This window comes from Artibeus jamaicensis, unplaced genomic scaffold (genome assembly GCF_021234435.1).
Source record: "Artibeus jamaicensis isolate MK-2021 breed Jamaican fruit bat unplaced genomic scaffold, CSHL_Jam_final contig_685, whole genome shotgun sequence".
Taxonomy (NCBI): domain Eukaryota; kingdom Metazoa; phylum Chordata; class Mammalia; order Chiroptera; family Phyllostomidae; genus Artibeus; species Artibeus jamaicensis.
Window position 1 is genome coordinate 10,391,981 of NW_026521924.1, and position 137,573 is coordinate 10,529,553.

Genomic DNA, 137,573 nt, shown 5'->3' on the forward strand with positions numbered 1-137,573 from the left:
TTCTTGCTTCGTGTTGAATTGCTTCAGCAAAGAGGCCCCCACTATTTCGCCTGCATATTATCCCTGAGTACAGTTCCTGGTACGAAGTAGCCAATCAGTAAATGACAAATAGTGTGGGAAGTTTTGTTATTATAGTTACTATGCTTTGAACACTTACTATGTTCCAAGCATTTGTCCAAGCTCTATGCATATTGTATTTTATTTACTCTTCACATCAACCTTAAATTATTATAAAGACTATTATATCCCCACTTTACAGACAAAGTCAAGAATGTTAGAGGTTCCTAGTGTTACAGAGTCATCTAATTATTTTTAACTTTTCAGTAACCTCAACTTAATGTCAAGAGGGGAAAATAACTTTCCTTATCTTCACTGAAGGATCTCTCTCTCTCCACCCTCCTCGTCCCCCAGTCCAAAGTCTTCAGTCAAAACCTCTCCTTAAAATGCATTTCAAATGTTCTCTTTACCTATTGTGTGGTACCCAAATTAGATGTAACTGCATTTTTTGAGTGTTCATTTGTTCTAAGCCATAGCTCTGTTTCTAAGCCGTACTACCTACCAGACACTGAGAGTCATTCAAAGATGACTAAGATATGATTTTTGCCCTTTGTGATCCTCCCAGAAAAAAAAAACAAAAACAAGAAAGAAATACCCAACACGACAATGAGGCATGAGTAATAGACTGAGGGAACCAAGAAAAGAATCAGCTCTGCCTGGAGCCATGGGGGAAATGGCATTTAGACTGAATTTTGAGGAGTTTTGAGGAGGAATTAGTCAGCATAGGGAAAGAGAAAAATGTATTCTGGTCAAAGGAAATAGTCTCATTAAAAAGTTGCACACTTTTACACCATATATCCATTCACTTCTGCAATAAATATCTTCACAGATAGTACATGTCAAATACAGCAGTAGGGGGTCCAATGGTGAACAGGAGAGGCAAAGCTGGGGTTTTAATGGACCTAAGAGTCTAATGAAGGAAGTAGGGCTGCTGATTTCCAAAGACGGCCAACGTCAATGCCTTTTCTCCTACATGCACATGTATTTCTCCTTCGTCCCATCAGGAGTTGGAGCTTATGTCTCCTCTGAAATTTGAGCTCAGCCTGTGACTGCTTTGACCAATCAAATATGGATAAAGTGACATCCTGGGACATCCAAGCTCAGACATTAAAAAGACCTGGAAGTTTCCACTTTGTCCTTTTTGGAGCCCTGAGCTGTCACATAAGGAGTTCAGGCTCCCCATCAGGAAAGAGAGGCAGCATTGAGGAGCACCAGCGCAGAATTTACCCGGCTCCATACCACCATCTGACTACTACCACATTAGAGCACCTATTCCAATTTTCCTACTACTATAAAATGGACCACTCCAAAGTTTAGTGGCTCACAACACTTAACATTTTTTTATACATATATCTTTAGTTTGGGCAGAGTTTGGCATCTCCACCTGATGTTCCACATGACCAGGCTGGCAAGTGGTGCTGCCTTTCAGATGGAATCTCAGCCAGAACTGAGGCTCCACAAGGCCTGGGCCACTTTGGGGTGCAGTGGCTGGGTTTCTATGCCAGGGTCCCAAGAGAGAGGAGCTGGATTACCTTTTATGAACTGGCCTTGGTCACAAAGCATCTCTTCTGCCTTAGTTAGTCTATTAGCTGAGCAGTCTACAATGGCCCACTCCACTTCAGAGGAGGGGACGTAGACTCCACCATTTGATCAGAGTGTGGCAAGGTGTGAGAATAGCATGTAGCATGGGAAATATTGTGGTAGGCATTTTAATCTACCAAGCCCAAGCTATAATTGAACGGCTAAGGTCCAATTAACCCATAGAATCATAAGATACAATAAAATGCATGCTGTTCTAAGCCACTAGGTTTGGGGGACAGGGTGTAAGCACAGCAAACAAACCACTAGCTCACTGAGATATATTTTAAAATCTTTGCATACAGACATGCATGGTCAGGAAAGTTCAAGTTCCAAAAAATACCTTGGATACACATTTAACACACGGGAAACACAGGGAGTTAGGCCTACTCTAGACTGGGCATCAAAGATGGCCATTCTTATAATTTTTTTGTTTTTCTAAATTCTCACTGAGGATGTTTATTGATTTGAGAGAGAGAAACGTCATCCATGTGAGAGAAAAACATCAATCAGTTGCCTCCTGTACAAGCCCTGACCAGGGATCAAATTTGCAACCCAGGTCTGTGCCCTGACCAGGAATCAAACAAGCAATCTCTTGAAGCACAGGATGATGCTCCTGCAACTACACTACTTGGCCAGGGTATAATATTTTCTGTGGTTTGAAATCACAATGAGACTGGATTAATGGATCATTTTAACAAGATTTTTTTTAAATGTGAGCAGATAGAATTAGCTTACCGTAAAAGAGCAGAGAAAATTTCCAATCTAAAATAGAACTTGCAGAGAAGTTTATTATAGGTAAAATAACTTCTTCCCCAAAAAAGCCCCAAAGAATCTCCAAGTTTTGAGTTAACAAAGTTGGAAGTAGGAATAGGCAGTAGAGCTGTTCTGCACAGGCTTAAACAAAGGTCAGCCCTTTGGGTCAGTCTGGTCTGGCCATCAAGAAGATTGCTTTTAAGGTCATTGTGTAAAGCAAAATTTCCCTGGGGTCGTTATTGACTTTGAAAATATCTCCAGACACTAGGGAAGCTACAGATAGACTGCCTCTTGATAAAATTGACAGTTTTCCCTCCCACATTGGAATAGATCATAATTTTTCAGTTGAGCACCAGATAAAGTTTGTGACTTGTGCTAGGAGTGTGTATTGCACAGAAAATAATATATGTCTTTAAATGTTAGGCTTGCACTCAGCCTGATGAGATACTCAACCTGAGCGGCACAAGGAAACTGAAGCATATTGAAGGAACGACAGATTCACAACACCTGCTCTTGCTCCTCACCAGGGAGTGGACTAGGCAGTTCATCGCTATGATACCTTTAATGTTGGGCACTGAATTATTGCATTAATGCTGGCACACTCACCATTGACCCTCTCCAGAGACCACTGACCCTTGAATAACATAGATTTGAACTGCTAGGTCCACTTCTAGGTGGGTTTTTCAATAACTACAGTCAGCTTTTTCCTATCCAGGGGTTTCACATCCTCATGTTTAACCAATCATGGATAGAAAATACCATTTTCACATTCCCAACTGCAGCTTCCCAACGTAGAATAAAAAAATATTATTTTCCAAATGCAGCTGGTTGAAGCTGCAAATGTGAATGGCTGACTGTAAAGCCAAAAGTTACACAGGGGTTTTCAACTGCCCAGGGACTGCACCCCTAACCCCTACGTTCTTCCAGCATCTACTGTAGTTGATATCAAAAACACAAATGTGCCTATGTCCTGACTCTTGTGTGCAGAGCTGCTGGCTATTGTGTTTGCCTCCAGGGCAGCCACAGCAATGCCTCCAAACAAAGTGCAAGGTAAGGTTCAAGCACAGAAATTAGGTCCAAAGAGAGAACTCCACAACTCCACAAAAGACATGAAAAGAAAAGTGAGGTCAGCAATGTAGAGAAACTAAAAACTTCATCCCATGCTTAGAGAAACAGCATCTCAGCTTTTCATATGGTAGAGTTCCCCAAGTCTCCTTGTTATAAAAATGGGTCATAGATCCACAACGCAGTACCATGCAGTACCGATACCAGAGTTTACCAAGAAAAAAACTGTAAGTGGGAAGTAGTAGAGTGGAGATAATCTCTGAACCTCTCATTAACCCACAGCTTAGGCCAGGCATGGGTAAGTGTGTGAACATGGCCAATATCCCAAGAGAGTAGGACTCTGATCCCATAATGCTCTACGTTTTCATAGGGTTGTGGAAACAGAACAGCTATGAGACTGTTACATGACCAGGGAGGAGGGTGTTTTAGAAATATTTGGGGGAGGTTGTCTCAAGAGCCGGGTACCTGTTATCAGCCTGTTGAGCTAACTCAGATCTGCTGAGTCAGCTCTTTGCTAAAGTATCACAAGGAAATAAGATTCCAGGTTCATCCAAATCTACCCCTCCTCACTGCTTTCTGTTCATGCAAGTTAAAAAGAAATGTGCCTACTTTTTGAAAGAGACCTCAGATAGTATCTGTGCATGATACCTTTAATAACCAACCTAGCCCTCCTTTTCTGAAGAGGTGGTTACTATCACCAGATATTTGAAGATATTGAAGTACTAATGATATCAATAGTAGAAATCAATAATGCAGGAAATAAGTGAAAATTTTTTCCATTCTAATTATGAGAAGATAGTGGACCCATAAATTGAGATCAAACTACTAAGAAGCATTCAGAAAAGAAAAAAGAGCTCTTTAACATTAAAAACATGATTTCCCAAATAACATATTGAATGAAAGGGCTGAATAATAAAACGGATACCAACATTCATCTGGTAGGAATTCAAGAAAGACAGAAGACAGAGAAAGAGGGAGAGAATGAAAAATCAAAAACATAATAGGAGAAAAAATTCCCAAGTTAGTGAACTTGAGTCATCAGGCTGAAATGGGCCATCAGAAAATAAGCAGAAATAATTTTAAGTCATATGTAGAAGTACAGACTAGTAAAACATTTGCATTAAAGAATAAACTGAAAAAAGTACCTTGTAAAGAAAAGAACAAATATTTCATTGGAATCTGAGTTCCCACCAGCAAAGAATAGAAATATACAATAAAACTTGTTGTCAAATTTCTGAAGAAAACTATTTAGAACTGAGAATTCAATCCTTATTCATGTGTGAAGACAAAATTAAGGCTTTACATAGGCAAGGGATCAAAATGTTCAATATTTGTATATCCTTTCTGAAAAAATGATTCAAGGATATATCACAATGAAATGAAAAAAATAAATCTAAGATAAAGACATGAAACACCTGGATTAGTGGTAAGATATACAACAAAAATCACAAAACTTATGATTGAATCTAAGTAACTATCAGCAATACTCATAGGATAATTAAAGCAACTATTAATAAAAATATCTTAAATAGCAGGGGCATATCTAAGGTATAATAACAATCTCAAATTTATTACAGAAAACCAAAAGGGGAAGAGGTTATGTATAAATTTGCTAAAGATCTTTCCTTGTTCATATCATGCATTATAAATATTGATTAATGCTTGGTATAACTTACATAAACATACAAATATTTTTAAGTGTACAAATATTTTAGCTAACAAATAGAAAAATAAAAATAAGATGTTGCTTCAGTGATTTATTGTTGCTTCAGTATCTATTGCTGAGTGTGAAACAAAAATTATCATCAATTTTTTATTTCTCATGGTTTGGGGGCTGAGTGGGCACAACTATAGGCGTAAAGGCTTCCCAGCTGGCACTGTTAGCCGTACCCATGGTCTTACCCTGTGGCCTGAGTGTCCTTACAGTGTGGTGGCTGGGTTCCAATGGTGAGGAGACAGACAGACAGAACACCAGGTAAGAGCTGCAATGCCTTCTGTCAACTGGCTTTCAGAAACCATTTGTATCTTCCATTACATTCTACTCATTTAAAATGAATCCCTGAAGCTAGCTCATGTTCAAGAAGGAGTATACTGCACTTCTTACTGGGAAAGTTGCAAAACTTGAAGTCAGATTTTTAAATTATTTCAAAAAAAAGTGACTAGTGGATTAAAAAAAAGAGAAAGACCACCAAGAAGAATTTTTATAGTAAAAATTAAAATCAGGGGAAAAAAATGAAACAAAAAACTAGTAAACACAAAATAAGATGGCAGTTTTAATATTTCAAAAATTGTAATGAATGTGAATGGCTAATTTCTGCTGTCAAAAACAGAAACTTTCAACTTGAAGTTAAAGTTAACACAATAAGAGAATATCTACTAGAAGCTGTTTCAAGAGACACAATGTATGACATGCCGAGCAAATTAAATATCAGACAAAATAGAATTACTGGCAAAAATGTTCATTGCGAATGATATAAGCTAATGAAGTGTTGCATATGCTTTAAAAACTGTCAGGAAGATATAAGACTCATGCATTTTTATGTAAGGACATAGTTCTAAAATATATGAAAAAACATTAGACTGTCAAAGAACAATCGGCACACCACAGACGTAGTGGAAATCTTTCACACCTTTATCATCGTAAATTTACAGATCAAGCACACATAAGTAAATAACCGAATTAGCAACCAAAACCCATAAAACATTGCAAAATTGGTCTGATGACCTCAGGAAATTTTCAGTTAAATCCCAAAACTATAAATCAAATATGCCATATTATCTAAATGCAATACAATAAAACTGGAAATGAGCAACAAAAAGTCACCTAACTAGGAATTCTAAAACATTTCTTTATGTTAGCCTCACATTAAAAGGTAAATCAAAATTGAAAGTACATATTATTTTAAGTAACTAAAAACACAGCAATTCCTTTGGGATGCTGTAAATCAATGTTTGGAGAAATGTTTATAGCCTCAAACTTGACCATGCATGAGAAGCACCTAGAGAGCTTGTCAAAGCACAGACTTCTGGACCCCACTCTCAGAGGCTCTGATTCCAACGTGCTGGGGTGGGGCCTCAGAATTATTGTTTTGAGCAAGTTTCCAGGGAATGTTGAAGCGGCTGGTCCTGGGACCACACTTTGAGAACCACCGTTTCAGAGTTTCACTTCAACATTTAATTTTTTACCATTATTTTTCCTCTGAAGAGGATAAGAAATGGTCATCATAGTGATATCATGGTGATGATGATGAACTAGCAACATTTTGTGAATATAGAATAGCTTCTAAATATAGCGTGATGAGTTGGTATAAAATCAAAACCATGAGTGCCAACCAGTCATCAGGTATTTTCATGCCTATAACCAGAATTTCTTGCAATGGCCCAGTGCTTCTCAAACTTGGCTGCACATTGCATCACCTGGGAGTTTCTTTGTTTATTTGTTTTGCTGCTATTTTTTACTTCTGTATAGTTGGTATACAGTATTATATTAGTTATGTTAGTTTCAGGTGTACAATATAGTGACTGAACATTTCTATACTTTACAATGTGATCACCCCACCTATTCTAGTAGTCATCTGTCACCATGCAAACTTAGCACAATAGTATTGACTATATTCCCCTTCACCTTTCCCCCCAACCCCTCACTCCCTCCTCTCTAGTAATCATCCCTTTGGTTCTTTGTTTGTTTGGTTTTCTGTTTTGTTTTAGATTGCACATAAAAGTAAAACCATACAGTATTTGTCTTTCTCTGATATATTTCTCTTAGCATAATGCCCTCTAGTTTCATTCATGTTGTTGCAAATGTCAAGATTTCATCTTTTTTTTTTGCTGGTGTGTAATATTCCATTATCTATCAATGAACACCTAGGTTGCTTTCATATCTTGGCTACTGTAAATAATGCTGCAATAAACATAGGAGCATGTATATCTTTTTGAATTGGTGTTTTCGTTTTTTTTGAATAAATACGCAGAGGTGAAATTGCTGAGTCATATGGTAGGTCTGCTTTGATTTTTTGAGGCACCTCCACACTCTTTTCCATAGTGGCTGCACCAATTTGCAGTCCTCCCAACAGCATTGGTAATAACTAATGCCAGGATCCCAAACCCAGAGACTGTGACTCAATAGTTCTGAAGGGCAGCCTGGGTACCGACAGCTTCAAAAGCTGGTTTCCATTTGCAGGCAACATGGAGAACCACTGATCTATAAGAAGGAAATCAAGTCATAGGCGACTATATCTTTCTCTGACTCTTAAAGGACAATCAAGCTATACATAATTTTGGATACCAATTCCTGCTTTTTCATGGATTCAATGGGAGTTCTGTCTGCTGAGAAAAAGCAGATACAGCCCTCCAGCCCTTTCCAGCCACAGCTTCCAGTGAATAGACATTGCTTTATGGTACATCGCCTCCCACCCCCAACATATTTCACAGCAATTGTAACAACGGTATGAATTACAGGTGATATGCTTTGAATGTTATTATCCATTTCCCCATATCTTGACATTTGAGATGTAACCAAGAACTTTGCATCCCCTTGGACTGGTTGAAGGGGGGAGATTCTGATTAATGTCCTTTCAACTCCCTTATGAAACACATGGCTTATATTAGAGACAAGATGAATGAATTGATACATTGGGAATGGCCTTCACATTAGACAAACATGACTTACTAAAGCCAGGAATGTCCTAATGATTAAATCTATCCATGTACGTGAATCAATGTATCTCCTTCAGGGAGCAGCTCTTTGAAACAAGTTGTGTTCACTAGCAAAGCAAAAATCTTCCCCATCACTGAACAGAAATCATCATTCATCCATGTAACTATGAACATTAGAAATTTAATGAGCTGACAATGCAAAAATAAATTTACCTTAGCTTCTTCTCTGATCATTTAAATTTACTCTCCTTCAATTATTTAGCTTAAAAGTATAAAAATCCATTGCCAAAATTTGTATTTTTACTAAGGCTAAATGTCATAAAATACAGGACACACAGTTAAATTTAAATGTCGGATAAACAACAAATAATTTCTAGTATAAGGACATGTCAAATATTTCATGAGACATACTAAAATATATATTTGTTGTTCATCTGAAATTCAAATTTAATTAGGTGTCTTGTGTTTTTATTTGCTAAATCTGGCAACAGTAACAACTATGGACTCCACATGTTGGGAGTCATAGTCTTCAGTTTTAGGGGACTTTGGTGAATATTTGGTCAGAAGACATGGTCTTATCACTGAATCAATGTATTAAATTCCCCTGCTGGTAAAAAAAAAAAATCTCTCTATAGACAGACAGTACCAACAAGTTAACCTCAGTCTGACATGAATGAAAACCGTTTCTAAGTGGTTATAGTTTCTAAAACAGAACTCCATCTACAATAAATGTAATTATTTCACTAAAATTGTTTGCATGTGTTTCTTTTCTGCACCGGGCCATGTTCCTGTACCATCTTAGTTGCCTTCATCTGTTATTTTGCAGACCTTTCTTTGCCCATATCTTTGATTTAAATTTATCATGACACATTTTTAAACAATAGCAGGAAACCTCACTTATGACTTTAATTATAAAATAGTGTTATAAAATTATGTCCACATTTTACTTTTGGCAGGCTGCAGTCCTCATTTAACATGAATATCTCAAGTTGGCCTCTGCTGTTCTCTTTGGTTGATTTCAGTGCTTACTGTATGTAATTGATATAAAAACACAAGTGTAGGAAGCAGTTATTGGAACTTGTTAAAAGAAGTAGCCACATTCATAAATACTCTCGTTTTGCTGTGTAACATGCCAAGAGAATTAATAACACACTTTGGGGAATACGGGAGAAATTCTGACTTTTTAAAGAAAAACTCATGTATTCTGCTCTTAATGTTAATTGTTTGACTATAACGTCTATAGCTTTGTTTCTCTTCAAATCCCAGCTGTGTCTAAGGAAATAAAGGGAAAGTGAACTAGACAAATATGCAACTCTACAAATACCTGTTGGCACTTAAATAATTCTATTGTCCTTTCTCAGTGAAAAGAAATAGAAACATGCCTGTCAGTGCACTGATAGGTATGATACAGAAGATCACAGTAAAAATAGAAACACCCATCATTGGAAGCTTCAGATTTAATGCTGCCTGAGATCATGTCAATATATTTTAAAGTAAATACTTCACAAATAAAAACTGGTGATTTTTTTCCCATTAATGTAGGAAAGTCTCCACATTTTTTTTCTGGCTTGGAGGAAAATGTGGTTTATGATGTAAAAGGGCTGCTTCATTTGCACTTATCATTTACATATTCCCCCAAAATGTATTCCACTTAGCACAAAACAGAGGGCAAAAAACGAAAGAGAATTCATAAATTGCATTTATAGTCCTAATAAATGGGGTGAAGGGGATATTCACAGCCCTCCACCTTTTATTTTTTAACACCCATATTTTACTTTGACAGTTACATGAGTTAACATTGTATGTGCTCAGGAACCTGGAAAATGTGTCTCAGCAAAGAGAATCTGTGACAAGCAACAGCATAAAGTGGATTGATATGAACCATAAAGTTTGCTCCAAAACATGGCCCCCACTTTCAAGTTGTTCACTTTCTAACCTGAGCAATACAGCAGGAAATCATCAGTGCTAAATGGCGTGTTCCAAACCCTAACTGGACCAGAAAGGAGGAGAGAGCAGTGTGACACAGACAGATGTTGAGGCTTCCATAATATTTTGGTAAATGTAGATTAGACAAGAAGTAGCACATGGGGGACTTGGCACTGGGGAGAGGAGAGCACAGTGGTAAGTATCAAAAAAGTGAAAACATATGAAAAATGGTGTTGGTCACGTGCAGTGAAGGTGGGACATCTTCAAAGAAAGAACTGTTGCAAAGGGAGGAGAATATAAACCGGGAGATTTAAGGGAATCACATTAACTACTGACTTTCAGAAATGGAGTGACCTCCCCCCCCCAAAAAAAAATTTAGTCTTGGACGATTTAGTCTTGGAACCACCAAAGAATATGTCAGAGGAGCCATTCCACCCCACCCCCAAAAGACCCTAAAGATGCATTTTCTTGGCTTCTCTTTCTCTAGTCCCACCTCACTACCTCTCAGGACTCTGATCAGCAAGGCTACAAGACAAATGCACAGTAGAAGCTGGACTGTAGTTATCACTAGCTTCTCTAATAATTTTTCATACTTACACTGGTAATAGTAGCTGACATTCTAAAAACATATCACTTAGCACAGACATTGTGCTAAATGCTTGACCAATATTATCTCAGGCCACCTGCGCCATGCTATTTAGCACAGATTCCACATTTTTAAAATGAGGAAACCATGGCAGAGATAGGACTTGTCTAAGGTCACACAATTAATAACAGGTGAACCGACACTAAAATCCACAGCTGCCCAGCTCCCAAGCTCACATTCTTTTCGCTACACCTATGTCATATACCTTGTAGGCTGCACCCAACATCCACAAACACACATGCAAAACAACTTTAATCCTTGATGAAAATACACTTATGTTGAAAAGTTATTCACCACAAGTCCGCAAATACCACAAATTGGAATATGTAATTTAGATAATAGAATAAGCTGAAAAATTGGAAAATAAGTATGGGTCTAATAAAGAGCTAACAGAAGAAATGGAAACTATAATAAAAAATATAATACTCTGGGGGGTAAATCACTGAAAATTTTGGAGAAAGAACAGTGACATTGAAATTAAATCTCAACAGGTAGGTTGAAATACAAATTAATTAAATTGAAAAAGGAAAAAATAGTACCATGAAAGAGAGAACAGAGAAAAGTCAATCATTCTGAAGTAGAAAAAGGGGGAGGGGGGCCAAGAGGAGGAGAGTGGAAAGACAGAGGAGAATGAGAAAATTCGATTTACTAAAACCAGAGCCCCAGAAAGAAGGGTAATATTTGAGAAGATGATGACTGAGACTCTTCTAAAACTAATGAAGAGCATAAATCCTCAGAAGCACTAAAGTTTGTAAACATAAAAAATAAATGTATACCTAGAGATATTATTTAAATATTATAAACATAAAAATTAAAAATAAATCATCCTTAGATATATTTAAATAAATGTGGAGATCTTTATGTGTTTTGGAGATCATGGGGAATAAATGCAGACAACTGTACTTGAACAACAATTAAACAATTAAAAAATTAAAATAAAATGTGGAGAACCAAAAGACAACAAGAGATTCTTAGAAGGAAAGATGGTGGGGGTGGCGCTGAAATTTACTACAAAAAACAGTGGGAAGTCTCCTCTTCAGCAGCAACAGGTGTCGGGCGACAGTGAACAATGTCTCCAATGTGTGGAAAAAGTTAACAATAAGCTTAAAACCTTATAACCAAGCCCTGGCTGGTGTAGCTCAGTGGACTGAGTGTGGGCCTGGGAACCAAACAACCACGGTTCGATTCCCAGTCAGGGCACATGCCTGGGTTGCAGGCCAGTTCCCAGAGCAGGGGATCCATGAGAGGCAACCATACATTGCTATTTCTCTCCCTCTCTCCATCCCTTCCCCTCTAAGGTTAAATAAATTTTTAAAAAATTTTTTTAACTTTATAACCAGCTAATCAAGATCTAAAATAAAAGTAAAATATATAGGGTTTTTGTTACCAAAGGTCTAAAGAATGTATTATTCAACGACTTTTGCCAAAAAACATGGTTACAGCATGTTCTTTGGTAGTAGGTTAATTGAAGCAGAAGAAAAAGGTGAGATGCAACTGTGAACACAGAAATTGTTACATAAACAGTGACAATAATAAAAGCCATAGTGACTACTTTGGGCATTTAGGAACACATATAGCTAAACATGAGTCAAAGGAATCCTGAACAGTCAGAGAGGTTAGGAATCGAGAGTTTATAAGAGTTAATCATTCTAAGGGGTTTGGATAAGGGTACAGATGTTTACACTTAGGCTGGATTAAATAAAATATGTAAGTTTAAGTTTTAAGTGTAATCCCTCAAACCTCAGAGACAGAGTCTATAATTTCCAAGCTAATAAAAAGGAAAAAGCAGGGACTGAGGAAAATTCAATAAAATAGACACCAGAAAAAAGGAGAAAGGTCAAGAAAAAACAGGGTATACAAAAATGTAAAGATAACAGAAATAAATAACCTCAAGTATAACAATACTCACAATAAATATAAGTGAGCTAAACTTGGCAATTAAAAAAATATCCTCCAATTGGACTTTAATCACATTTTTAATCCAGCCATATGCTGTTCATACATAAAATGATGACCTAGATGACACAGAAATTATGAAGGAAGGGGATGAAAAAGATACATCAGGACTTCCAGTTAAACATTAGAAATGTACACCAATTATTTAACCTTACTCTCCCCCCAAATCCCAAAAAGGAATAAAGGAATAAACCCACGAAGGCAACAGAAGAGACAAGAAGTGTCAAGAACGTTTCGGAAGAAGGAAAGCAGGAGGATACGTGGTGGCTGACTCAGTGGAGCAGGGAAAGCTGAAACCGGGCAGCCCGCCTGCAGGAGGTAGGAAGGCCCCTGCAGGAGGTAGGCAGGCAACATGGAGTGTCTGACTCACTCCACAGAAACCCATGGGATCCTGAACTGGAGGCATCGAGCACCTCTGAAATCTCACAGAACAGTAGCATTGAAAAGAGGGAGTCTAAGTGAAATTCTACATAAGCAAGAAACAAATCTATACCCTGGAAGGGATGTACCAGATAGGTTTGTAACTGGGAGAACAGGCGCAGTGCAGGGAAGGTGTGAGGTGTCAAACTGAAACAGGGAGACCAGTTAATGATGAGAAGTCCAGTGCCCTCCCTGTCTTGCACTGAGAACACTGACCGCCAGGCTGACCTAACCTGCAGGCAGGAGATGAAGTGCCGCACTCTCAGGGGAAACTAAACAGTCCAACAGAAAGCCTACAGGCATTTAGAGTTGGGTGTCAGGCAAAGACCTCAGTCATTGGGTATCTGCTCAACAATCTACACTAAGTATTATCCTTAATTGAGATAAAAGAGATGCAAGAACATCTCAGAAGAAGGAAAGTCAGGGGAAAGCAAGGATTTCTGCCATCATTGCTTCTGTTCAACAATGGTCTAGATTTCTGAGCTATACAATAAGAAAAGATTTAAGGGGTATAAAAAATAAAAATCATCTCACCCATCATTGCCTACACAGAAAACACAAGATACCCAGACTCTATAAAGTTTTTTTTTAATTTTATTTATTTATTTTTAGAGAGAGAGAGAAGAAGGGAGGGAGAAAGGGAGAGAAACATCAGTGTGTGGTTGCTTCTCACATGGCCCCTACTGGGGGACTTGGCCTGCAACCCAGGCATGTGCCCTGACTGGGAATCGATCGAATCAATGACTCTTTGGTTAGCAGCCCACACTCAATCCACTGAGCTACACCAGCCGGGGCTGTTAGTAAAAGTTTTAAAATACAGAAATCTAACAGAAAATATGAAAGTCTTCAAATGAGAAAAATTAATAAATGTAAACAAAGGCTGCAGAATATTACTTAAATTAATGGGAATCACTTGGGTGAAAAGACAATCTTTAAAAAAAAGTTCTCCTCCAAATTAACCTATAATTCCCATCAAAAATCTCTGAGTTAGAAAAACTGTCCAGTCCTACCACGTATGTCTCCTTCACTACTCACACAAAACACTCCTGATACTTTTGGTCACCAAATGTGAGGGCGGTTTTCCTCGCACCAAGCAATTCTCTGCAACACTCGGTGAGTGTCCTACAGTTTAACTCAATTCTAACACTATCTACCTAGAGACAGTGTCCGATCCTACCACCTCGGTCTCACAAGACTGCTCCTCCCACTTCAGCTACAAATCACATGCAGTAGGGCGCCCAAGTTACCCACAACCCACAGCCAAGACCTGGCTACAAATCAGTTTCCCATGACCCCCAATTTAATTCATTTGCTACAGTGGCTCACAGAACTCAGAGATACCATTATTTACCTTTACCAGTTTATTAAAAAACATGATAAAGGACACAAATGAACAGCCAGATGAAGAGATACATAGAGTAAGGTCTGGGAGGACCCCAGACCCAAGACCCTCTGTCCCTAAGGAGTTGAGGGGTATTCCATCACCCTAGTGTACATGTGGTAGGTCCTATGTGGAAGCTCTCCAAATCCTCCACTATTAGAGGCTTTTTTTAGGCAAACATGATTAATTATTAACTCCATTTCTTGCTTCTCTTTCTTCTCTAGAGGATAGAAGGTGGGGCTGAAAATTTCAAGTGTCATTCTAATCATGGCTTGGTCTTTCTGGTGACCACCCATAACCAGGACCCATCCAGGAGCCCACTCAGAGTGACCTCAGTAGAATTAATGATGCTCCTAATGAATTTATCACTTGGGAAGCTGCAAGGGTTTTAGGAGCCCTGTGCCAGGAACTAAGAGCAGAAACCAACAAACATGTTTTCCATTATCTCACAATGTCAGTGTGTTTCAAAGAGCTTGGTGAACTGACGGTAAAATTCATTTTGGAAGATCAAAAGACAAGAAGAGCCAAGACAATTTTGAAGAAGAAGAAGGAGAAGGGGAGGAGCTCAGCATAAAAGTCACTATGACATATTAAATAGCTAATTAAAAACATCTATATGAGCACAGGGATAGAAAAACATCTTGTTCTCAGTTAACCCCACTACTAAGCATCCCACTTGCACCCACCACCTATCTGTCCTGCTCACTTCCTCTAGTACCTTCAATGAGAACAATCATTAAATCTGCTGGGCCCTAGAATCTGTTGCTCTTTACCAACTTTTCACTGCCCTTCACCCATTCTTGCATCCTTTCTTCTCTCCTAACCCTCAAAACCCTTATTCCTCCCTCCTTTTTAATTTTTTTGAAAATAAACTCTCTTAGCAGAACCCCATATCTTTTTAGATGGAACTCTTCACTTCCTATAACCTACATTTGGGTCAGTCAGGACAGGGACAGAAAGATGCACAGCCCTGCGAACCGGTGGTGTTACGTGGGCCTCTGCTGTGCAAGTGAGTGTACATCATTCATGCTCTCAATTTGCCCGGTTATGTTTTCTTTTCTCCTTAAACCCCCAACAGGTTCTCCTCCACCCTCACTGGCAAATAGCCACAACTCCTGGTGTTCTGAGAAAACTAATGAATAAAAAGTCAGGTTTTTTTTTCAAGTTATCTACGTAGAAACAATAATTCAACTGAAAGTTGACATTTCAACAAGAGCTGCACAAATTAGAAGGCAGCAGTGCAATATCCAAATACGAAGAGAAAAAGCCTTTTTAACCTGCCCTACACCTGACTAAAACTTACTCAAGAATGAAGATAAAGACTCTAGAAAATCAAACTTGAGATCATTTACTCCCTAGAAGAATCCACTAAAGGAATGTACTCCAGGTAAAAGGAAAATGATCCATAAACAGAGATCTGAGATGTGGGATATGATGGTTAGTAAACAAATTGGTAAACATTAAGTCTCTAGTATTAGGAAAAATAATCATAATAATATCTAACATGGGAAACAATATAAGGTAGGCTGGTGGGTGATTGGAGTTAAAGTGTTCTAAGATTCTTGAATTGTATGGAGGAGGGTAGAAATAGTAACTTTAGACTTTAAGTATGCATGTTAGTACCTTATTAGTAATTATTGAAAGAAAAAGTAAAATTTTCAAAGAGTAAAGAAAAAATATTAGAAACTTTACTGATCCAAAGAGGACAAGAGAGAAAAAAGTGGCAACTTAGAAAAATTAGTTCACATTCAAGATAACAAATTAAGATGGTAAAAATGAATCAAATACATTACTGATTATAATTGATGTCATTAGACTAAATTAGCCCATTAAAGAGAAGGTTACCAGGTTGTTGCCAGCTCTCTTCTCTTCACAAAAGACGTAAATCAGATATAAGGACTCAGAAGTACTGAGAGTCAAATAATGTAAACCATTTGCTCCAAGTAAACATCAATCAGAAGAAAGCTGGAATAGCAATATCAAGATCAGATTATATACGCTTTAAAACAAAGCATTATCAAGGATAAAGAGATAATGATAAATCCTTTACCTAACCAGGAAGTTATCCAAGCCTAAACCTACATGCACCTAAAAATAGGGTCCTAGAATATGTAAAGCAAAAAGTGTAGAAGAGCCCTGACCAGTGGCTCAGTTGGTTGGGCATCTTTTTAAAAAGCAAAGGGTCAACAGTTCAACTCCCAATCAGGACACATGCCTGGGTTGCAGGTTCAATTCCTGGTCAAGGGGCATGTGGAAGACAACTGATCGATGTTTCTCTCCCTCTCTTCCTCCCTCCTTTCCCCTTTCTCTAAAAATAAAAAATAAAATCATTTTTTAAAAGTATGGAAGAAAACCAAGGAGAAATAAAGGTCTTTTTTTTTTCTTTTTTAAATTTGTATTGAATTCATTGAGGCAACACTGGTTAATAAAATCACACAGGTTCAAGTGCACAATTCTGTATGTCATCTCTTCATTGTACTGTGTGCTCCCCACCTAAAGTCAAGTCTCCTTCCACCACCATTGTCCCTGCTTTACCCTCTTCTACCTGCACCCATCCCCCTTTCCTTTTGGTAATCACCATACTACTGTCTTTGTCTATGACTTTATTTGTATTTTAATCCTTTACCCTTTTTTACCCAGCCCCCCACAGCCACCCTCCCCTCTGACAGCTGTCAGTCTGTTCTCTGTATCTATGAGTCTGTTTCTATTTTTTTTGTTAGTTTATTTTGTTCATTGGATTCCACATGTAAGTGAAACTGTATTTAAACACATTTCGCTCACTAATCAGTACACCATGCAGAAAAAATACTTAAGTATATAAAACATACGAACAACCCAATTAACAAGCTTCATCTAATAGACATATATAGAACCCATTCAATACACATAGATCTCAAACACATGTGGAACATTTACAAAATTCACCACATCTCAGGCCCTAAAGCAATTTCCAATAAGTCTCAAAGCATCTGTATCATATGGATAATATTCTCTGGCCATGATATAATTAAATCGAAATATGTTTTAAAAAGGATTACTAAAATGTTTTGGAGATTTAAAAAACACAGTTCTCAACAATCTATGGTCTAAATGAATTATAAAAAAGAATTTAAAGTACTTAGAATCAAACAATAATGGGAATACTACATCACAAAATTTGTGGGATATGTCTATTATGCTGACACATGAGAACTAACTCTTTGGCTATAACTGCTTATCTTAGAAAAGAAAAAAAAGTTGAACATGAAGGTGCTTAGTACCCATTTTTAAAAAGTTATAAGAAATAAAATAAACCCAAAGTAGAAGGAAATAATTCAGCAAGGAGAGAAACCAATGGTACTTTTAATAAACATGTAATAGAGAGGATAGTTCATCAAGAAAAGAAAGTAAAATAACTCCTTTAAGAATGAGAAGGTTGGCAAAACTGTGCATAAATCCAAGATTAAAATAATCATAAAAATTATATAGAATGTTATGCTAATAAATTTGAAGACTTGGATGAAATAGACATTTCCTAGAACAATGTAACTTATCAAAATAGACTTAAGAAGTAGAAATAAGAAGAGTAGGAAAACTGAATCATCAGTTTAAAGGCATCTAGTTATGGAAAAACACTATATCCAGGTAGCTTTAGATACAAGTTGTACCAATAGTCAAGAAATATGTAATTCTATATTACATAAACTCGAGCCAAAAATAGAAACAATTGAAATAATCAATCATTCTCCTTAAGAGATTATCATCATCTTGAAATGAAAGTCAGACACGGAGCCCTGACTGGTGTAGCTCAGTGGATTGAGCACAGACCTGTGAACCAAAGGGTCAGTGGTTCGATTCGCAGTCAGGGCACATGTCTTGGGTTGCGGGCCAGGTCCCCAGTAGCGGGCACATGAGAGGCAACCACACATTGATGTTTCTCTCCCTCTTTTTCTCCTTCCTTTTCCCTCTCTCTAAAAATAAATAAATAAAATATTTTCAAATATCAGACATCGACAAAAAAAAAAAAAGAAAATTACAGGAGAGTCTCCCTTATGAACATCAGTACAAAAACCTAAAACGCAAAGTTCAGCTTGCCCTGATAATGCATTAGCAACAGAGACATCACGACCAAGCTGTGAATGAAAGAATGGTTTAGCCTTTTAAAAGCAGAGTGAGCTATAATTCACTACATTGACAGTTTAAGGAGAAAACCCCGTAAGATCACCACAATATGTCTTATTGAATGACTTTTTTGAATGTTATATCCACACATGAATTCTGAAATAAATAAGTAAAATCAGTTAAAGAAAAATAAATTTCATGGAACTGACAACCGATTAATGGGAATCTCCCCCAAAATCCATAGTAAACATCATACTTTAAAGACAGAATGTTGGGAAACATTTTCTCGACAATCGGGACCAACACAAGTAAGCTACCATCACTATTTTTTGTTCAAGCTTGTAGAGAAAAAGAAATTAAAAGTGCAAGAATGGAACAAACTGCACACTGTGTGCAGCGGTTCTCAGGAGCGGAAGGAAAGAAACTGTCCTTATTAGCAACTGTATGACAGTAGTACTGGTTTTCTACTGCTGTGTGTTAAATTTTTCCAAGACTCAACAGCTTAAAACAGCAAGCTTGTATTACTTCAAACATTTTCTGGGGTCCGGGATCCAGAAGCAACTTAAGAGTGTGAGTCTCTCAAGCCGAAGTAACTAAGAAATCTGCTGCGGAGGATCCATTTCCCTGATGGCTCCCTCCAGTGGCTGTTGGCCAACGGCTCCGTTCCTCTCCACATGGACCTCTCCACAGCACTGCCCGTGTGTTCTCAGCGCTGGCTCCCCCTGGATGAGTGATCACAGAGAGAAAGAGACACAGAGATCTACGGAGGGCAAAAGAGAAGCTTCAGAGTCTTATATAAGCAAATCTCACAGTGACACACTTCCACATTTTTAGGATTAGTAGTAAATCTCTAAATCCAGCACGCACTCAAGGGAGAGAGATTAGGTTCCATCTCTTGAAGGGATAAGTGTCAAAGAATTGGTGGACATTTTTAAAACCAGTACAATTATTAGGTAGAGAATCCAAAAGAATATGCATGCATGCATAATTTATTATAAGTACTAGAAAAGTTTAGCCAGATTTCCAGAAAGAGAATCAATATATAAAAATCAATTGCATTCTTATACAATAGTAATAGAGTTAGAAGATGTGATCTTGCTCAGACTTATTGCACTTAGCAAAATGCCCTCAAGGTCCACCCATGTTGTCAAAAATGGCTGGATTTCCTCCTCATGGCTGAATAATAGTCCATTCTACATACCACATTTTTTAATCCACTTCTATATTAACAAACACTTATGTTGTTCCCTTATCTTGGCTATTATACAAACTTCCAGGTATCAGATTATTAAATCCTGGGGGACTAATGTACAGCATGGCACCTATAATTACTAATACTGTGTTACATAGTTGAAAATCACTAAGACAGGGGTCTTAAAGGTTCCCACCACAAAGAAGAAATGGTGGCCATGTGACTTAACAGGTGTTAGCCACGATTGTGGTCATTTCCCAATGCAGAAATGTACAAACCCACAGAGTGCACACCTTAGACCTGTACAGAATTATATGTAAATTATATTTCAATAAATCTGAAAGAAGTAAAAACAAAGAAAATCTGATTTTTAATAAGATATTATTAATTGCTAGGAAGACGCAATTTTTTCAATGTAAATAGTCTCCAAATTAACCTATGAGTTTTCACTATACTTGATACTAATTCTAAAATTTTCAAAGAAAAGTCCCCAAAATAATGAAGAAATATTTGAAGACAAATAGAGAAACTTGCCTTACCAAATGTAAAGGCTTATTTTAAAGCAATATAAATCTCAAAGGTGTGTTTGATACAAATACAGATAAATTGACTAATGGTTTAAAATGAAGAGCCCAGAAATGGACCCCACACATACAAAAACTTAACATTTGACAGAAATAGACTTGCAGATCAACAGGGAAAAGAAAGCTAGTTAATAATTTCTGTGGTAACTAGCTGTCCATATTTTTAAGCAGACTAGATTTCTACCTTGTCCAAAAATAAAAAATGAATTTCAGCTGAATAAAGAAAAACCATGAAACCCCAAACTTCTTAAATATTAAAATATGAACTAGAAGAATGTCTTTATGACCTGGAAGTAGAAAAGCATCTTTTAAACAAGACATGCAAAAGTACAATATGGATAATAAAAGATTGACACATTTACTGCATTAAATTTTTTAATTCATCTCTGATGAAAGTCAGTGATGACTTTCATTATCATCTGACAATTTAAAAAAAGATAAATCAGGAGCTGCAACCTAGGAAAAGTTATTTTCCACACATAACCCCAACAAAGGATTAGTACGCACAATATACATGATGCTTCAACCAAAAGAGAAGCAATCTAATTGAAAAACTAGCAAAAGACATTAATAGGCAGTTCACAGTGAGAAAAAAATGAATGCACAATAAACATACAGAAGTATCATCTGAATCTGATAATCAGAGAAATTCAAAATAAAATAAAAAAATGAGTTACTATTTCACATTCATCAAATTGGTAAAAATGAAATGTTGGAGAGGATGCAGAAAACAAATCCTTATACACTGGGGGTCGGACTACAGGTTGACACACCTATTTCTGGAGAACCATTTGGCAAAACCTAGTGTCACAGACACTCTTTCTACTCTTCTGTGTGGTTGTGTAATCTTGGAGGTTGAGGGAGACGAAGCCATGCAGAGGATTCCCACATTTCTGGATCTTAGGGAAAGTGTGGAGGAAGGACAGTGATTTCAGTGTGAGACAGGTTGAGTTTCAGAGAGCAGTGGAACCTCCAGGATAAGATGCCAGTCGTCGGGTAGGCATGTGTCTGTAACTAAGGGAAGATGTCTGTACCGTGGATATGGATTTGCAGGTCTTTACAGTGCACAGACTGAATGGAAAGTACAAGCCATGCATGTCTCAGGATGTTTGCTTCTTATGTGCAGCACTTTTAGCCAGGCAGGTGTTGAACTAAGTCACTCTTCAAGTGGTAGTCCCCTCCCACCCATCTCTCTCACCCCTGCTTTAAACAATCTGGCTTCATCTATCTGGGATTGACTTGGAAGCTCTGATGCGGGTGATACAGGGAACCTTGGGCCAGCTTGGACCACCAGGGGGCCCCAAGTGCTCAGATTTGAAAATTTAATTTTACAATACCTCATGACCCATGAAAATAGATTATAATGTGTGTTAATTGTTGTTTATGCTTATTCAAAAGCTCAGGCTTTGGACTCAATACTATATCACATTTTTAAGTGAACGTTATGAACTTTTGCAAATAGTTTCTTATGAGATCTGTATACTACAAGACCAATACAGGATCAAATCAGTAATTAACAAAGAAGAGAAAACTAAATCTTGTTCTTGCTTGATGTCATTCTTGCTGAAGTTTTGGCCTCTGCTTGGTACAGAACTAAGGGTCAGAAAAAAGAAGTCGATTTGCAGTCAGGGTTAGAATTGTAGTGAATGGGACTACACTCTCAGGGTATATATCCAAGAAGTTCACACAAAAATTAATAAAAACATGAAGACTCTAGACATAATTATTAAATTGTGAAGGCTACTGTGAACTTTTTGGTAAATTCTAGAATTGTAGGAACAGTGCCTGAAGAACAAAAAGTAATAAGATGGTACTTTAGGACTAACAAAAATAATAATAGCAGAATCGATCTTTTTCATGTGGGCAGTAGGATCCACACAGGGCATTCTATTCAAAAGCATTGCACATCTCTCCTATCGTTTCCCTAGTTTGAAAACCTTGGAAATGAACTTCCCCTTTGGACTACCTATGTCAGTTTTCCCCCTTTAGGGTCAATTGAAAGCAAAAGTCAAACCCCAACCACCTGCTTTCAAAACAAGAGAAGATTCAGGATTTCACTCAAAAGGAAACTTCTTTTTTTTAAATATATTTTATTGATTATGCTGTTGCAGTTGTCCCATTTCCCCCTCACTCCCCTCCACCCTGCGCACCCTCTCCCACCCACATTCCCCCCTTTTGTTCATGTCCATGTGTCATAAGTTCTTTAGCTTCTATATTTCCCATACTATTCTTGTCCTCCCCCCTATCTATTTTCTACCTACCATCTATGCTACTTATTCTCTGTACCTTCTCCCCCTTTCTCCTTCTCCCACTCCCTAGTTTTTAACCCTCCATGTGATCTCCATTTCTGTGGTTCTGCTCCTGTTCTAGTTGTTTGCTTGGTTTGCTTTTGTTTTGGGTATGGTTGTTAATAACTGTAAGGAGTTTGCTGTCTTTTTACTGCTCATATTTTCCTATTTTTATCTTCTTTTGCTTAGATAAGTCCCTTTAACATTTCATATAATAAGGGCTTGGTGATGATGAACTCCTTTAACTTGACCACATATGAGAAGCTCTTTATCTGCCCTTCCATTCTAAATGAAAGTTTTGCTGGATAGAGCAATCTTGGATATAAGTAAAAGGAAACTTCTTTAATAGGAACATGTCCGTCTTGGGTAAGGTCCTAGTTTTTTGACTATCTGTTCAGGCCTCCCCAGTTCCCCTATTTCTGCCCCTGGTTCATCTCTAGTTTTCCTATATGTGGAATCAGCAACAAAAAAAAGGAATCAAACTACCATTCATTTGGTGAGTGACAGATACAGCTGGAAAATTCTAATCTATTTCTAGAGTGAGTCAATTATGTGGATTTCATGAAGTCCTGAAAACAAAAGTTTTGTTATAACCCATTTGATGGCAAAATCTGAGCTCAGCTGATGTAGAACTATTAATAGTCCTCATTTGGTTCACTTACAGTGAATAGTCATGTTTCTCTAAAAAACAGTCATGTAATGGCTTACAGATTGCTGCTTCAGTATTAGAAACTATGCAGCATATTTACCACAATAGCTTTCTAGAATGCAGTGGTTTTGGATGAGAGGCATTATGAGGCATTATCTAGGCGCAAACAACAGAAAAATAAATTATGATATTGTCCCAAGCCTCAAATAATTGATATAAACACAAACCATACTGTATATATGGAAACCTTGTTAGACAGGCACTTAAGTTCCCTTGGTCTACAGAAGGAGCAATTACTTCCTGAGCAAGATGAAGGGGAAAGTCACAGGAAGGTGGTGTTGAAACAGGAGTGGTTTGCCAGGTTGAGACCTCCAGCTCATGAAGAAGCCTTATTTTAGGAGATATCAATTGGGCAGGATATATTATAAAGGGTGGTGGAGATAGACTTGGAAAGGGAGCCCGAGGTTCTTGAGGGCTCAAGTGTGGCCTCACTTATAATGAATAAAACGTGGCAGATTCTGATGGAATGACTTCTAAGGCTCAGTCATAAAACACCATTGTGGTGTCTGTCTCTCTCTCCCTCTCCCTCTCTCATTCACCCTGAGGGAAGCCGGCTGCCACATTGTAAGGCTATTTATGGAGCCCTGTGGAGATGTCCATGTGGTGAGAAACTGAGGCTCCAGCCAACGGCCACGTGATTGAGTTGTTTGGGGAGTCGATGACCTTCCAGCCCCTGTCAAGATCACTGCATCCCCAGCTGACACCTTGACTACAACCCCATGAGAGAACCTGAGCCAAAATCAGCCAGCTAAGGTATTCCCCAATTCCTGACCTGTAGGTGCTGTGAGATAATAAACACTTGCTTTTTTACACCACTAAGTTTGGGGATAATTAGTTCATAGTAATAGATAACTAATATTTAGCTAAGCACTTTGCATATTTTAACTCACGATAATCCTTTAATAGAATATGCCATTTTTATCCTCACTTTACAGATTGGGAAACTAAGGCACAGAGAAGCTAATTAAATTGTCTATGGTCACATAGCTAATTTGCAGGAGAACGAGGATTCCAACCCAGGAAATCAGTATCCAGTGTCTTGCTCTCCACCATTACACTGTTCTATTTCAAATCAGTTAGAACACATCTTTGGGAGCATCATGAGGTACAGTCCCAGGACACCCCTGAGAAAATGCCTTTCTTTTATTTTGGCTGCTCACAAGGGCCATCTAGGGAACTTTTACCAATGCCCATGCCCCACCCAAGATCAAATGAGGCACAACCAATGGAGTGCAATTCAAGCATTGGTAGTTTTTAAAGCCCTCCAAGTGGTTCCAACATGCACCCTGGGTCATGAACCACTGACAGATCACTGTCACTCCAAGTGTGGGCCCAGGATCTTGCGAGAAGCCAAATTTGTATTTCAACAAGATTTCCCAGGTGCCTGGTAGAACGTTAAAGTTTGAGGAGCCCTTCTCTAATCCTTTCTCCAGGCCACACCTGGTGACAGGCAGCAGCTGAACATCAAACAGGTTGGCACATATGGTTTGCTACAGGAACTGAAATTGGGTGTACCGAGAAAAACTAAGCTTAGTGTTTCATAAAGTGGTTCTTCAAAATACCAAAAAGACAAGAGGAATGAAAACTTGAAGAGACAGGTGGGAAAAGCAGGAGAGAATAAATAGCTTCTCTCGATGTCAAAGAGAAATAAAGAACTCTAGGGGGTGATCAGTAAAAATTAGGGTGTCAGAGAAGGACCTGCCTTCAAAGACAAAAATCAAACGAGACAGCAAAATTGCCTCTCATTGGTTTGAGGCCAGAAGTAACACTATCCTCACAGTATGGCTTTGGAGATTTTGTGAAAGGAATATGAAAAGTACTTTATTCTAGCCTTATCCACTTACAGTAAATAACATACAGCAAAAGTTAACAATTTTTTTAAAAAGGAACAAAACGTCTTTACTTTTTCCTTATTCAGTTATCAGCAGTATAATTACAGCTAATCCTCAGTTATGGTTGATCAGCTTTATGATGTACCCCCAAACTCTAAATTTTATCTCTGCTGGCTGTTATTTCAAAAGCAATCACATAAAGCATTTCCTTCATCTTCCACAAAGTTCCCAGGGAGGTGGGCAGATGCAAAAATCAAGGGCTAGGGGGACGATTTCGGGGCATCCTCCTACCTCAAAACACAAGGAGGCACTCCCCCTGTGGGTGTTTAGATAATAGAAGTTTTTCCTGCAGATCCAAAAGGAGGCAGAGAACTCGAAGGGCAAATCAAAAATTACCTGCCGCACAGATGGTAGTCTAACAGGGGCTGTCAAATGACGACACGCACTGGATCACCTGGCCAGTATGTTTCAACACAGAGTGCGAGGGCCCCTCGTTTCCAGTTTAGTAGGGTGGGCCACAGCCAGAGATTTTGCCTTTCTGCCCTGTCCCCAGGCCATGCTGACGCTGCGGTCCCAATGCCACACTTGAAGGGCCCCTGCAGTATAATCGCATTGGAACACTGTGGCCTAGTATAAAGGAACTGGAACACTGAGCCGGTGTCATAGTTTAAATCCCTATTCTGCTTTTTCCAAAATGAGTGACCTCAGGCAAGTTACTTAACTCCCTCTGCCTCCATTTCTTTAGTTGTAAACTGAAGATAATGACAAGAAAATCTCCTTGTATGGTCACAATGATTAAAAATGTTAATTCATATAAAGAGCACATTGGAAAAGTTAATAGTGCCAATGCATTTGGCAGACAAATTATTTTTGTACTAGCTTTACTCAGCACAATGCTTGCTTTACTATCAGAGCTAAAAAATAATAACTTGTTTTGTTTACTCATGTATTCATTTATTTTACTGCAAATACAATGATCGGTCTTGTTCTCAGATAGTACATGTGAAACAAGTGAGAGAATAATATGATTTTCTGTGACTTAGAACAAATTCCAGAAAATATTAGTGAATTTTGTCATGAGTCTATAGCTACAACAGATTCAGAAGGATATGCAGTTTAGAAAAAATATATACTATAGTTATTGAAGAAGAGTTTAGCAGCCCATTCTATGGCATAAAAGGAAGAATTCTCTGGTGGAAAAGGGAGGTGGGACAGTCAAGATGGATTGTTTAGGGGCCAGAAGTAGATGGAACCCAGGGGGAAGGTGGACACCGCCAGCCACAGGGTACACAGGACCCAATGGCTGCCACCACCTTGAGCCCTGGAAAAGGACACCAGCAAAAGCTCCCAGTTAAGAACACTGGACCTAGAATGAGCTAAGGAGGAATCAGCTAATAGAATTTGGAAAGAAACAGAATGATGAGCCAGAAAAAGCAAGCCCAGAGCTCAAGGAGAAGGAAGAGGAGGCAGGTGAATGTCGGGGCTCGGGCATCACCTGAAGGTTCCTGTCCAGACACAAGAGTTTACGTCCATCTGCAAGTTTTAGAAATGCAGTCCTTTCTCCTTAATCTAACATGAAAATATCACATATTGAACACTTGGTCCTCTATAATCTGGCCCAGAGCTCTTACAACTTGATCCACTACTTCCTCTAACCATTTTTTTTGTCCCAGTCAAACCCCCTGCTAACCATTTTCCCAAAACATAATCTGATGCTGCAGCAGCCAAGCCTGTGCTAACACTACTACCTGGACTTGAAACAAGCTCCTCTGAACTTAACCCTTCCCACCCTCGACACCAAATCAAAACCAACTTCCCTGCTTTCCAAGGTAAAATTATTTTCTCCTTTCTCTGTGCTCCTATTGATTCTTTTCAGCCATTCTACAAGCATCCTGCCTCAGAGTTCAGTGAGTTGATGCTTGCCTGCCTCCTTCCCTCTGTCCTGGGACTCAGGGCACCCAGCCAGCACTCTGAACACAGGACATCATCATAGTGGTTACTGCAGGGTTCTTCTCTGCACTCACCATTCTCCTGCAGGTCTAGGCTTCCTACTATAAGCACCTGAAGATTTGCCACACAAGCTGTTTCTGGTGCTGGATTATGCTAGCCCCTGCAGGGGTAAAACTATAACTATAGCACAAATGTCCCTGGGAGCTGTCCTGAACCAATTATTCCCATGGGTTGGTAGACTAATACCCTTAGCAACTGTGTCACTTGGGTAGAACAACTCTGTAGACCTCTGTAAACCTCTCTCCAAGAGGTCCCCAGAAGGTGTGAGCACAGGCATCTTGAACAATAACCTGCACATTAATATGTTCAATATTGGCTTCCTACCCATCTCATTCTCACTTCCCTACTCCCCTGTTGGTGTTCCCTAGGACCACCTTTAAACAAATACCTGCTCTTAGAGCCTAGATATGGGGGAATCCAATCCAAAACAATGTTCAATAAATATCAGTATTTGATCAGATGGCTTAAATTCATGGGATAGAAGAGATCAAAAGGAAAAGGAAGCTACTCCAGAAAAGGTGGCTGTAAGTTAAGATGTTAGGATAAACTTTCAGAGGTAAAAATGAAGTTGGAAGCAACCTAGGTGCCCGTCAGTAAATGAATGGATAAAAAAAATTGTGGTACATATACACAATGGAATTCTATGCAGCAGAGAGAAAGAAGGAGCTAATACCCTTTGCAACAACATGGATGGAACTGGAAAGCATGATGCTGAGTGAAATAGTCCAGGTGTTGAAAGACAAATACCATATGATCTCACCTTTAACAGGAAGCTAAACAACAAAACAAACAAGCAAGCAGAATAAAAACTAAGACACTGAAATAGAGAACAAGGGGACAGTGACCAGAGGGGAGAGGGAAGGGAATTTAAGGGGGAAAAGGGGAGGGATTTGGAGGAACAAATATGAAGGACACAGGGACAAGAACTAAGAGGGGTGGAAATGGGAGGGAGGTGGGGAGCACAGGGTGGGGGGCTGGGATGGGAGAAATAGACAAAAAAACTGTACTTGAAAAATAACTAAATAAAAAATATGGAAAAAAAAGAGGTAAAAATGAGCAAGTGAGTTTAGAGCTGTTGCTGGCATGGAGGTGGCAGGCTAGAGAGAGGGGGTATTCAAGGCTGAAGAGGCCAGATGAGACCAGATTCTTATGAAGATGATCTTCCACCAAAAAATTCTCAAAGTTTTTCTCAAAGGAATTCTTTAAAATAGCTACAAAGAAATTCATTTATTAAAGTTATCCTAGTATTATGGGATTAAGACATAGGTACTCTCAAGAAATATATTAAAAATACCAAAAAAATGAAACCTCAGTTTAAGGATGACAGCATAGTGAATGGGACTTTACCTCTTGTCATAGAAGTTCAGTGGAAGGCCCAAAGATGAAAACTGATCAGTCAGGATGGGCAAGGTGTAGATGCAGTAACAAACAACCTCGAAATCTCAATGCTTGAAAACAAAAGTTTGGGTTTTTGTCTACACTACACATGTAAGGCAGGTTTGTGGGAGACTCTGCTCCATGTTGTCACTCAGGGAGCCAAGCCAACAGAGGCACCATCTTCTTACAACTCCAACATCTCAAAAACAAGTCTTCATGGCTTGTCATTCAGGAAAAAAGAGGGCTGGGAGCCAAGAACAGGCAATTAAATGCTTCCATCCAGAAGTGAAAAGCATGTTTACTACTCACATTTCATTGGCCAGAACTAGTCAGATTGTTACACCCAACTTTTAATTATCCATGTGCCTTACAGTGGAAATGAACAATATATTGGAGAACATTTGCTTTTACTACCACTATCATTATGACTGAATAATGACCCCTCCAAAAGATATCTGTGTCCTAAACCCCAGAACCTATGAATATGTTACTTTATATGGCAGAAGGGACTTTGCAGATGTGACTAAGAATCTTGAGGTAGAGAGATTATTCCAGATTATCTGGCTGGGTCCAATATCATGGCAAGGGTTTTATAACCTAAAGCAGGAGAGTCAGAAAAGGAGATGGGGTAACAGAAGCAGAGAGAGATCTGAAGATGCTCCATTGCTGACCTTGAAGATGGAGGAAGAGACCTCAAACTAAGGGATGTAGGTGCTGCAAGAAGCTGGGGAAGGGAAGGAAACAAATTCTCTCCTGGGACTTCTAGAAGGAATTGCCCACATATGTTAATTTTACCCCGCTGAAACTGATTTTGGACATATGACCTGAGCATTTTAAGATAATAAATTTGTGTTGTTTTAAACCACCAAGTTTGTGATAATCTGTTATAGCAGTCATAGCAAACTAATAGGACAACCATCCCTTGGAACTTTCTAAGAGGTAGCCAAACTGCTGCTTTGACTATCAATCTCTGTCACCTATGTCAAGCCTAAATTCTAAAAAAAAGAAAGGAATGACAGAAGGGAGGAAGAGAGATGGGAGAGAGAGAAAGGAAGAAAGGAAGGGAAGTAGGAAAGGGGGTAGGGAAGGAGCGAGGGATGGAGGAAGGAAGGAAGGAAGGAAGGAAGGAAGGAAGGAAGGAAGGAAGGAAGGAAGGAAGGAAGGAAATCTGAAAAACAACATCGTCAGGAATTCACTGAAGTAGAAAACACTTTGACTGTTCTCCCTCCATCCTGCCCCAGACGACCCAGGAAGAACAGACCCCAAGTATAACTCCTCAGAGAGAATGTAGTACCAGTGAGATTAGGGGGACTAGATTCTCACTCCCGAGCAGAGCCAAATCTAGAAGCCCCATTTGGTGTGGCCTCTGGGGTAGGACATGTGAGAGAGTCCTTAGAAGAACTTGATGTATGTCACCAGCAGTTTGGGGCACACACAAATGAAGAGTGGTGTCTGGGTGCTGCCAAGAGAAATCTGAATTGGGTTGGTGGGATAAGTGGGCACTGAAGCTGTTTGCAATGCACAAGGCAAAGAGAAAGAGATAAGCACTGGGCAACTTTCAGGTCTTCCTCCACTGGGGTGAAAATATATAAATAGATTAAGAAGATAATATGGAAGATAACGAGACTCAAGACATCTTCTGGTACCCCAACAAGAGGACAGCCTTTTTGGGAAGAAGGAGAGGCGGTGTGGGGTATATAGGTGGGAGAGGGAGGATGGAAGCTGAGGAGGGGGGCCCAGAAGGTAAAACAAAGAGTGAATCAACAGCTCCAGGAATGCAAACTAAGAGTTCCCCCATGAAGGTTTCAAAGAACCCATAAAAGTGTCCCATGAATGAGCCAGCATTGGGACACCAGCCCTACAGAGGAAGTGGTAGTCAGCAGGTATCAGCCAAGGGAACTGCCCTGAGCACCAAGTAAAAAAAAAAAAAAAAACCTGAAAAATAGGATGTAAGAATGAAACCCAAGCTTCAGTCTTCAGGCCTGAGCTGTTGGAAACTAATATATTTGTAATTGAGAACGAGACTGAAAGTATTGACTTAACTTGCACTATATTTTATAACACACAAATAAGACTGTTCTTACAGCTGAAAGTGAACAAAAGCTGTCATCAGGGAAGAGGAGGCAAAGGAAATGCAACCAAGAATGTTTGAAAAGTCAGTGACGGAAGAAAAATAATCCCATTTCCTGTTTTTGCTTCCATTATGTTAGGCCGATTCAATAAATCGGCTACATAAGCCAAAACAAAATATTGTGCAAATTATTACCAGCCTGTTCTTCTCTTTATAATAGAAAATAGAATGGAGAGTATCAATTACTTTTTTTGTTCTATGTTCTTAATATCACTTGGCTATTAGAAAGTAACTTTTATCAAGCCCATCATCATAGTTATCTAGAATGTTATATATAGTCATATAGAATCTGCTGCTATTTATAGATAGCAGCAGATTCAACTAAAGATTATTTAAACAAATATGAACTTTTGTTATTTTACAAACTAAAAGGACAGTTGATTGGTTGTGGGGGAGTGGGCTCTAGGATTGGGTAATTCAATGGCCCACTGACTTCATAAACTTCAGAGTCCGAGACTATTTTAGCATCTCCTCATGATCACAGAATGACTGCTGAAGCTCCACTATCACATTCTCACTTGACAGTATCCAGAGATAGAAATACAAACATGTATTTTCCCTTTGCTCTCCTTTTAAGATCAAAGAAAACATGTCCAGGGAATGGAAGGGAAGGAGGAAGCAGGATGGGACAGGAAAACTGCTCAGCAAGGAGGAGGTAGTCCTAGCTGGACTTCACTTTCGTCCTGATTCCACGGGGTGCCCTGGAGCATGAGTCATACCACAAAGCTGAGGAAAGGAAGCCAACATTTTGTACACCATTTTCAACCAGCCATTGTTTGCGAATTGCCAAAAGGAACACAGACTCCACGGCCAAGTGACTCCCATCAATTCAGCACAATGTTCTAGAAGAGGAGCAGCCATGACTTGTTAGCAGCCGACACTCACCGCATTTTGAGGGGAGTGTGCCAGTCTAGTAAACGGGATCTGGATGAAGAAGCACTAACAATACCTACCATGGAAACTTCCATTAGAAGTAGACCTGAGAAACTTACCCAGCCTCCAGAATGGCACATTGGGTCATTCTGGTGTCTCTCACAGCAGGAGAGTTATAGAAAGTGTGGTCACCCAATACACTGAGCATACGCCTGTGTTTCTCCTGGAGGAGCCGACACCTACAAGTATGTTCCATTTGTTACAGGATGTGAAGCCAAAAATTAAAGGCATTTCCATGTTCATATCTGCCCGGCTACAGCCCTCTGCCTACCCCAGAAGCTACGGCAAGCCATACTATCAGAAGAGCAAGCTTCCAAAACTGCTGGTTCTAGTTCTCTGTGTGGGTCTGAGTGGTCCCATCCTGGACGTGGAGAAAGTATCTGAACTTGGAGTCTCTTGTTTCTCATCTGGTGTTACTGGCCTGCAATGATCAAATGAATAACCCAGAGCCTGCGGCCTGGTCTCAAGCCTACAGTATATCATTCAACCCACACACTTTCAACAAACCTTCTATTGTCAACAACACTCTGATAGGAAAAGGTTAAACAACTCTGCCACTTCCGAATTTCACTCCAGATTTCCTGTGAGCTGAGGACAGCCGAGCTACAACAATCCCTCCTTTTCACTACAAATGGAAAGACTTTAGAGGAAACCAAGACAATGAACAAGTCTTTCCAAATAATATATTTTTAACATTTTGAGTGGAATTGCAATATACAGATTAATTTCCTCTTAAAATATAGCTGGATTTCAAAAGTAGGAAGAAAGGAGGCCTGAACAAATCAATTCTGGCACAAGCTAAAAGGTTTGAAAACAACTTGAATAGTCTGGCTGCCATCGACAGCCAGGAATGGAAACATTTCTAAAGCCCACCAGCAATTAAGATTAGAGAAATTAGTGCACCTAATAAGCAAGCATCTGAAACAAGAATTTATATTGTGTCTTGTATTTTAAGCCCCTGCATTTATATATTATCCCCTCTCTGTATCATAAATTCTTTTCTAGGAAGGTTGAACTTGAACTTGCTCTTGTAGACCCAGCACCACACCGGTGCCTTGCACAAGGAAAGCACTCAATCAATATTTGTTGAATTTATGAGTAAATAAAATCAGCAGAACTTTGGTTAAACTATTTTATGATCTGCTACCACCATCCTTAATAGTACAACTTATCACTTACCCAACTAAGAAAAATATTGGAACAAATCTTCTTAACACTTTAACACCTTATGTATAAATGACTTGCCAAAAACAAGCTGAGCTGGAAGCCTTTAGAAGCACACTCTGCTCCCTAACACATATCAGTTAACTGCGAGTAATTCTGAGGGTAAAGAGAAATTCATTACGTAAGGATGCCCTCTACTGGAAAACAAAGGACAAACTCTCTTCATTGACTTGCCTACTGGTTAGATTTCTCAGCCAAGAAGTCCCTAGGCCGGAGCCTAAGATCCAAATACGTGGAAAGGCTTGAAAACTCTGAGGAGCATTCTTAAAATGCCCTTGTTCTCGTTTTAGATAGAATCATAACCAACCAAAGCAGAGGAGTAAAGAAATCTTAGAGAATGAACTGGAGAGAAAGGCGTACAGGGTCCAGTAGTCCGGGAACATTTCATGTGCACCCGCTTTTATCCCATCCATGCTGTCTTCTTAGCCCGCCTGATTTTTACAGGTTTGTTTAGGATCAGAAGACAAGACCAGTGCCCTGGCTGAATTCCAGCTACAGAAATTATATTCTGATATTTTTAAATCATGCTTAAACTGAAAGGATTGCTCCCTTCCTGGCCTCCTTTATCTCAGTAATACTAAAAATTGTCTGGGTTTTAAAGTCCAGATAGTCTCTTATTCAGTGTTCCATTTTATTCACACCTTTTTCTATGTCTCCTTCTTCTAGGTGAATATTTTATTGCCTCGTGAAAGAATGTTCCTTGAAGACCTCCTTTGGCAAATTTTTCACATTCTCTCTGCTCTTCAAGGCTCCCTAGAAATTCTTTCCTCCAATTGAAATTTGAGGCTGGGAGCATCTGAAGGGTTAAAAACCAGCAGCCCAGCAGCCCTGGCAGAAACCAGCACTTAGTGCAGAGCCACTCACTGGGTGCAGGGTGGCCAAGGCTGAGGGCCAGTGTCCCAGAGATAGAGTCCCTAACCAAGCTCAAGGACATCTCAGTTAACAAGGAGCAATCACTGTCATGGGGGTGGAAAGTCATGGGTCCGTAGAATCACTGCATTCTTTACCTGTCAGCAGGTATATGCAGGAAGATGATTCACAATCAGAAGTTTGTTTGGTGGGAGCAGAGTCAGAACATGGGAAGTCAGAGGGATCAACTGTATTTAGGGCCAGCTGGCCCCCTTAGGCCATAGTGTGGCCAAGTGACCTAAGGTGCTCGATTAAGGCTCCAATCTCTCCAGGGCCGTGGGTTCAAATCCAACTGCTGCTAAAGACCTCTTTCTCCATATTCAGGGCCTGCTGGGTCCACTTTACCTGAGGGAGGGCCTTACAAACAGAAGCAGAATGCTCCACACAGTTACCTGGAGCCGTGATTCTCACACTCCGATGCACATGGGAATCACCTGGGAGCTGACAAAGCCAGGCCGGCGGAAGTAGAAGAACACTGGCCCTTGTTGCACAAGTTCCCCGGGTGATTCTGATACAGCCAGACTTTGAGAACCACTGGCCTAGTGTCATTGACATCCATCCCCACTTTACCAACAGCTTTGCCAAGTAGAAACCTTATTTGAACAAATAATAAAGGAGAACTTCCCCAATCTGGCAAAGGAAATAGACTTCCAGGAAGTCCAGGAAGCTCAGAGAGTCCCAAAGAAGTTGGACCCAAAGAGGAACACACCAAGGCACATCATCATTACATTAGCCAAGATTAAAATGAAGGAGAGAATTCTAGAAGCAGCAAGAGATAAGAAGACAGTTACCTACAAAGGAGTTCCCATCAGACTGTCAGCAGATTTCTCAAAAGAGACCTTACAGGCAAGAAGGGGCTGGAAAGAAGTATTCCAAGTCAGGAAATCCAAAGACCTACATCCAAGATTGCTCTATCCAGCAAAGCTTTCATTTAGAATGGAAGGAGAGATAAAGTGCTTCTCAGATAAGGTCAAGTTAAAGGAGTTCATCATCACCAAGCCCTTATTTTATGAAATATTAAAGGGACTTATCTAAGAAAAAGTTTAAAAAAAATGTATAGTAAAATGACAGCAAACTTACAATTACTAACAACCACACCTAAAATAAAAACAAACTAAGCAAACAACTAGAACAGGAACAGAACCACAGAAAAGGAGATCACACAGAGGGGTAGCAACAAGGGAGTGGGGAGGGAGGAGGAAGGTACAGAGAATAAGTAGCATAGACAGCAGGCAAAAAACAGACAGGGCGAGGGCAAGAATAGTATGGGAAATGTAAAAGCTAAAGGACTTAAGACACATGGACATGAACTAAAGTGGGGGAATGTGGGTGGGAGGGGGTGTGCATGGTGGAGGGAAATGAAGGGGGGAAATGGGACAACTGTAATGGCATAATCAATAAAATATTTTTTTAAAAGAAAATTTATTCACTGAAGCTCGCTACCTGTAAGACAGTGTTCTGGTGAGCAATGCCAACAGGTTTCTCCGTTCTACTCTTTAAAACTGACGGATGCCCCTTCAGCCATTAGCTGGTCAATAATATATTTCAGCTGTCCAGGCTTGCCTATTGGAAGCACCCCATTTATCTCCAATACCTTTGCACACCTCTGCTCTGATTTTAGACTTTAACTCTCAGAAGGAAGTCTAAATGTCCCTACTTCCAAGTTCTTAAGAGAACCATGCACAATAGATGGTACTTAGCTGTTACACCTTTCGCCAAACTGGAGTAATCCAGAAAGCCAGGCTGGAAGATACCAGCTGTATAGTCATAGCAGAGAAGTGACACAGGAAGTCAGTGGCCAGGCCAGGGGTGGGTGAAGCCTGAGGCTTGCCTGCAAATAGGCTCACCCTCCAATCAACAGAGAATCAATCCATATACATTCCTGGCTCAATGAAAAACACAAATGAATGGAAGCAACAAGAATAAAACAACAGACAGAATAAACACAAATGAATGGAAGCAACAAGAATAAAACAACAGAAAGTTTTATATTTCAACCTATGAAATATAAAACTTTTTGAAGAAATGAAGAATTGAGGAATTTTATTGTGCTTTACTTACCACATCCTGAATATTTCTTCACTTCTTGGCCTCGTCTGAGAGAAGGGTGCTCTGTGTCAAAACTTCACAGGGAAAAACGAAACCAGGTTGGGGATTTACCATCTCTGCATAGCCCAATTCTCCCTTTCTCTTATCTTTTCTTCCTGGTTCAATGAGAGGGAAGAAACACTACTACTCCCTTTGGGTTCTGTAGCCCTCCTGCCTTCTGGGGTCCTCACTCCATCTGTTATTCCTCTCTTTTTTTGCAACTTCAGTTTCTCTCTTCCTATAGCCTTTTCTTTAACAGTAAAACATACTCTAGTAAAATATGTTGCCCTGGCTGGTATGGCTCAGTTGGTTGAGTTTTGTCCCTTAAACTGAAGGGTCACAGGTTCAATTCCCAGTCAGAGCACACACCTAGATTACAGGTATTGCAGGTTCAGTCCAGCAGACTAGAGGCAACCAATCAATGTTTCTTTCTCACAAAGACGTTTCTCTCTCCCTCCTCTCTCTCTCTCTCTCTCTCTCTCTCTCTCTCTCTCTCTCTCTCCCTCCCTACCTCCCTTCCCCTCTCTCTTTAAAAAAAATGTTGTAGTTCACTTTCTTAAAAAAAAATTCTCTCCTTTCTCCTTTCAGAATTATCACGTAGTATATCTCATCTCTTTTTCTCTCCTCTCTCTCTCTCTCCTGTCAAATTTTTCAAGTGTTATCTACACTTGCTGTCACAACTTCCTCACCTCTCATTCATTAGCCTATTTTAATCATACTCCGCCCCCACTAGAACAACTCTTGCTAATTCACCAAGGGCCTTCATGTTACCCTATCTGATGGTCAATTCTTAACCTTCATCTTACTTGACCAACAGCATTACTTGACATGGTTGCACCATGCCCTTCTGGAAATACTCTTCTGCCTGTGATAACAGGTCTACCTCGTACCTCTCTGGCCATCTATCACTTCTCAGACTCATCTGCTGGCTTCTCCTCCTCTAGCGGAACTTTAAAGGTTCAGGTTCCTCAGGGCTCTTTCCTTGACCCTATTCTCTTGGAATTCTACATTCTCAATATAAATGATCTCATCCCATCCCATGTCCTTAAAGATCCTCTGTATCCCAAGTACTCACACACCTCACTTCCAGACCTCTCCATGAACTCCAAACTCAGGTGTCTACCTGCCCATTTGATATCTCCACTTATATATCAAACAAAATCTGTCCAAAACTGAATTGTTGATCTCTCCCCAACCAATACGCTCCATCTCTATAAATGACAGGTCCATTCACCCAGTGGGTCACACCAGGTACCTTGGAGCCATGCTGGCCAGGTCTATTCCTGGTAAAGTCTGGCCCCACTTACTGTCCCAGCCTCCCTCACCATATCACACACTGCGCACCGGCCACCTGGTTGTCCTTCAGAGCCTTAAACATATTAAGTCATTCCATGTGAGACTTTTACACTGCTGATCCCTCAGCCTGGAATGCTCCTAATTTTATCCTCTTCTGAGGTAATGATTACTAACTCTTCAGTTTCAAATTAAATGTCATTTCCTTAAAGAAACCTTCTCTGAACTTTCAAATGAAGTAAAGTCCATTTCTGCTTTCTCAAAACCCCTCAGGTTTGCAGTTGTATTTTCATTTGGGTAATTGTATACTTTGTGTCTGTTTCCTCACTGCATTTTAAGTTCCGTGAGTACATAGAGGATGCCTGTGGCTAGAATAGAGTCCTCAATAAATACTTGTTGAAAGAATAAACAAATAAAATTCTTTTTTACTGTTTATCAGCAAGAAATACTGAACATTTTATGTGTGAAAAATTCCACATTAAACTCACTCCAAAATGTACAACTGAAGGAATTATTATGACTGGGAGACAACGCGGACATTCCGCGTGGTTTCAGATGTCAAAACACACATATTAAAATCATTGCTAACTCCCTGACAAGCATAGTGCAATTTGCTGGGCATCACCCTGCAAAGTGAAAGGTCACTAATTCAGTTTCTTGTCAGGGCACACACCTGAGCCACAGGTGTGGTTCCCGATTGGGGTGTGACCAAGAAGCAACCAATCGAAGTGTCTCTCTCACTTAGATGTCTCCTTCCTTCTTTCTCCCTCCCTTCTCCTCTCTCTAACAATAAATAAAATCTTTTAAAACAATCCTTGCTAACTATTGGGCAGTGAAACACACATGGGGGAGAGGGCAAATATAATGATAGTTTGGGGGCCCTCAGCGGCCCCAAACCCCTTCTTTTATTTGACTTCTCTGATACCAACACGTGTGCTCATTGTCACGTCTCCCCTTCCTATACCCTGATGTGTTTATCTCACTCCTCTAAACTTTCAACTCCAGTCAACCAAATGTGTTGTCCTTGACCTGCTCCTCACCCTCAGGGAACTTAGGCTCTTGCATAATAAACAACACACACCCAAGACACAGAGCAGGCCATCACTAACATGTTAATAGCGATCATCTCCAGGGAGGTAGATGAGACTCTAGAAAACTTTTATATATCATTTTAATGTTTGCAAGGAGCAAACATTACTCAAAATCAACATATCTAAAGCAATTTTCATGTAAAAAATTCAACATACACACAAGAAATCACTAAATTGTAAGAAAGGTGGTATTTGATTAGCCACCATAATGATCTGGCATTTTTAAGGATATGTATAGGAAGGGCGTATGATGGAGCACATAAGAGGCAACCACGCATTGATGTTTCTCTCGCTTTCTTTCTCCCTTCCTTCCCCCCGTCTAAAAAAATAAATAAATAAAATATTTTTTAAAAAGATCAAAATACTGATACCAAAAAACCCATGAATTTTAAAAGCATTATGCTAAATGAAAGAAGTAAAGCAGAAAAGACTACATACTATATGGTTATATGATTCCATTTATGTGAAGTTCTAGAAAACACAAAATTATAAAGACAGACAGTAGATCAGTCGTTGCCTTGGGCTGTGAGGCTAGAGTAGGGGATGATACAAAAAGACACAGAAAAACTTTTATGAAGATGGAGATGCTTTCATCTTGATTTGATAATGGTTATCTGGGTGTATGCAATTCCTCAAACTCATTGAAGTATACACTTAAGAAGAATGCTAACATGTATACTGTACCCCAATAAAGGTTATTTTTTAAATGATTGAGGAAAGAGTAGAAAAATAATAGGAAGAACATTTAAAAAGCAGGAAACTACAAAAAGATTTCTGACTTATCCTTGATGCAGGAGGGGTTACTGTGTCCCTAGACAGAGAACATGGGCTTTTGGTGAAAAAGTTAGTTACAGAAAAGACCCAAGGCGGGTGTACCATACACTATTACCAAAAGGACCCCCCACTAGGTTCACTATGCCTTCTGCCAGAGGAAAGACGTCTCTCAATGCCAGAGATTTGCGAGAAGGAAAGGACATATTTACTTAAAAGTTATACAGACTAAAGTCCTTTAGGATACCCACAGAGACACACAATCCTTCCTTCTCCCTTTGCCCAGTCCCAGGTACCGCATTTCAGGAAAAGAAGTAGAAGTCATGATTTGGGCTGCCAGCACCATCAGCTGTGTCGCCACCATGACCTCTAGATGATCCAAAGCCACGTGGTCCTACCTCTGCCAAAGCCGCAATGTTCTCCTATCGCATGGCTGCCAAGTCTGGGTTTAAATTCCCACGCCAGTCTTCCTCTGCAGCTCCATTCCCCACTCCTCCTACAATCAGTTACACCTGCCAGCATTCCTGTATTGTTGCAGCTTTTCTGGGCTGCCATAATGAGTTTGGGCAGGTGTGGTCCCATGGCATGGAGCCAATCTTCCCCAAGCTCTCACACAGGCGCTGTAACCAGGGGGAGTTGCCTTCCAGTTACATCTTGGGTGGAAGTCACTCCCATCCTCCTGGCTCAAAGCATGGCCACAGCTATTTAACATGCAACAAGTTAAAGGTTATAGATGTGTTAAAAGACCATTCTAGAGGTTAGCCGCAAAGCTGTTGCTGTACAAAACAGCTCTGAATAGCCCTGCTCCCAGCTCAGAGTTGTGGGGTGAGGACATCATATATATTTTTCTAATATCTCCTGGACACCTTGAGTTCTGGACCCCACTACAAATCACTATTCAGGGCCCCCTCTTGGCTGCACCCTGTTACAAGTTATCTTAGATTAATGCCTAAATTAAAACTATCATCTTCCCTGGCCCATTTCCCGACATCCCCAGAACATAATTTTTAAGAATAATGCTGGCCTACACAGAGCTTTCCCCATTTAAAGGTAGGTAATAAGCCCTGGCTGGTGTAGCTCAGTGGATTGAGCACGGGCCTGTGAACCAAAGAATCACGATTCGATTCCCCATCTGGGCACATGCCTGGGTTGCAGGCCAGTTCCCAGCAGGGGCCAGTGCCCAGCAGGGGATGCACCAGAAGCAACCATACATTGATATTTCTCTCCTTCGCTCCTTCCCTTCCCTTCTAAAAATAAATAAATAAAATTTAAAAATAAAAATTAAAAAATAAATAAAGGTAATAAACAGAAAGGAATCATCAAGAATCCTGTTGCAACAGAAACAGGAGAAGAGATACATAATGAGTCAACGGCTGATGGTGAATGCATTTCAGAAAAAGAATTACTTCAGAAAACAGAGGAACATTTCAGAAAAATAATCTGCCCATGAGCTCAAAGAAAGTGATGAGAACATGAACTTTTAATGGAGAAATGGAAGAGCTCAAGGAAGAAATAAAGGCATTGAAAAAGCAATGTGAAGACAAAAATGTAAGATAATAAATGGGTGAGAAAGATAAACTTATTTGTAATCACAAGAATGAAGGAGATTTTTAAAAGAGCCAGATGAAGAGTATATAAGTATGAGAAAAAAATCTTATAAAATGAAATGAAGAACAGATAGAAAAAATAGGTAGGTATTCCCAATAGATCAAAGAACTCTAGGATATATGCAATTGTGGTTCCAGTAGAAGTAGACAGAATAAATGGAGTAGAAAAACACCCTCCAATTTAGGAAGACCTGAATGTACAGTTTGAAAGGGCACATTATGTCCTAGAAAAACACATCCTAGGGAAATAACTAAGTATTAAAGCTAAAGAAAAAAATCATATAGGCATCCAGGCAGAAAAAGTAAAACAATCACAAAGCAGAAAACAGTATCAACCAGCCTGAGGCTTATCCCCAGTAACATTCAGTAGCAAAAGGTAGTGGAATATTGTCTGGAAAGTTCTGATAGCAGTGTGAGTCAACATATTTTCACTCAGCCAAACTGTGTCTCAGGTCTAAAGGCAAAAATCATTCACAAACATGAAAATATGCAGGGACTGTTGCACCCCTATGTACTTCTTGAAAAACTACCTGGTGATAGAATCCAGTTAACCAAGAGATGAATCTAAATTAAAAAATGGAGAAACCATTATATTAGAGGGCTGATGATGAATCTTGAATAAATTTACATACAGAACCATTATGTTTATATAATTAATATAATATTGAACCTAAAAAGTCTTGTTACAAAGCAGCGAGATTTTTGGGATTGCTAATTACTACAGGCTGAACTAGCCCAAGCTAATTGATACACTAATATTATTTTCCTAAGTGAGAGTCTATTTGAAATGGACAGAGGGCCCTTCTGGGAAAGAATATGCTTAGATTAGCTCAATCCTGATTGGCTTTGGAGAGACTACCAGAGTTTAACATAGAGTGGTATCTATTACTTAAATGTCCTTGCTGTGTCCCCTGAATTCATATCTTGTCCTTGGTGGAGAGAGAGCTGCAATACCAGTAAAATCAAAACATCCATTTCAGTGAAACTCTGAACAATATTGTGGCTACAGTAATAAGCTTTGAGATCCTCTCCCAGAGTGAGACATGAAGGGGAGAGACTTACTCTATCTCACCTTGTCCAGGAAACTCTGATGGCTTCACATCTTAAAGGTTCCAAGCATTGGTGGCAATACCCTTCGGGAAGTGCTGTGTAATAAAGTCATGCTCGGCGTGGAAACCGGAGCTCAGTGGGAAATGGCCATAGTAACCAGTGACTGTGCAGGGTCCTGTGTTACATTGTGGATCTGGACTGAGGAGATGATGTAGCAATGATGGTTTCAGTTGCAAGGAACAAGATCATACACAATATAAATAATAAAATGAATCTATAAGGTTAGCATATGGAGGTGCCCAGCAATGCAGTGAGCTTCAGGCAGTTTGATCTAGAGCTCCAAGGACATTACTCAGGATTGGATTTCTTTTCCTCTCTCTCTGTTTTATTCCCATGCAATTAGCTTTGTGTTACAGCTGGCTCCCCTTGTGTTGGTAAGAGGACTGCCCTCAATTCCTGCTTGAACTGGGGAGGATGAACTAGGGATGAGATCTGGTTGGTGCAGGGCAGGAGCAGCAGAGGTGGGCAGCTTGGAACACGAGGGCTGCAGGTCTGCCAGGGATGGCTTCTCCTCCCAAAGGTGATGAAGACCCCTTCAGAGACATCAACAAAAGGAACAAGATTGTCAGATTTGCATTTTATAAAAGTCACTCCTCCGGTGGAGGGTTAATTGGAGTAGAAGGGTGAAGAGTGGGTGGGCAGGGGCTGGGACTGTCAGCAAGAAAAACAGGAGACTATAGCAGCGTCCTGGGTGAGATAAAATGATACCCAGAACTACAGAGGAGGTGGTGAGGATTAGGTAGGTTCCCCAAGTCTCACTTTTAACATAGCCAGGACCACAAGACATTGGAGGGAGACTTCCAACATGAAAATAAGAAATAAAAGTAAATATTGGGAACCTCCCTTCCTGGTTTCAGAAGCTGTAACCCCCATGGCAAAGTCTGAGTAAAAAGACATTGGGACCATAAGCCGCTAAGGAGACAAAGCTTATCTTCCCAGCAGGGACGTCACCTCTGCCCCCTTTACTTCACCCTGCTTGGCCCTGGGCAGGTGACTGGTTAGCCAACGATTCCTCAAGCAGGGGAAAACCAAAGACAGGCACTGTCTTAAAGGGGCCATCAGGGAAGGACTTAGGGGACTATAGAAAAGGAGTGATAGACCCTCACCCTTTGGCTTTGATAAAGCCTGAGTCCTCATTCTGTCTGTAAGAAGTCTCCTAATCTCTTGGCTGCCCACATCCTCCACCTGACTTAAGTCTGAAGCAATGCTGGAGGTGGGTATGGCCCTGTGCTGGAAAGGGCGGGTTTCCAGGGCCATCAGGCCTAAGAAAGAATGCATAAAATTCTATGAAATCTGCTTTGCTAATACCTACAATTTAAATGATATGGGTCCAAGCATAAAATGAATTTGTTTCCTAAAGTTTTATGGCCCTTTTGCTATCCGACCCTGACTCAGAATAAGCCTTCAAAGTTCTTTGAATGTTATCTATCTATTGTTTGATCCTTACTGCCTAACAATGATTGAGCTTTACATATACACCCTGTGCAAATTAAAGCCAATAAAAGCCCACTGAGGAACAGGCTCAAGGCCCTTCTCCTTTGAGGGATCCAGCCATCTTTCCTCCCCAAGCAGATCCTGTCTTGGTAGACTTATTCTCATCTGTGGCAGATGGACAGTGGGGAGGGTGGGGGGCCTGCAGGCAAAGACCCCCACAAGTAAACAAATAGACTAAAAGAACATGAAACAAGTATACAGGATCCACGGACAAAGTCAACAAGGTAGAGGATTGAGGGCGAGAGGTGGAGGTGGTGGGGCAGGAAAATGGGAACAACTGCATTCAAATATTGATTTAAAATAAAATAAAATTATAAATGAGAACTAATGAAAAAAGAACATGAAACATAGACAAAGGGGCTGGGACCAAGAAAAAAATGATTTTCACAAATTATATTTAAAACCCTCATAAATAAAGAAGATATAGCATCCATGATATAAGAATAAGAGTTTACAAAAAGAAACATTTGGGGTCAAAATAAAATACATCTATAAAGTTAAAATTAACATGGCATAAAGATTTAAAATCAGTAAAATATTTGGAAAGTAAAAATGAAGAAATCTGCAGAAAATAAAACAGATTTCTTAAAAAAAAACAGTAGACTAAAGATAATAGAATCGGTTTATTAATTCAAAGAAGCAATAATCATCAAAGAAATCATTCATGCAATAGAAAACCCTAAAGATCCCACCAGACATTTAGAGACTTCTGGTCAATACAGAGGCATAGGTAAACATACCTGGCCTTCTTGTACAACTATAAAAAAATTACAACTAGACTACAAAACAAGTATCACCCAGAAATGTCAGAAAATTGAGCTGTATGAAAGTCTGACAACCAAGGATTTAAAGAAGCCACATTCATGCAGATAAGTAGCAGCAGCAGAGACATGGAGAGGTGTGGAGAGGTGCAGTGGTGCAGAGAAGTGCAGAGACCCAGAACGGGTGGTCCCACATCCATGTGTGGTGGACAAAAACTGGGTAGATACCTCAGGAATGAGGGATCCCAGCCCCAGACCAGACCACCCAACCCAGGGGTCCAGCACCAGGAACTTATGCCTCCATAACTTCTGGCTGTAAAAACCAGCGGAGGTAGAGGCCACAGAAGAAACTGCAGGACTCACAGGAGATTCCTCTTAAAGGACCAGCAACAAATTTAAGACTTACTCAGTCCCAGGAGGATTCAGCACCAGGGCAATACCTAGAAGGGCACCAGTAGAAAACAGGGAGAAAATGAAGTAACTGAGATCAGGGCAAGTGCCAGAAGACAGCTTCCTCCCAGGAAATACTGCAGAGGCCGGGCAGCAGCATTGTCCCCTCTCTGAGTCCTCCTCTCACAGCCACAAGGTGCTGACCCCATATCGGAGACTCAATCAACCTGGTTCACACAGGTTACCCCACACTGGCAACCACCCAAGGCTCTGCTCCATACAACTTACCAGTGCTCTACCTAATACATAGAAACCAACATGGGGAGGCTGCCAAAATTGAAGAGACAAAGAAATAGAAGAGAACAAAACTCCAGAAAAAGAACTAAACAAAATGGAGATACACAAGGAATCAGATGCAGAGTTCAAAACATTGGTTATCAAGATGTTCAAGGAATTCATTGGTTACTTCAAGAACATAAAAAAGACTCAGGCAGAAATGCAGTTTACACTAAGTGAAATAAAGAAAAATCTGCAGGGAAGTAGCATTCAATCATAACAGCAAAAAGAAAAAAGAATTCAAAAAAATGAGGATAGGCTAAGGAGCCTCTGGGACATGTTCAAATGTGCCAGTATCTGAATCACAGAGGTTCCAGAAGGAGAAGAAGAAGAGCAAGAGATTGAAATTTACTTGAAAAAAATAATGAAAGAAAACTTCCCTAAGTTGGGAAAGGAAATAGACATATAAGTCCAGGAAGCACAAAGAGCCCAAACAAGATGGACCCAAACAGGACCACACCAAGACACATCATACTTAAAATGCCAAAGGTTAAAGATAGAGAATCTTAAAAATTGCAAGAGAGCCCTGGCTGGTGTAGTTCAGTGGATTAAGCGCAGGCCTGTGAATCAAAGGGCTGCTGGTTTGATTCCTGGTCGGGGCACAGGCCTGGGTTACGGGCCAGGTCCCCAGTTGGAAGCACATGAGAGAACCACACAGTGATGATTCCCTCCCTCTCTTTCTCCTTCCCTTCCCCTCTCTCTAAAAATAAATAAAGCTGTTTTAAAAAAAATAGCAAGAAAAAAGCACAGAGTTACCTACAAAGGAATTCCCATAAGACTGTCAGCTAATTTCTCAAAAGAAATTTTGCAGGCTATAGGAAACTGGCAAGAAGTATTCAAAGTGATAAAAAGCAAGAACCTACAACCTAGATCTCTCTATCCAGCAGAGCTATTATTTAGAATTGAGGGGAAGATAAAGTGCTTCCCAGACAAGATAAAACTAAAAGAGCTCATCATCACCAAGCCATTATTATGTGAAATGTTAAAGGTAACTATATAACAAAAAGATCAAAACTATAAACATTAAAATGGCAAAAAATTCACAATTATCAACAACTGAATCTTAAAACAAACTAGGCAAACAAGTAGAACAGAAACAGAATCATTAGATTTGGAGATCATTTAGAGGGTTATCAGTTAGGAGGAGGAAAAAAATATATAAAGAGCTCCGGGAAGAATATCTTTAAGGAAAAAAAATGACATTGAGAGATTATCTCATCTTTCTTTTAATAAATTAAAAAGGAGATGTACATTTCCCTTAGAGAGTTTGGGATGCATTGCTCATAGATATATAGAAAAATAAAGGGGCAGAGAGAGAAAAATGATTAATGCCAAAAAAGAGTAGTTCAAAAAAGGAAATATAATTAATATACTATAATATACATACATATATATTATATGGTTTATTGTATTAATTCGCTAGAGTTGCCATAACAAAGTACCACAAACTGAGTGACTTAAACAACTGAAATTTATTGTCTCATTGTTCTGGAGGCTGGAAGTCTGAGATCAAGGTGTCAGCTGAGGTAATTCCTTTCAAGGACTGTGAGAAATAAAATTTGTTCCATGCCTCTCCCCTGGCTTCTAGTGGTTTGCTGGAAAATGCTGGCATTCCTTGGCTTGTATAAGCATCATTCTGATCTCTGTCTCTATCTTCACAAGATGTTCTCTCTGCATGTCTGTCCCTAAACTTCCTCTTTTTGTAAAGACACTGCTCACATTGGATTAGAGCTAACCATAATATTTCATGCCCATGACACAGGTGATTTGCCAAGAAATTCAAAGTTTGAAAAGTAAATGCCCAATGAGGGGCTTTGAGAACAAATATCCATTTGTCCAATATCTGAAATCCCATATCAGGACCACGTACAATAATGTTCATTCTTCCAGAAGAGTAGGAGGCTATTTCTTAAAACATGCTATAGTACCCATTAATCACAGATAATAGTATGCCAGTTATTAATTTGGGCCCTTAGCCCCAAATTCATTGCCCTCATTGCAAAAATGGAGCTGAACCCTGTAAATATTTCTCCTTTGCCAGCTGGCATGGTATTAAGTTTTGCCATAGCTGCAGAGGGCCACTGCAAGAGGAAAAGGCTTCCTCTTTCTGTCTGGCGTGTTCCTCTCACCCAGCTCCAGCAGCATGTGGTTGCTCTGGTGCCTGGCTTCTGAACTGAATGATGTCTCTATCCTCCAGCAACAAGTAGTGCCCAGGGGCCACCAGCTCCAAACACTGCCAACTCCCCCAGCACGCAAAAGGGCAGATCTCCAGCAAGTTCTACTGTATAGCACCTCAGCCAACTTACCCACCATTCAGGGAGCCACATCTTTGTCCTCCCAACAAGGTCTGGACCCACCCTGAGAGGAGGAAGGACTCCTTCTTGGTTATATTATCTCAGCCCTCATGGTGATGGCTACTCCTTACATCTGCTCTTCTTGCATTCTTTTAAGAGCTTTCTTACTTCTTATTCACCAATCCCTCATTCCTTCAATCCCATCATATTTAAAACTTTTCCATTTCAAATACTGTGTGCTTTCGGTCTCCTGGTTGCACTCTGACTGATACAACTAGTTTAGCTTGGTTTTCAGTATTCGACAGTAAAGATTGGACAGGGAAGTCTTCATGTGAAAGCATGTCTCTGTAAGGAAGCACCCCTGCCCTGGTGCACTTTGAAGCCTTCCATCGCTAGCCCTTCTCTGCTTCAGAAACACCTTCCAGAAAAAGAGTAACATCAAAACTGCAAGCTCGATTTATTTTGCTCCAGTCACCTTCTAGATTATTATTGATGACACATGTTTTGTTGCCTTAAAAGTAGTATTAAAATATAAATGAGCAAACACTAAAAAAAAGGAAGGCTCCTAAGTTTGTGTTGCTGGCTCACTGAGCAAAATAACTCAGAGTATAAATCACCCTGGCTTTGCTCCAGCTGAGAACCAGATATTCCTCCTTAGAAGGTGCAGGGGCGGTTATCTCCCACTGTATGGGTAGGCTGCTTGGATTGTCAAGTTCTGACCCCCAGAGAGAACAATTTGCAAAAACTCCCTTTATCCTAAGCTCATAATAGAGAAGGAAGAAGAATAGGATTGGCTTCATTAGGAGAAGAAAGAAACTGGTGGGATAAGAGAGATTTCCTTGAAAATCTGCATTAATCATTATTAATTAATGTTATTTGGTACATGGCCTTCAGAGGAACACACGAAAAATGGTCCTTTTGGCATTTGAATTGCTTCAGCCATGCTGACAGGTATTTTAGCTATATATTTTAAAATTAAAATACATACACCCTCATCTCTGGAATATAGAAAGAACTCCTGAAAAACAATGTAAAAAGAGGTAAACGCTGTAATGAAAAAATAAGCAAAAGACTTTTAAAAAAGGTGCTCAACATTATTAGTCATCAAATCAAAGCATATTAAAACCATAACAGAAGATATACCCACTAGAATAGCTAAAACAAAAAACAACAATACTAAGTGTGAGAGAAATCGGAACTCTCATCCATTGCTGGAGGGAGTCTAAATTGATACTCCAGCGACCTTCTAGATTGTTACTGATTTACATTTGTTTAAAAAGCAGAAATATATTGATATGAATTATACCTTTTATATGTAATTATTGTCATTATTATATGCTGATTATTATTTGGAAAACCATTAGGCAGCATCTACTAAAGCCGAACACATGCCCACTATGCTCCACCAATTCCACTTCTAAGTTTACACCCAACAGAAATGCATACATATGTTCCCCAAAAGACTTGTACAAGACTGTTCATTTCGGCACTGTTTCTAGGAGACCAAAACTGGAAGTTATGGTTTAGTAGCTAATAAAATAGGTGAATGTTTTGTGGTTTGCACATTGGAATATTATATAGCCATGATAAATGGTTTGCTCTCACAAACATAACAGTGAAAGAAAGAAGTCAGAGTTAAAAGAACAGTTATCGTATGATTTCATTTACATTAAGCTCAAGTACAGGCAAAACAAATCAGCTTAGAAACCAGATGGCAGTTAGCCTTGAGTAGACAGGGAGGGGCATGAGAGGGCTTCTGAGGTGCTGATAATTTTCTGATTCCTAATCTGGGTGCTGGCTTCATAGGTGTGCTCAGTTTGTTAAATTGCTTGAGCTGCTTAGTTACAATATGTGAACATTTTAAATTTACATAACGCCAATAAATTCTTAGGCAGATGTACAAATAAATACATACCTACCTCATGGCCCAATTTTTTGTTTCTGAGTTTTTCCTGAGAAACACTTAGTAATGTGTTCAGTGGGTGGATCAGTTCAGGTCCCCTAAGAGGCAGAAGCCAAGAGAAGATGACAATGGAAGGGACTTAATAGGGGACACACTGGCAGAGAAACAAGGGGAAAGAGGACAAGAAAAAACAAGCAGAGCCTTTAGACTATGACACAGATGTGACATCTAAAAAAGGAGAAAAGGAAGAGAGGATTGAGTAGGAAGATCCTCAGACCACAGCTTAGTTTTGAGAAAGTTTAAACCAAATATCTGGGGAGAGCCTTAGTCCTAGTTACCTGGAGTCACACGCCAGACAGGCATAGTTCCCCTGCTGTACTCAGTCATTGGCAGCTTGATCCAGCTGTGATGGCTGCAGAGGTGTGGGACTCGGAAGCATCAACCCGCTGTGCTCCTGGCAGCAGACTCTCCTGAAGGGCGGTAGCCACCACGGGAGGCACGCACAAAGAACAATCTTTACAACACGGTTTGTACCAGCAAAAAATGTAATCCCCATCAATCAATAGTCCATTGCTGGGGAGGTAATAAAATAACTAAATATACACACTGTAAAATATAAAAAGGAACCAGAGAGATCTCTATGTACTAATGTTACAGAACAAACTGGGGGTGGTAAACAATATACGATTACCGAATGGACCCCCCTTTCTGCTCCCAGCGTCCTCCCCCCACTAAGTTCGCCTTGCCCACCACCAAGAAAAAACTTCTCTCAATGCCAAAGATTGGTGAAAAGGAAAGTAATTATTTATTCAAAGAGTTATGAGTAATGACTTAATGTCTTCATTAAAATACTGAAGTCCTTTCAAATACAAACACAGACAGTCCTTCCTTCCCCTGTCTGCCCAGTCCAGGGTACCATATCTCAGGAAAAGAAGTAGTCCTCAGCTCAGGTAGCCCCTCGGTTCCTGGCACCATCAGCTGTGTTGCCACTGCAATCTCCCATTAACCCGAAACCATGAGGCACCTTCTCATGGTCCACCAGCAAGGGTCCTTTTCTTTCCAAAAAGGCCTCTCCTGCTTCCTAAGCCACATGGCAAAAGGGAGCACCCCAAAGCCACAGGGTCCTGACTCTCACCAAAGTCATGTGGCCCTCAACCTTCCTTCTTTTCTCTCTCTCCTGCAGTCGCTGTAACCAGGGGGAGTTGCCTCCCAGTTACATCCTGGATGGAAGTCACTCCCCTCTCTCTGGCTCAAAGCATGGCCACAGTTATTTAACATATCTGTGAAACCAGTTAAAAGCTATAGATATGTCAAATTACTATTCCTGAGGTTATCTGCAAAACTGTTGCTATGCAAAATAGCTCTTAATGCCCCTGCTCCATGGGCCCCATCCCCCGGGTCAGACTTGTGGGGGTGAGGACATCCTATAGATATTTTTTCTAATATTTTCTGGACACCCTGAGTTCTGGACCCCAATTAAAAATCCCTATTTGGGGGCCCCCAGGCTGCACCCTGTATCACTAACATGAACAGATGTTCAAGACACATTACAAGAGTGAAAAAAAATAAGTTGCGGAGCCCTTTTCTTTCTACTGTGACCACAAAAGACCCTGATTTGTATTCCTTATGACTATACATTTACAAAATCCTGATAAAGTTTCAGTCATTATTTCCCTTCTCTTTGGGTAAATTTTTAAGTATGACGCATTTTAAAGCATGCCATTATTCCTTTAGCTGCCTTTTGTAAACCCAACAATTGATGTGCTAATTTATTTTTCATCAGTATTTTTCCATTGTTCCTTTCTCAGCCCCTTAGGCTGTTTGCCTTGGGCCTTTGCAAATATGTTCCAATAGAAATGTGTAGCTCCCATGAAAAGAGCCACCATTGATATCAATGGTCTCTCATAGTTTTGATCTCTGTACATATCCTGGCTTCCAGCTTTGAAATCTCATCCTTTCCCTTTGTCCATTTTTTTTCCTGGGAATAAGATATTCATATTATTTTATGGTCTTTGAACCCCAAAGCATTGTATTTTGTTTGAAAAAAATGATGCTATATATTAGTGACCTCCCTGATTTTTTTGTTGTTGTTGGTTGGTTTGCCAATAAATGGGAAGACTTTGCCCTGGGTAACTCCCTTCTTTCATCCCATTGGCCCCTGCCACACCTTCCCCTCTCCTCCTACCATGACCAGTGTCACGCAGCTCCCAGGTGGCTTGCTGATGTCAGGGGCCAAGAACTGGAGTCACTTTAACTGTCAGTGAATCATGGAGGCCCTGGCTTCAGACCTCCCTAGGTTCACATCTTGGCTCTGCCTCTTACTAGCTGATTGGCTTCAGCCCAATTAGCTAACTACTCCTCACCTGAAAATAGAAACTGTAATAGTAATTACCTCTGAAGGGTATTGTGAGGATCAAATCAGAAAAAGTCACATAAAATGCTTAAAGCTCTACTGCTTGCTCAACTGATCGACTAGCCACAGAACCAATTAAACAGCTAAGTCATCGGAGGTGAGACCTTGATGGGAAAGAAGAAAGCACTTTGTATTTCTTTAAAGCAACAAGTTTATAGTCTTTCTATTTAGCAATAGGCACTGGGAACAGTTCCAGACACCTGCAAAGTGACCAAATTCTCGTTCTTAGGTTTGTGGAGACCTGGACGAAGTTAAGAGAACCATGACTCAGCACAGTGACGCTCACTCTGCCAAGTCAGAATGTCACCATTACCGAATCTCAGCAGGAAACAGATTCCAGGGTGCCTCAAGTTCATTGAATTCCAAGTCATTAAAATCAAGAGCAGAGGACTGGGATTTTAACACAACATGTTTATAACATTTGTCACTGAAATGGGCCAGCTGCTTACGGGGACCATAAATAGTTCTGTCATTTCCCAATTTCCAGCTCTCACATTTAAAAAAGATTTTTTTAGATCAAAACAATAAAAACAGAGGGATCATAAGATGATATATGACAGGATGTTAAGCAACGATAAATGACCTTTTAATACCCACACTCAGTCATTTCTCTCAGATGGTCAGGCTTTCAAGTTGGAATTACAAATAATTCCTTCCGTCAGAGAGTCACAAACAACCCACTTATCAAAAATTGTCAAATAAATCTGTCACTCAATAAGGGTTACAAGGCATTCGTAAATGTGGCAGGCTTCCCAAAGTAACAAGCTCCCCAACACCCTTAACTGTCTCTTAGGAGAAGAAAAAGCAAACGATTGAACAGTTGCCGGAGGCTTGGAGATTCCAAAGACTGACGTGGCAGCCAAGGGGTCGACAGGAGCCAAGGAGGCCAGCTGCAGGCTGCAGGCTGCAGGCTGCAGGCTCAGCACTTGGCCAACACACATAGAGACTGTTTATTCTCAGGGCCCACCTGTCAGACAGGCTGTGCAGGTGTTGGATGAACAGTGGCTTTGCCTCTCTGGCCCTTCCATTATTCCTAAAGAGAGAGAACTATAAAACCGGGACCAGAACACCCACCTGGAGTCATGGACTCACTGAACTTTTGACCCTGAAGAATTCTTAACAACCATCTAACCTATTCCCCCTTCATTTAACTCAGGAGAAAATGGTACCCTAGAAAAATCCTAGGAATGCCTAAAGGCAGAACCCAGAACAGAGGCTGGACCTCCCGACCCCAGGCATTTCTGGGGCAAGGTAGGAGATAGTAGACCAAGGGAAGAGATACAGCCTGTTTCCAAAGAGACTATGGTTGGTTGAATGTGAAGGACCTCGCGTGCTCATATACTGAGCATATACTGCATGAGCGTATACTGCATGCTCAAAAAATTATAGTACCTACCCTTCCCCCAGGTAAAATATTCAGTTCTAGCTGGTGAATTAATATTTTAACAATGGCCACATTGACTAAATTTAAAATAAAGTAACTCCCATTTTTACCCAGAAAGGTTATTTAGTTGAAATAAATGAACAAATCTTTAGATGCATTTATAGAATTTTTTTAAAATTCCAATCACTGCTGAAAGAGAAAGTTTCTAAGTCTGATTTGCCGAAATAAATATTAATGTGACCGGTCCAACCAAATGTGCCTGCTATTAGACATTGCCTTCCAGAGAGATCTTGCCAGAAACATTTTTAGTCCCCTTCCTACAGGTCCTTCAAGGATGTTTCTTCTTTGCTTCTTGTGAAGTTCTCATAAGTGTGTTCATTTTCTTTCTCACTCCCTCATTTAGCAGGAGAATTTATACTGTGTCAAATGAATATGTGGTCTGAAAAATCAGTTACTTAGATCTGGATTTCCAGTTGGGGGACTTGAATGAGTTGTTTAAAGTCTCAGTTTCTTCACTTGTAAAATGGGTATAATAAATAGAGCTTACACAGAGGGCAACTGTGAGGCAAATATTTGAGAGTTTATTTCACCAAATATGCGAGAGTTTACTGTGTGCCAGACACTGTGCTCAGCCCAAAGAATTCAGTAAAGATGAGTGATCAAGGCCCTCATTAGAACCTAGACAAACAGAGAAATAAGCTGTAAACAAACAATCACAGAAAGAAATATATAAGGATAACTCATTTTCAGGACAGGCAAAGTGACCGCAAAGGAGGAAGCTGCCAATGAGAATTTTCATTCTCATTGACAGAATTTGTAGGCAAAGGTAAGGGGGCAAGAGACCCACATCTCCTCACACATGGTGCTTTCCCTGGGGGAGGCAGGAAGCTGTGGGGGCCCATAATTGGTATGAATCCTATGAGTTGTCATAGGATCTTTCTTATCCTAACTCCTCTCAGGAAGTTGGTCAGGAGTTTCCCAAAAGTGAAGAATCTTGAAGAGGCTACACTTGTTCCCAAACCACAGGGAGACACTATCTCATGTCCTCGCCTGGACCTGAAGGGACTCTGCTGTGCACCTAAAAGTCATCAGCTGGGACATCCTACAGACTTTTTCTGCCTCAATGGGCCTGAGGCAGGAAAATGACACAGATCTGAGGAATAAAGAAGAGGAGGTGATTGGGTCACCTGACAGCCTAGAAGGTCATGGCTTTTGGAAAAGTGACCCAAGCACAGTAGTAAGAAGCCCTCTGAAGAGGTCCAAGGAGCAGCCTCACCAGGAGGGGCATGTAGCAAAAAAGAAAATTCCAGTGGTTTTTTTGTGTGTGTTTGTTTGTGTTTTTTACAAATTTCTGACCTATTCTACTTTGTTTTTAAAAACTGTTAAGTGAAACTTTTAAAAACAAAATATCCCCCAAAGGAAAGAGAACAGTTGTCTGACTGCTGGGGGAGAGGGAGGGGGCTTATTTTAAGCAGAATATCTTTCAATGTGTCTTTCTGTTTCTAACTTTTCTACTTCAGGCCTTCTCCCTTAGAAGGCCCATCCCAGAGAATTCCCTGGCAGCCGGCCCTCAGGGGCTGACTTTGGAGGTCAACCAGTCTTCTGCAGCTGCTCTCCAAGGCCCTCGGGCATGGAGTAGGGGAAGGTCAGCGAAGAGGGGAGACCGGTGGCACTGCATTATGTTGGCATTGCTCTGGGTCCAGGGAAAGTCCAGCAGGAACAAATTCCACAAGCCCTGATTCCAGAATGAGCGATTTTTCCCAATGATTCCTGTCAACTCCCCTTTAAACTGACAGAATGCATGTTTCAGATGACTGGAGGCCAGCCAGTGCTGGGGCAGGGGGGGTGTGTTTATGTGCCTGTTGGGGGGGGGTGTTGGGTGTGTGTGTGTGCGCACGTGTGTGTGTGTGTGTGTGTGTGTGTGTGTGTGTGTGTGTGTGTGTGTGTGTGAGAGAGAGGGATTAAGAGAGAGAGGAACCTGAGAAAAACCAGGTCCAAGGCTGATGCTTTATACATGTGAGGCTGATTACTTGACAAGGGGCAAGTCAAGGGAGACATGGAAGGAATCAAAGAGAGCAAATTCCACAGAAAGCGGAGTCTCCTTTCTGCCACACGAGAGCCAGAGGTTCCAGGAAAGTAGAGTGTGGCTGTCTTAACACTGACAGAAAGACCTCATAACACTTCTCATCTGTCACATTTGTTTTCTCGCCACACTCTGAGGCAGGTGGAACTGCTCCTATTTAATAAATAAGGAAACGATGTCCCTTGAGGCAGTGAGAGCTTGCTCCCTCAAGCCAGAACCCAGTCTTCTGACACTGTGCCAGCACAGTTCTCTAGACGACCCCCATCCTAGGACCTAATCGGGTCACCAATGCCCTTCTCCAACCTTCATGTGACTCTGATTTCAACCGTGATATGTGAAGAGTTTGGAAGACATCGATCATCCTATTCTTATAACAAACTAAAACTGGACAAACTGAAAATCAATACTTTTCCTAAACTCATTAGAAAACTGAGTCACAGAGCAAATCACCACTTCAAAATATGAAGAAACAGACACATCCAGAGAAATGCAGTGGCTGACATCTGCTTACCTAATGCCAAAGCCACTAGAAGGGAAAACTGGTAGGAATATTTAAATGGCAATTTTAGTGAATTGCTGGAGACTGAATGTGAACTAGGATAAGAGTAAGAAGCTCCTAAGGCTGCAGTCATGGGGGCCCCTACAATTTCGTGAGGTTTCTCTCCAGGAACCCCGCCAGGTCACCATATGGAGAATCTGAGAAGGATCTTGTCATGTCTTTGATGGGGTAGGGAAAAAGTAATGATAGGGAAATATACTCAGAGCCTTCTCCATAATAAGAGGAAAAGATTGCTAGAACCCTACTGCAGCTGAGAGAAGAGCCTTCCTCCTGCTCGATCCCCTCCAGCCTCTATCTTATCTGCAGGGGAAAAGCACATAGTCGACAGGGGACAGGAACAAGGACATAGACTGGGAATGGTGCAGCCACAGAAGAGAGTAGATGCGAGTAGATGGGGAGCTGTACCACTGCAGAACAACCCCAAGGCACAGGCCCACTAAAAGGATGGATACTTTATCACAAGACTATAGAAAACTCCACTCACCACACCCAACTACTATAAGGCTCCAGTATAAAACAACGAATTAGAGCTGAAAGAGTTGCAAGACACAGACTTTCTGAACAAACACAGAGATGCTCCAAGCCAGGAGAAAAGACACCAGAAGAAGTTGAAGTATCTGATACATGTAACTGCAACAAACATTAAACACAGTCCAAAACCTAGCCTGATTAACACAAAACCTCATGTTGTAGACCTGTTTATTTCAGTTCCTATGTCCAGCTTTAAACAAAAAAATTACAATGCATGCAAATAAACAAGAAAAAAACACAGTCTAAAGAAACAAAGCAACCATGAGAACCAGACTCAGATAAAACAAATGTTGGACTTATCAGACAGGGAATTTCTGGCTTTAACAGAAAATGCAGACAGCATGCAAAATGGGTAATATAAGCAAAGAGATGAAAACTCTCAAGTAAAAGTCAAAAGGAAAAGCTAAAAATCAAAAGCACAGTAATAGAAATGAAGAGTGTATTTGACAGTGTCATCAGTAGACTCAACAGAGCCAAGGAAGGAATCAGTGAACTTGAAGACAGGTCATCAGAAATTAAAGCTGAAATGCAAAGAGAAAAAAAAGTGATAAACATTTCACAAAATATTCAATGACTATGGGACAATTTTAAAAGGTACAACATACACAAAATTGAAATACCAGAAAGGGAAAAAAGGAATGAAACAGATGAAATATTCAAAGTAATGGCCAAGTACTTTCCGAAATTAATGATAGACACCAAACCATAGATCTTAGAAGTTCAGAGAACACCACATAGAATAAATACAAAATAAATATATTCTATCCTATTATAACTGCAGACAAACCAGAGACAAAGTAAATCTTGAAGGAAGACAAAAGGGAAAAAATAAAAACCTAAACTGAAGAGGAAAATGGGTAGGAATTACAGTAGACTTCTCACCAGAAATTATACAATCAAAAAAAGAAATAAAATCTTTAAATGTGTGGGGGGAAGGATTAGCGATCATAATTCTATATCCAGTGAAATTATCCTTCCAAAGCAAGGAGAAAGACTTTAGCCAAAAAAAAAAGAAAAAAAAAAGCTGAAGAAATGTACTGTCTGCAGACCTTCCCTGTAAGAAATGTTAAAAGTAATTTTTCCAGGAAAGCAAAAATTATGCGTCATATACTTAGATGTACATAAAGAAAGAAAGACTGTTTAAAAAGAAATAAATGAAGTAAAATATTTTATTTTTCTCATCCTAATTGATCTAAAATACAACTATTTGTTTAAAGCAGTAGCAGTAACAGCAAATTTGGTGATCACAGCACAAGGGTAAATAAAATGAATAACAGCAACTGTTACAAAGCATGGGGAATGAAACTTAGGGTATGCTGTTATAAGGTACCTACAATATATGACAAGCAGTACAGTGTTGTTTGAAAATGTACTTCAATTATTTAAAACTGTATATTATAAGCTCTAGGACACCTACTAAGTGACTTAAGTTTAAATGGTACATGTGTTAAGAAAAGAGACAACATGGAATCATATAAAATGCTCAACTGAAACCAGAGAAGGCAGAAGGAGAGGAGGGAAAGAAACAATAATAAAAAAACAACAAGCAACTATAATTAATTTTTAAAAAACAGTTACATAGATTACAGATTTTAATCCAATGATATCCATAATCTATTTAAATCTGAATAGCCTAAATACACTAAATAAATGACAGAGACTGTCAAAGCAAGTACCGTAAGTAAGACAAGGTAACTATATGTTTTCTACAAGAAACCCACTTTAAATATAAAGTCAGATAGTTTAAAAGTAAATGGATGGAGAAAGATATAACATGCTATCACTAATCAAAAAAAAGCTGAAGTCACCTGATTAATGTCAAACAACGCAGACTTGGAACAGGGAATATTATCGAGGATAAAGAGGGTGATTACACAATAATAAAGATATCAGTTCTCCAAGAAGAGGAGGCAATTCTAAACGTGTATACATCCAACAATAAAGCATCAAAATACAAAATGTATGATAGAACTGCAAGGAGTAACAGACAAATACAATAGTATAGTTAGAAATGTCAACAATCTCTGTTAATAAGTGATACATAAAGCAGGCCAAAAAGCAGTAAGAATATAGCTAATTTAAATAGCACTATCAATTGATTTGAACTGCATCCAACAACAGCAAAATACACATTCTTTCCAAGCTCACATAGAATGTTCTAGGCCACAAAACAAACCTTAACAAATTCGAAATAATAGAATTCACACAAAATATATTCTCATACCACAATGAAATTAAACTAGAAATCAATTACTGAAAGATAGCCGGAACATCCCCAAATATGTGAAAATTTAAACAACGTATGTGTTAATGAGTCACAGATCAAAGAAGTCATCTCAAGAGAAAATTTTAAAATATTATTAACTAAGTGAAAATTCAACTACAACTTATTAAAATTGAATGCAGCTTAAAGCAGAGCTTAGAGGGACATTTTAGCACTAAAATGCATAAATTAGATAATTCAAGAGATCTAACATTAATAACCTAAGCTTCCAACCTTAGGAAATTAGAGAAAGAAGAGCAAATTAAAACTAAAGCAGGAAATATTTAAAAATTAAGAAAAAAATCATAAGGAATTATAATAAAAACAAAGGAGAAAATCAACAAAACCAAAGCTGGTTACCAATACCAGAAATAAAGCCAGGGTCCTATTCACAGATTCCATGGGCCTTAAAAGGACAATTAGGCATACTCCAAATAATTCCATGCTCCCAAATCCGATAACTTAGATTAAAGGGATCAATTCCTGAAAAATTTCACGTGCCCACAAGTCCTCCAAGGATCTTGCTTCAATACAGAATATGATTTAGGAGCCTAGGATGAGGCCTCAAATTCTGCATCTGTAACACATTCCCAAGCGATGCTGGTAGGGCTGGTCCTGAAGTCATGCCTTGAACAGCACTGGTTTAGAAGACTAAAGAGAACAGATTGCTTCCTTTTGCAATGCAAAAGTGATGTGAATAGTATCACTTCCAGGTGTTCAGGAGATTTTGGAATTGATTGCATATTCAGGGCCAGATGTTTTTCCTTTGCTTTTCTTGGCCTTTTTTTTTTTTTTTTTTGGCATTTTAGAACCTCACCCACAATAATGCATGACAGACACAGAAGATGGAAGGTCACCTTGTTGTTTATTAAAGTCATAAAACCCCCAGTGACTAGAGGATGGAAAGAAAACATCAAATCTTTGGCTTGCTTCCCCCCCTCACCTCAGTGACTAAAATAAAATTATAATGCCCTGGCTGTGTCTCAATTATCTAGTTGAGCTAAGTGCTACTATATAATAAACAGGCTGTTGACTTTTTTCTAAAGATTTTATTTATTTTTAGAGAGGGGGGAGGGAGGGAGAGAAGCATCAATGTGTGGTTGCCTCTTCCATGCCCCCAACTGGAGACCAGGCCTGCAACCCAGTCATGTGCCCTGACTGGGGACCGAATCAGCGACCCTTTGGTTCTCAGGCTGGCGCTCCATCCACTGAGCCACGCCGGCCAGGGTGGTTGTTGCCTTTTAAGGTAAAGAATTGGGATGTTGGAGAATACAAATACAACATACTTAGAATATTTTGGAGAACAAATTATATACCCCCAGCACGATAATCTTGATGTAATTTAAATATATCATAATCTTCCTGTAATGATTGTGAACATATCTTGAGACTAAAATCTAAAATAACAAAATAAGCAAACAAACAGAACAGAAACAGACTCACATATACAAAGAATAAACCAATGGTTGCCAGATGGGAGGGAGGTCGGGGGCTGGGTCCGAAAGGTAAAGGAATTAAGAAGTACAAATTGGCAGTTGAAAAATAACCAAGTGATATACAATGCAGCATAAGGAAAACAGTCGATAACATTGTAATAACCGTGTATGGTGCCAGGTGGGTACTAGACTTTCAGGGTGATCATTTTGTAAGTTACATAAATGTCTAACCACTATGTGGTACACCTGGAACTAAGATGATATTGAATGTTAATTGTCATTGGGAAAAAATGTTAAGGGAAGACAAGATCTGTGTCCCATCCACAACCCAGTGTTAGTTCTCAACCTCAGAAGTTTCCAGAGTGAAATCTGAAACAGACCCCTCTCCATGGAGGGTAAGGAAAAGCCAACAGAAGAGGTAGATCATTCCAGACTGTTAGTCGGCTGGCTTAACCAACAAGAGAACTTAATTTACCAGGCCTGTCTTTGCGGCCACAAGACAAGTAGATCTCTACACTTGCCTCCAAAAATCTTAAAAGTTTATGTAGAGGTTTTAACAGGGTTCAATCACATATACTGTTCAGAGGGTCTCAACCACACAGTACTCTCTCAAGGCAGAGAGCGTCCTTGACAAGGGCTCCCACTGGGGAAAAGGTGGGCAGAAGGCACCTTCCAAGGACAGGGAAGGGTTAAAGGAGCTTCGGATTACCTGGGTCCAGCTTGAGTGTCAACCACTGGTCATGTCCTCTTAAAGACCTCCTCCAACACTTCACCCTCATGACTGACTCTTACATTCTCATGTGTCCCCCTCCTCCACAATGTGCCCTGAGTGGTGAGCAAGGGGTTCCACTAGCATGGAAGTGGCTTGTTTGGTGGATCTCTGGCTGCAGGAGAGGCAGAAACCAGAGCGACAGGATACCCAGGTTAGCAGAACAATTCCTAAAATAAGTAACAATTTTTTCTACCAAGAGCCCCATGATCTGGACCACTGATTTATTAAGTGTCCTAGGTGAGGGGTCAGATCATCTAGGGCATGTACTTACATCTTCCTGTGATTTAATAAAAAGGCTACATTAACAGGCTCATCAGGTCTGAACACACCTCATTCTATTTGAACAATGGCACAGGTGCCACTGTGCACGGTGTAATAATGCTCAAAGTCATCCTATTTTGGAAGACAGCTTTTCTCCATAGAGACATGTAAGTCTTGCTGGATGAATTTAGTAAGGACCTCTATATGTGCTCCTCCAGGCCAATGCAGGGGACAGAGATGACCAAATGACCGTACCAGTGCAAAACGGAATGTGCCTGTGTGGCCTTGAAGAGAGGGAAGCAACTTTTGTTACCCTGGGGCAGATTCTCCCCTGTGCCGGGGAAGACCCATACTGCAGCAGCCCAATGACACAGGCAGACCTCACCGCCAATGCTGAGATTGCAACTGTTGGGTGCCCTTCCTGGCTGCCCAGCAAATACCTGGCAGCAGGACCAGTCAGTGCCAAACCAGCTGTTGCCCTTTTCTGTGACCAAAGAACTGCACAGTCCCAATGGTACCCACCCCATATTCCTGGTACAATTGAGTTAGTTCTGTTCGGAGTGAGTTCTCTGTTCCTATCATAGGGGTGCCCAGGTGCTCAAGCGTCCACAACCTGGGGTGAGCCCCATGAACCCATCCCAAATCTAAGCGTAGCCACCTGGCTCTGAGAGTGGGGTTTTAGGGCCATTTCAGCCAGCAGTTCGATGGGCTGCCTGCATAATTTGATTGACAGAAAAGAAAACCCAGGCACAGTGTTACAGACGGTGTGTGCCACAGGCCAGGTTTCTCACCATTCTGGTGACATCAGATCCATCAGATGTTGGTGACATCAGGTCTTGGTAATTTCAGATATTGGTAATATCAGATTAAGTAAGAATATTAGACCTAACATGTTCTTCCTTAGGGTGCTACCTCAGTGCCTTCCCTGGAGTGGCAGTGCCTGCCATGGTCGCCCTGATGAAGGGGCAGGGCCCGGACAGATCGATTCCTCTGCTGGGCATACAAGTGGGACCACTATAGAAAGGTGTTTCTCTCAGGTCTCCATCCCATGACCAGACACTATGGCCTCATTTTTTTCAGCCAGAGGAAGGTGATGTGTGCTGCTCTGAGGCCAAGAGTCTATGGTCAAAAAGGTATTTAATAAGACCTTGTATGAGGTCTTTCCTATCAATGAGAATTACACCTGTGCCCCGCTCCTTAATGTCAATGTGGCTGCAGCTTCAGGAACCTGACCTGATGGTGGGTACCACCCATGTTGGCCAAGGCAGGTGGCACTGCCAGGGATGAAGAGAAGGACAGGGGGCAGGACATCCCAGACTAGGATGCCCCTTCTCTCCCCACTTTCAGCGGTGCAGGCTGCATTCTCGGCATCTGCATTTCAACAGACTCCACTGGTAGCAGGAAGACAGGATCCCAGCAGAGACCAAGTGCTATATTTTTTGGACTATAAGACGCACCTTCTCTTTCCCCCCCCCCCAAAAAATTTGGGAGGAATAATGGTTGTTAATGCTGCTGTTGAGCTCTGTTTATATCTACATTGGTGAAATATTATGTTATGTTATTAAATATTTTACCACATTTTTTGCTTCAAAAATTTTTTCCTCCTCTAAAACCTAAGCGTGTCTCATGGTCCGAAAAAATATGTTATTTCCTCCTTACCCACCATGGTGGAAGCTCCAATTGCAAATCCCCACAGATGGTGCCTTTTCCAAGTGTGATGGAGCTTGGTGTTCCCAGCAGCAAAGCACAGAGTTGGCAACAGCTGTCTCCCCAGACCCTTCATTCGTTCATGGTGTGGGGTGTCTCGGCTGCAGTCCCCAGTCTGGCCCGTGGAGCAGGTTGACCATTCGAGTGTATTGAGCCTGGGACAGTACTTCAGTCCCCATGGCCACAGTGGTTATACCTGTTAGTAATTTAATCTGATGCTTTCAAATTCCATTTTTTCCTTTCTGCCAACCTCGCTGCTTGCCAGTAATAGAGAAACTGAAATCTGCACTCAATAGGATGTTCCCTTGCCCAGGATTGCACATCGTGGCCTTTGAAATGGGATCCCCAACCACGGTCCTTTCAAAGAGGTGTCGGTACACTGCACTCAGCTTCCCTAATCCCCCGTGGGGGCAGCCTGGCCCGGGTGGCAACAGGGGCAAGCTTGGGTTAGGCCAAATATCAAATTAACCTGACACATTTCTAAATACAAACAAAATGCTCTGTTACTCTTAAAATGATTCAGACTTGAAAATAATAATCAAGTAAGCTTTCTTAAAAGCTTTCTGAAGACAGCTTGATAAACCGTATGTCCCTCTCCACTTGTAAAAAAAAATTAAGCATATAAGTGCCATTTTTGGTTAATAAAGAAAACATCTTGCTTGGCTCTCTCTATGGTCTTTCTTAAGTTTTGTCTGTTATTGCGAGAAAGTCAATTCTTTCTATAACTTCATTGCTTTTCCAGGAAGACAGCACAGTTAAAGCCCCATCTTGTTTGATAAGGTGCATTAGGCTTGAACACACAGCCTCTGCATTTTATTTTTCTCTCAACTTCTAAGCTATTGTAAATGGATTATAATGACATATTATGGACCTTCCTAATAGGCCAGGCAAAGTTGTCTCCCAGCGTTTTGCAATTTTGTCAGAAATTTAAAACTCAAAAATCCATTTGTGTTTGAGACTCTTCCCTGCCATACCAACAGTCCACAGCGGCTGTATTTGTCAGGGTCAGCTACTGGCTGTAACAAACAACCCCTAAACATCAGTTCCTTCACACAATATAAGTTTATTTCACAAACCAAGTGTGTCCAAGCCATAAGTGTCTCTCCTCTAGGCAGTGATTCGGGGGCAGGGGGTAGGAGGTCATCCACCTCCATGGCTGGTAGGAGGGCGGGGGCGGGGGGGGGGGCGTGTGTGGCACGGACAGTGAGAGAACAAAGTGGCAAGTAGAGGCGCAGCACACAACCCTTCACCTTCCACTGGCTGTAAAAAAAAAAAATCCATCACATGGCCACGCCCATTCGCAGGGCATGCTGGGGGCTGTAGTCCAGCCACAGGAGGGAAGAAAAGTACACATAGAAAACTGCTGGACTGTCCCTGCCACCAGAGCCTCTGTCTCGACATCATTCGCTCTTCCCTCATTGGTGAATGATTCTGTTGCGATCTTCCTTTTTGGCTTCTTATAAATTATCATCCTAAACGGGCTGAACAGTGTCTCCCAAGAATTTGTGTTCATCTAGAACCTCCAGTAGGATCTTATTTGCAGTAGAGTCTCTGCAGATGTAATTAGCTAAGGGTCTGAGGTGAAATCACGAGAGTTAGGGCGAGCCCTAGACCCAGTTCTAGTGTCCTGGTAAGAACAGGACAGAGAGATTCACACAGAAGGAAGGCGTGTGAAGAAGCGGCCAGAGACAGCAGTCATGCTGCCACTAAGGAACGCCCGCAGCCCCCTGGAACTGGAAAAGGAGACAGGAATTCTTTTTTTAGAGCTTTTAGAGGGAATGTGGCCCTGTTGACACCTTGATTTCAGAACTGTGACCAGGAAATTTATGTTGTTTTAAACCATCAAGTTGGTGGCAGTTGTTGCAGTTTCCTTAGGAAACAAACACTGCCTCCCTCTCCGTCACCACCTGTATTTGCCAGGTGTGGCTGCTTTTACCCCACGTGGTCTTTGGTGCATCTCCACTCACTACCAGTGACCGGTCCCTCACCACCTTTCACCTGTTGTATTGCAAAAGCCTCCAGATTAGATGGCCTATCTCTGATTTGCTCCCCCATCAGACCCATTCCTAGAACACCCTGTTTCCCTGTTAAACACCCCTCAGTGGCTCCTGTTGCCACAGAAGGGAAATCCCAGTTCCCCAGGACAGCCTGTGAGCCTCCCGCCCCCCAGCTGCCGGGGTCACAGGGTGGTGGTCACACACAGAACTGCTCGTCTTTCCCAAAGCTCCCCGGCTGGTTCACACCACCCACCGCTGGTCACACCACTGCTCTCCCTGGACACCTTCTTCCTCTCCTTGGGCCCTCCTCCGCCCCTCACCCACTCCCCTCCATTCATCAAGATTCAATTCATGTCACTTCAGCAGGAGACCTCAGAATCACCCCCAGGCATGAGAAGGACCCTGCCCTTGCTATGTTGGGTAGGAAACATCTCTTTCTGGGTCAGATCACCTACCTCAAAAAACCAGAATTCAATAACAAGAGTACTGGCAATTGGCTAATGTGTCAAATATCCAAACTGCTTTGCATGTATACATTTGTTGAACCTTCACAACATTCCTATGATGTATTACATTCCTGTTTTACAGATGAGGAAACTGAGGGGAGGTAGTAATTCATTATGGACCGTCTGCTGACAAATGATACAGACAAGATTCAGATCTGCATCCATCTGCAGAGTTTTTGTCCGCTCCTCTATACCTGCTTGTTTTTATTGCCCGAGACACACAGAGGAAACCTACTCTTAAAATGTACTCTTCAGAGAAATAAGGCATTAACTAAAAACTAAGACAATCCCCCCAAAAGTGTACCCTTCAGTGAATAATGGTGTATCGATGTTGGCTCGCTAGTCACAACGCATGTCCCCTAGCACCAGGGAACACCGGCCGCGGGCGTACGAGACCTCTGTCCTGCCTTGGCAACTGCTCTGTGATTCTAAAATTATTGCAGAATACAAGCATATTATTCCAGGCCAAGTCAGTAATGAGAGACTTTCTACAAGGAAGGATTTCATTTCTTTGGCTTAAGACTTCAACTACTAATTTGATTAAATCAAGGCTGTAATAAATTATATAAATTGAATTACAATGAAATTTTCTATGTATAGTCTCGCCAGTCATTTACACTCTTTCTCCAGGTTTTCTTGGCTTCAGGACTCGGTATGGATTTGTTGGTGGAAATTTCAGAAAGGAACACGGAGACAGAGAAATGGTATGGTAGTTTTAAATGTGCCCACAGAGTCTTTGGTGCTGCTGGAAGTGGGGCCCACTTCCTCTCTCTCCACTTCTAAGGCACAGAATGTGACAGATGTGATGGTGTGACTTTGACACTAGACTATAAAAGGCACTGTGGCTTCTGCTTCGCCCTCTCTTAGCTCACCCCGTCTCCAGGAAACCAACCGCCCTGTTGTGAGGACACCCGAGCAGCCCTGCGGAGAGGCCCACTCGCGGGACACTGAGGGCCTGCTGACAGCGATGTCAGTGCACCACCGAGAAGCAGGTCCCCAAGTCCAGCCTCCAGCCGGCCACAGACTCACCAGGGACCCAGAGTCCAAACCACAGAGTGAGGTCACTCCCAAATTCCCGGCCCACAGAAACTGTGAGATAATGAATGGTTATTGTTTAAACTGCTACGGTTTGGGTGCTTTGTTATGCAGCTATAAACAACTCCCTGATTCGCCCCACAGCGCCTGCCCCACAGACAGGCCTGTCCTTAACGGATAATAGTCTACATACTGGGGCTCCTACCTTTTTTTCTATCATAGACCTCTTTGCTGCTATAAAAAAAAAAGTACTATAAATTTAGTGGTTTAAAACAACACAGATTTATTCTCTTACATTTCTGGAGATCAGAAGTTCGAATGGGGATAAGACCAAGGCATCGGCAGGGCTATCCCCCTCTGGAGGCTGCAGGAGAGTCTGTTGCCTTGACTCTTCCAGCTTCCGGAGGCTGCCCATTCCTCACTTGGGCACCCCGTCCACCACCGTCAAAACAGAGAGCACTGCCGCCCACCTCTGCCGTTCACCGCATCTCCCACTCTCGTCCTGACCCCAACTCTTCTGCCTCCCTCTTTCACTTATAAAAACCCTTGTGATTCTACCAGGCCCACCTGGATTCTCCAGGATACTCTTCCCAATTTAAGGGCAGCTGATTGGCCACCTTAATTCTACCTGCTTCCTTAATTCCCCCTTTGCCATGTAACCTAACGTTTCACAGGTTCTGGGATCAGGACATGGACGTCTCTGGGCAGCCATTGTTATCTGCCTGTCGTAGTTATTCTGGAGAAACCTACGGGCCCCCTCAGGGTAACGCTTTTAAATGCATTCAATAACATACATAAGACTACACGAATTCCACTGAATACGATGATCAAAATGCTTTTCTAAAATAATTTGTGATATAGTAATGTGTGTGCTTCTTTTGAACACATTATAAGACCTAACGGTGAATCTAGTAACTACCTTACTTTCAAAGTGGAGCTGAGACGACATTTCAAAAGTATCTGCAATAACGTGGAATAAAAAGTTGTGATTACAATGGGTGGCATAGACCCAGGCACTTCTACCACTGTGGTTTGTTACCCACACTTAGAGCCAAAGGAAACGCTACTTCTGTCTTAGAAGTTGGTGGGTTTGTTTCCTTTTCAAATTCACAATGAATTTGGTTAAGAACCCTGGTAATATCAAGGCATTTACTTAACATTCTAAAAAAGAAATAGTACTGCAATAAGTCAAAGTAAAGGGCACTATCCTTTTCAAATCCCTAGAAAGTCCCTCTTTTCAATTCGCTTCAAATTTTATTAAGCACCTATTATGTACAGGGACCTCCATATGCCCAATACAAGGAGGGAAAACAACAAAAGTAATTGAAACTCAGTGACAACATGAAACTAAAGCCAGGATTTTGATAGTTTATAAAGGAAAGTCTGCCCTCTAACTTTAAAAATGGGCATATTTGTGTTTTGAATCTAACGAAGTCAAACCTTGGTGAGGGTAGAGTAGGAGAAAATGAGGGATATGATTTGCAAACATGACAATAGTGACATCTAGTGGCAAATCTGTGGTAAAGCAGCTCAAGTTTCTACCAGGAAACGTTGCAGGTAGAAAAGCGCAGAGAGCCACATTAATTAAACATTTACTGAGCACCTATTAAAGATTAACACCTCCATAGTCCCAGCGGGCAGCCCACTCATGTTCTTTTCCCTCCGCTGGCTCCATCTCACACCACAATGGTCTCATGAGTACACATCCCAGCCAAGTCCCAGATACTGAATAGGTAAAGAAAACGATTCTGGTTACTCCTATCTTCCTAAAACAGACTGACTGGAGATGCAGTGCCAAAGTAAAAGTCCATGCAGGTAGATGAGCAAATCTAGGCAAGGAATATTTGTCCATTTTTCCATGTCTCAATAATGTAGACAAAGTAAAAACATGTGCTCTGCTGTAGGTTGTGATATTGGAGACCTGGAGGTGGGGTCTCCGATTCCCCACAAACCACTTCCACGCTCCCTTCCACTTGGATCGCTCCCTTTCCTTCCTCTAACATACCCAAGTGCCTTAAAGGCAGCAGAAGGACCATGAGAGAACAAGGGGGGGTGGGGAGAAGTGAGATCCCTGGTCACCCCTCGGGCCTCAGGTGCACAAACCTGGGTGGGTCCACCCTGCGGAGGAAGGGCAGTACCGGACACTGTTCTCCTCTGTCCTGCGATCCTATGGTTGGAAATCCCCTGGAACCAGGGTGGTCAGAACCCACTGACTGGAGAAAACACCCACGCATTCCAGAAACAGGCTTGGCTCCACTTGGCAGGGAATTCTGACTCTCTGCTACTCAACATAAGCTCTAGCTGGGCTCTAGGTGGACACTCCTCTTAGCCCCATGGACTCCTCAGCCAATGGGGTGGACGTGGCCAGGCAAGGGCCATTGTCATGACTGCAGCAACTGTTTAAACATTTCTGGACCACATTTTGAGTAGCAAGACTGCAGCAGACCTAGCTTTTGTCTGCTCAGCATCTTTTGCTTCCGCTTTTGAAGAACCCCTCCCACTTCCATTCCACAGGATTTCTCCTCAGTCCCTGCGATTCACCTGAGGGTGGTTCCACCCTCCAAAGAGCCGCCCCCGCCCCAAGCCGGGCTGGTGGGAAGCCCTCGCAGGACATTGTCAGAACTATTTGGCATTTCCATTGAGCATGGTAACAGTCATCCTTTTCCCCGTGTTGAATCAGCCTGCAGATGATGTCATCACAGAGCAAAACAGCCAAGAGAGTGAGAAAAAGGCATCCATGCCTCTAGATTTCTCAGTTGTGACCAACAAACCCCTTTCTCCCTGAGCTACTTTGAAATGGGTTTCTTTGCTGCAATGAACATTCTTCCTGTTGTTGCTCTTCATGCCGATGGAAGATACAGACAGTAAATGATTTCCAAACAGAGACATGGGAGCCTTCCCCACCCCCGTGATCAGCAGAAGCCTCCTGCATCGAAACCCACAGCTCCCGTGCCCAGGACCTCCCATTCGGAGCTGTTCATTTACAGCAACATTTATAATACCATTTACAAAGCACTTTCCAATTGCAAAGCCTCAATAATGACGGATTAGATCCCCCCACCAGCCCAGTGGGAGAACGGAGGCATGGAAGAGGGGATAATTTAAAATACTTTTGGAAAATTAATCATTTTAAATTTGTTGACAAAACTTGTATTTGATGAAAAGCAATAGTTCCATACCCTGCTCCTTGCTGTTCAGCGTCCTGTTCCCCAGAGGCAACCATTTCTAATTCTTCCAGCTCTTTCTCCTGGTTGGTAACTACCAGGTCTGTCTGGAGAAAGTCCAGCCATTGTTAATAGAATGAGAATGGTTTGCACAACATCGACGTAACCTGGCAGCCAAGGAGAGTGGACTGGAATGTGCGTGTGTGAACAATGACAACTTCACTGTACTAGTCAGAGGGGGCAGTAGATGCCATTGAGTGAGCACGTGTACTGTGTGGCCGTCACATTCAAAATGACTGAGGACAGCAATAAATCTGCATCGGATTTTGCATTAAGCTTCAACATTCCTCTGTGGAAACTATTCAGATGATTAAGAGGCCCACGGCTATGAGCAACTGGTGATTGGCAGCTTCATCACAACACGCCTGCTCATACATCACGTCTCCTGTAGAGTGTTTGGGTGAAACATCAATTCACCCAGGTGACTCAGCCTCCCTACAGCCCTGATTTGGTGCCTTGCAACTTTCGGCTTTTCCCAAAACTAAAATCACCTTTGAAAGGAAAGAAATTTCAGACTATCAGTGAGATTCAGGAAAATACAACAGGGTAGCTGACGGCAACTGGGAGAACTGTGTGAGGTCCCAAGGTACCTACTTTGAAGAAGGACTGAGGCATCATTGTCCTATGTACAATGTTTCTTGTATCTTCTTGTGGGGGCAACTTTGCCAGCAATTCCCCCCTGTCTGCCATGGATGAAAATAACACAACCAAGACATGATCTGCTTGGGGAGGAAAGGTAGCCAATCTCTCAGAGGAGAAAGGCCAAGAGCCCCTTCCTCAACGGCTTTTATTGGGTTGTAATACACAGGAATAGAGGCAACAAGAATCAAACAGTAGATAACATTTCAAAGAAATCTGAGGGCTTAGTCTGAGTCAGTGTCTGTCAGGAAAAGGGGTTGCAGAAACTTTAGGAGACATACTCATTTCCTGCTTGGACCCTTAACATATGAATGAAAACACTCTTAGCAAAGCAGGCTTCATAGGACTTTTAGGAATTCTTTCTTATGCCTGATCACCTGGGATCCGGCTCTATCCAGCCAGGGGCTGCACTGCCTCCCCCATCACAGGTTTTCAGGATTAAGTGGATTAGAGCCAGGAAGTGCTTCTCCCAGAGGACATGGGGACTCGGGCTATGTCAGAATAGCTGGAGGGTGGGGGTCCATCACTCCCTCTTTGTTGCAGCCCCCCGAGTCCTTCCATGAAGGCCTCCCAAGTGATCGTGTCTGGCTTAGGTTTCCCCCCCTCTGAGTAGTCTTACCCATCATCAACTATCAGACCTTGCACTGGGGGCAGGGGAGTAAGCAGAGACAAGCTTTGTGTCCTTGCGGCTCGCATTCCGGAGGTCACTCACTCGCTCAGCCTTGGCCATGGGAGGCAGTTACAATTCCTGAAACCAGGCAGAGCGGTTCCCAACATCTTCTTTAACAAATGTCTCTGTTTTTCACAGTGCATGGCCAGGTACCTTCTGGACTAACTGCTGTGTATATCTCTACGGAGTCAAGCCTTGGTAATCATAGATTCCCTATTTGGGAATTCCCCTACTAGCTAAAATTTATTTGGAACTACAAAATCAACACTCATAGCACTTTTGTGGTGGGCAGCAAAAACCCTGGGTCACCTCCGATCTGCTTGTGCCCAGCTCCTAAGGTGAGACAACACTCTGCCCTCTTGCCCCGGCCCTCACGGACATGACCAGAGGAAGGAGGCCAGCAGTCTGAATCCCCGCTCCGGCACCATTAGTCATGGGCTGACCTCAGGTGAGCCCATGGCTCTTCCGGAGCCAGAAAACACTCCTGAACCTCAGTAAACTGGGAAATATAGACTCCACCAAATGAGTTGTTTTAGACTTCAGATTGTAATGTATGTGAGATGTATGTGTGGGCGTATGTTTCCCGGAGGAGCAGTGTCCACGGCAGCTTCGTGGGACATACTCCCATGAATAATGAGAACTGATTGCATGTAACATGTCTCCACTGCTAATTCTTAATTTACCAGTTTAGATATCACATGTGGACTTCCAGCCATAGCAGATGACTTACACGATTCCCACATCCTAAGACAGGCATATCCACAGTAACTTTTATTTTACTTCTCCTCCTGGTTATTTTTATTACTCCCCCTTGATTACTCATTTATTGAGTCGACCTCTTGGCATCTCATATTGTAATACGAGGCTCTTAGAGCCCCCCTAACTTTTGCCATCCTCTTTTCTCCCTTCCTTCCACCCCCAGTTCTGCCACTGTATCTTTGGTTTTGTATTGTGGAGGTTGCCTAAAGGGGTTCTTTTCTATAACCAGTTCTCTGATTCTATGACATCAACTGGGTGTCCTTCAATTCAATTCACTTTGGTTCTGACATTACCTACCTGGAGTCAGCAACAGACCCCACAGGTTTAAGAACTCGGCCCCACAGACCCTCCTCACTTCAGGTGGCAGCTGCAAGAAGTAGGTCTCCTGCTCACCCAAACTCCTGTCCTACTTGGCTACAGAGTAAGGAGTTCCCACAACCCCACTCTCTCAAGGCTCAATCATTTGCTCAAACAACGGACAGAACTCAGGAAAGTGCTATACTTACTACATCACTTAATTATAAAGGATACAACAAATGCATAGGCAGGTGATGAGGTTCCCAGGGTGAGGTGCAGAAGGGTCCCAAGTACAGGACCCACTATCCCCTTGGAGATGGGGTGCACCATCTTCCTGGCACATAGATGCACTCACCAATTCAGAAGCTCCCCCAAACCCATTGTCCAAGTGTCTTTATGGGGGTATCGTACCGAGGGCATGATTGTGGAAGTTAGTGATTAACTCAGTCTCGGGCCTCTCTCACCGCCCTGGAGAAGAGGGCGTGGTGCCAAAAGCTCCCAGGTTTTACCCAAGGCCCCGTCTTCCTGGAGACCAGCCCCCAGCCTGCCAAGTCACCACAGTAGAACAAAAGGCACTCCTGTCACCCTCACCACTCAGGAAATGAAAGGGTTTTAGGAGCTCTGTGTCAGGAACCGGAAGAAGACAAATATCTATCCTATTATTCCACATCCACAGTGTTTGCATTCTGTTTCATGACCATAATCAGTCTTATTTGCTTTCGGTTACCAATTAATTTTTGAACTTGTTATATTTCCTTTTTATGCCCGCTTGCTTTACAGAATTTTCTGACTTTACTTTTTCTTGCACTACTTTTCTTTACCAGATCCCAAATCCTTTTCCAAACTTCTCATAACATTAGGTATTCTGAGGTCCCTTTAGCCCAGGGCACATCTTCCCGGGGCTCTCCATTCTCTGACTCCACTTTTCTGTCTGCATTGGATCGGCTGCTTTCCGCATCCGAAGTTTCCCTCTGCTTGATTCACTCTCTTTTTTTCTAGAGCTCATCATGGCGAATGTTTCTAAGACGGGATATGCAAGAATTAAATTTCTGAGTCCTTGCATGTCTGCAAATGTCTTCACTGATAGTCTTGCTGGCTATAGAATATTAATTCAGGATCCTTTGTAGAAACCTTTTTTTTTCTTGCTAAAGGTATTAGGTTTGTTATTTTTCTGTGGCAATCTGACATTTGACAACGCTATACTTTGGTGTGGCTATTATTAATTCAACGAATATAAATATCTCTTTAGACTGGATATTCAGGTTTCTCATCTGTAGGTGGTTTATCTTACTATTTCTGTGATAATTTATTACACTCTATTTTTGCTCTTCTATTGATCCTCTAATTTCCTTATCTTTTTAACTCATTATTTTTTCTGTGTTAAATTTTGTCATGTCAATTATATCTCAATAACACTGGGAAAAATAGCCCTGGCTGGTGTGGCTCAGTGGATTGAACACCAGCCTGTGAACCAAAAGGTCATCAGTTCAATTCCCAGTCAGGGCACATGCCTGGGTTGCAGGCCAGGTCCCCAGTTGGGGGCGTGTGAGAGGCAACCAATTGATGTTTCTCTCATGTATCAATGTTTCTCTCCTTTCTTTCTCCCGCCCTGCCCCTCTCTCTACAAGTAAATAAATAAATAATCTTTTTTAAAAACTGAAGAAAATGGAGTAACTTTTTCTCTCTCATATAGTGGAGGATTTTTTCAAGTATTTGACAATGAGAAGTTATTGTTCTATTTATTTCATTTGTTTGGGAGCTCAGTGTCCAAGGTTCCTCTGGTTAGCTTGGCTTTACAGAAACAAGGTGAGGAGTTGGCCTTTATGTAAAAGTTGCCTTTTCAAAGTAGACATTTAACTGCCGCAGAGTAGAGCCCTCTCTCTGGATTATAGCCAGCTGGGTGGAGATCTGGCCACCAGGCACTCGCCCTAAATGTGATGGTTGGGGGCATGCATTCTGCATTGAGACTCTCTGTTCATTCCCTTCTTTCTCACAACACCCCTCACTTCCGCTGCCTGTCTTACCGGCCATTTTCAAGTCCTGAGTTTCTCTGAGAACACTCTGGAGAGCCTCAGGTACATCCCCACCTTCACGTGTTCCTGGACTATGAATTTCACTGCCCTGCTTTATTACTAACCACTCCTTGATCAATTTTCTATCTTCTAGAAAATTCTTGAAATCTCTTACTGGCTAACGGCCTTTTTCCTGTTACCTTTGTCATTGTAGGTTTATACCCTTTTACTCCTACACTATTATTTAGGGACTCGATTAGAGAGAAGAGATAAATATGAGGAACAGGTCAATCACCTTTAACCCAAAACCAATAGACTAAGTTAGATGTAGAAAAGTAGAGGAATACAAACATTCTCACTCTCAGCATTCTGGATTTGTCAAAATCACACCTGCTACTATCATATAGTCTGTCCTGAAGAGCTGTTGTTTATTGAGCACCTATTAGAAATCATTCCAATGTTTCTCAGGGCACCCTAAACCTATATGGAGTTTAGGAGGAACACACTGTGCCATGTTCTTTTTTCCCCCTAACCTGGGTTCAGCAACGTGACAGTTCCTCTCCTTCTTTTATCCCTTACCTGAGAGCAAGAGAGGAGGGCAGGTGAGCACAGTTCTACCTCCCTGGGATGAGAGGCAACACTCTAGGAGTCTCGAATCCCTCCTCTTTCCCAGAGGACACCCCCACTGTTTTTCATATGTTTATTACTCTAGTGTTTAGTGAACATTTACCGTGCATCAGACTCTGTGCTCAGTGCTTTACAAACATTGTCTCATTTCACAGGACCTTACGAGGTGGGTACTGTTACTCCCACTTTACAGAAGCAGAAACCGAGGCACAGAGAACACAGAAACTACAGCACACCCAAGCACATGCCCCTGACCTACTGTCCGCAGCGCAGGCAGGTGAACAGATTCCTCAGTCTCCCAAACTTGAAACGCATTATGAAGTCACTGCCAGGGGGTAAGAATACTGGACACAGTTCCCAAACCCTCACTCAGTTTGAAAACTCTGAGGTACGAGAACCATCAGCTGCTTGCGGTCCTCCTCCCCTCTGCTCGCTGCAAGGTCACGGCCGGCCCCAGGGCCCCGACTCTCCTTACCCTCTGGCGACTTGCTTCAGGGTTAGAACTTGTTCCTGTCCTCCTCTTTTCCTGCCCCCCTCCTTCTCATCCTCCTGTTTCAAATAATTGTAGACTTATAGAAAAATAGCACACAAAGAACCTACACCCAGCTTCCTGTTGTTAACATCATGCATAGCCACAGTACAATTACAGAAACCAGGAAATTAGTGTTAATACTATTCATTAATCTAATGCCCTATTCAAATTTCACAGGCTGTCCTACTGAAGTCCTTCCTTTGTTCTAGTATCCAATCCAGGACGTCACATGGCATTTAGTTGTCATCTCTTTAGTCTCCTCTGGTCTGAGACAGTTCCTCAGTTTGTCTATCTCGTGACCTTGACAATTCTGAAGAGTATTAGCAGTTTACTTTGTAGTCTCCTCCAATTTGGGTTTGCCCAACATCTTCTTACAATTAAATCGAGGTTATGCATTTTGGGCGGGACCATCATGGCAGCGACACTACCGCCCTTCTCAGTGCACCATATCAGGTGCCGTGTAAGGTCAAGTGCATTATTACAGATGATGTTCATTTTGACCACTTGGTAAAGGTGTCATCGGCATTTTTCTCCACCCTAATGTTACTAACTTGAATTGACAAATACTTTGCAGGAGACACTTTGAGACTACAAATGTCCCATTTCTCATCATATTTTTACTCACTATTTTCAAAATCCGTTATCTGTCAGTGACTCTCGCCTACAATTATTAGACGGAAACTTCAAGTACATCCTGTCTCCACATCTCACTCACTTTCAGATTCAGGTCATGTCTAGGATCTCTGAGTGACCAAGTCTAAGAGGAAGGCTTGTGTCCTAGCTACGGGAGATCTTAAGCATTTGAGTTCCTGAGATCTTGGGACTTTGATTTATAGACTTAGATAATAACACATGGACTTCTACAAAGACAAAGAGGACTTTCCAAGGATAGTAGGCAGCCATGAATAGGGCTGGCACCACGTACAACCACCAAGATATTTTAAAGAGAGAAAAGCAAAGTGTGGAACAATATGTATGGACTATTATCAATTGCATCAAAATCAAAATTGTTAGCCTGTATGCATTAACTATCTCCAGAAGTTTTAGAGGAAACTAGTAGCAGTTTTCTCCAGAGAAGGAAACTTTATAATCAGGAGAGGTAGAAGACTTAATTATCAGTGTATATCCAGTATCAGGCATTACCCTGTGTACCCCTGGGCTGAGATGGATGCCAAGGAAGGGAGAGGAGAAAGGAAAAGCGGGAGGGAGGGTCCATCCTTCTCGCTCCTCTCACTCTCTGCAGTGACTCCAGCACCGTGGCCTCCAGCAAGGCCTTCTCCCTTTGCTTTGCTCTTCCTCGCCCTTCTTCATCTACTGTGGATAGATCAGGACACACCCTTACAAGCAGAAAATTATAGAACTTGCCTGGGCATAGAAAGTGCTCGTTATCCACCCAGCTGGAAAGGAGGGTGTAGCTGTAATAGGCACATTCTGCTGCTTTGCACTAAACAGACCCTGTTCTCCATAAACACGAACGTTGCCATCTCTTAGTTGCCAGACTGTTAGCATATTTATAAGACGAACGCTCAATTTAAAAACTTACATTGGATAGCACACTGTTTTGTCAAATAACAACATCAATTAAGAAAAAAACGCCACCCCATGTCTTCTCCCAGCAGCTTTTTCATTCTTTCTAATACAGAATTTTTTTAATTCTGAGGTCTCATCCAGTGAAAGTGGGAAGGTGCCAGAGGGAGAAAGTCGCTTGTGTTTAACAAGCTAAACATCTGCTCATCTGTTCCCTTTCTGTTTAGTGAACACAGAACATGGCCACAGCTCTCGCCCAGCCGATCTACTCACACCCCAGATGACCGTGCAGGCAGAGCGGGCTTCTCTTTTCAGGATACTAATTATCATGTCAGTTTTTCAGTATATGGGCATCTGATATTAATTATCACTTTAATATTAGCCCGTTGAACATGTAAAACTTGCAGGTCAAGAGATACAGCTCCTCTTTATCCTCCGCCTCTGCTAACTGAAGCGCAAGTACTATCTAACTAAAAACTATCTTACAATCGTTTTCCAGAGACTATAGGCAACTATCGAGCTCTTAGCCAATGCTTCAAATTCCGTCCCAAATCACCTCCTTCCTGAAGACTTCTGTCACACTCTCACCACCCTGCACACCTGGCAGAGAGGCGGGCACCCCCCTTCGGAATTCCTTAGCACCAGAGCTATGATCTGAAGATAAAGTCTGTGCCCAGCTGGCCTGAAATTTTTCGGCGCATACTGCAGTGTCTATTTCAGCGACACGACTGCTGAAGGAATAAATAAGCTGTTTCATTGCTTGATTTATTATGTAGATGCATTAAATAACTGACTCAAAGTGTTGATTCTACTTGCTTTTTAAGACAAAGGGTGATTACTACTTGTTCCTATACGTATAAAATGTTGAAGTCCAGAGTACACTTTTTAATCCACTTCTAACCCCGGACCTTAGAAAATGGATGGGCTGGACCTATTTCTCAGGTAGTAATCAAAAAAACGAAACATAACAAATCCAAGGACACATAATGTGGGTGAAACTCAAAAACATAACTTTCAACAAAAGAACCCAGACACAAAATAATACATATCATCCCATTGCATTTATATATGGCACAGAGATCGGCAAAACCCTTCTAAAGAGTCAGAGGTCAAGACAGTGGTTACTCGGGTGGGGGAGGGTAGTAACCGGAAGGGGAGCTGGGGTGCTTCTGGGGCCTGGTATTTGATCTGGACATTCAGTACACAGTTGGTGGAAATTTATCAGCTTTATATTCATGATTTGTGTTCTTTCATAAACAAATATATATAACAACAGTATGATATATGTGTTTATGTCTCTGTGTATGTGTGTGTGTGTACACACACACACACACACACGATTTCAATGAAATCTTTCTTAAAAATCTAGGACAAGCAAAGCTTAAAAACAATTAAATTCTTTGGCACAATCCAGATATTTTCAACTAAAATAAGAAACCAGTTCGGTGTAAATACAGTCGTTACTACTTCCAGATCACACACAAGATTTTGAAGGCAGCCTGTGTCCCATTCAGCCATGAACAGGCTCCGGAAAGCAAACTTTTAGGCTCTTTATGCTCAAGATATATAAGGCACAGCTGTTCCGTGGGTGTTGGCCTGGGCCGAAGTCGGGTCAGAAGAGGTTTTCCCCCTTCCCGGAGTTGACAAACTGCCAAATTAGGAAATTCAGAGTTTCAAGTTTTTCATTATGGTTCAACTATAACATCCCATACTTGCTGACAATTATTAAATGACCTTGTAAAATTAAATTTAAAATACTTTGAAAACCACAATAATGGCTATATATGGTGATGTTCAAGAAAAAACAAGGATTCCAATTCTAAATTTCATAACATTTTACATTTGTGTTTAAGTTATTGCAAGCTTTATGTGATTGATGTAAATCGCTAAAGCCTGAATTATACTGCATCTAATTCCGTCATGGAATGGAGGTTGGCCCATCCCTCCGCCCATTTTACAGGTGGGGGAACCATAATTTTCATGTCTGTTTTATAACTACTGTATCCTCTGAGCTCGGCTGAAGGCCTGGCATGAAATAAACACTCAACAAATGTGTGTAACGTGAACAAAGCGGTGTAAATTCCCCGAGATCACCCACCCTGCCCGCTGTCTTTGGACTGAATCCGACAGGAGGGTGCGGGATGGCCGGGTGGTGAATCTGCGGTGAGCCACTCCAGACTTCCGCGCGGGGCGTGTCCTTGGGCTGGCCCCGGGGTCTTCCTTTGTGCGTATTCCGGGCGCCTCACCCTCCTCGAGGGTTTACCTCACCCTCTTACTCAGAGATGAACCGCTTTTGTTTCTTCCACTTGGTGATCACAGTGGAAGAGTCCTCTGGGCTCTTGAAGGCGGGGCGGCCGTCCTAGCCTGGGGCCGGGAGTCTCCGGGCCTCTGCTTTCCCGGGCTGCTGGCCATACCTGGAGGGCAGGGCGGGGGGAGAAGCAGGACTTGAGTCACCTGGGCTCCTCCGGGGAGGGCCTCCAGGGACCTGGAAAACTGAAGGTGCCTCAAGTGGGCGGGATGAGAGGTCGCAAGAGGCGAGCAGGGAGTGTGCCCCAGGTTCCCACCGCCCTCCGGCCGCCTAGCAGCCCTTGGACCACCCTTTGACCTTAAAACGGCTGCGGAGCGCGCCTCCTCCGCCGGAGCGAGACCCAGCAGGCCCGGCGCTGGGCGTGCCCTCGCCTGCCCAGCCGAGCGCGGAGCTCTAGTCTCTACGGGCGGCGCAGTGCAGCCCGCTCACCTCTTCTGGCCTGGGGGCCCGCGCCGCGCCTGGGCGGGAGGTCCCGGCGCATCCTTGCCCGGCGTCAGCGCACGATCCTTGCCTGCAACTGCCAGCGGAGCAGCCGCAGCCACCGTGCGCCCTCCGAGCCCGTCCCCGACTCGACCTGGGTGGCCTCTAGGGGCGCAGCCTTGCACGTGCGGGTCTGCGAGGGGGCACACCACAGGCTCCGTGAAAGGAGGTAGGTGCCAAGGGACTAGAGCTAGGGGGGGCGGAAGATCGGCCGGGAGGGGAAGCCCAGGTGGGCACGGCCGGTTCCTGAGACCGCCGCCCCCTTCCATTCTGCGGCCGCTTGCACTTAAATAGCTGTTGAGTGAAAAATAATGTCCATGGCGTGCGACAACCTTCTCCAGCCCTGCGCACCCCGCCGCGCAAATTACACTCTCCAGCCGCGCGGTTGCTGCCTTCAATGGCAGTAAGGGGCAGGTTTACCCCCATCCACCATACTGTACCCGGGGGACCCCGAACCCTGCAGAGCTGGCAAAAGGCAGGCCTTGAGAAACGCGCTTTTCTCTGGTCTTCAGGGAAAGCAAAGGAGGCAGTTTCCCTTATCTATCAATCATCTGTCATCTATCTAATCATCTATCCCCTACCGATCATCTATCATCCTTCCTGCCTAGTTTTCTAGGCGGAACCCCCTCCCCCCACACTCGCGTATCCCGCCCCCGCCCCCACCCCCAGCGTCTGGCTGGCTGGCTGACTTTCCTTCTTGCATTTTCTATAAAGGACAGGAAAAGAGGGAACTTCACCCAAAGAAGGCATGTCTGCTGGTGCCTTTGCTTCTCGTTCTGGTCTCTAAGGTGCCCTTTCGCGGTTGAAGTTTGCTGCTCAACTCAACAAGCACCAGCTTGTTGCAGATGAGAAATTCAATCAAAAATGAAGGCGCAGAGAGATAGGGTAGGAATGTGGAGAAACCAGATTGTCTAATTTTAGCCTGGATTTCCTTGTAAGGGAGCCACCATCTGTTGCCTAACAGAACTGTTTGGATCGCTCAGGTTAGGAAAAGAGAGAAGACCCTACAGTCTGATGCTCCTGCAACAGGCAGTAAGGACTCACCTGTAAGGACACCTTATTTTCTTTATGTGCAAAACGTTTTAAATTAACTAAGCCTCAAATCACAGCAGTTTAGAAATCGTAAAGATCTTAAAATCCAACAGCCCAATGCCTTGTTAGGAGTTTGACTGCGAAAATGGTATCTTTGTAGTTTCCTCACTGGGTAAGATGACAGCAGTAGAAATGCTTAGTAAAGGCTACTGAGAGTTTAGCTTATGTCGTTTTAAGAGTTTTATTTCATTTCGGTGTTGCAACAGTATCAAGGATGTGTCCCAGTGTGGCGCTTACGAGTTTAAAGTCAGAAAGACATGGATTTCTGTCTGGGCTGTACCATCTAACTTGCTGTGTGATTTCCAGCAAGTTGCCTATCCTCTCTAAGCCTGAGTTTCCTCCTTTTTAAATGGAATTGCTGAGAGGATGGAGACAACGCAGGAACAGTGGTCAACACCCAATAAGAGTAAATCACCCAATAAATATATAATAAACAATACTTGAGGCTGATGATGATTTGAGTAGTTAAGTCCAATATACTCATTTGGTGGCACTGTCCAAGCAAGGGGTCGCCGTGTACACGGATGTGCATGGGAAGAACAAGCGTTATATCACTGGTGTCCTTCTGGTTATAAAAACGTTACAAGCTACTTCCGAACCTTTGAATTGCTTCAAACAAATGAAATCTGTCCTGTGCCTCTTCAGATTTGCATGTTTGTCTATTTTGTGTATTTCAAGATACTCTGAGCCTTACCGTTATGAACAGCTTCAAATGAACACAAAGATGGTGTGATCCTGATGGATTCATTATTGCTTATTATTAAAAATAGTGTTCCTCAGATGTCACTGTGGTCCCTGGTGTAATCTTGATCTGGGTAGGTTGTAGGGAGGAACTGAGCCCTGGAGCTAAGGTTTCACTGGGCTGTTTCAACTCACAAGTGTGAGTCATAGACTAGCATGGCCTGGAGCTTGTGGTGAACGCTGGGTCTCCACCTCCACGGAGACCTGCTGAGTAGAACCTGAATGTCAGTTTGATCAGCCCCCTTCTTAGGTTCGAGGGCACTGGCATTTCTTAAAAATGTGCCTTATGAAAACATAGATTTCTTGTAAGCTGTCTAGTCAAGTGGAAAGAGATTTGCTATCACTTAAACAGCTGATTTTATTTTAAATCTTTAAATAACCAGGAGAGAGATATTATCACTTGCTTTGTGCTTAAAAGTAACAGAGAGCTTATATTTTATTGGGTTGGCAAAAAAATCCATGTGGCTTTTTCCACAAAGTAAAAGACACACATTTCATTTTCACCAATAACTTTATTGATTTGGATATTTGAGTGTATCTCCTGCATGGTATAACATTGATTGTTCTCAATGTCTGAGTTTGATCACCGTCAACTTCAGCTGGCCTACCTGACTGTGGAGCACCACCCAGCAAGAAATCTCCAGCACAAAACTTAGCAAACCACTTTTGACATGTTGCATCAGTCATAGCACCTTCTCCATACACTGCACAAATCTTTTTTGCGTGTTTCAGTTGTGTTTTTACCTTTAGTAAAATAATAAATTTTGGCGTAACATTTATTATTTTAGTAGACATTTGGGCATAACGTTTATGCCAAAAATGTTGCAAATTTTCTTCCATCTTCAATATTAAAATGGCTACACAAAAATTCATCAATTTTGATGTCTTTCTAAATGCACACTGATATGACAGTTATAACAGTAAAATCGAACAAAACTGATTCAAATGAAGTTAAAGACAACGAACCACTACTAGAGCCACTGTATGGAGAAAACCAAATGAACTTTTTGGCCAGCCCTTAAGTTCTGCCAGGTTTAGATTCCAGTGTTCCTATTACCCCCTAAGACATTTCCATTCTGATACTGCTTAGCTGAAATAGACACTTATTTTGCTTTATTTTTAGTTTTTGAATTTTTATACCAGAATATGCCATTAACATTTATAGGAAGAATATAATAATACATATGTATTAGAGATAAAGAATGTAATGACGTCCTTTTTTAAGATCAACTTTATTGAGATATACTTTGCATGCATCCAGTGTTACACTTAAAATCTGTTTTATTGTAGGTGAATTATACTTCAATAAAGTTGATTTTTTAAAAAGGTGTCATTAAGGATTGCTATGATTTGTTGCCTGTTGCTAGAGTAGCTCAGAGAAAGTCGAGAAAAGTCAATAGAGAGGGAAGACTGAAGATGGATGCATTGGGCTGGCACAGAAAATAAATAGCCCAGTGGTCCTGGGGGAAAGAAAGAATACATTTAGAAGGCTTGATACCATTTGTATAAGGCTTTTTGTCTTTAAAATTAAGATGCCGAATTTAATATCTAGGGATCTGAGAACCCTGCAGATTTTTTCAAGAGGAAACTAAAAAAAAAAAAAAAAACCAGGAAAAAAACGCTTTGCTCTGAGGGTCTCCTTCTCATGTCTGATCTCTGCCTTTTCACGCAGCAGACACCTGATTGGCCACGATGCTGTCATCCAATGACTTTGCGTCTGGCTCTTGGGAGCTCGTGGTCCAAGTGGACCATCCAAGTAAAGAGAAGGACAAAGACATCCCGCTGAGAGTGTCCGGAGACCTGCATATCGGTGGAGTGATGCTCAAGTTAGTAGAAAAGATGAGTAAGTTTCTGTTCTGTTGTCCGACCACCTAAGTTTTTCTGACCACTTATCTTGTAACGGCCCAGAGAGCAAGCACCCTCCCCACCAAGAAAAAGAGAAACAAGGGGCCCTGCAGCACCCTTAGACTGATCTTCCCCCACAACCCTTGTAAAATCTTGAGTTGTTGGTGACCCGCTAAAGCTTCGTACTAGTTATAAGACCATATTTCCACAAGAAGGGGTTCATTCCACTGCTGACATCTAGGGTGACCTTGGACTATTTCCAAGGTGTGGAACTACTGTGTCAATTCTCTGCTAATGCTCGTTTGCTCGGTGAATAAATCAGCTTGGTGCCAATGTGCCCTTTAACACTTCTTCATTCGCTGTGCTCCCTGTTTAAACAAAGAAAGAGAACTTTTCAGGATCAGAGTTTCACATTAGGAGTCAACACAATCAACCTAGAATTTAATAATATTCTATTTGCTTGCACTTATTTTTATCATCTAAGGTCATAGATGTTGGCTTTCCATTGATACTAGAGAAATAAAGCGCTTTTCCCCCTCTCTTTTCTTATTGTTGTTCAAGTATGAAATAAAGCTTTTCTGAAGTAAGTCTTCATTAAAGTATAATATACATACAGAAACTTATCATAAGTGTACAATTCAGTGGATTTTCGAGGTCACATAACCACCACCCAGATCAGGAAATAGAACATTACCTTTTCCCCCACCCGAGTCCCACACTGGACCCCTCCCCGTCACTGCCCCACCGAGGTCCCACTGTCCTGAATTCCAACACCACAGGAATAATTATACTTGTTTAGAACTGCATGTAAGTGGAATTATACAGAATATAATCTTATGCATTTGCTTTCTTTCACTCAACATTGTGGGATTTATCCTTACTGAGATTTATAAACCTGTGAGACTTACAGTAGTTCCAGTGGACTCTAATTGGGAGCTATGGAAAGTCCCTTGCGATCCAGTAGTTCAAGGATACATTTCTATTAGAGAAATTATCTTGATTAAACAAAGCCACAGGCTCCTGGCCTTCCCAGAAAGGACCATGGCACGAAGAGATTCAAGGAAGAGAACGTTAGCGTTTCGATATGAACAAAATATGTATGTTTCTGTTCCTTCCACAGTATGTAAGTATCAGTGATGGTAAGGTTCGGTCTGAGCGCTGCCTGTCCCGCCTTAGAGACTTGGAAAGAAGCCCCAGATTGTTGAGTTCTGGGTTGTTGTAAGAGGAGGCGGTGCTCAGAAGATCCATCATTTGTTTCAGTTTTTGGACACAGTGAAATTCCATGGAATGCTGTCCCTCTCCTTATACTTCCCTGTGTTTTCTGTTTTTGCAGAAATCGCTCAAGACTGGTCGGACTTTGCCCTGTGGTGGGAACAGAAGCGATGCTGGCTCCTGAAAACGCACTGGACCCTGGACAAATATGGAGTCCAGGCAGACGCAAAGCTCTTCTTCACCCCTCAGCACAAAATGCTTCGCCTCCGCCTGCCAAACATGAAGACGGTGAGGTTGCGAGTCAGCTTCTCGGATGTGGTTTTCAAAGCCGTCAGTGATGTCTGCAAAACCCTGAGTGAGTACCCTGGAGGGGCCCCCCCATGCCCTTTGCACTGTTAGCAAAGGAGGGCAGAAAAGTGCTGTGTGCTTTCTGCCTGCCTCAAGCGGTTGGCTTTACAGAGTACTGCCTGGATTAGGAAGCACACTTTTCAAGCCCAGTTCTGGAAAGTTGAGCCTTTTAAGTGCAGTTAAACCAAATGGGACATTGTTGAGATGCATCAGATTTATTTCCACAAAGCTTAAAACTATTTCAGCCCTGACTGGTGTGGCTCAAATTGCTAAGTGTCCTCCTGCAAAGCGAAAGGCCACCAGTTTGATTCCCCATCAGGGCACATGCCTGGGTTGCAGGTTCAGTCCCCAGTTGGGGTGCATAGGAGAAGCAATGGGTCAATGTTTCTCTTCACATCGATGTTTCTCTCCCTCTCTTTCTCCGTCCCTGCCCCCTCTCTAAAAATAAATAAATAAAATCTGTTAAAAAACCTTTCAAAAGAGCTTTATAAACAGAAAAAACAAACCCACTATGATCTCCCCCAAATTCACTTCTCTAAGCCATAGTAAGTCATCATTATATTTGAGACAAACAAAAAACAGAGTTCTATTAACTCATCATTGCCATGGAGCCGGTATGTCTTCATTGTCTTCGAGAGACTGGTGCAGTGGTGCCTTCATTGCTTCACTGGCACTTGGCTCCAATAAGTACAGAGCCTTATCCACAAAAATTCTTTGTGGAGTTTACTTTAAGCAGAAAAGTACACTTGATAATGGATTGAAACTAATTCTTATGGACTGGTGTCCATGAGTTTAACAGCCATTAAGGACAGCATTGCCCAAACCATTTCTTTCTTTTGGGGGCTTCTACAGTGGGAGCAAACCCTGCATTGTGAAGGTATTTTTATTTTATAGTTTTAGAAAGTGTGTAGGTATATTCTTTGGTTCCAAGGCTAAGATTCAGCATTTGAACACAGTATATAATCGTAGATAAGTGAGTGCTCTGTCTACCCCATTAAACTATGAACTGCTTGTTCACTCCTTCAGTGAATATGTATTGATTAGGCAAGCACTGTGGTGAATGCTAGGCATATGTTAGTAGAAAAAAATAGCCCAAAATCTTACCCTTCCTTGAGCTTACATTCTAGCATGTAGAGACAGAAATAAATAATAAATATAGACAATAATATGTTAAAAGGAGTGCCAGTATTGGACATTGGAGACTGATATGGTATTAAATAAGGCAAAGACAGAAACCATTTCTTAAGCATGCCCAGCACAATGCCTGGCACATATTAGCTGCTTAATAACTGTTGAGTGACAAATGAATGGACCTACTATTGTGGAATATGAGTTCCATAGTGTCCCTGATACATGGTGAGCAAATGAAGAACACCAGTCACCTTGTCTTCAAATGATATTCTAATGAGGATTTGAAAAGTATTTCTTTTTTGAGGGACTTAATAAATGATTAAATAACATCCTGTACGGTACATACCACAGAGGATTGGAAGCACGCATCATATCTGGGAGCAAAAACTTGAGGTATAGAAATAAACAGAAGCAGCCCTAGGTGGTGTTGCTCAGTGGATTGAACACTGGCCTGCAAACAAAAGGGTTGCCAGTTTGATTCCCAGTCAGGGCACATGCCTGGGTTGCAGGCCAGGTCCCCAGCCCAGGGCATGCAAGAGGTAACCATACATTGATGGTTCTCCCCCTTTCTTTCTCCCTCCCCACCGTCTCTCCAAAAATAAATAAATAAAATATTTTTAAAAAATAAAAGCAGTCAGATGTTCTTCTCTTTTCCATATTTTATCTTCATGGGAGTTCTAAAAGGCTCAGCCTGGCATTTCTACTAATCGCTTTTTTTTTAATTAATTTTATTTAGTTATTTTTCAAGTACAGTTTTTTGTCTATTTCTCCCATCCCAGCCTCCTCTGCCCCTTGCTCCCCACCTCCCTCCCATTTCCACCCCCCTTAGTTCTCGTCCCTGTGTCCTTCCTATTTGTTCCTCCAAATCCCTCCCCCTTTTCCCCTTAACTTCCCTTTACTAATCGCTCTTTATATCCGATTAATTGGAGCTAGATCAAATTTAGCAGGATGATGGGTTTTTTCCCTCAGAAAAAAACAAAAGACAAACCTTAGGCTTGGAAGTAGGGGGGTTTTTTGTTGTTGTTTGGTGTTTTGTTTCTAATGCTTCCAACAGGACATTTTGATTCATCTGTAGGTTTTGTGTGTAATTTAGGCGTTTGAAATGGTCACAGATGCATGCTGCACCCTGACAGTCAGAGGGCACAGTCCCAGGTGCCCTCGATTACTGGAGAGAGAATCCAGCTGAACTACCAGCCTCGGTCTCAGCACAAAGCAGTGTTTGAACTGAGAAGGGGCGGGCCTATGGGATCAGTGCACCGCCTTCCAGGACAGCTGCCCAGAGACTGTCGCGTCACATTCCTTGGCTTTTACCTGGGATCAGAGCAGCTCAGTGTGGTTAATGGTTTGGCAATGATAAATACACTTGATTCGTGAAGGGAAATGGAGATTCTCTTCTTAGAGTTCTCCAGAAGCAGACCCTGAAGTAAGGAATCAAGTACAAATATCCATTTACTTCAGAGGCGATGCCTGAAACACTGGCTAAGCTTCGGGACATGAGACTGTGCAGACGAGGCCACCAATAAGAGATTGTCCCCCATCGGGTCACACTTCGGGCACCTGGGAACCGCTGGGATACAGTGTAGACATACCTCTGAGCCATCCCACCCAAAGGGCTAGGGAGCTGGGGTGTTAATACACCACTCACAAGTCACTGACAGCATTAACGCTCTGAACTTGTGTGGCCTGTTGCTTGGGTATCTGGGCAGTGTAGACCCTCATATGCAGAGCAAGCCCTCAGGCTAAGAGATAAATGTCCTAGCTGCCATGGGTCGTCAAGTCAGAGTGCACTGAAATGGCAAGGGCCAAGAAGGGAGGGGCAGGGCACCAGTGATGGCTGCCACAGGGAGGAAAGTATCTACTGGGCACCATTTAAGAAAAACACTAAGGGTCCCTGGTCCATAAAGAAACAAGGTGGGATCCTTGGCTGTTCTTTGAAAAAGTTTTTTTTTTTAAAAAAAGAGGGGGTAGGGCAATAGGGAAGTCAGGAGGGAGAAAGAAAGGGAGGGAAGAAGGATGGGAGAAAAGGAAGCGGGGAGGGGAAATTAGCAGCAAATAGGTGACAGAAGAGCAGAATTCTGGCAGTGGTCTGAGGCTGGGTGATGAGCGCATGGAAGGGCCGTTGTACCATTCCCTCTGTTTTGGATGTGTTTGAAACATCTCCACGATAAATTAAAAAACACTAGAATTTTACCAGACTGAATCTCCCTCCGCTATTTGACCCCTACACTCCTCCACTGGGGCGTCTCTGGTTCCCCTTCTATATCTTCAAAAAGGAATGCAATTTAGTCCCATTTACTTCTCAGGAATTTTATGAGAAATGGTTTCAAATGCCCAACATGACTCTGAGCCTTAGAAGGAATTTTCTTCTTGCTTTTTGATGTTCTTCTTTCTTTGTTATATTTATTGATTAGATATTAGAAGATCGGAAGAACTTTCCTTGTTAAAGCCTTCTGGTGACTATTTTAAAAAGAAGAAGAAAAAAGACAAAAATAGTAAGGAGCCCATAGTTGAAGACATTTTAAACCTGGAGAGTTCTCCAACAATTTCAGGGCCACCAGGTAAGAACCATGACAGGTACTCTGTTGTTTTAATTCATTCTTAAAGCCAAGAGTTTCTTAAACTTTTTACATCCAAGGAACTCTCCTCCCCTCCCCTCTCTAACACAAAGAAGAAAGACTAAAACTCCACGACTCCTATGAGGAGGAAAGGATATTCAAATAATTTTAGAACTAACAGAATTTCTTTCAACAAGGTATGTTTTATAGCTCATTATTTTAATTGCACGCATTATGTTCCTGATGAATTAAAAACCTTAGTAGAACTTGCTGGGAATTTGAAAAAAGTAGAGTATTTGGATCACTCAAATATACTTCTGTTCTCCTGCTTCTACCTTCATGTGACTCTTATGAATTCAATTTAAATTTTGCAATGGGCATGTAACAGGTGAACAGGTAAAAACTCTAGAAAGCCATCATCCTTTTTATATAAAAATAAAAAAGCTAGGGCCCTGGTTGGTGTAGCTCAGTGGATTGAGCACAGGACTGTGAACCAGAGGATCGCGGTTTGATTCCCAGTCAGGGCACGTGCCTGGGTTGCAGGCCAGTTCCCTGCAGGCCAGTTCCCAGCAGGGGATGCACTAGAGGCAACCATACATTGATGTTTCTCTCCCTCTCTCCTTCCCCTCTAAAGATAAATAAATAAAATCTTTCAAAAATATATATAAAAAGCTAGCTTGCTTGCAACATTTGATATACTTTCAATATACTTGCACAGTATATTCCAGTGCAAAGGATAAAAGGAATTATTTATATCTTTCTAATGCAAATTAAAGCCAAATAATATATAAACCACTGGTGGCAAACACAAGGCCCATGGGCCGAATCCAGCCCTCCACCTTGTTTTATCTGACCTGGAACCTTGTTTCTACCCAGTAGCAGCGCCAAGATCCTTGCCCCTAGTAAAGGAGGAGTTACATTTCTACAGTCCTAAAATTACATTCAGCCCTTTGAAGGGAACCGTGAGGTTGATGTGGCCCCCCAGTGAAAATGAGTTTGACACCCCTGATATAAACCATCAATGAGATGGTTTCTTAAAATCGGCAAATACTACTATTTCTTTAAAGAATTTACCCAAAATATAGTCTGTACATACATTCTGTGACATTTCCAGTTCTCCAACAATGTAAGAACTCATTGCTAAAATAAAAGAATTTTGAACTGTTGGGAAGGAGAAAGTCCCCAGAATTTGTCTGGATTAATTCTGGAAGCTTTTACAGCCTACCAGGTTCCAAGTTTTCAGTAGCTACGCATTCAGGGAAGAGTTTAACCTGTGCATAACTTCCCTACCCATCAGTCATGACTCGTCTGATTATTTGCCCTCGTCAAATGGTACAAATATCTAAATTCAAAATCTGTTTTAGTGTCCACAATGTTCGTCCTTATTTTCCAAAGAAAGCAGCACCTGCCCCCTGAACGTCATACCCTAGCGCACGCCTTTGCCTTACAGTGAGTCCTGGCTTGTACAGCAAAACGATGACTCCCACGTACGACCCCGTCAACGGGTCGCCGGTGTCATCCACCATGACTTGGTTCAGTGACAGCTCTTTGACGGAACAAAACTGCAGCATCCTTGCATCCAGCCAACCGCCCCCGTCGCCAGAGGTGCTGGCTGATGTGTACCAATCTCTGTCTCTGGTCGACAAAGCCAAGCTGAACTCAGGGTAAGGATGTGGCGTGTTTTGCTTCTCTCTGAACTGATACTGTAGTAATAAGAGAGATGCCGCAGAAAGGGGGGAGGAGTTAATTTTTAAGTCAGGCTGCCTGGGGATTGTACACTGTTAGCAAAAGTCAGTACTGATTTTAACAACAAAAGGGAAAAATGCAGCCTTTGGGCATTTCAAAACGTATAAAAGCATGACGACATTTATGTGTTTGGGTATCCCAATGGTTTACTATAGATGAACCTGTAGGGGCTAATTCTTAGCCCCTACAGGTGTGCAAAGTGTATTTGATGGGATGTGAGCAATTTGTTAGTGGGCTGGTCCCCCTGGCTCCGGGGGAGACCCAGATGGCCCATTTGCCCACACTGTTTTGTAGAATAACACTTCTCTCCGTAGGTGTATTCAAACGGGCAAGTCCCTCAAGCTTTGCTTCAATGGGCTCAGAATACACACTCAAACTGTTTTTCAAACCACCAGTTCTTTTCAGTCCCCGTTGTTCAACTAACAAATTCAGTTTGTGCTGTCTGGCCCCAGCGGCTCTCTCTGCCCTGCTGCTCTCATGCACCCTGTCCCCCAGTGGGGCACACGGACTCCTTCAGTCACTGCCTGGCCTCCACCTTTTCCTCTGCCCAGGACTCTTCTCCTTTCCTCCTGCTCTACTGGTCAGTCCCTGCTTGTCCTTCAGTGCCCAGCCACATATCCGGTCCTTTGTTGGTGTCACGGTTCAAGATCAGTCACTTCTCTGTAGTCTGTTCCCACACTTGGCTGGCTCCGTGTCGCTTTGTCTGTTTATTATGAGGCTTGGTCTCCCCCCCCCACCCCGCACTGTGAGATCCTGTAGGGTGCAGATTGGATCTTGGGGCTAATACACTAGAAGTCCAAGCCTTGTTCTTTCGGTGGTCCTGGATGACGCTGGTTCTGTCGTTAACCTTTGGTCCCCACCCCTCCGCTTCTCACCGCTACCCAGTGTTTTACTTTTCAGTGCTAGGACCGTACTCTCCGGTAGAGGAGCCACTGGCCCTGTGTGGATATTTACCTCTAAATCTGAATTTAATTTAATTTTTAAAAATTAAACATGTGGGGCCCTGGCTGGTGTAGCTCAGTGGATTGAGCACGGACCTGTGAAGCAAAGGGTCGCCGGTTCAATTCCCAGTCAGGGCACATGCCCGGGTTGCGGGACAGGTCCCCAGTAGGGGACACATGAGAGGCAACCACGCATTGATGTTTCTCTCCCATTCTCTCTCCTTCCCTTCCCCTCTCTCTAAAGATAAATAAATAAAATATTTTATTAAAAAATTAAACATGTGGCTAATGGCTACTCTATTGGCTAAGACGATATAGAATATCATTGTAATTAGAGAAAGTTCCAGATGATTAGACAGAGCCAGCTGTGGGTTGGACCGCCTGGTGTGGAGGAGAGGCTGTGGGAGTGATCAGCAAGTGCGGATTCTCATTCTGGCTCCACCATGAGGCACATGACCTTAAACATGTCACTTAATGTCACTGAGACTCTGACACACACACATACATATGTCACTGGGAAAGCTTTACTATAAAATACAGGTAGAAGCTATTCTCAAGTCCTCTACTGGTTTTTGATCGTATTACTTACTCAGACTTTGTTCAAGGAGGTATGTCTGTCTGTCTGTATATAGTATAAATATATATAATATATGTGATATGATACATTTTATTATGTCACCTTTATTGTGTAACATATATGACATGAATATATTACATAGTACTATAATATAAGTGTATAAAACTGACCGGCTGTTATAACTCATCCTGTTGTCTTCTAGTTGGCTAGACTCCTCGCGTTCCCTCATGGAACAAGGCATCCAGGAGGATGAGCAGCTGCTGTTACGATTTAAATACTACACTTTCTTTGACTTAAATCCCAAAGTAAGATACTCTTTCTCTATTCTCTCTTTTTTTAAATGTGAATTTATAGAAGTGTCCAATTGAGTCATTTAATCATCAAAGTTAGGGTTAATTTGTGCAATCTTCTGCTTAGCTCTGCAGAGGTAGACGGGTAAATGAATTCTGGTCTCCGATGTTCATCTTTTGGGTTCCAGCGAGCACGGTCAGCTGCCCCTAAGTGAGTGGGAGTCTCTAGGGTCTTCGTACCAGCAAGGTGCATGGGCACCATTCACAGGAATGAAGGAACAAGGAGAGGCTCACGGAGCCAGAGTCCTTAGTGCTTAGGAAGGGAGACGTGGTCAGGACCCAGGTTAAGAGCAGGGTCCTTAGGAATAAACCGGGACCCCATGATGGCGCACAGCAGACTCCCCACAGCAGTGCTGAAAAGTCTCTGGAAATGGAAAAGAGGGCTCATCTACAAAAATAAAGACCCAGCCAGTTGCCAGGTCCCATTGGAAGTGCATGTCCCCCACTTGAAGTTTACTGGGACAACTGAATGGTGAAATAAGTCCTCTGAGCTCCAGGCTCTCCCTGCCCCTGATTTGCCCTTTTCTACAGTTGTGAGTCAGCAGGTAAGTGGCCAAATGTAGAAAATGTACACGGGTCGCTGCTTCTCTCATGCACACAGTGGTTTCATGGTATTGTTCCAGTCCAGTTTCGTGCTCGGTGTTCACTGCTGGGTGTGGGTTTGAGGCGCCTGCTTCAGGCCACCTGTTCTGTGCAGACCCTTCTCCACCCACAGCGGGGTTACTGCCTCTTGTGACTCTGTCTTCTCCTCCGCTCTGGTTTGAGGTCTGGTCTTCAAAGGCCCATCGTGGCTCCAATTACTTCCCTTACACATCTTCTTCAAAATAAGCTTTACTCCTTGTCATTCCTGTGCTGCTTTGATTTCCATCCAGCCTCACGCCCACAGGCCTAGCTTGTGTCTGGGGTGCATAGCTTTCAGGGAATCTCAGCAAAAGAGCAGTCTGGGGCTCTGCTTTGGGAAAACCCACAGGGTAAATTACTGTTAAATAATACCCTTCTCTTAAATACTAGTCTATATGTTTTTAAGGGCACTGTGAATTACATAACTGCAAGGTTTCCTTTTTGTCTTTTGCATTGTCTGCTAGAACCAAATGTGTACATTTTCTGTGATTTTATTTAAGAAGCCTCATAACTAATTCAACTTCACTCTTTCTTTGCTTAATTCCTAGTAAATTTAAGCTATCTTGTTACATGCTATACTTCTTTCACGTATAGTTAACATTCAATATTATTTTACATTAGTTTCCATTGAAGCACATAGTGGTTAGACATTTATATACTTTATGGAGTGCTTCCCCCAATAAGTCTAGAACCCACCTGGGACCGTACATAGTTATTACAGTATGACTATGTATTCTAAAAAATGCCTTACTTTTTTTTTCTGAAACTAGATAATTCATAATTAAAACATACTCAAAAACTGTCTAATTGCTAAGTAATTTGGCTTTATAGTATCTATTTTTATTTGTAATCCTGTTTGTTTGTTTGTTTGTTTGTTTGTTGAGCAACTGCTGTGTGTCAGGAACTAATCTAGCATCTGAGAACCCAAAACTGCTAGATGTTAGAGTAAGGTTTTCAAATTAATGAGCTAAAGTACATAGAGTTACAAAATGAAACAGTTATATTGAACTATGGTAACCCAAATATTTTTCAAAATGAAAATTTTATGCCTGGCAAAAAATTATAAACAAAGAAAAAATCTTTGCAGCACAGACTATAAACAGAAAGCTAACTTCCGCTAACATAAAGAACTCTTCCATATAAAAAGACCAGCAATCCAGTAGGCTAATGAGCAAAGGATATGAACACATCCTTTGGAAAGAATTAATAGGAAAGAGACGACAATAGCTCTCAGCCTTATATTGGCAAATATCAAAAAGCTTCATACACCACCTTAGCAAGACGGAGAAAACAGGCTGTCTCATACACTGCTTATAGGTCAAAGTACAAATTAACCTAGCCTCTATGGGAGGCAATTTGGTGATATCTATCAGAAGTACAATTCTATGTAGCTTTGACCCAGCGAATTCACCCCTTGGTATTTATGGCACTGTTACACTCATACATGTGAATTGATAGCTCTGTACACAAGAACAGTTATTACTGATTGCTGGTTTTAGGAAAATATTGGAAACCACCTAAACATCCATGAATGTAGTTACATGCATACTAGTTACATACATTATGGTACATCCATTTAGTGGTGTTGTTTAGAAGAATGAATCAGCCTTCTTTTGATGTGGAGCATATTCAGGGCACATTATTGAATAAAAGAGAGCAAGGTACAAAAGAGTCCAGAAAGAAACTACTACTCGTAGGGAACAAGGAAGGGAGAGAGACTAACCTTTCGTACCTTTAGAATTTATTCAAAATAAATTCCTTCCTTATATACTTTTTTGCCCCATTTAAATGCATTCAAAATGTGAATTAAAACATTTATAACTCCGGTAGTTCATAGTATTTTTCAAATGTCCATTAAAGAAAAGGCACGTCCATTTTAAGAAGAGGCCTGGAAGACACTGGAAGTGCTACCCAGCTAATTGAGAGTCTTAAGTGATTACATCTAAATAGCAGCCCTGCAGAGCATGAAAGCTTTGGAAAGCAGGCCTCCGTATCAGCTTGCATTGTTCGTTGGTGGGAGGGGTGATGGGGAGAAACCGAGACTTGAGTAGTAGAGGTGGCAGGGGCCATGTGCTTCTAGCCTGGGGTTAGTTTTCAATGAGCCAGAAAAAGAAGGAAGGCTATAGGGCCAAGGACAGGCCAGGAGCAGCCAATCTTCACCAAGAGAACGGTTTGCTTCTAAGTCACTGAAACCTCTGATGAGTTCTCAGGGAGAAAAAGACCCATCAGGATGCCTGCTGATGGCTGACCTTTGAAAGACCCAGGATCTGGTGATGTCCCGGAGCCTCCTGGCAATGTGGACAAGCCTCCTAAGAGGAAGCCCAGAGCTCTGCTGGATGCGACAGAGAAATGCAGGGCTCCTGAGTGGGCGCCAGGGCTCATCCTGAATGCAGCTCTGACATCTTGTAGTAGATTCTATTCTTCTCCTAATGACAATGTGCAAATAAATGTAGGTAACTTTGGTTTAAGCAATAGTCTTCCAAAGAATTGTTTTGTTTGGCTGAGGGTGGGTGGAGTTCAGCATGTTCAGGTGTGGAAGCTTTTGTTTTTAAATTGTTTAGTGACAGCATTTGAGAGAAAAGTCTTATTTGGTGACTTAACTTAACTCTCGCTAAAACTTCTATAGCATTAGAATTGTAGCACTGTGTCTGATTGCCAGAGAGGGAGGGATGGATAAATGTGTGGGTGGGTGGATGGATGGATGGATGGATGGATGTACAGAGAAGTGGAGAGATAGGCAGACTGATCAGCAGAACAAAGAGATAGGACAGTTTGTTGGCCCAATTCAAATTTCAGCAGCTGCACATGCTCTTTAGATCCTTGCCTTTGAACTGTGAATTAAAGGAGTGGCCTGAATTTGGAGGTAGGGGGTGCAGGCAGAGATTGGCTGCATGGTGGTTTTTTGGTGTGCATTGTGTGTTTTTTTTAGTTGCCATATCTTTTGGTCACAGTCTAATTTACATGATAAATTCACCCACTGTAGGTGTATAATACAATGATTTTTAGTAGACTTACGTAGTTGTGCAACCATCATCACAATCCAGTTCTAAAATGCTTGCATCAGCCAAAAACCTTTCCTTATACCCATTTGTGGTCAGTCCCTGCCCCCAGCCACAGCCCCACCCACAACTGATCTGCTTTCTGTACAAGTTTTGTCTTTTCTAGACATTTCGTACAGTGGAATCAGGCAGTATGGGCTCTCTTGTGTGGGGATTCTTTTACTTGGCATTATTTTGTTTTAGATTTATCTGTGTTGTGTGTGTCACTGGTGGGTTCCTTTTTGCTGCTGAGTGGCATTCCGTTGTGTGGCGGGACCGAGTTTTCTTTAAACATGAACCAGTCCGGGGACATTGGCTTGTTTCCAGTTTGGGGCTATTATGAAGAACGCTACTGTGATTGTTCTCACATGTGTTTCGTTTTGATTTATTTGGAGAGCATTCCAGGGCTAACTCCTAAGGTGTTCCACGACACCTGGCAAATGTCACAAAACCAAGACAGACGTTCTTAAGCTTCTTATTATCCCAGCCTGCTGAGTACCACCCCCGGGTCGGCTCTGCCTCCCTGTCTGGGAAGAAGCAATGCCTCTGCAGCAGGTCCTGTTTCCCCACTCACCCCATCACAGCGCTCTGCTGATTCGGGCCGACTGTGGACTTTCACATTTCCTGTCACCTTTTTCCTTAGTGTGCATGAGGGTCATGCAAAAGGAAAAATGAATGCTGATCACCCTGTGATAAATCTGTTTAGATACTCTTCCATATTTTCTTTAATCCCTCTTCCATATTTTCTTTAACATTTTAATTTTTTTAAGGACATTGTAAAATGTGTACTTAGGGTCCAAAAAAAGAAAATGGGAAAGAAAACCAAACACAAGAGTCCCTGTTCCACAGGTACAGAGTTTCACTTGTGCAAGTTGAAGAATTCTGTAAAATGCCACTGAGCTATATAGTTAAAAACAGTTATCATTGTAAAGTTTATCACAATATTTTTGGAAAGTTTTAAATCAGACACAAAAAGGCATCATTTAGCGTAAAAATGGAAAACGGTCCCTTACCATGACCTTTCTCCCAAGAGGCAGCCATAGTTAACACTTTAGTGACTAAATACTTGCAGATTTTTTCAAATATAGTTTTAAAACTTTTCAAACGGATCTTCAGGATCTCTTTCCCCTCCATAGATAGGATTATGTCTTTGCTCTGTAGCTGGCTTCTTTCTACTTCAGAATATATCATGGCCATCTTTCCATGTCAGGATATGTTTGTCTGACTCACTCTTTTAAACCACTGCAAAATAATGAAAGGAAAGGTTAAACCAGGACCCTGGGTTCCTTGCAACTTTTGCTTTCTCAAAAACTGTGGTGAACCTTCTATGCCAGTGTCTCTGCTGAGTGCTTGCCTTTCTTTAGAATAGGAACCATTGATGTGCTCATGAAAGGGCAAAAGACATTAGAAGATACCCCTAAACTGCCTTTCTACTGGCCTCATATGTGAATAGGCCGATCACACCCCATCCTCACCAATGCCAGACCTATCAATCCTGACAATTTCAGGTGAACCTGATAGGAAAATAGAAACTCTACCATCTATTTTTTAATTTGAATTCTTTGATATTGGTGAGGTTGAGCGTGTTTTCCAATGTTTATATGGCCATTTGGTTTCTTCTGTGAATTGCCTATTTATATATTGACTCCATTTTTTATTGAATTACTTGTATTTCTCATATTGATTCATAGGAGCATTTTGTATGTCCTGGATATTATCTTTTCTAATTTTTGTAAATATTTTATTCCAGTCCGTGTCTGGCCTTATTAAAGCATTGTCTCCTTTAGGGTATTTTCAACATTAAAAATGTTTAATTTTCTATTGTCAAGTCAGTCTTACGCATCATAACTTCTACACTCCCTGGCTTGCTTAGAAAAACTTCCTCATTCAAAGATTACAAAAATATGTTTTCTTTATTGTGGGGGCAACTTCTCCACAAGTCCCCCTGGTGCTACGGACACAAGTGAATGAATAAATATGGCCGAGACATGCTGGATCTGTTTGGGGAGGAGAAGTGGGCTGTGGCCAGTTTCTCAGGGGAGACAAAGGCCAGCAGCGGCCAGTTTTTTGAGGAGAAAAAGGCCCCGAGTGCCCTTTTATTGGGTTGTAATACACAGGAATACAGGGTGGCAAGGATCAAACAGTAGATAACACTTCAAAGATATCTGAGGGCTTAGTCTGAGTCAGTGTCTGTCAGGAAGAGAGTTGCAGAAACTTTGGGAGACATACTCATTTCCTCTCAGACCCTTATCATATGAATGAAAGCACTCTTAGTGGAGCAGATTTCACAGGTTTATCAGCAAGTCTTTGTGGTGCCAGATTTTCCCCCAGGGCACGCTCTGGCAAGGAAGGAGCTGTACCCCTCCCCATCAGGTATTCGGGCTTAAGGGGATTAGAGCCAGGAAGCACTTCTCCCAGATGGAAATGAGGACCCGGGCTTTGTCAAAGCCAGGGAGTGAGAGTTCATTGCTCTTTGTTGCAGCCCCCTAAGTCCTTCCATGAAGGCCTCCCAAGTGATCGAGTCTGGCTTAGGTTGCCCCTCTCTCTGTGAGGAGTATTACCTGTCATGGACTTCCGACCAAGCTTTGGGGGCAGGGAGAGGAAACTGAGGCAGCATTTGCTGCCAGAGACAGGCTTTGTCTCCTGCGGCTGGCACTCCAAAGGTGGTCTCTCGCCCTTAGCCACCAGGGGTCAAAATACGATTCCTAGAACCAGGCAGAGCGGTCTACAACACTTTGTTTCCTTCTAGTAGTTTTGGTTGTTAAGTTTAGACTTCTTATAAATTTTTCGAGATACAATTTATATTCCATACATTTCACCCATTTATTACATTGCAAGTGAATGGTTTTTAGTATATTCACAGAGCTGAGAAACTATCACCACTATCTAATTACAAAACATTTTCAGCATCCTAACAAAAAATTCATTACCCGTTAGGAGTCACTCCCCATTTCCTCTAACCCTGCCCAGCCCTAGGCAACTATCAGTCTATATTCCGTCTCCATGGATTTGCCTATCCTGGACATTTCATATGAATGGAGTTATTCAATATGTGGTACTTCGTTGCTAGTTTCTTTCACTTAGCATAATATTTCCAAGATCCATCCATGTATTACCATGTGTCAGTATTTCATTTCTTTTTATCATAAAATAATATCCCATTGTCTGTATATACCATATTTTGTTTATCTATTCATCAGTTGATGAACATTTGGATTGTTTTGATGGGCATTGGGTATTGTGAATAATGCTGCTATGAACATGGATGTACAAGTTTGAGGGGCATGGTTCTTTGACTTTTTTAAATGGTGGTAAAAACATACATAACATTGGCCATTTTAGCTAGTTTTTTTTTTTTTTAGCCAATTCAGTAGCATTAAGTACATTCACAGTGTTATGCAGCTGTCACTCCATTGTCCATTTTCAGAACATTTTTCATCATCCTACACAGGAACTGTGTGCCCATTAAACAGTAACTCTGCATTAACCCCTTCCTCCAGCCCCTTACAACTCTGTTCTACTCCCTGTCTCCGTGACTTAGCCTGTTCTAGGCACTTCATATAAGTGGAATGATACAGTATTTGCCCTTTTGTGTCTGACTTGTTTTCACTTAGCATAATGTCTTATGTGTTGTAACATGAATGAGAATTTCATTTCTTCTTCAAGCTGGATAATATCCCATTGTATGTATATACTACATTTTGTTTTTCATTCACCCATTTATGAGCATTGGGTTATTTCGACCTTTTGGCTATTGTGAATAATGCCACGATGAACACTGGAGTACAAGGACCTGTCTGAGCCCCTCTTTTTACTGTTTTTCAGAGTATACTTACAAATGCAATTGTTGGATAATAATCTGTGTTTAACTTTTTGAGGAACTGCCAAACTGTTTCCCTCAGAGGCTGCACCATTTTAAATCTCCACCAGCAGTGAATAAGGGCTCCAATTTTTCTACATCCTCAGTAACATTTGTTATTATCTGTCTTTTACATTAGAGCCATCCTAGTGGGTGTGCGGTGGTATCTCATTGTGGTTTTTGTGTGTTTTGATTCTTTACTCAATCTGTAATTAATATTTTTGGATGGTGAAAGATTGTTTTTTGATTTGGGGTTTTTGTTTTCCAAATGGCTGGGCACTTTTAACACTATAGTGTTAAATTTTTTCTTCACCTACTTATATAAAATTCTATTTTTATGTTATCTTATATTTATATACATATCTAGGTTTGTTTCTAGATATTGTGTTTGACATCTTGTTGATTGCTATACCAGTACCACACCATTTTAATTACTGTGGCTTTATAATATATTTTAATGTCTGGGAGGACAGGTGTCTTCCAAATATTGTTCTTTCTCAAAATGTTCTTAATGATATTTGAACATTGTTTCTTCCAGCTTAATTTAAAAATTAGCTTGTATAAAGTTTTTTTTTTAATCCCTATCAGCTTCTTACTAGAATTGCACAGAGTTTGCAGGTCATCCTATGAAATCCCTTCTCCTTTATATTACTGAACACATAAAGCATTTTTACTATCTGTTTTTATACCAACAGGAATGTGATAACAGAGAGGGAAAATAGTGGAATATAAGATCAGTTAGTTTGGCCCCTTAAAAAAATCCTGGGAAATATTTTGAAAAAGTTCTAAATACAGAAATAAAAAGAGCTGGAGCAGTGGAAAGGTAGAAGGGTGTTCCTTTTAGTCACCTGAAGTTTGTTGCGTCTGATTAAGGAACGGTCTTGGTCATTCCAGAATTTTGTATTGTGGAACATGATACCCCAACCCCAACACGCATACCTTTTTTTTTCTCTAGTATGATGCCATTCGAATAAACCAACTCTATGAACAAGCCAGGTGGGCCATTGTCTTGGAAGAAATTGACTGCACAGAGGAAGAAATGTTGATCTTTGCAGCACTACAGGTGTGGGAACTCAGCACCTTTTCTCTAGAAGGAGACACAGCAAGTTTGTTCTGCTTAAGTTTTATCATAACATTTTTTTCTTCTGACGAAAGCACTGAAAATGAGGGGAATAAATTAAAATTTTAAATGCACCCCATACATACATATGTCTATCTTATGTAAAGCATTAGTCTTGCAATTCTTATCTCTTCCCCGGTACAAACTCAGAGTGATGGAGAAGAACCAAGTTAGAACACGACTAGCTGTAAACCTTAGAATGACTCAGATTCAAATGCTATTTGAATAGTAGGGAGCTCTCCATGGAAGAGGTGTTTGGTTTCACAGGAGAGTTGCCCCCCAAAAAGAACTGGCTAATGGGTGCATTTGTGGTCATAAAGTTTCTAAATCCTGTTTTCTTTGTAGTATCACATTAGCAAACTGTCGTTGTCGGCTGACACACAGGATTTTACAAATGAGTCTGAGGTGGATGAAGTAGAAGCAGCACTTTCTAATTTGGAAGTGACCCTAGAAGGTGGAAAAGCGGACAACACTTTGGTATGAACTTTTTTGATAACTCTGAACTGTGTCTTTGTTCTGACTGGCAAATGTAGGTGAAACCAGGATTTTTTATTAGAAATACGAGAATATTTTGTCTGAATTTGAAAAAAAAAAAAAAACACAGGCTCATCTTCTGACAAGCTTAAATGTAGCCAGAACTGACTAGCTTTTCTCAGGTCAGCTCTGTAAAAGACTATGAGATATTTTCGTTAGTACTTATGACAGCGCCTTTGATTCATGTGTCTTTTTTGGGATGAGCTGGCATAGAAAGACTGCTGCAAGCTGCACTTCACCGTGTGGAACAGGGAGCTGGTGACTTAAGTCTAGAAAGAACCCTCAGTCTGTTGTATGGGGTGGCTGTGGGAATAGGAAAAAACACTTCACAGGTAAAAAAGCCTTAGTATGCATTTACCTAGTCATACCTTTCTGCTGCAAAGGTTGACGGAAGTGAGGGCCTTTCTCTAGAACACTATAAAAATTTCCCAAACCCTTTCGACTTCAGGAAATAAACACCTCCTCCCCCACCCCAGTAAAACATGAAGAAATAATATGGTTTTATCATCTTTTGCTCCTTATCCATGAAAGGTGGCTGAATGTCTGCTTTATAATTGGAAGATCCCTCCTGTTTGATTCATTTGTTGGGTGCCACTGTTTTGTATAACTGCTTTAATCGTGGGAGTAGTTTAATCACATTGATTCAGAGAGGTGGGTGCATTGTAATTAGATTTTTTAAGTAAGAAATAAGAATGAGTCACTGTGTTCTTATGTATTTAATATGTTTGTTTATGGTTAAATTCCTTAAAATATGAAATTGGTGTCATGCAAAAACAAGCACCTGAAGCAAACTAAATGCCAAGATTCTGTGGATATTCAGAGCCCTTTCTCACATTTGTAGGCAACACCTGCCCCATGGAATGAGCGTTCTTTATCCCACCAGTAAATACGTACAGCAGGAAACTTCCTTCTCAGAACGGATGAAAATTTCCCTCCTCCTACCCTTGCTATTTTTATGCCAAGCCTTTGTAATGTCAAACAATAGGCTTTTCAGTTTGAAAATAAGCACCAACCTACACTGTAGAAGGAACTTTGTACCAGATACCTTTTGAGAGTTTAATCAGTAAACTAGATATACCTAGAGTTACTCACCCTGGTGTACAAGTTGTAAAATAATTTTGTTTGTGCATAAAAGTAGTTGTTTCTAACTCACATGTTTAACTTGAATGGTAGGTATAGTGAGTGCTTGTTCAAATTTTTAACCTCTTTTCTTATTTGTATGATACATGATATATACAGAAAAGTAAAAAAAAAATTTACTTATATGTGGCATCTAATGAACAAACCGAACTAACAAAATAGAGACAGACTCAGAGAGAGCAGGCTGACAGCTGGGGGTGGCAGGGGGTTTACAGGGCAGAGGAATGAGCCAAACAAAAATAAAAGCAAAAGGACTCATGGACATGGGCAGCAGAGTGGTGATTATGGGGGGTGGATGCGGGTGGAGGTAGAAGAGGGTATAAAAGGAGTAAATGGTAATGGAAAAAATACAGTAAAAATTTTTAACGTACAACCTAACAAATTAGTATTCAGTTATCACCCAACTCACCACCCAATCAACAAACAGAGCTTCGCCAGCCACCGCAGAAGCCGCTGCCTGTACCCCGTCCCACTCCCGATTCTTCCCCGCCCCACCTCCCACCCGAGGCAACTACTGGTTATGTGCCTACTGAAACTGAGTCTTTCATTTTATTTAACTGTAATTCATTCAGATTGAAATAGCTACATGTGGTAGCTGTTTAATAGCCGCTGCAGTGTTAGTTCAGGTAGAGACCACTAGTTCAGCACCACTGCTGATAAACTGTTATCTGTTTTTCCTTAGGAGGACATTACTGACATCCCTAAACTGGCAGATAATCTCAAATTATTTAGGTAAGTCACCCTTAAAGGGGAAAGGAATTACTCCTAATAAAGCCTTAGAGGTGAAGAGTCCAGGAGTTTCTTTTTTTTTTTTTCCCCCTTTAGAACATCCATTAAGCAGATTCATGGCTCACACATAAGAGCGTGAGCTTTGGCACCGAACAGACAGATAGTGGGCCAGACCCTAGCTCCACAGCTCATTCCAGCTGGGTGACCGTGGGCATTGTCCTCACGTCTCCGAGCTGTAGTTTCCTGGTCTATAAAATGGGGATATCCCTCCTCCTGGGTTTGTTGAGAAAGTTAAATAAAGTAACGCATATGAAGCATTAAGCATGGTGCCTGGCTCACAGAACATGCTCAACACATGGTGGCATAAAGTTGGCCAATGTCAGAAGACTGGAGCTTCTGCTGTGGTCCGTCCGGGAGGCCCAGGACTTGGACAGCACTTCAGGGTCCTTTCACACTCTGAAAATCAGTGGCCACTAGAACTTGGATCCTGGGCTTATAGAGAGATAACCTTCGTTATCTACCTTTGCCTGTTAAAGTATTTCTGATCAACTCCCCAGTCACCTCAGGTCAATCCGAAACAGTTGAAAGGGCAGAGAATATTTTACTTCACGGAAAAAAAGGACTGCCACGCTTGTGATGGTGCCGAGGCGTGTTAGGAGGAAAGCAATAAGGACCCTTTGAAGTTCTATCAGTTATTTATGGCACTTTACAATTTGTTGACTTTTCGTAACAAACTGACACATCACTGCGTCAGTTGGCTTGAAAAGACACAAGTTGCTTTTGATAATACATGATGCAAAGACTTAGAAAGAATGAACAATGAATTGGGTATAAATGAGAAATAGGAGTCCACAGGTAACAATATTTGTTACTGAGTTTCTACGGGTTTATTCTCCTTTTCAAATGTGATCTTAGGCTGTGGTCTCAAACAAGAGGGACATTAATTCAACCTCTGTGGCATTAAGAGTTGCAACCATACACATGGTTAAAGTCAGAGCTACAGAAAAACAGTAATAATATGAATCCACAAATACACCTGCATAAATTTTCAATCATTACACTCCAAAGAAAGTAGGTTGCCCTATTCTCTGTCGAGAGCAATCCCAGCTCTTTGTATACCAAACAGCGACAGTTTCCTTCCCGTAGATGTTGTAGCTAAAGAAGAAGGTGTTCTGGAGTAACGCCTCCCATCCACATCACTTTAGTGGGATTGATATGTTCAGACTCACAAAATCATTCTCCCTTGGCCAGTAGGCATTACCTATCAAAAGTGTCAAGATGCTGAATTTAATATAATATAGTTCATGGGAGGAAGAAGTAAAGGAGGAAAGGAAAGAGGGAGGAAGCAAAGAAGAAAGGAGAGGGAGGGAGGAGAGTGGAGACTGGAGCTCTGTCCCTAGTGAGTGTATGACCTTGAAGAGGCCCTTCGTTCTCCTGAGCCTGCCCGTTCCTTATCAGTAGAAAAGCAGGGAACTAACCCTTTGATGTTCAATGTTGTTGGTTTTTTTAAACACTGAAGCCCTTTCTTTCCTAAACCAAATCAATCAAATCCTCTCATACATAGTGGACTTCAAATTTCAGCAACATGCCCTCTGATCTAATGCAAATCCCGATGTTACCATAAATACATATGAATGCTGGATAAAATTAAAATGAAAGTTGTAAATAAAGTTGATCTTGAAGTGAGATTGAAAAATCCCAACTTGCAGGAAATGAAAAGGGAACCTGGTTCTACAAATGAAGCCTCAGCTGCACAGAGGAGGGAGTTGGGCCATGGACTAGATTCTCGTGGCTTGGGGCTGCAATTCAGAAATCAAAGATGAAGGTTTAAGGTGGGGTGCCCTTCATGTAAGGCAGTGAGCCAGGGCTGAAGGCCCTGCCTGAAGGTGCAAACTCGCAAAGGCTGCCTTCTCTATTTAAAGGGAGTAGAAAAACTACCCATCAACCAAAGGAAGCAGTAAGGAAGTTCACGCTAGCCTGGGGTTCTGTGTGGGGAAATGAACAGTCTCTCTGGAGAACTCAGAGCCAAAGTCTTTGCCACACACAGATGTAGATCTAAATTTAAATATTATATGATAAAAAAGAATCCTGAAAAAATAAAATAGAAATTGGATTAGGACCACAAAATCTATGAAGCCCTAGCAAATGTAACTTTAAACATTCTTGGAGGGAGGTATCCACAGTCTGGCATGCATGGGCTTCTACAGAAAACAGTAACCCCCTTAAAAAAAAGCTTCCAATAAAAATTACTAACCATTTGAGTTAATGAGCCACCATAAAGGAAAAACAGACCCAACCAATGAAAGGATTAGCGGTTCCAGTAATTTAGATAATGTCACCATTTGAAGAAACTATAAAATGAGTATGTTTAAAATCATTAAGTAGATTAAATGTTAAGCATTATAATGAAAGAAAATTGAACAGGCAATATTGAAAAGGAACCAAATAAAAATTCTGGAAATAAAAAAACATAGTCACAGAGATTTAAAATTGAATAGGTACATTAACGTCGAGTTTAAAAACTGGGTTGAAGAGAAAACCCATAGAAATGGGAAGTATGATGTAAATGGAATGAGAAGGCTCAACTGCAAGTCCCAGGAGAAAATGTCAGGGAGAAACAGGCATTTAAAAGAGAATACTTGAGGATTTTATATAATTATTAAAGACAAAAATCTTTACATTTAAAAATTACAGATCTATCCCAACAAAATAAATCAGTATACATGTATATCTCTTTCTGTCTTTTTAAAAAAATGTACATCTTGATACAGCCAACCATTGATAAGAGAAATTCTTTAAAATCAGAGACAAAAGACAAATTTTCTACAAAGGAAAACAGTTGGGTGGACAGCAGACTTCTTGTTGGGGGGAAATGTCTTGAAAGTGCTAAGAGAAGATAATAGTCAATCTAGAAGTTTCTGCCCAACCAGTTCTTCAAGATTCTACCTTCTACAAACCCCCTAAATATAAAGCAGATGAAATACAGTCCTACTAGTAAAGTACATATTTAATAAAAATCTATGATTTATGGAAGGTGTGATCGCCATTGGAGAGACTGCTTTGGAATACATGAAGTGGCCCCACGGCAGGGCTTTAGAGAGACCACACATAAAATTCATTCATTGCATCATTGGTCAAGCTCCTGTAGACAAGCGGGCAAGTGACTGTCACCAAGAAATTCCATTCAGACTTAAAGATTTTGCTGCAGGAGATTATCCATGAGATTTGTGTTATAAGTGCAAGACTCTAAATCTTTACAGTATTTACCATTCATGGCTACCAGAAGCATGACCATAAAAACCTTTTGGTCCCACATCAAGGCTCACTGGTTGTCAGGTGGAAAAGTAACCGAGGCGGAATTACACCCTTTTGGTTTTTTTTTTGAAAAATGTTCTCTAAATCTGTGACCTTTGTGACGACCACTGGCCATGAGCAGTAAACGTCCAGATGCTTTCAAGATGATGAACACACTCAATCTTAAAGAGCACATTTTGAAAACGGTTATTTGGAAATGTTTTCATTGTCACTGTGTCACCAATAATGACATTGCCTATGAAAACAATATTACCTAGACACCTTTAAAATTTGCAGATAGAATTTTTCTGTGTCAAAGGTCATCCAAATTAAAAGTTATAGTGTATATTAAACACATTTATTTAAAACATATTCTGACTAATATGCATGAGTGATTGACATTAGAGGAGATGGAAATCAGTGGCTTTGTTTCAACAAAAACCTTCACAGATAGGTAGATAGGTGACATTAAAATATGAATGATGGGCCCTGGCTGGTGTGGCTCAGTGGATTGAGCGTGAGCCTGCAAATGAAAGGGTCACCAGTTCAATTCCCAGTCACGGCACATGCCTGGGTTGTGGGCCAGGTCCCCAGTAGGGGGCGCACGATAGGCAACCACACATGAATGTTTCCCTCTTTTTCTCCCTTCCCCTCTCTCTAAAAAAAAATAAATAAAGCCTTTTTTAAACAATATGAACAATGGGATTTAGTCAGCACAGTCAGTGTACTTCCCCAACAGATTTATGTACCTGAATAATAACCTTCCTTCTTAAAACAAACTGAACTTTTTATATCCATTCATTCTTAATTTATATGTTTGTGTAGGTTTTATAATGTATGTAATTTATTATAATATGTTTATAAATACAGGGGTGGGCAAAAATAGGTTTACAGTTCTGAGAACATGAAACAGTTTATTCTTGCATTATTATTTATTAATGTAGGTGTTTATTTGTATTACAACTGTAAGCCTACTTTTGCCCACCCCTGTATACAAAATATCACAAGTAAGCAATCGTAAATACATTAAGGCAGCGATTTTCAACCAGTGTTCCAAAAGATTTTTTAAAACATGCAATACCTAACTATTTACTCAGGGGAACTGAATTCTATTCCCTTAAGTTGCCAAATAAAAAAATAATATCAGCCAACACAGAAATAGCCATCCAATGTGGATGAATCAAAACTATACCTATTCTTTTGACAGATCAGAAAAATGTGTGTGTGTGTGTGTGTGTGTATGTGTGTGTGTGTTGGTGTGCTGCAGAATATTGGTGATTAGTTTATGTGTGCCATGGGATGAAAAGGTTGAATGAAAATCATTATGTTAAGGGATAGGTACTTGAAATATTGTAATGCTGGAGTGTACCCAGTTTTAGTTCAGAGATTACTGATCCAAAATTAGTGTTTCTCAAAGTCTGGGGAATCACCTAAATAAGCTTTAATTTTAAAGCTTATTTAAAATGCAGAGTCGGGGCCCTAACCTGGACCTATGAATCTGCATCTTGGGGGGATTGAAGCCTCTAACTGACTTCCTTCTAATTCTGATGATCACCAGGGTTTAAGAACCATTCTTCTATAAAATGAAGTCCAGCTCCTTAGCAGGACATTCAAAGTCCCAGCCGGGCCCCAGCCTACCTTGCTATTCTTGTCTGCGTTATCCGCCACACAGGGAAAGGCTGTGGCCACAGAGAACACTCCTCTCCCCCATTTCATCTGCTCAGCACAATGCCCAGCATGAGGTTGGTGTTTAAGAAATGTTCAACCCGCCCTGGCTGGTGTAGCTCAATGGATTGAGTGCCCACCTGCAAAATAAAAGGTTGCAGGTTTGATTCCCAGTCAGGGCACATGCCTGGGTTGCAGGCTGGGTCCCCAGTGGGGGGCTCATAAGAAGCAACCACACATTGATGTTTCTCTCCCTTTCTTTCTCCTTCCCTTCTCCTCTCTTTAAAAAATAAATGAATAAAATTTTTTAAAAAAAGAAATGTTCAACCCAACTCATCAACAAGGTCCCTGGCACTGACTCCCCCCCACCCCCGCATTTTGAATGCGCAGTTGCCACCTTCTGAAATTTCTTTTCCCTTTTCCTCCAATCAAATTCTTATTCATCCTTCATTCTATGGTTAAATGCTGAGTTCCCTCTATAACTCTCCATACCCTTATTATATGACTTACCATATTTTATTGTGTTTATTTGTTTTGTGCATTACCCTCAGTAAACGATGAATTTCATGAGGGTTCAAGAGACTGTCTCGTTCTTACGTACATCATTCCACACCCAACCACCTTCTCTACCCACTCCTTCCCCTGCCCAGCCTGCCTCAGCCTCTGGAATACGGAATGGAGCAGCAACCGTTAGCTTTGGGGATGTGTGGGAACGGCTTAGAAGATGAACCAAACTGGAGGAGGGAGTAGAGGAAATTTGAGGTCTGTTGATATTTTCGAAGTCCCATTAAAGTAGAGAAGCACACCCTGGCTGATATGACTCAGTAAATTGAGCGCCAGCCTGCAAACCAAACGTCGCCAGTTTGATTCCCAGTCAGAGCGCATGCTGGGTTGTGGGCCAGGTCCCCAGTAGGGAGCGCACGAAAGGCAAGCACACATTGATGTTTCTCTCCCTCTCTCCCTTCCTTCCCCTCTCTAAAAATAAACAAAATCTTTTTTTAAACTTTTTTTTAATGGAGAAGCAAGGTGTCATTCTTCTCCTGCACAGAAATATTTAGACGCCCAGGACTAAACTGAGACCTTACTACTTTTCGTTATAGGCTGTGTCTTTAGACTTTATTCGGAAAAGGCTGTTAATGTTGGGGAATCTGATTCTTAGACAATTAACCCTTTAAATATATTCTTTAGAATTACATTAACTACAATTCTCAACATTTTAATGCAGTGGTTTTCTAAATCCTAGAAATGTTCATTTATATACTATCTTTCAATTTGGTTTTATAATTTTTAGGTAACATGCTCCTGTTATACACTGTGTTTTAGTGAACATCTTCCTTATCTTTGTGTGAAGGATACATTTTTTTAGCTAAGGAAGGATAAGTACTGATGTGTTAAAAGACTTGCCCCAAATCATATGAGTGGCATTAACACCAAGCTTCCTCTCTCTCTCCCATTCTTGAATGTAGAAATCTAGTTTTCTGCCATGAGATTCCCCTGACTACCCCCAAGGCCAGGATCGTTCCACTGAATCACATACAATTCATAGTATCTTTTCTGTGCCCATTTGTTCCCCCTTTTTACTTCCTAGGTCTCGCACTTTCTATTTTAGCAACTCAGTTGAGTCCTGCCATGGGCACTGTTACCCTTGTATGGCCCAGAGAACAAGGTTTTTTGGTCCCAAACAATATCACTGTTAGAGATCATTCCCCAAAATACTTTTAATAATAATAGAGCCTATCTGTATTAGCTTTAGGCTTTGGTGCTTCCTATGGCTCACTGGGAATTCTCTGCTGGTTTCTCTTCAAGGGTCAAGAGAAACCAGCAGAAAAAGTTGCTCACTTTTATGTCCAATAACTTGAAGGCTGTGCTGTCCACACGGGCAGCTTGTTCAGATCTAAAGAGCATGTGGGAATTTCAGATGTCATGGATTCATGGATGTTTCTTACTTGTAACAATAATTATTATTGTTATTACTAATATTAGTAATTATTCATTTATTATTTATTTAGCGCTTCCGTTGTCCCAGGTGCTGTGATGAGCACCTTACAGAGTTTACCTCTCTCCCTGCTCACAAAAGCCCTGTGAGTGGCTATTACTCTCCCCTTCACACAGAGGCAGTGCACGTGGCCCCAGCAGATGAAGTGTCTTCCAGGGTCACACGTCTAGACGGCAGCAGAGCCAGAGTGTAGCCCCAGGTGGTCTTCCTCTTGAGCTTTTGCATTAACTTTTACATCTCATAGCAAAACCCCATTTCTAGTTTCTAGAAGTCAATTGCCAATTGGAAAATGGTTTTTAAAAATAAAGCATGTGTTGTTTGAAAGAGTGTTTTGATCTGCTTGAAATTTGTGATGTTCCTTCCCTACGTTTCTGGATGATTGTTTAAATGCTTCCCATATTTCATTTGCAGGCCCAAGAAGCTAATATTAAAAGCTTTCAAACAATATTGGTTTGTCTTCAAAGACACGTCCATAGCCTACTTTAAAAATAAGGAACTTGAACAAGGAGAACCAATAGAAAGATTAAATCTTAGAGGTAAGAGGGTTCTACATCTTGCCGTGGCTTGTCATGAGCCAGCAAGCAGATGGAAGCCAAGACCACGGTCACTGAAGCAAGCTTGCCTTCCAGTGTGGCCCTGTGTTCACAATGGCAACCGGCCTGCAGCTCCTGTTCCTCCGCACACGGGCCTGGGGTGTCGTTTAGTAAACACGGTTATTTCCATTCTGCTGTTTCTTCTTTCCCAGTGTGTCCAAGTCTATGAAGTGGTGGTAATTGGCATCATAAGTATAATACAGTGTAGGATCCTGAAAAGCTTTCTGAATTCCAGGACAGTTATGTTGAATTCAGTGTCGCCATAGTGCCTGTTCTAATTTCTGAAAGTGACCGTGAGTGTCCAGCTTACTCTGTTAGTTGAAATATTTTATAACCAGTATGCTCAATTCCCTTATCATTGTGGCAGGGGATTTTCTGTGCTGTAATTTAATTTAAAATTCATATTCATAATCATTCCTATGGATAGCCAAATCAACCTTTAAAATTAATTCAGTTGATGATATATTTTAAAAAATGATAAAAGAAAATATTTCTCTTGATGCATGTTGTTTATAAGTCTTAGTTATCCTTTAATTCATGTCCTCAACTTGCTCCACCTATTTTCAGAAGAGAACCAAATCTGAGGGGCTTAGGTTCAAAGTCTATTTTGGATGCACGGTCTATTTTTGGATACCTGATATTTATATAACACCTTCCTCAGAACTCATTTGTGACCCTGCCTTCTATTATTCAGGCTGTGAAGTTGTGCCAGATGTGAATGTAGCAGGAAGAAAATTTGGAATCAAGCTACTAATCCCTGTTGCTGATGGCATGAATGAAGTGTATCTGAGATGTGACCATGTGAGTAAAACCATGCAAGTGTTCAGTCACCTCACTTCACTACACGTAAGGACAAACCACCTGAGGTGTTTCCTCAAACGAGAACAGTGTTGCATTGCTTAGCTGTTGCATTGTGACAGCCACAGAATCACAATGATATGTAACCACGTACAACATTGACCAATCAACACTCATTTCTGAAACAGCTGAATGTTCCTTTCTGGAACATCCACCCAGTAGGCTGAGTGGATGATCCAGGCTGGCATCGGCTGGGCAGATCTGCTTCCAGCCGTAGGTCTGGCTAAGCCTAGCTCTTCACTGCAGGTCAGGCTCATTGTATTTATTCTGGGTGCCCGGGGAGGTCCTTCTCACAATGATGGCAGGAATGCAAGAGGACAACTGAAAACATGTCAGACGTCCTAACACTTAGGCTTGCAGTTGGTACGCTGTCATTTCCACTGTCATTTTCTCTCACATTCCATTGGCCAAAGAAAACCTCATGGCTGGGCCCCAAATCAAGAGGTGGGAATTACACACCAACCCTGGTGGGAGGAGCTATAAAATTATATGGGAGAGGGTGTGGAGATTGAGGCCAGTAATTCAGAGTACCGCACCTGCCATCGCTGTGAAGAGTTATACTCCTCAGCTGCATCCCCTCAGCTTCTGCGACCACTCCTATTTGCTCCCTAGAGTTAAAAAAAAATGAACACAGACATTAAAGATAGAAGGCACCACTCTCTGGTTTCAGATCTTATCAATGGCCCTGATTCCTACTCTGGGATTAGTATTGATAGGCCGGGACACAAATAACATGGGAACTGATAGAGATCAGACGTGACCTCAAAATGGAAATATCTGTCAAGGAAGGCTGCCTGGTATTTAAGGTTTTCAGCCGTGATCCATGGCACACGTCTTTGGTTCATCTTTAAATTCATGGAATGTATCAAGACTGACATTGCTGTTCTCTAGCCCTTTATCATCTAGAAATTCAACACAGGAATCAAAAGTCATTGTTGAGTGTTTAATTAGGTGATGAATAGCCACTCGGAACATAGGCAACTTTCATCTAACCATGCTTGAAGGTGACAACTTTGTATTACGAGATGAAAGCCCAAATCCTGCTGTTCCCAACAGGATGGCTTTGCACTTGAACTTGCTTCTCCGCCCTCCTGTGTTTGCTGCAGGAGAATCAATATGCCCAATGGATGGCTGCCTGTATCTTGGCATCGAAGGGCAAAACCATGGCAGATAGCTCCTACCAGCCAGAGGTCCTCAACATCCTTTCTTTTCTGAGGATGAAAAACCGAAACTCGACATCCCCAATGGCTTCCAGTCTCGAAAACATGGACATGAACCCGGAATGTTTTGTGTCACCTCGGTGTGCAAAGAAACACAAGTCTAAGCAGGTACTGCTAATCGTGTTGGGGTGATTGCTTGCAGCAAATTCTGTGTTTTCTGAAATAAAATGAGGCATTAAAATGAATGAGGAATGAAAATCAGTTGATGGGCAAACTTGACTATTGACTGGATATTAGATGATATTAATAAATTATTGTTAATTATATTAGAGGTAAGTGTACTGCTAACTGAACATAGCAAATGCCCTGATGTAATTTAGTTAAAAATAAAGCGATTTAACCCCTACAAATTAAAATTTCAGATTATGCTTCCATAAGTCTGGGTTAAACATTAAACAGATAAACTGATTCAGATGGACCCATTGTCCATGGACACACCACTGCCCCAGAAAGAGGGACCCAAAACTCCATCTGCATGAACCTTAGAAGCTTTTGTGTTGGTTGATCTTGTTTCTGCTTCTCCCTGGTGATTCGCTCTGTGTGTGTGTGTGTGTGTGTGTGTGTGTGTGTGTGTGTTGCGGGGTGGGGGTGGGGAGAGGGGAGGGACATGCATGAGAATGAGTTGTCCAGGTAGAGCTGCAGTTTGCCTCCCACTCATTTTTCTCATAGGTATCTGCAGCTCCAGTGGGATGATTATGGAGCAGTCAGTGCGTGCTAGGAGGGTTTGATGTCTCTTGTTTCTGTTCAGCTGGCAGCCCGGATTATGGAAGCCCACCAGAACGTAGCCCAGATGTCCCTGGTTGAAGCCAAGCTGCGATTCATTCAGGCGTGGCAGTCTCTACCTGAATTCGGCCTTACCTATTACCTTGTCAGGTAATTACAGTGTTCACTTGCCTCTCTCACTTTCCATTCACTTTTAAGTGGCTTTCTCGGAACCATTTATTCTCACTTGGTCTAGAATGTAGAACTCTTTTTATTTTTGAATACTGCCCCTTCACAAATGTCCCAGAACTTTTGGCTGCTCATAAAGATCTTCCATACCACAGTCCAAAGTGCCAATACCCATGAATCCTAGCCAAAGGTAGGGATCAAAATGTGGGCTTTTTGGGAATAGTGGTATTTGCAAAACCAGAGAGAGAGATCGCCTATTGATTTGATGAAATCTGACCTCTTTTCATGTCAAGTTGCCCCCACCACCCAACTAGACTCTAAGCTCAAGAATTTTCTGTCCATAGTATCAGTGTCCAGAAGGGTGCCTGGCATACACAGTTGGTGCTAATTTTGAATTAATTAATTTGACCCTCACCTCTTATTTTGCTATCTTCTAATGTCAATTTCACTTAAAGAATATCCTTAATTCTCTCCATTCTTCATGTCCTCTGTATCACAATAAAAGTGCCCTTCTATAGAAAGTTAATCCCTCATTGTCCATCCACTCTTTGTAAATGACTTAGAAATGTTGGTATTATTTATCTTTAAGAAGTTGTGTGTGAGTAAACCCATTACAGGAAGCAGGTGCTTCTTTTCATTAATTTTCTTGTTTCAGATTTAAAGGAAGCAAGAAAGATGACATTCTGGGAGTTTCCTATAATAGGTTGATCAGAATCGATGCAACCACTGGGATTCCAATCACCACATGGAGATTCACCAATATGAAACAGTGGAATGTAAACTGGGAAATCCGCCAGGTAGAGTGAAAGTTCGGCCTATATTTGGTGTTGAGCCTGTGCGTGCCCTCAAAATTGCAGATTATTCTGATTTAAAAAGCCGTTTTTATATTTAGAATTCAGAAGCCACAAGCATATGGCACTTGTTTGCTAAAATAATCACAGGCAATTCTGGGAAGTTTCCTAACAGGTACTGACCAAAAGTGTTTTCAGTTAACCCCATTAATTGGCTTCGTCTCCATACAGATGCCAAAATCGCTGAGCAGTTTGATTAATTTTCTTCAGCCCAGCATAGGATTATATAAAACTTAGGCTGATGATTGCTTATCAGAAATTGCATAAGATGCACCTGTCACCCAGAATAAATCCAAAGAAGGCTTCTTGTGACTGGCTGCCAAAGGGTCTGCCTGGGTGGGGACTCAGATGTTCCTCTGTCCACCTGGAGAGCATTCCAGCCCCCAAAGGGAAAAACTGCTGGAGAAGCAAGTGAGGCACACAGGGATGGCCAAGAAAAAAAGCTTTGCCTCTTGAGCCTAGGAATCCTGTCATCGGCACCCAGGGAGCTGAGTTCAGGCCAAGGCTACATCATGGGAAATTCTAGGTGAGGTCAGAGCACCTTAGCATCCTGCTAAGGTATAGAACCTCTCTTCCCTCCTTGCCTCAGTTTTCCAGCAGAAAGCCATCAACATCTCGGCATGGTAAGAGACACACACACTCTTTTAAAGGACTCTGTCAGCAGAGCCGTTAACCATCTGGATGCTCATTTGTGGAAAGAAGGTCTGAGACTAGATGACTTCCAAGGGAGTGGTTCTACAGTCTTTACGTACAAGGATCGCTGGGGGAGTTTTAAATTACTGCTGCTCAGGCCACTCCCGAGACCAATTAAAGCAGAATGCCTGGGGACAGTAGCTGGTTCCTCAGGTGATGTGAGTGCGATGGGCAGCCAGGGTTGAGAGTGCTTAATGTCTCCCTTTCTGCTTAGAGTTTACGACTTCCAGCCCGGAGGCGCTGAGAGCCAGGGGCTGGAGAAAATTTCAGGCGGGTCTCTTATATTCCATTAAACAGTCTGTAAAGTACCTACCCTTTGACACAGGGAGTGGCTAGAAAGTTCTACTTCTACACAACAGACGGGAAGAAAGTCTGCGTATGTTGGGAGTTAGGATGTTTTGCCAGGTTCACCGCCAAGTTGATGCCACATGAGGGCGCAGGGAGCAAAGACATGTTTTCTCTAAGCAATTAGTGGATGCAGTGGTTTTTCGTGGGTTTTGGAGGGAAATCCATCTGTCAGCCACCCCAGCAGTCCTCAGCTGTGGGGCCACCTCCAGCAAAGCAACTTCTGTCTCGTCTTTCCTGGTCAGAGGTTAACTTGTGTCACAGGTTTACCTGTGTCTTCCCTTCCAGGTGGCAGTCGAGTTCGACCAGAACGTCTCCATTGCATTCACCTGCCTGAGTGCAGATTGCAAGGTTGTGCACGAATACATCGGTGGCTACATTTTCTTGTCCACCCGCTCCAAGGACCAGAATGAAACACTCGACGAGGACCTGTTCCACAAGCTGACAGGCGGTCAGGAATGATGCGAAGCGGGCCTGCTGGGCCTGCATACAGGGGGTGAGCCAAGGGTGGTCCTCCCGGGACAGTGGGACCCATGGCTCGCACAGGGCGTAGATTCCAGACTGACAGACAATGTATATTCACCACCAGTCACCCAGAGCCCTTGCCTTGTGTCAAAAACACACTGCCTGGCTCACCCCTTTGTACTCTCCTTTCTGCTCTCTGCAGCGGAAGGAACCTTGTGCTCTCTGCAGCGGAAGGAGCTTCAGTTGCCTTTTCTGTAAACTGGGAGGGCAGGAGAAGATAGTACTCTAAGGTTACTCTCAGGCCCAGCGTGTACCTTCAGTTCTGTGACTCACAGGACCTGTAAGTGTACGGCTAGAAGTTCTTCCTGTGCTTATCTGCTCCATTGCCAAGTCAGCATAGAAAACAGAAACTGTAAAACACATGTGGCAAGCACAAATCTTATTCCTCAAACTCAGGTATAAAAAGAAATAGGTCATTCCTTAACAGAACTGCTTTTAGCTCCCATGTTGTGTACACGGCAGGGGGAATCCACGCATTTCCCATGAAGGTCAAGGTCTGGCAGAGTGAGGAGAGGTGGGATTTCCTGATGCCAGTTGGTGACAAGGGATCAGAGCAGTGGCCCTCAATGTCATCAGTCCACAGTGAGTTCTACCAAGGGGACCACTGGCTCAATCTGGTTTGGACACTGGTCCTCTCAGGTTACTGCTGCCTCCCGCAAGTCCCGTTGCATTCTGGGGTCTCAACCAGCTTCATGTCTCTCTTGATGACATGGCTAACACAGGTACAGGGAACCTGTTCCTCAGCTCAGCCCCATGTCTCCACTGCTTCTACCCAGGGCCAGAGCTCAGGAAGAAAGGCCCAGTTCTCTCTGTTCAGGAAACCATCTATCCACATCCGTGCTTCCGATGAAGTCCCCATCCCACTGGTCAGGAGGAGCAGGGCGGGACCCAGGCCAGGCCCATTCCCAAAGCCCACCTTGTTAAAGGGCTGATGGCTTTCCGTCTACAAGGCCTTTGGCTGTTGTGGGGGCAGGGCAGCCTTGCTCTTATCACTGCTCAGTGTTTTCCTGGATTTGGTGTCTGTTTAGGTGACTCCTGGCCTTTCCCGTTAAAGGCCTTGGCTTTCGTAAGTCGAAAGTTGATCATACACTTCTTTTCTCTCTGCCTCTTCTCGAAGACATGAGTGAGGGCCAAGAACAGCTGCCTCAGTTATCATATTCTATTTTGGTTTGTCAGCCCTGGGAGGAGTGGGGCTTTGAGGAAGTAAAAGCAATACCAACAGTAGTGGGAAATACCAGATAGTATATTATTATTTTTTTATGATGTTCTTTTGTCACACAAAGGACTTAGGTTGCCAGGGTAACGCAGACGTTTTGAAGTTCTTCCATTTTGAAGTTCTCCAAAATGGGCCTGGCCAGAGCTCAGATGCCAGAAAACGTCAGCTAGCTGTTGCTTTATTTCCCAAAAAAAGCCTTTTGAGAAGAGAGATCTTCAGAATTACTGGAGCCTCAATGAGGTAGTCTTGCATAGGGGCCCCGGAACCCTGAGTCATAAACTGTCCTTGGAAATCTCTCTCTTTCAGCCTCTCCTTAGAGGTCAGTGTTAGTGGACACTCCGCTGCCTAGAGCCGAACTTCTGAGGCCCACCTTTAAAGCTCAGAGGTGGCTTAGGCACTTGGCAAATCTGATCCGTGTCAAAGAATTTCTTTTGAAATGTTTTATATAGAAACTAGTTGTGAGCATAGTGTGTTAAACTTGGTGTTGGTCATTTCTCTAGAGTCCTGGGCTCTGTGATCTTAGAACCTACTCAGGTCTGTAAAGTTATGTTGGGCCCTACACTAAAACGATGCTCCCTGTTGTGACATTTCACCTATCCGCTGTCGAGTACAGCTCTGTGCAACTTACCAGAGCTGACCTTCAGCACAGCCTTCTCCCTTGGCATTTCAGGGTTGTCTGACATTTCTATGAAAATGCTCAAAGGAGTTGACTGAGTCTAACCAAACTTTCCGGGAACATTTCTCCTGTGTCCACACAGTCACATGCCAGAGGAATAAACAAGTGCAAGACAGAAATCTTCAATGCTGCTGCTATTCCAAAGGGCAACACAAGGACATTTTTTTTACTTAGGGTGCAAAAGGTCACTGACTAATGATGAAGTTTTAAATTAAAGTGCCTTTCAGTCCCATTTGCTTTCTTATCTACACTAGGTTGGGAAATCTGCCTTCATTATTTTTATATGACTTCTAAATTAAATGGTTTATATGGACTTAAATATGTCTAGTGTGTTCTCTGTCATGAAAAAGGATGCGACTTGCAGGTTTAACGTGTGATTTTCCTCACAGTTCTGAGATTTGCGCGTGTTCTCCCCAGCCAGACTGACTTCAAACCTGTTGGTTTTGGCTCCTTTCTCATTGACCTCTGCTAGATTTCATGACATGCCTTCAGCTCTTCTGTTCCAGGTCTATCTTATGGGAAAAATACCAGAGAACAAAAAAAAAAAACCCATCCAGAGGCGGAAGAGCATCAGAGGGTCTCTGATTTAATGGCCAAATATCAAGGGCATTTCTCTGATTTATTAACAGATGGTCCATATGGGCAGTGATGTACTTAACGCAATTCTCACACCAACCCATAGGGGGCAGGAAGAGTTTGCTTTCTCATTTCACAAAGGAGAAAACAGATGGCTCAGCCAGGTGGATGGGAGACTGGGGGAAATAGGTGAAGGGATTGAGAAGTACAAATTGGCAGTTACAAAATAGTCACTCGAATGTAAAGTGCAAGGTAAGGAATATAGTCAGTACTATTGTAATAACTGTATAATGTCTAGGAGGTACTAGACTGGGCGGTGGGGGTACTTCATAAATTATATAAATGTCCAACCACTGTGCTGTACACCGGAAACTAATATAAAACTGAATGTCAACAGCAATTGGAAAACAAAATTAGAAAAGAAAAAAGGTAACTTTGTCCCAGGTAACACCACCAGTAAGCGGTGGAACCAGGTTCAAAACCAGGTTTGTCCAAAGACCACAGAGCTTAAACCTGCAAATCCCATCTTTCCATGTCCATCACTGCTCAGCGCTGAAATGCCTGTGCCCATCCCCAGCCCCAGTGCAGGCTTCCCTGAGTTCCCCATGCCCCTCGCACTGGTAGGACAGGGTGAGGGGTGCTGGGGGCTACCTGCCACAACGTTAGCAGTGGGCGGTACAGGTGGATCAGAAAGTTCTGGGAGCCACAGAAATGAGTTGCCTGGGGAGTGTTTTATTGATTAGCCTGGGAAATTGTTTTTAGTCCCAGGTCAAAAAAGTAAGCAAATGAGCCCTGGTCAGTATGGCTCGGTTGGAACACCATCCCATAAACCAAACCAAAAGGTCACAGGTTCAATTCCCAGTCAGGGCACATACTTAGGTTGTGGGGTTTGAGCGCAACTGGGGCATGTACCAGAGACATCAAATTGATGGTTCTCTCTCTCTCTCTCTCTCTCTCTCTCTCTCTCTCTCTCTCTCTCTCGTCAGTAAACGTATCCTCAGGTGAGGATTTTTTTTTAAGTAAGCAAATAAGTCTTTCATTTGAAAACTCTGGTTTGTAGGCACTAGAAGCCAAAACATCGTGCAATATTTACTTTATAAAATCACTAAAAATGTCTTTTAATCATTACTTCTTTCTCACTTCAGTACATTTAACATTTATTTTCATTATTTTCCCACACAAGTGTGATTTTCCCACCTCCTACCCTCCCTCCTCTTCTACCCCAGAATCTCTGGGGAAGGGTGATGGTGGAGGAAGCATTTTCCTTCTGATATTTTGCCCTTTTTTTCTCTTATTCTTCCTACCTCCGGGCGCCTTAGGGTGCTGGAAATCATGGATGGAAAAATTAAAGGTGACTCAGCACCTGGCCCTTTGTGGTGTTAAAGTTCCCCCATCCCCTTTCTCAACACCTGGTCCCTCCGGAGCAACACCGAGCGCTATCAGGAGAATAAACCATCGGCCTGCTCCGCACTCTGTCCTCACAAGTGCCTGTGCTGGCGCTGCACTCCCGCTGTTGCAGGTTCTCTGTCTTTAGAGCAGAGCCCTTGGTGCCCAGTAAAAGAGAGGATTCTAGTAAGCCACCCTTGAGCCCGGCGACCCGTGGAAGCCACTTTGGGTAACACCAGGTCACGCAATTCAGAACAAGCCTCCCCACATTTGCCCACACATCCCAGGGTGAACCAAGACTCAGTTACCTCCGAAGAGCCCCTCTGAATTAAAACACATAAATGGAATGGCAATTAGAGGTTTCTCTCTAGTTGCAGCAATGGTCCCAACTAACAACTATGGAAAAGACTAAATAGATTTACTTCCTGACTCACTGTGTGATCTTGAAGTCCCATCATCCCCCTGAGTGCCTCAGTTTCTTCAGCTGTTACAGAGGAAAAATCCCACAGCCACTTCCCCTCAGGGGACCTCCAAATAATGAATGTTGTCTGCAGACTTAGCAGGATATTATTTCTGTTCTTCTGTGTAACCCAGCAGCTCCAGGTCAGGGAGCCGCGTAAGTGCTCACGATATTCTGAAAACCACCAGGGGGACCAGGAGGACCAGCAGATGCGGACTTGCCATGTGTCACTCCCATCATGGGAGATGCACTGATAGGTGAGGATCAGTGAGGATGGGGGGGGGGGGAGCAACTGTGCCTCCTCCAGCGTCGGTGCTACTCAAAGTGTTAGGGAGGCAACAGTGGCAGCAGGGAGGGGGCCACCGTGGCCTGTGAAAGTGCTACAGGTTTGTGATAAACACGGGGTTTAAGACAGAGGCCTTGAGAGACTGTTTTTCTCATTTCTTATGGCTGATGGCCAGGCAGCCATCTGTTCTCTGAGGTGGAGGGGCCTTGTCTTGAGCTACCCCACATTCTGCCAGTGGAAGTTGAGAGGTGAGGCCATTGGCTGCTTCCTGAGATCCCTGGGACGCAGACGTGGGCCCTGGAGGGGAGGCGGAACCATCTGAGAAGTGCCCAGAGCCTCGAGGGAGGGGAGGGTTCAAAGCCCCAGGCCTGTGTTGTCTGACTCAGAGGTCTTAGTGGCCCAAAACAGGGCCCCTGGCAGAAGAGCAAGTGAGGTTACAAAAAAAAATTTTTTTTTAGAAATTAGATGTATTTAAGAAGAGTAGAAGGTTACACAGGACTGGAGCTCAACACATAGGCACAAAGTGTTGATGATGGGGTGGCGAGTTTAGGCCTTGTACCTTGTACCTGGTTTGGGCTGGAACAGAAAAGCCCACTTGTGCTCACTATGGTGGTCAGGAGAGAGCAAGGTCACTTCTGCTGGCAACGCTGTGGAAGGCCAGGGGGCCAGTGCTGTAACAGTGGGGTCTCCAGGAACCGGGCAGGGCTGGGGGTGGGGGTGCTTACAAAGGGGCCCTGGATCTCTGTGCTACCACCTAAAATGTTCCCTAAGAGCCAGGCCAGCCCATATGACCCAGTGTCGTCTTAATAAATGTAGCAGGACCAGTGTTTCTTTCTAGGTGCTCCGAAGGCCACACACCCAACTTCAAAATGGAAAGGACCCCCATTGCTATGGAGAGTTGGATACTGAAATTAAACCCACATAGATGACAGCTTGAGGCCTTGCTCTTCAGAATGTGGCCCTTGGACCAACAGCACTTGTCAGCAATGCAGAATCTCACAGGACCAGGACTAGGGTGAATCAAGCGAGGCACCAGGGCACAACATTTAAGGAGCCTTCACGAACATAAGGGCCGTGCAGTGCCAGGCTAGGCGTCTCTTTGCCCTGCCCTGGTACACACTAAAGTTTGAGAAGCTCTGACCTAAGACACGTAGCATGCAGGGAGGCAGGGGGAGGAATTGTCGAATCAGAGTGTAAATGCCAGAAACTCTGTAAGTGTACTGAGCTAACCAATGTCCCCTGCAACTTCATCTCTACCCAGAACCTGTGAGTAACAACTTATTTGGAATAAGGCCTTCAAAGAGGTAATCAAGTTAACAGGAGGTCATACTAAGCTGGGTGAGTCCTCAATCCAGTATGACTGGTGTCCTTAGAAGAAGAGAAGAGACACAGAGACAGGGAGGTAGAGGGCCAGGTGACACTGGTCTCGGCCAGACCACAGTGATGCAGCCGCAAACCAAGGAGAGCTGGCAGCCACCCGAACCAGAAAGGGGCCAGGAGGGCTCCTCCCCGAGAGCCTTCAGAGAGAGCATGGTCCTGCTTACGCTGGACGTGTAGAGTCCAGAACTGTGAGAAAATTAATTTCTGTCTGAAGCCACCAGGCTTGTGGTAATTTGTTAGGGCAGTTCTAGGAAAAGAATGCAGCCAGAATTTTTACATCTTTAAAAATGGAGGCACTGCCTTCTGCACCATGTCACTGGGCTATTGGAAAGAATATGTGAGAGAATAATAAAAGACGTTTTAAAAGCTATAAAATGCAATACAAATGTAAAGTATTTTTATTTTTAATAAGAACATTTTTTCAACTATAAAAGTAGTTTTGTAGATGTCGTCAAAAAAGTATGACAGTTTGTGTGATAGCTGGATTATTACTCAGCAAATACTTGCTTCTCTCCCACTGTGGGTAATATATATTCCTGCCCCACTGATGTGGGCTTGGCCATATGGGTTCCATTGGCCAGTGGGGTTTTTTAGTGGGTATGATGTGAGCAGAGGCCTCCCATGTACTTGTACAATTTGGCTGGCCCCTTGCGGTCATGTACTATGAGACCAGGTCCCCCAGTTAATTACCTGGGCTCAGAATGAGACACATGCTGCAGATCTGAACTCAGTCCACGGCCTGGAGCCAAGCCTAGCTACATCAGCTGAGCCACAGACTATTAGTATGGAAATAAAATCTTGCTACTGTAAGCCAGTGAGTTCGGCGGTAGTTTGTTAAGCAGCACTATTGTGGAATAGCTGACTAATACATGATGAAATATCACAAAAAGTATGAAAAGAAATTTATCTACTCTAGCACTATTCAAAAACATACACTGTTGGCATTTTGAAGTGTGTCTTTCTAGTCTGTATACCATCCTGTATTCTGATTTTTGCTTTTGTATGTTAATATGACATCTATTAAGTCACCCCAGATCCATGAAAAAAAGAATCTATATCAGTCTTCAATGGACTGATGTTCATTTTTGCTGAATGCAAAGCATGAAGCTGTGATCCTGCCCTAAAGAATTCAAAAACTTCTCATGTGAAATATGGTACTACATCTTCTAAGATATTTTTTCTTTTTCTTTTTCTTTTCTTGTTTTCCACCTTCAATCATTTCCCCCACCTGCAACCCTCATGTCTGGCAAACAGTGTTTGTTCTCTGTTTTTATTAATTCAGTTTGTTTAAATTCCACATATAAGTAAAAATTATACAGTATTTGTCTTTTTCTGTCTGACTTATTTCACTTAATGCAATAACCTCAAAGTCCATCTATGTTCTCTCATATGGCAAGATTTTCTTTTTTATAGCTAAATAATATTGCTTTGTATATGTATACCACGTTTTCTCTGCCCATTCACCCACTGGTGAACACTTAGTTTGGTTGCATGTGTTGATCATAGTGAATAATGATGTAATGTACATAGGAGTGCAAGATATCTCCTCAAGACAAGTTGTTTCATCTCCTGCAGGTAAATACTCAGAAGTGGAATTGCTGGGTCACATGGTAGCTCTATCTTTATTTATTTATTTATTTATTTGTTTGTTTGTTTGTTTATTTTTTGAGGAGCCACTATGCTGTTTTTCATAGTGGCTGCACCAGTTTACATCCCCATTTTAAGATATTTTCTTGCTTGCTTCTCTAATGCTATCTAGTCAATTCTCTCACTGATTTTAAACTGAATCAAGTTTTCACCATAGCCCAAAGCTAAGCACATCAGTCTGATCAAAAAGGAAATTGGAACAACAGTAGAGGAAAATCCAAGCCCCTGTTTGAAAGTGTCTCCTCATCTGTAAAACAAGGGTTAAGACCAAGGGCTTTTCTGTAGCCCTCTGGGCTCCAGCATTCTTTCATTGTGGGCCATTTCCCCCCACAATCAGGTCGAGGTACATTCCCCACTCTGATGTAATAATTCAGGGTCTTTGCACCATGTATGTGCTTTTCTTCCAAATCTGGCATCTCTCTGCCAGCACGGCCCCATTATCAGAATCAGGTCACAGAATTCTAAAGTTCTGATTTTGTGGCAGGTTTGACAGGCTGCCAAAGCACTCGACTGTGCCCCAGGGGCAAAAAGGATACCAGGAGGTTAAATGGGTATGACAATCACTGTTAGGGTGAGTGAAATCAGGCATCTTCCTCCCCAAAGAGCAGTCTTAATGATAATGAGCTAATGTTGCACGGCCCAAAGAATTAGAATGCTAACAGGTATTAAGGTCTATCACTCATACTCCCCCTTAGTTCTCTCAACTCAACCTGTGGGGGAGGTAGGTATCATCCGCACCATTGTACAAATTAGGAAATGTGCAGTGGTGTGCTGGTTAATGTTTCATAACTCTACAGGTGGAAGGGAGCGCCAGTGTGCCAATTTCCCTGGTGTAAATACTCCCACCACAGCCAACACAACATCAGTGACCACGGAATTAGAGAGAGATTAAAACACTCGGCTCTCTCACAGGGGGAAGCCAGCTTTAGCACACACTGGAACTGTGCTACAGAAAAGTCAACAAATTGTCAAGGTAGAAAAGTCAACAAATTGCCTAGGCAGAATGTGGGAAGTGAGGAGCTGAATTTCGAACTTCAGCTCAGTAGTGCTGAGCTATGCTCTAGCACTACTCTTGATATTCCCATGCAAATGGCAAGGCCTCGTGAGCTACGAGCCCTAGGTTGTCTTTATTTGTGATAATACCCTTGGGGTGATTTTCCCAGAACATAGTTGGGTAAGGACTTCCCCAAACCTCCATGGACATTTTTTCCTCCAATTATATTACACCAGATTTCAAATGCTGCAAGAGTGAAAATTTGTACTATAAAAATCTTCAGATCCCAATTGCTAGCCCACTTGCCCAATATGACATTTGATTGCAATTCTGGGTCAGAGGTGTAGTTCAGAAGGGGAGGGAGGAGAGAATTCTGCCTTCTCCCCAACAGAGCAAAGACCAGACAATGGCCAGAGACAACCCCATGTACCCCCGTCCCCTTGACTGATTCTGAACTTAATCATAATTTGGCCCCCTGGTCTTACCGTTCCATATAAATGATTAATATCAATTCCACCAGAGAAATTAATGTCAATTCCTGAGAGACTAAGCTCTATTTACAGACACTGAGTGAAATGCTCTTATTCTGACCTTTTTCTCTTTTATAAATGGCCCTTTAAATCAGGTAAACATCAGGAGAGCAAATAAATGGGCAGCCAAACACTTGACAAGAAGCTGTTGAATAATTCATTGCTTATAACCGAAGTAAAGTTTACTGTAGGACAAAGGGCTGCAAACACAAATGCTTCTGCGATAGGTGATGTCTGTGAGCACAGATGGTCAGACATGAGAGCACAGGGATTGTGAGGCGTGCCCTGCCTAGTATTCACATGTTTTAAACATACGTGTAAACACATCTCTAAAATATCTGAGAACTTAATGTAGTCTATTGGGCCTACAGTTATTAAGCCATGCTAGGGTTCAGACAACTGTAATCCAACCACACTCACATATCTATTATATATAATATATGTTTCTGTCATAAGTCTATACAATTTATGTAATATAAATGTGTGTAATTTTATCACACATTCTATATGATTTATATATAAATATATGTACTTTATAAATTTAAGTTATCTAATGTATATATAATTTATATTACATATATTGCATATTTAAAATATATTTAAATCATAATATTAAATATATACTATAATTTAAATAATGCATTTAATAGGTAATTTATATAATATATTTATATATACCTATGCAGATTTCTATCCATTAGAATTGCTTAGCTATGAGAGAAAGAAAATCACAAATAATAGAGGCTTAAACAAGAGAGGTTTGTCTCTCCTTCACCTAAAACTCCCACGACAAGCCCACGCCAGTAAGGCATGTGAACAACATGTAATGTCAGGGCCCCACATCCTTTTGCCTTTCCACTCCACCAGCCATGGCTGCTGCTCCCAAAGTCAACTCACGGTGCAACACGGCTGCTTTAGCTCCAGGCGTTATGTCACGTGGTTTCAACTAACTACAAGGGAGGTTGAAATATTTGGTCTTTATCCAAAGAAACCATAGACTCAACTAAAAATAAGGGTTCTTTTATGGTAAAGAAGGTGAGAATAGATATTGGGAGATGAGTAACTCCCTCAGTCACAAGCACTTGCTATTGCCAGGCGTTATGTGAGCTGCTAAGGATAACACATCGAACAGAGCTTATAATCTAGCAAGAGACCGGTGTCTAAGCAAATAACACTATAATGCTATATAATTAGTATTCTTCTTGACATATGGAAAAGACATGACAATTTAAAAAAGAGGTAACAATTGATTTTGTTAGAATCGGGAGCAAATTAGTAAGAATTTCCCAAAGGAAGGGGCCTCTGGGCTTGGCCTTGAAGGGTGAGTAAGAGTTTGCCAAGTGTGGATAAGAGTAGGATAAGGTCAAGCTTGGCAGAGGGGCCATCAGTAGAGAGAGAGCCAGTGACCGTTCTTATTCATGAGGTGCTGTGATCAGACTTGCATTTCAGAAATATAAGTTTATCAGCTGATGGAAGATGGAGGGCAGGAGGCCGCACTGGAATTGGGAGAGTCAGTTTAGAGGCTGCTGTAACAGCTGACTTAAAACGGTTGAGGACTGGAGCTAGGCCAGTGTAAAGAGAGGTAAGACAATCGGAGAGCTGTGTCTGAACTAAAATCAGCAGACTTTGCATTGTGCCCACCACCATTATTTGCCTACTGAAATCATTTCCCTTCTTCCTTGCTAACAGAACTTGATTTTGGTCCCAGTGATGAATTGTTATGGTTCTGCACCGTCATGACAATTCTATTCCCCAACATTCCACTTTCTTTGCAGGTGGCCATAGGACCCAGTTTGAGACCCAATGAGGCCTAACAGGAAGTATGCTATGAAGAATTCTGGGAAATTTGTTTCTATCCTGATAAAAAGAAAGATATGCTTTATCTTCCCCCTTCTGCATTCTTTCTGACTTGAATGTGGATGTGATGCCTGGAGGGACGGCAGCCATTTTGCAACCAGAAAGCAACATGCATGAAGATAAAGGGAATACATTAAAGATGTAGAGCCAACAATAAAAAATTAAAAAGTTTGTCATCATAGAGCAGTTGAAGAGATACTAGTAGCTGCCCAATTTTGGACTTGTTGTTATGTAAGAAAAATAGAAAATATGTTTAAGCCATAATTAAGTAGATTTTCTGTAACTTGCAGCTGAATACATTCCTGATTGATTGTGGTGAACAATAAACAAGTGAATTTGGAGAGTAATAAAGTAGAGGATCAAGCTTGACCTACAGTCTCTTGTTTGGCTAGTTAGGTAGATGGCAACCTCACTGGTAAAAAGAATACCGGAAAGAGAGGAACAAAGTATAGTAATAAGTTTGGTTTGGGTAACTCTAAGGCCTCAATTACTCCTGACATGATGTGATTCTATGAAGTATGACTGGACCTTCACAATGGTGTTGCTCAAAACATCCTGAGACCTCCCTTTAGGAAATTCTTAGCTCAGCCTTATTCACCTTATTTGGGATATCCTTACTGTTCATGGATCTTATTTCCTTTCAGGAGGATGAAGGGGGGTTGGGGGAAATATTTAAGGCAGGGAGTTAGGAAACTGTGATAAATAAAATCTTTTGGTAAATGATTTAATAAATAAAAATAACCCAAGTGATTGTTGTGTGTTTGTGTGAATCATAAACTCCTTCTGAAAGCAATTCCAGAACAAGAATTACATTTTTTCAACACTGAAAGCTTCATTTGCAAAAGGAGATCACCTACCAAGTAACTTCCCTCAACACCGAGTCTTGTGAGAAAAAATTTTTAACATCACTTTCAGGAGTTGGAGATCCAAATGTTCTCCCAAGTAAAATATATCGGTATTTTTCAGGTCCTCCATACTCCTAAAAAAAGAAATAGTCTCAGAGTTCTCACCTTGGATTCTTCCTCAGACTTACTTTATGAAACTAATCCCACTTCTTCCAGAAATACAATGGAAAAAGAACATCGTGCCTCCCCTCTAAAAGGAGCACGGTGAACAAGAATTGATCAGCAACTTCCGGGAATTTGGAGTATCTCTCGTAGGTTCCATACTTAGTATTAATAATCACCAATAAAGTAATGTTGTTATCAATCTGTTATTACAGATTAATAATTATATGCTCATAATCTACATTATTTTTAGTAATGACAGGAAGCCATATGGTTAAAATCCACTCTTCAAAAAAATATTTAACATTCCACCTCTCTGAAATCACTGTGTTGTACCCTCTTTTCTTCTCAGCCCTCCTCAACACCTGTCCTCGGTTGATGAGCTCACCTGCACATTATTGAGCAGAGTGAAGTTATCGCAGCTGGGAACAGCCGTGTCTTTCCACTCCGCATCAGTCCTCACAATGGCGTTCTACCCTCCTGCCCCAGTGAGGCAAGCACCCAATCTCCAGCCTTCCGAGTGCTGTCTGCTCATGACCTCCAAAGGACTTTATTCCTGCAGTGTCTTCTCTCTTCTGCATCATTCACCCTCTCCCATCTCCTAGTATGTTCTCATCCAGCTACAAACATGTTCTGTCTCTGTGAGGGTTTTAAAATACGGTTGCAAATTCTTTGACTGTCTGCACATCAAGAGGTGGGGATCTACACCCCCTTCCTTTAAACCTAGGTGGGCCTGTGTCTGGAGTGACCAATAGAGTACAGCAGATGTGATGTTACGTGACCTCTACATGTAGGGGGGAAAGGCCATGCAGCTTCTGTCTGGTTCACAGGATACCACTCCCTTTTGGAGACCTGAGCCTATTGAAATGACAAGAGTTTCGACTACCCTGAAGCCACCATGCCAGAGAAAGCACAAATAAGGCACTCCAATTTAGAGTCTCTGGTGAACACAGGCTTTTAGCCATCCCCCACCAAGGTACCAGACCTATGGGTGAAGCCACCTTGAACCCTCAAAACCAGCCCTTTCAACAGGCGAACACTACCACTGCCCCTAGTCAATGCTATGTGAAACAAGAGAATCACCCAGCCGATCCCTGACCAAACTCCTGGCCCACAAACTCATGGAATAGAATCTAATGACTGTTACTTCAAGCCACTAAGGTTTAGGGTACTGTTAGGCAGCCATAGATAACTACAACAAAACATCCCACCTTAAAAAGGTTTTAAACTCCCTTACTCCATTTTTCTGCTCCTTCTCACACTGAAACTTCTTCAAAGACCTAAGAAGGCTGTAAGACACGATTTCTCATCATGTCCTTAACTCACTCCTCTCTGGCTTTGGTCCCTGACCCCCACTAGATCCTGCTCTCGTCCAGGTCATAAATATTCTCCATTATTCGGTCTCTCGAAACCTGCTTGCCTGTGTCTTCCTTAATGAAACACCGCTCTCTCACCTTCTCAACCTGCATGATTCTAAACTCTCCTGAGTTTTCATCCACCTCCCTGGCCGCCTCCTCTCCTCCTCCCAGGCAGATCCTCCTCCTACCTTCACACGTCCCCTTCTCCTCTCTCTCTCTCTCTCTCTCTCTCTCTCTCTCTCTCTCCACACACTCTCCCCAGGTGTCCTCAACCAGTCTATTGGCTTTAAGCACCCTCTCTCCAACAACGCCTCAACGGCAGCTCTCCCGCTCTGACCTCTCCCCAGAATTCTGGAGTTAGATGTCCAGTCCTCTCCTCAACATCTCGTTCTGAGGTTTGACGGACACCTCACACTTAATACGTCCAAAGCAGGGCTTGTGGTTTTCCTAGACTTCTCCACACCCATAAATGGCATCTCGGTCCACCCAGTCCTCAGGCCCAGGGGGCTAGGGATAGCCTTGATATTGTCTTTTCTCTCTTCCCTTGTGTATTACTTTCCTATGGCTGCTGTAACAAATTACCTCAAACTTGGTGCCTTAAAACAACGTACAGTATTATTCGGCAATAAAAAGGAGTGAAATTTTGATATGTGCTATGATGTGATGGACCTTGAATATATCATGCTTAGTGAAATAAGCCAGACACAGATGGACAAATCTCATAGGATTCCATTCTTAAAAAGTATTTAGAATAGACAAATCCAGACGGAAATAGAGGTTACCAGGATTTGGGGGTGAGTTATTTAATGCGTACAGAGTTTTTGTAGCAGATGATGGAAATATTTTAGACATAGATAGTGGTGATGGTTACCCAATGCTTTAAATGTATTTAATGCCATTGATTTGTCAACTTAATAAATAGTTAAAATGATAAATATTATGTAACATATGCATTACCACAAAACAATAATAACATAGACATTTATTCTCTTAGAGTTCTTGAGGTGAGACATTTGAAATCACTGTCACTGAGCCAAACTCAAAGGGTCAGGAGGGTCAAACTCCAACAGAGTTTAGGGGACAATCCACTTCCTTGCCCTTCCCATTTTCTAAAGCTGCATTCCTTGTCCTGGTTCTCCAGCTTCGAGGCCGGCACTGTAGCATCTTCCTCCAATCTCCTTAAGGCCTCCCTCTCGGCAGTAAAATCCCCCTCTGCCTTTGTCTTATAAAGACGCTCACAATTGCATTCCTAGCTCCTCCGGATAATCCAGGATAATCTCTCCATCTCAGAATCTTTACCTTAAACACAAACACAAAGTTCCTTTTGCTAGATAAAGTAGCATTTACAGGTCCCGGGGATAAAGACATGGTTATCTTGGGTCTCCTTGCTCAGCCTGGCATATCTCACTTCCACTCCATTACCAAATCCCACGAGCTCCACTTTAAGACATATTACAAATGCGCATGCTCGTCTCCACTTGTACGGTCATTACTCTCAAGCCAGCATCATCACTTCCTCCTTGGACACTTTCAACACCCACGCCGTATAACTCTCTAGCTTAGCCTTTGCCTACAATGAACACAGCAACAAGACTGGCTTTTACCACTTAGAGCAGCCACGTACAGTGTACTCACATGACAGTGTCCTTGCCTGCCTCTCCTCTCACCCACTGCCCTCCAGCCACAAGGATCTGCTTTCTGTGACTCAGACAGAGCCGGCTCTCTCCTGCCTCCAAACCTTTGCACACTCCCTTCCCCGGAGCACTATCTCATGCTTCGTAACATGACAGCTTCATCTCATCCTTAGGTCTCAGTTCTAATGAAGCAACCCCCTTGATAACTAATTCCCTTGTCATATCAGCCTGTTTATTTCCTTCATTACTCTCCCTGAAAACTGTAATTACCTTGTTCATTTACTTGACTGTTTCCTGTATTCCCCAACAGAATGAAGCTCCTTGAGAGGAGGGCCTGTATCAGCACCTAGAGCAGTGGCTGGTGCACAGCAGATGTTTATTGCGTTGAATGAATAAATGAATGAATGAATGAATGAACAGATGAACTTGGCACCATAACCAAGGCCTGTATCAATCCAAATAGCTGAGACTATGCTGCAGTAACAAGCAACCTAAGATCATACAATTTATTTCTCACACTGTATATCTACATGGTTAGCCTCTGGGGAGCTCTGGTCTTCCAAGACCCAGGCTGACAAAGCAGCCACCATCCCAAGTGGTGCCCATACGAGACGGAAAAAGAGAGCCCGGGACTCACACCAACGATTAAATTACATTAATGTAACTAATAAATCACAACTCATTGGCCAGAGCAAAACTTGAAAACATGGCCCCACTCAACCACAAAGGGCCAGGAAGCACAATCCTAAAGTGTCAAGAAGAGACGAAACCGGACTATACAGCAAATAGCACTAATGAGGACCACACAGCCTTTTACAAAATGACCCAAATAACCTTCCTAACCTCTTCTCCCTACACTCCTCCTCCGTGGCCCCTGCTGTCCCCCTCCCTCAGCACCCATGCCTGTCGCACCTCCACTCCTTTGCACATTTCCGGGCCCTTGGTCTGGGATGCTCTTCAACTGTAACCACTATGCTCACCATTGATTCATTTTGCCTGTTCTTGAACTTCGTATAAATGGAACTGTACGATGTGTACTTGTGTGCTTGGCTTTGTTGTTCGACACAATGTCTATGAAATCCATCTGTGTTTTTGAGCATGGCATAGTTTCTTTTTCTTTTTTGTGGCTTTGTAATAGTCCATTGTGTGAAGCAGCCATAATTTATGTATCTATTTTCCTATTTAGAGCCTTTTGGGTTATTTCTAGTTAGGTGCTTTTATGACTAAAGTTTCTATAAACATTCATTTGGCAGACATATGCACTCACTTCTCTTGAGTATAAATTTGGAGTGCAATTGCTGAGTCATTAGGTAGGTATGTGCTTAGCATTCACAGACACTTCCAAACAGTTTTCCGAAGCTGTTGCACCATTTGACATTCCCACTAGCAGTATGTACGAGTTCTAGTTGCTCCACACCCTTCCCAAACTTAATACTGTCAATCTTTTTAATTCAGGGCATTCTGGTAGATACAGGGTAGTATCTCACTGTGCTTTGAATTTGCACTTCCATGGTGACTAATGTTATTGAGTACATGCTCACAGGCTTACTGGATGGTCCGAATTTCTTTATCCAGCAAAATGCTATTGAGCATCCACAGTAGGCACAGTATTGAATATTGCACAGAGTGTAGTCAAGTTGCTATAGCCACAGGGAATAAATAACATTCAAGCTCGTGAGATTCCAAATCATTGCCTTGTTTAGGCAGTTCAAACACTTTTGCTTCTCGAAAAGTTTCCTTGAACATTATTAAAAATCTAAATAAATATACAGAAAAACCCTGGCTGTTCTTCTGTGGAAAATCCCAAATAAGGAAATATAACTGATCAGAAACAGAAGCAGAGGCCACAGTTAATAGACGTGCACTCATTCTGCAAATATTTCTTAAGCACGTACTGTGGGCGGGTCCTGCCAGGCCCTGGGATGCAGCAGAGAACCATCTGGACACATTCCCTGGGCTAACAGGGCTCCAAGTTCAGCCCTTTGTGACGTGACAGCATGCACACTGTTTGTGACGGTTCTGTCATCTGCCCCTCCTAGACTGGGGGCTGCTGGAGTGCAGGGTCCAGTCCTATTCATGTCCGAGTCCCCATTTTATATACTGAGCACTGGGGCATGTCCTGGCATGTTCTCAGGGCATGTGTGCTGAATTACTAAGCTTGAATCAATTCATTTACTTTACAAGGTGGAAAAGTATGAGACAGACAGAAGCTTAAGAACACTGTATAGACATTGTACCCAGTAAAACAGTGGCAGTGTTAGGATGCAAACCCAGTGTCCTGTCCCAATTTAATAACCTTTAACACATGTGCCACTATGATGATTTTTTTCAAATGTGCTTTATAAAAGCAGTCTATGTACCACCTTGTCCCATTTTCTACAGCTAGGTACAAAGTAAAGTGGCAGGTTAGAGTCTGACCTCTCAGTTCAGTTTGAATCTTTTCCACTACAGATTTTAAAACAATCTCAAATTTTTTTTAATTTGAAGCATTCAGCAAATTCTCGTGCTGACATCTTACTGCTGTTCAGTGATGTCTCAATGGGGGAAAAGACATGAGCCTCAGCCCATGAGTGTTTTCTTCCCGGAAGACCACTTCCTCACAGCAGGTCGGCCACGTCAGCGGAGCCCACTCAGAGACCGTGGTCCCGGCCGCCTGGAAGCCTCTTTTCTGCATACCATTCCGTGAGAGCTGGCTGCCCGGAGACTGGAAAACCTGGTACTGCCTCCTCCCACAGTCACCTCCCCTTCCTCCAGCTTATCTCTGGTGTCAGAAAAGAATGCAGTCTTCAAGTTTGTGCATTCCAGGCTCAGCACTCGCAGGGAAGAGCCCCCAGAAGAGCCAGCTGGGGTCTGGAGGGCAGCACAGGGCCAACCGCCTGACCCGACACCTGCCGTCTAGGCCAGCCCCCCTCAGGCCTCCCCTGACTGTGAACAGAGCCAGACCAGACTCCCTTGCAAAGCACCGGTTCTAGATTTCTGGGGCAACCTGTATTTATGGGGGGTGGTATTTATTTCTGGAGTTCTGGGAATGGGATGGGGTCAGAATCCCTGGACACTCTGCCCAGGAACTTGACACTCACCAAGTGTGCTTATTCAGGCGTACCTGTGGGAAAGTGCCCAGAGTGTTAATTCACAATGCCAGGGCAGGTGAGACCTGGTCGGCTCGGCTGTGCAAATAAGCCTGGAGCCGAGAATAGAATTGTGAGCATTAGGTTGTCCTTCCTTCTCACTGGATAATTAGGACTCACCTATGTGACCTCAATGAGCCAATTCCCCTCTCTGGGGCTCAGGTTCCCCTCCCTAAAATGGACAGGGGGGAGTGGAACCAGACAAGTTCTAAAGTCACCTCTAAGGCCAAGAATCCCAGACTGATTTTTTTTAATCTCAGTCCAAAAAGAAATGTGGCCAAGTATGTAATCATTGGCTCTTTCCCACCCGCCCCACCCACAGGCTCTGGGTTTTACTAACACTCTAACCTTGTAAACATTTTCCACGACATCTTTCCCCCAAGACCCATGAGAGTGTTGGGAGTCTGGATTGGAAGCATCTCTTCTTCCACCCCTGCCTCCACCCCCAGGCACCAGGCCTCCCCAGTTCGTCTCACCTGAGCCCTTCTCAAGGCTGTGCGATGCTCAAAGACCTGAGCTGCAAATCTCAGGCATTTGAACTGAATACTTGCTGTTTTGAGCTCTGCCCCATCCACTCTGGGGCACCACGGAAGACATCCTGCCTCACCATGTACTCTTCCCATTCATTTCTGAGTATTTGTCCTGAGTACCAGACTCCACCACGGGCACCTGGGCTACCAAGAATAATGATGTGGCCCATTTCTCGGGAAGTTTAGTCCTAAAGTAGGGGGCCCATGTCAATTTGCCTGATGGCGGTTAGCCTGAGTCACCTGGGAGAGAAAGGTGATTCACTCGCTCGGGCGAAATCTTGAAGGGTGCAACAACAGATGCTCTTGGGTGCCCAGCCCCTTAGCCCTCCCTGGAGTGCCCTGATCCACGCTCAGAGCAAGTCGAGTATGCCAGGGAGTTAAAGCCACAAGAAGAACCCTCAAGCCAACAAGAAGCCTAAGCTGTTGGGTAAATACCCCCACACTCTTGACACTTGAGGAAACAATCCTCAGGTACGTCCTACAGTTTCTTAGAGGGTCCCTGTGGGATGGAGTGACCTGCTCATTAACGCACCTGTAGTGCCTTCTTGTCCCTGTTTCCCTCACTTCCTCCTTCTCCACGCTTCTTGGGATCATCTCCCAAGTAAACTACCTGCACCCAAGTCCTTATCTCAGGGTGAACTTCTGAGGGGACCCATGGTAGTTACGGCAGAGTGAGGTGACATGGAGGGTAAGGTGGGTGAGCAAGGGGAAGAGCTCTCAGGCGGAGGTTGCCGCCTGGGGCAAGTGATGGTGGGCAGGGGGCAGCATGGCACTTGGTGTGGCGTACCATTAGGAGGACACACACTCTTTGGTGCTAGGACTTTGTTATGGGACCTTAGCACTCTTGTCCAGAGGGGACAAATACTTCAGTCACCTATTCGTGACCTCCCAGAGGTGCTGGAAGAAGAGAAGAGGCTGGAGAAGACAGTGGGGCCTTCCCAAGAGGTGCCCAGTGGCCCTGCCCAGGTGTCTACCTCAGTCCTGGGCCCTCAGGGACCCAGGAAGTTGGCTTTGTTTCTTCTGAGAATGAGCTGCTCAGTTATGAAAGAAACTTCCCGAACTTTTCAGACTTCTCACGTGTTTTGGGTCTGTCTGGACATTTGGGGAAGGTTCTCTTGGGCTTACAAGGAATGTTACAGTATGAAATGCTGGAGCCTATGGAGTGCAATGTAAAAGCAGGGGTTAAGCCAGACAAAATACAGACTGACCAGCTGCGTGCTCCCGAGCCCAGTCAGCGTCTGCAAACCTCAGTTTCCTTATCTGAAGCGTGGGAATCAAAGTCAGAACCTGGTGACAGTTCGATATGAAATGATAATGCCTATGGTGTTAGGCTATGACTCTAGTAAGTGCTCAATTGAAAAGTGGGGTTGCTCAGTGGTCCCACCCACCTGGCCCCTGGTGGCTCCACCCTGTGGAGAGCTGGGCAAGGTCTGGACAGTCTGAGCTGTGTGACTGTGGGGCAGGACCACACACACCCACCTTCCCCAAAGCCTGACTAGTACTCCTCCTCACAAGAGATCCACCAGCCTCATCCTCCCAACTCCTGGAGGCCCTGCCCTGCTGAGCTTGGGCTCCCAGAAGAAGTTCAGACAGACTGAGCTGTGTGACCCCAGGACAGGGACCATTTTTCCCTCATATGCCTGAGCAGGGTAGAGCCCAGCCTTGGTCTGTTTGGGACTGATAAACTCGGTTGGCCTTACCCTGATGACCCCCTGAGACCCTATCCCACCGTAAAGGTGTATGAGCACCCAGCCGGTGGCAGCTAGGCTTGGTGTACCCAGGGACTTTCCTTAATGGCCTCAAACCCAGCACTGGGACTGAGTTTGAATCTGGGCCAACCTGGTGAACACCACTTGCTCCCACCCAGTGACTCACTGAGAACCCGCCTCATGCAAGTCCAGTACTGCCAGAGGTTCTTTCAGTGATTCCACCTAACAGACAGCTGGCAGGCAGAGGCAGCCAGAGGTAGATCTCGGGGTGCCTTGGGAGTTTGCTGACTCAGCCTCAGGTCTGACGCTGGGAAAAGCCAGCCTGGGTATGCAGCTTGGTCCTTTCTGCACACACCCAGGCCCAACAGAGGCAGCTACAAACTGTGAATCACTTTGTAGTTCTAAGCAGGTTGCCCAGGGCCAGCCATAGGTGGCATCTGACAGTGGACTACACCAGAGTCCCTCCAAGAGGCCCAGAACCAGCACACCAAGGGGTCAGCTCAAATAACATCAGATTGGGATCCAGTCACTTCACTAGTGGCATATCCAAAGGGAGATCTCAGCAGGTGACAGACCCTACGAGGCAAATTCTGCATTGTGTGGTCAGTACCCACAAAGCAGCTCACATGCTGGGTTCAGGGTTGAGCCTCACAGTTACTCAGCCTGAGGGTCTATCCCACACATGAATGACAGACAAGACTCAGTTACAAAAAAAAAAAAAAAGACTCAGTTACAGCAGGAGGACCTACAAAACCCACAAAAGGGAAATTCCTGGAGCATCCAGCTCAGGTGATTGAGGAGACTGTGCCACCGGACCCCCCAGGGCACCCTACCAAGGCTGGGAGTCACAGCAGATCTACCTAATACATAGAAATAAACACAAAGAGGCAGCCAAAATGGGGAAACTAAGAAATATGCCCCAAATTAAAGAACATGAGACATCTCTAGAAAAAGAGCTAAATGAAATGGAAGCAAGCAAATTGTCAGATATAGACTTCAGAAAATTGGTTATAAGGATGCTCAAGGAAATTAGTGAGAACTACAAGGCACTCGGTAAGAATTGCAACAGCATGAAAAATGACAGAGAAACTATAAAAAAAAAAGAACCACTCAGAAATAACAAATACAATATCTGAAATGAAGAATACATGGGCAGTAATACATAGTAGATTGGTTGAAGTGGAGGATTGAATCAGTGATTTGGAAGACAAGGTAGAAAAAAACACCCAATCATAGCAGCAAAAAGGAAAAAAGAATTTAAAAATGATTTTTTAAATTTGGGACCTTTGGGACAACATGAAACATAACAACATTCACATCATAGGGGTACCAGAAGGAGAAAAGAAAGAGCAAGGGATTCAGAACCTATTTCAAGATAACGACTGAAAACTTCTCTACCCTGGTAAAGTAAAAAGACATACAAGTCCAGGAAGCACAGAGAGTCCCAAACAAGCAGAACCCAAAAAGGCCCACCCCAAGACACATCATAATTAAAGTGGCAAAGTTAAAGACAAAGAATCTTAAAAGCCACAAGACAAAGACAGTTATTTGCCTACAAGGAAGCTCCCATAAGACAGTCAGCTGATTTCTCAACGGAAACATTTCAGGCCAGAAATGGTATGAAATATTCAAAGTGATGAAAAGCAAGGGCCTACAAACAAAGGCTACTTTACCCAGCAAGGTAAATCATTTAAAATTTTAAAAGAAATAAAGAGCTTCCCAGACAAGAAAAAGCCTAGCTGGTGTAGCTCAGTGGACCGAGCACAGGCCTGTGAACCAAAGAGTCACAGGTTCTATT

At 42.1% G+C, this 137,573-nt stretch overlaps 2 protein-coding genes across 6 annotated transcripts; one reads left to right on the top strand and one right to left on the bottom strand.

The window, feature by feature from the left end:
* Nucleotides 1-77,435: 77,435 nt before the first annotated feature.
* LOC119051194 (basic proline-rich protein-like) lies at nucleotides 77,436-79,711 on the bottom strand. 3 transcript variants are annotated; one of them, XM_053671059.1, is made up of 3 exons: nucleotides 79,629-79,711; nucleotides 78,841-79,024; nucleotides 77,436-78,517 (listed from the first exon to the last, which is right to left on the bottom strand). In XM_053671059.1, the coding sequence occupies exons 1-3, from the start codon at nucleotides 79,639-79,641 to the stop codon at nucleotides 78,463-78,465; spliced, it is 252 nt and encodes an 83-aa protein (XP_053527034.1). In that variant the 5' UTR covers nucleotides 79,642-79,711; the 3' UTR covers nucleotides 77,436-78,462. The 3 variants fall into 3 exon arrangements, 2 of the variants coding, with proteins under 2 accessions (XP_053527034.1, XP_053527033.1); XR_008392620.1 differs by lacking the exons at nucleotides 78,841-79,024; nucleotides 79,629-79,711 and adding an exon at nucleotides 78,709-78,772; XM_053671058.1 differs by lacking the exon at nucleotides 79,629-79,711 and having other exon boundaries at nucleotides 78,841-79,482.
* On the top strand, nucleotides 78,974-117,597 carry FERMT1 (FERM domain containing kindlin 1). Of its 3 annotated transcripts, none has more exons than XM_053671056.1 (15): nucleotides 78,974-79,060; nucleotides 82,400-82,567; nucleotides 83,903-84,136; nucleotides 87,672-87,818; nucleotides 89,266-89,479; nucleotides 91,282-91,384; nucleotides 99,903-100,010; nucleotides 100,413-100,544; nucleotides 102,424-102,473; nucleotides 109,837-109,961; nucleotides 110,713-110,819; nucleotides 111,983-112,204; nucleotides 112,845-112,969; nucleotides 113,643-113,784; nucleotides 115,165-117,597. In XM_053671056.1, exons 2-15 carry the CDS (start codon nucleotides 82,417-82,419, stop codon nucleotides 115,336-115,338), a joined length of 2,034 nt encoding a protein of 677 aa, XP_053527031.1. In that variant the 5' UTR covers nucleotides 78,974-79,060; nucleotides 82,400-82,416; the 3' UTR covers nucleotides 115,339-117,597. The 3 variants fall into 3 exon arrangements, with proteins under 3 accessions (XP_053527031.1, XP_037003713.2, XP_037003714.2); XM_037147818.2 differs by having other exon boundaries at nucleotides 78,975-79,060; nucleotides 82,397-82,567; XM_037147819.2 differs by lacking the exon at nucleotides 78,974-79,060 and having other exon boundaries at nucleotides 82,483-82,550.
* Nucleotides 117,598-137,573: the final 19,976 nt, after the last annotated feature.

Coding starts and splice junctions, on each gene's coding strand:
- FERMT1 (XM_053671056.1), top strand. CDS start 82,417: ATGCTGTCATCCAATGACTTTGCGTCTGGCTCTTGGGAGCTCGTGGTC. Junction 84,137..87,671: donor TGATGTCTGCAAAACCCTGA/GTGAGTACCCTG, acceptor TTTATTGATTAG/ATATTAGAAGATCGGAAGAA. Junction 91,385..99,902: donor TCTTTGACTTAAATCCCAAA/GTAAGATACTCT, acceptor TTTTTTCTCTAG/TATGATGCCATTCGAATAAA.
- LOC119051194 (XM_053671058.1), bottom strand. CDS start 79,160: ATGGAAGGGGGCGGCGGTCTCAGGAACCGGCCGTGCCCACCTGGGCTT. Junction 78,518..78,840: donor GGGCCCCCAGGCCAGAAGAG/GTGAGCGGGCTG, acceptor CCTGCCCTCCAG/GTATGGCCAGCAGCCCGGGA.